Source organism: Gymnogyps californianus, chromosome Z (assembly GCF_018139145.2).
Source record: "Gymnogyps californianus isolate 813 chromosome Z, ASM1813914v2, whole genome shotgun sequence".
NCBI classification, from domain to species: domain Eukaryota; kingdom Metazoa; phylum Chordata; class Aves; order Accipitriformes; family Cathartidae; genus Gymnogyps; species Gymnogyps californianus.
In genome coordinates, this window is record NC_059500.1 from 43,584,908 (window position 1) to 43,729,086 (window position 144,179).

The following is a 144,179-nucleotide window of genomic DNA, read 5'->3' on the forward strand; positions in this document are numbered from 1 at the left end:
AATAGAGTTCTAGACAGGAAAAAAAGTGTCAGCTGTCTGCTAGTTTTAGACCTGAGACCCTTCCTTGGCAGTAATTACAGATAAGTTGATCAACGGGGGCGGGGACGGGACGGGACCCTCAGTAATTAACTGTTAGGAACTTCAGCCACCTATATCCTTAGTTCCTGGGAGGTAAACGTTTCATTGGTATCAGTTCCTTCTTTAGTTTTTGCTACATCTTCAGTAAAGATTAGTCACTGCAGGTGGAGAGGGATCAACTGGGAGAGTTTAATGCTGGAAAAAGGTACTGTGGAATTGTATGATTTGCTGAAGAAACACTGCGCGCTCTTGCCTTGTACAATACTTACGTGATTCCAAGCAATGCAGTCTTCAGGTAGTTCTTTTCTGGAATTCAAATGTGAAACGCTCAAGAAGGGGGGCGGGGGGGGGTGTGTGTGGGTGTCTTCAGAATAGTTTTGTGGTATATTCTCATTCTTGAAGCTAATACAGTATCAGGAAACATATACAAATCAAATATACACAAATCTATTTAAATGTCATATGGATATGGCACTATTTACAAACAATCCACAAGACTTAGCAAGCCTGTTAAGGTATGTGATGTATTTATTGAAACTGTTTTACATCAGCAGAATAATGGGGATACTTAGGATTTGTCGTTTAAATTCAAGAATATTCTGTAAGTATTAAACTACCATTACATAGTAATATTAATCTTTTATTGACTAGTGTGTGGTATTTGATATTTGCAGATAGATGGCTAAAAATAACTCAGAAGGAACAAAAGACCTTAGTGATTTGTTTGATATGGAAGTGCATTTTATGAAGTGCTAAAGATAATAAATAATGGCATATGTACAGAAATTTTTTGGGGGAAAAAAAGGATTTCATAAGAATCTGGTTATCTGGCAACATCATCTATGTTTTTTCAATGCAGCAACAGAAAAAAAATTACTTTAAAGGGAGCTTATACATGTAAATCCAGTTATTAAAAAGGTGTCCTTATAATAAACCAAAGGTAAAGACTAAAGTCTGTATTCTGCTTTCACTGAGATGGCTGCAACAGAAGCTTGACCTTGTGTTCTCAGAGACACGATTTGACTTAATTTGTCAATTTCTACCTACGAAATTACGAGTAATGGTATTACCTGTTAATTAAAGCAGTATATAAAGAAAACAAATAATCACATTCCAGTCAAATAAAATTCAGTTTCACTTTATTCAAGGTCAAGAAGAGGTCGGGGGGGGGGGGGGGGGGGGGGGGGGGGGCAGTGCGGAAACCAAAAGAGCCATGCCATGCAAAGCCATGCAGCTGAACAAAAAGAAGAGCAAACAGTTAGACTTACAAATGTTTTAGCAATGTGTCTGGCATCTTTGATTCTGTTTGGTTTGTCATTGATTTCTTAGAGGTAATTCTAACCCTTAACAAACTACTACTGAGAACCCAAATGACATTTCTCAAATGTATTAAGTTTAGGTAACAGTCATCTAGAAGAGAAACTTCTTCAGTAAAAGCCATGGCATAGTTTTAAACACCACGGTGGGCAGGCCTAAATGCCTACATTTTAATTTCTATTGAGATCCCCTTGTCTATTTGCATATACATTTTTAATAAAAACTAATATATCTATTCTGCCTTCTTGTTGAAAAAAATATGCATATTGCAATACGGAATGAGGCACAGCAGAGTGGACATCTCAAACAACCTGCAGTAATCCAGAAAACTACACAATAGCATTAGTCTGAATACCCTTCTCCTCGCCCCAGGCTAATGTATAGTTAAAACAGAGAGACCTGGTGTCTGCCAAGAAGGGGCAAAATTTATTCATGACTGTATGGAGAAAGTGTAAGGAAAAAACAAAGGAAAAAGATACCATTTACTGACTAGGAAAAGGGAACTATAGAAAATCATGTTGTCATTACAAGTGGAGACATGGAGGGAGGTGGCAGGAAGGTCCCATGTTGACTTTGGAACACTTCCAGTGTTTTAGTTCTTGTGTTAAGGCTTTTAGTTAGCACAGAAGATCAAAATATTTTATACTCTAGGAAAAATGCAATTTGGGGGGAATTGTTATGTTTTCCAAAACATGAGCTTAACCACAGACACACACGTTTAAAATAAATCCTTCAATATGAATGGTTAAATTGCTCAAATATTACTGAAAAGCCAGCTGAGATTTGAGAATCAGAAGTTTGTTGGCAAAATAAATGTAAGAAAGTTAAGAACTGGAGATACTATTAATTTAATTGGAGGCTCTGAAGAGAAAATATTTAGAATAGGGTAAATGGAAAAGCTACACAAATGGGAATGTACAAAGTACTTGCAAAAGGTACTAGAAGTGAAAGTTGCAGCAGATACTCAGTAAATACTGGGGACAGAAAGAGAGAGGAGGAGACACAGTAATCAAGAATCAAGATCATGATGAGGCTATTAATTGAACTATCATGCCTAAGATGAAAAGTGATAGATGAAAAACAAATTACAGATATAGAATGGTACTCAGTGCACCTAATAACACTACTCATCTAAGGCAAAGTATTCTATTAGTTTGGCATGATTATAACCTGAGTTAATACTCTTGGTATGTGCTTGGTGTACAAAGAAGTGGAGTAACACAGTCATTGTCATAGTTTGGAATTATCTTACAATTTTTTGATTCAATTTACAATTTATGGAAAAAATTACAAGATTATATGTATTTCGTAACCCGCTAAATGGTTACTCAACACCAAAGGCAAGACTTACAGTAAATTAAAGAACTGCAATTGTAGGTTAGCATGCTAGTCATTTTAGATTTTACAATAATGCAACAATTTGGGTATCTCAAGCACCACCAACAATGTCAGAATTATATCCTGTAGCTATAAATATTCCAAACAATTGTTTGGAAGTAATATTTTGGCAGCAGGTACTTACTATATGTACCAGATATTTTGAAGACTTTGATACGGGAAGTTATGGAAGCCTTCATGTAACGCTGTACTGTTTCGTGTATTTTTTTAATCAACTGCAGTAAACAGCCATTCAACAATACTATGACTACTACATCTAAGAAATAAGCAGAATTGCACACATTCATGCTCTCCCTATTAAAGTTCTGCTGTCTGGATATGAAACAAAAAGATTTCATTGGGTAAGAAAAGTTGATAAAAGCAACTGTGGAATATTATATTTATTATTTAAAATAAATTTGACTTTATTAGTCACTTGCTTAGCACACAATACTGTGTAATCCAAGGCATTTATTTTTGGTATGCAACAGTGCACTTATAACCCCATAAACTCCTTCTTGAGTTGCAAGACTGTTAATAACTTTTATTAAAATAATAGGCTTTAATTAATATCTTTAGTGCAGAGATATATTAATTCTCCCCATTATACATTTTTGTAAACTGTTATATTTTCTGTGAATATTGATAGAGGTGCTGCAATGTTTCCTTGAGTAGAATATAAAAAAAGTTTACACTAAAAGTGATACTGTATTGTAAATTCACCGTGACTTGGTCCATTCATTTACAAAAAGAAAATACTAGTTAACTAAGCAGCCACCCCTGTGATCATCTAAATTAGACTTCTCTGGTCAGTAGCCTCCTTCTTAGAATTTTAGTTGTAAGACTAGTGATTATTAAGTTAACATTTCCTTTGATAAAGAAATTTTAATTTCAACACAGCCTCAAGTCATATGAAAAGAGAGCGACTAAATATTGATTTTCAGAATCAAATCAAAACTGAAAGATTTGCTCTGAATAGTATCATAAGAATTATTCCAGAGTTCAATTTCAATATCAAATGTAATGGTAAAACAAATTCATTTTACACTGTCTTTATAAAAAATGAAATCTGGAATTCTTAGTTAAACCAAACAAAACAAGCCAAAACTTGGCAGAATTTTTTTGATCACTGTATTTTCTTTTTAACTTAACATCATCTGTTTTTGTGATATAGCCATAGACTGTTGTGACCATAATAAACAATTTCATAAATCTTCCTGCCCTCCTGTTTTTGCTTTTGTTGCTGATATTCAAATAGTTCTGCTTGTTAAAGAGGAATTAAAAGGTAGCTGTTCAGTGTTCTTCGTATCTTGGTGCTTCTCCATGCATTACAATTTTGGCTGATTCTCTCTCACTTCTTCCAGTTTAGAAAGGATCCACTGTGTGAAGGAAAAGGAAAAAATAAAAATGTTTCCTTGGTAAAAACCATACAAAGCTGCTGAAAATTAGATTGCGTTGGCCATACACTTCACTACCTGCTCTCTTCCTAACCAAGTTCTAACACAGTGCTCAAAATTCTACTGTAGACTATAAACCCCTGATTTCCTCACGTGAAAATGGAGGCATTTAAGTACCAATATCTGACATTGAATACCACAGCTAATTAAACTGGCTAGGTTGATATTTCAGTTTCCTGGTCTGTATTTCAATGACTAATACTTTAAAAAATAAATTACATCATTTCGCCCACATCATTATTAATGCTCTGCATTAGTCTATAACTCTAGACAAATCACAGATGACAATAGAGAAGCAAGGAGAACAAAAGACAGAGGACAAGAATAGGTCACAGCAATGTGATAATACAGTTATTTGGAAAGAAGCTTTAACTATATTTGGGTTTTTTTCAGGAATTTCAAATTCACATGTCTACTGAACATGGAAGGGGAATTAGTTTCCCAAGAGTCTTAAAAAAAAAAAAAAAAGGGCAAGGGGAAAAGGGGCAGTGACACAGAAATCTAGAGTAGGAGATGAAGTTATACAAAGGGATTGCCATGAGAAAGCTGCATAATGCTTTCAAGGAAGATGAGTGGATTATTACAAATCAGATTCTGTTACCGGATCACGTTCTATGTTACAGATCTTTAGGATCCCCTCCTCCCCATCACAAGCTCACTCCCTCAAGGAAACCAGAGCTTCTGTTTAGCAGGATGCTGAAGGTTTGAAAGAAGAATTGGCTGTTCAAGAAATTACTATTCACATCAGAATATGGCACTTCTCACAGATGGAACAACCTTGTAGTGTCCACTAGACTGACACAATGTTCACAAAGCAGTGTCACTGAAATGACCTCATACCCTTTTTACTATAAAGGCTGCAAGTTTCATTTTCACTGTTCCTAAACCACTTCCCTCAGTGTCGTGTCTCTATATACACAAGCACAAGTGTCACATTTGCAGAAGTGAGCTGTAGGCTAAACAGCCCAGAAGCAACTCTCAAAGACTTACTTTCTGTAGGATAGTCCTAAGGCCCTGATGGCAATTTTTGAATGCATATGTTAAGTATTCCTTCTCTAAGATAAAACCACATTCCTTACCAAGCCTGTCTGACAGTGACCTTTCCCCTCATATTCGCATTCTTGTTGGTTTTGTGAGGTTCACAGGTCTTTCTAGGAAAATACGCAAACCAATATTTTTGTGAAAAGTGCACACAACTTTTTCAGCTTTCTTTTCCTTGCTTAAGACTTATGACATACATAATATGATGCACTAATTTGATTTTTGGAATTGTTCCTGATTTAGCTGGGGCATAGATGGGATTCTCTTACCACACAGACTACTGGACCTCAATGCCACCCCTGCCCCACCACAGCCAAAAAGAAAAAAAAAAAAAAAAAAAAAAAAGAAAAAGAGGAGCTCAGTCTCTCCAAAGAGTACAGACAAGTCAAATTCAGCATTGGGCCCTCAAATACCTTGACAGTATTTGTAATGCTTTTTGGGGTAAGAGTCAAACAGTATCACTCAGCTGCGGTTAGAAACTACCCTCATGAAGACAAAAGGAACTTAAACTAGTGAGAGGATGCACCTTCTCAGATTGTTTCAAAGCGTGATCTCAGGGTACCATATCCCACTGATGTGAATATATACAAGACTAACTTATTGTGAAAATAATTAGCTATACTAATAAAAACAAGGCAGAACGTTCGCAACCTGGCTACCTCATAGTTCTGGTAGCAGACCTGAACCGCTCCCACTCTCTGTTGTAGTCAGAACTAGTGATGTCAAAATGAAGAGATCATATAGAATATGTGTATAATAATAGTAGTAATACCATATGTCAAATAAACTATTTGTGTTTCTATTAGGGATTTTCTTCATTCTTCAACCAAAACTGTCTTTTGAGGAACAGAGGAATGACACCCCACGCCCCCACCTCCCCAGAATAAAACTAGGAGTAATTTACAAATATTGTTTGTTCTATTAAAACGTACTATTTTAATTCCATTCTTGATTGTTCTGTTTTTGTTAGCAGTACTGTTAAATCAGCCATTTGACAGACAGTTATAATTCGAAAGATTTATGTAAGGAAAAGTTTGGTGTTGGAATTGAGTATTTTTGAAATTCAGTTCTGAATAGATCATTGCCATTTCCATCTGTGTAATGGCTGTATGGAAATACTGAATTTTAAATATACATGGTAGTTTCAGGTTAAGAATATTTCTGCTTCACTTTTTAAGCCAAATTTAGAACAGTATAGTTGTAATAGTATTTTGACTTTACCTTAGCATCCTCTGGACTTTTAAAATTAATAATTTTTCCAAATTCTTTGGCATGGAACACAGACTTAACTCGTTCCTAAAAAAAAAAAAAAATAGTTATTCAAAATTGAAGTTAGTTTCTTCAAACTTTATGACTAAGAAGTTATTTACCATTAAGGCAGCTATATGGTTGAGGCAGCCATGTGTACCCATTATACTAATCTGAGTATGTTCACATGGCATGCACATACCCTGAGAAACTTCATTTTCTGTGTGAAAGCACAGTGGAGTGGAACACTCCAGCAATAACAGAATTCCCTTTTTACCACGGAGTCTCTGGAGACTGGACTATAGAAGTGTGTAGGAATGGAAGGCAGGTAATGGAGTATGTAGGGTAACAAAATCCAGTACTCCCTAAGGCTGTAATTTTTCATTCTCCTTTAAGTCATTACCTGGGTGGACATTCCACCAACACTGACTTGCAAGTAGTCGTCTTAGGTAGTGAAAATAGCAACTTAGGCTTCAAAAATAGAATATAAGCAGTGCTTTGCAAAATACAGTTTTCAACCACAGATTTCAATAAAAAGCATACGGGAGACATGTGAATGGACTCTGAAATGACTGCTGTGTAGGGGTAAAGATATATATGTTATTCAGCATTTTCTGAAATGGCAGAAACTCTAAGAATTATTTCATCCTGTAAAAGTTCACTTGCAGTCAGAAATCCAGTTTGGAGGATTCCAAACCAATATGGCTCTGCCTTTCATGCCCTCTGCAATAGAAACAAATAATCTGAGTGAAAAACTGAATGACTTGGCACACTGTCAAGGCTGTCCTGACAACCAAGATGTGTAATTACACACATGAAGCTTATTAAAAACAGAAACAAAACAAAACACTGGCACGTAAATTTATTGATTGAAATTAAATTCAGTTACCATCTCAACAAGAATTTAAGCTTTTTTTTTTTTTAAGGAACTTTGCCTCTGTAAGTACACTCAGTCACCAGTGGTCATCTTTCTCCTTATGTCCTTTGCCAGTTTATGAGGGAAAGAAAGTTTTGGGATTTTTTAAAAGAAAAATTGCAACTGAGAGCAACATTCTTCAACTTGCATTGAAAGGGATAAGCATATGTCATTAAGGTTTTTATGAAGCTATTAATACCTTATTATACATTTGAAGAATTTGATTACTAACAAATGGAAAAAAAAAATCCTTGAAGGATAGCACGTGCAAATGTATTGTTCCGATATATTTGCATCTTTGGGATTGCAACAAGGTAGAAGTTCACATATTGGCATATTTCCACAGTGCCAGCGTGCGTAATAAAAATATTCTGCGATCTTCTGAGAGAGTTTTGTTGTATCACAATTTTCCAAATTACAAATACACCAAGAACTGGTGCATATCAACAAAAAATTCCCAGGGCTCAAGAAATAATTTCATCTGCAAACACCAAGTCACCATTCTGCTTAGAACAGTCAGAAGCTAGTTATCTGAGGAGTTTGCCCATACCAAATTTCAACTCCCTTCTCTGAGTGCATCTCGACTAGAAGAGAGATCAGGAATTCAAGGGAGAGAGATCAGGAATTCAAAGTTCAATTTTACAAACAGTAACACAAAAAGAAAACAAAACATGATTAGGTTAACATACCTTGGCTTCAATGCGTAATCTTCTGCCGTCGACGATGAATGGTTCTTTGGTAAATTCATCGTAAGTGTATTGCCATTCACATGTCAGCTGTCCAAATGTCCCTTTTGTCACAAATAACACACCACTAGGCACCAGAAAATAAAATTAATAATTTAAAAATTAATGTAAAAATACTTAAAAGTCATCGAGTTACCCTAGCTCTAGTGAGGTCACTCGTTCCAAAATAGTTCTCATCTAATGATACAGAGCAACCATACAGCATACTTTCCAAAAGAGTTAATTTTGAACCTTCCTCTAACTTACTTAAAATACTGTGTTTCATAGCAAAACCATAACACTACTTCTAGCTGTATTTCTACAAAAAGTTGTACAGACTTTTTATTTGAGAAGGATGCCTGATACTCCACTGTTAGACATTATTGATTCTGTTCCTGTATTATCCTTTTTTCCTTCAATATGCTAATGTATAAGTGAATCCCACAGTTCCATTGACTTCAGCCTTACGAGATTTATAACATCTTTCTCAGCTAAAGAAATCACAAACCCGCTTTTCTCTCCTTAAATAAATTACTATGACATTCAAAATAGCATACTCGTGCTGAACAATGCTGCTGTTGAACAAGATTATTAACAGCACACTAAGCATGCCTTCCCTGTTATTTTATCTACATATATAATGACAGACACAAAGCGCAGTTACTGATCAACAATCATCAAGGCATGCACATTTTGATGATAGTTTTCAGTACTTATTATTCAGTCAAAACTCTTTTACCTTTTTGTGACCATTAACAGATCTGTACTGTTGACCATAGCATGTGCAATATATCTGAGTTTTGCAAATCTTCCATTTTCAATTTTCTAAAAGAGATAAAAGTTTTACAGCTTTGAATATGCTAGTATAAATTCATGTACTAATTTTGTGCTTAAAATGTATTTATCCTCCAAAAGTATAAATTGTAACAAAGCACATAGCACATACTTTTAAATAAAAGGCTACTTTCATGAAGTCAGAATGTGACTAACAGATCTGTGACAGCTAATGTTCATAATTACGTAGGATTATTCGGTTGCTGTTAATGTAGCTATGCAAATAAAAATCAATCCTAACCAAAACTGGCAAGGAACAATATAATTTCTCAAAACATTTCAGGACTCAGTTTTCTACATATTTTTAGTACATGCTGAACTTCTGCTGGCTAATACAGTTCTGAGACAAAAAAGGAAAGCAGGATTAATTTTCTAATTTATGTCAAGTCACCTCCGAAACATTGCAGTAATTAACTCTGGGAATAAATCTATATTTAACTGTATACAAGAACCCACTATTGTGTAGACAGTGGGACTTAATAATGCACTTGAGGTAATGCTTAGCATTTCTCCATATTCTTTTGTTTCCCCCTGAACTTACTTAACCTTTTCCTACAATTGCCATGAATATTGTAGCAGAATATTCTTTAATGGGCAAAAAATTTTAAATATTGATGACAGCAGATGAATCATTTTAAAAAACAGATGCTCTGTAACTTTAACATGACTTGGCAACCATTGGATTTCCAGCTTTCTGAGCAATGAGTGATTAGATTAGTGATCAAATTAAGATTGCTGCATCTTAGTTGGGAACAGCACCATGACTGCTTGCATACTTCCCATCTGTTACAAATTGGAAGCAAAAATAGATTAGTATAAACCAGTATGATTCAATAAACCCTTAACCACAAACATATTGCTTCAGATATGTATGCCAATATTTAAAAACATGTAGGTTAGTTCTCAATGCAGTTAAAATAGCAAAACCATTTAATGAGTATTCCTCACCACTGTAAAATGATAAAGACATTTAATTAGGCATACCCTACAACTTCAAATTTGGCCACATGGATAACTCCACTTGCCCAAACAGATTTTTTTAAATGATGCCTTCCCTCAAAGACGCTGATTCTTTAGTGACTAAAACGCAAGAACATTTGAGTAACAGGTTCCCAAAAGAGAGCTTTCCAGAAAGCTCTCAGGAGGTTCAGATTAATTCTCTCTCCCCAACTCTGTTGGGCTACAAAATCACAGCTATTGATTATGTGCCTACTTACGTAAGTCACTGCTTGAATTTATTTCTGCAAGAGCTAGTGTCAGGGGCAGGATGAATACAGCAAGAAGAATGGCATAAGAAATGAGGAATTAAGGGCTTGGAAAACAGATTATTATTTTTTTGCTTTGTCTAGGGGTTGCCAGTCCTCCGATTTGAGTCTCTCCCTGCCTCTCACATTTAGGTCCAAGCTCCTACATCATAACTAAGTAACCAAAAAATCCTCTCTCGAGGTAGCCTCTACAACGTTCTAGCACACAACACATTGGATGGTTAGAAGACAGAGGAGGCTGTATGGACGGACAGCATGGATAGGATACTTGACCCAGATACCAGGCTACTGGTCTAGTTCAATGTCCTGGTGGATTTTCAGTGTTAGTGGCCTAGCGAGAAAGACAGGGAAAGGGAAGAGAAGGTTGACAGAACTTACAGAAATAATGCGTGTGGAAAGAGCAAGTGTGGTTCAGTAGAGGTGAAAAATACACATCGTTGCATTTAATCTGCAAGACTCTGTGACAATGCCAGCCATTTCTCTTACTGATCAAACACATTACAAATATTGCAAAGTATGACCAGTACCTCTCTTCTATTAGAAGCAATTCTAGGGGAGAAGCATTTAGTAATTTAGGATGGAGAGGATCTCTAGTCTTTCTCCTGCATCACAGATGGTAACTTTCTTATGCTTTGCATAGCACTGAGGTAAGGCTCTCAATCCAAATGTTAATCCCACTTAAATGGGACTTGAGGGCAGGGTTACCTCTTTCTGTCTTTTCATTAGCTCACTAGTTAATTTTCAACAAGTCATGTCACCCCACTGTAACTTATTCAGTTCACCGATAACGAATTGAGAATTATGAAAATTATTATGGAAGTACAGTACTTAACTATCACACAGGTTGCAATCCTAAACAAAAGCTATCTCAATGTCCACGAAATTCCACACAAAGTGTTTCATTCTACTAAGATTCACAAGCAAGTGGTTTGCTCAGCACAAAAATATTGTTAGCATGTGGTATGCACTGAGCTAACTACTCCTCATTGTTAGCTATGAGTCAAAGATCATAAACTCAAGTTGTCTGCGTTCTGTAGTTTTGTAGACAACAGACGTTAATTGGGAAATAAAGCACAGGAAAATGCTGTACAGTCCATTTGCAAAGGTGATGCTTGTATCTATGCCAATGCTGAGCAGTAACTACTTCTAAGTTTTCTGCCTTCAGGTTTTTCTACCCTTCATTTACAATCTTTATCTCTTGTAGCATTAGACTTGTACCTATTCATGAGGAATTACATCAGAGGGATACACCAATTTACTGCTGATAATTCTTATAGCAAGATCACTACTGCACTACCAAAGTGCCTTATACAACTCAAACATAAAAGGATATATAATTGATCCCTCAATATAAATGTGTAAATATGTTTTTTAAATTTTACAGTATTTAGCTATTAATTGTTTGGAGAAAGACAGCAACTTGGACCACTGTTCAGTGATGCAAAACTATGAAAGTTAATACTGACCAATCATTGTTTGTTCAATATTAGTTTCACCACTAAGAAAACAAATACTGATTTTTAAAACACAACTTCTGTATTTCAAATTAAATAAGGTTTAATAACCTGATTACTTTAGTAAATGTTATGGTTCATTGACTAGACATGGAAATTGAATGAATCTATTGAAAAAAAGACACTCCAGGAGCTGTAAAATGTGAAGTAATCCAAGCACAAATCTTCTCCTTTGCAAATTAGTCTTACCTATAGTACAGATTGTTAGATGTCACTGCAATAATCTAACACTAAATGTGATCATTTGTGCAGAGATGGATATGCAGATATGCTCAGTGTCTTAAAAGTGGCATCTCTGCATTTGGAAAGATTCCTAATCACACCACATGCTCCTAATTTATTGAGGAGCAAGCACAGAGGCCTTTGACAAAGAAATGAAACAGAGCAGAGTGTAAGTAGTGGAGACAAAATTTAAAATCTATGATCCTTCTGGTTATAGTTCTAAAAAATACTAGTAGTATGTGTGATACAAAAGTCAGAATGTTTGATATCCTTCTTGAACTCTTCTCAGCTGAAACGATATGTAAAAAAATATTTTAAAGACCATTACTACTTAAAAAGTGGTTATAAATCTGCTACTCCTCTCTCGATGTTCAGATTAACTTGTTTTCAATTGGATTTTAGATTGCCAGTGTATTTCCTTATGAACGGATTACTGTCTAAATGTGTGAGTTCTGAAGGCAATTCACTGTTGTTGCTAAAAACTCCAATATTGAATGTATCTGTCAGCTCAAATTATAAGGTGACTTCTTCAAGAGCTGTAGAATCGCTACTTTCAGCAGGCTAACCTGGTATAATTACATATCAAATCTTCCCCACAAAAACATTTCATAATTCTAAGCAGTACACGGGTCACTTGTTAGATCTAGGTTGAATGTGTGTGAAAAAGGGGAAAAATTGTTAAATAAAGAAAAAAACAACATGTAAAACATTCTTTTTTCTGCCATGCAAAATTCTCTCCTCATCCTTTATTAATACGAACTAACATTAATCCTTTATTGCCTACTCCCTCATTCCAGTTATCCTAATGTTCAATGTCATTCTTCGAAAAGCAAAATTTCTCTCCATGATGTGTTAGTGCCTGAATTCAAGATTCCATTCAGCTATGCCGAACAGCAACTCTGAAATTAACATGGTTTTGTTCAAATCAACAGAAATTTGTGGTCAAGGTTAACATTTCAATCTAAGGCCACAGTATGTAGGACAGTAAAAATTAGGACAGGAGCTTTCTTTCTGAACACAAAGTTTCTACTTCAAACAGAAATATAATTTGCCTATGCTGACTGGCGGAATTATCTTGGTCAATTTTTGATCTGAATACCAAGAGAATGCATTTGATGAGCTGAATTGAGAACCCACACTGATCTACACTTTCATTAGGATGACCACATCTAGGTGTTCTTTGTGTTTCCTGCCAATACAACCAAAGTTCTTTGATTTGTAGCATCTGAAGTGATTACGGTATCAGCAGGGAAATGGAAAAATATTTCAGTTTTCTTTTCTGTATTCTCTGTCAGCAAACAAGCTGGTGTATGCTTTGCCTAGGACACTTCTAGTTTTTACCTGCTTTTCCACCATACATAAGCATTTATGCTTCAATCACAAACAAGCTAAAATGAAACTAAGTCACACAAGCTTCCATGTTCTGAAACAATTGGTGTTGGCTAGTCTCAGCCAGTCTCCCATAAATATAAACAAGTCTTCTATTTGGGGATGGGCAATGGCTATGTAATAATATCCAAATGTTGCACATTTAAGGGGTAGGGATCCTGCTCTTTCCTTTAACCTAGACACAACAGGTTTTCCAAAGGAGGATGGAAATGACAGCTGTGACTAATTAAGGGAGCAGCAAACTAGATAGCATGCATGAATGGATGCCTGGTAAGAGTCAGGACAATGTCAAATAAAAATGAAGTTACTTTGAACTTTGGAAAGAATTTCTCCCTATAATTTTATGAAGTGAAAACTCAGTTTTAGAGTACTTCACGATATGGATGTTTATGTTTTGATCTGAACCCAAGCCCAAGGGCAGTGAGGGAAGGAGAGAAAGGAGGAGTATGACACACTTTTCCCACTCCTCAGATGTTCTTCCTGACAGACTGAAGTTTGAATACTAAGAAACAAGGGTCTGTTCAACCCATCCCAACATTCTGCCACCCGATCCGAAGCTTAGGTCATGACCAAAAAATGATCACTGAACTGAAAGATGAACACCTCCAATACAGTAGGACACAGTACTGAAGCATGGCTTTGAAGGACTGTCTTCTCTACAAGCTTACATCCACTGCAGCGTAGCTGGGCAGCAACCTTACACAACACTGTAAAAGAGCCCTCACAAACTCATACACTATAAAGGCAAATTAAAAATAAAAAACGTTTTCAGTTTATTTTGTTTTGGGGTAGGCACTGAGCTGTGCCTACTGTGAACCACTGACTTCATGGTGCAAGTGTCAATGACTTATGTTCATAAGCATGAGACTAGCCTACCTTTCAGCTTTATTCCCTGCCAGGGCAAAGACCAGTGATTTCTGGCAGGTCTATAGCTTCTGTAAATAACTAATAACAACAAAGGTGTAAACAGTCTATTAAATGACCCCAGAAACTGTCTATAGTATCCCTCTGCACTGACTTTAGTCTACAGAGACTCTTGAGAGAACAAAAAGACCAAAGAACCCTGATCAAAAGGGATATACCAGATAACATCAAAGATAAAGAGCACAGCCAGTTCTTCACCTCAACAAGAAGGAAGCACATAAATTCAAGTTACCATTATACACGTCACTAAAAAAGTAAAACTAAACACTTGGGAAAAGCTGAATCATCAACTTGTTCTGTAGCTGACAGCAGAAAACTTGGCAACCTGAGCTGAAAGAATGGCCCTTAGTCCTGGAATTTTCAGCAACAGTACTGGACTTCAAATGCAATTCACAGTGAAAAAGTGGGGAAAAAAACTGTGCAGCCAAAAAGTTAAACTATTAAAATACATTAAACTGAAGGGGGTGGGGGGGAAGCATTTGAAAAGATGGTCTGTATTTTTTGATATGTTACTTTAAGTCCCTAAAGAAATTAATCTCTACATTGGGTTTTTTGTATTTTTGGTGCCTTAAAGAGCATCACTTTCAGCTAGTTAGCTATTATACTTCTCACAGGTTTTGGTTCCGTGACTTAGAGAGAAGTTAAATCCTAATATCCCAGGTGATACAATTTTTTGTTATCCTAAATCCAAATTATTTCTTTTCCCAATGTATATTCAGTGGAAGCTAGACTGAAGACAGAAACAAATAAAATACTTGTAAAAAATTACTACATTTTTTATTGACATTAAAACTTCAAAAATAGAACTCTACTCCATGAAAGAAACAAAATACTCTAAGGTATATAATCATATTTGCCAACTATACTGGCAAATTTTTTTTTCGGTTTGTGGGGGTTTTTTGGTTGTTGGTTTTTTGTTTTTTTTAAAGTTAGCATTCTACAACCTTTCAATCTACTCAGTAAAGAAAGAACTCTTTTTAGTTATATTGCAGCGGAATTTGAATTAGTGATACCTGACCCAGAAGTACTACCATTCATGCCAAGTTTTACTTCCACATTCTGTAATGATTTGCAGAATTATAAGTTAAAAAACTTTAAAAGTCAGGTAGAAAAAATGTATTATTTCTAAAAATCAAGTTATTTTTGCAGGGAAGTTTTTTCAGTCAAAAAATGATTACATTTCTTTCTAAAGCTGTTTTAGAATGAAGAAAAAATATGTTTTGTTATAAAATTGACATGCATTGTCTTGTAAGACAGGTCATTACAGAAGAAAAACAAAGTTTTATAGGATAAAAAAGAAATTACACTAAGAAGCCAAAAAGGAAAAAGAAAATGTCAGGTAACATAATCAAAGTCCCAAAACCCAGTGAAGTTAATAAAACGCAACAGTAACCTTTCCATAAAGTTGTACCTAACTATTTCCTCAACTTTTAGGCATGACACGTCGTTTTTCAGGATTGAAGATTAAAATAATTTCCTACATTCTTCAAAGAAATACCTGAGATTCATTTGTATCTGAAATATTCAAAATCCTTCCCATAATGTTTCAGGCAGTAACACATTGCAATACAGTCTTTCATCTACTTCTGCAAGACATCCTTTTGAAATGACAGTATTACAAAATAAGTAGCAAGACATGATCTGTAGCAATCTGAAGCATCAGTAGTTTCAGCTAAAACAAGCTCTCAAGTTGAGTTTGTCCCCTCTATTATCTGGGAGATTACAGACATATATTCCTTGGCTCATTGCCCAAGAGATCAGACTGTACAGCAGCTTTTGAAGGCATAGAGCCAGAAAAAGGAGTCTTATGGAGTTTAATGGTTCTTCCCTCAGAATTTTGATAACTGGAAGGCAATAGACAATGAAGGACATGACATCACCTTTGGTAAACATGCACACATTTCAGAAGCTCTTACTGCTTTACAGCAATTCTAATTCTTCAGATGTTGGCAAAAGAGTTAATTCTTACTACAGTACTTATTGATACATTAATATCTATTGCAAGATGTCTTCAAAATGCAACACAAAAATCTAAACTTAGCAACAAACCACAAAAAAGAATGAGAAAACTGTGCAAGCAGTCCAGTGAATACAGAATAAACCAATTTTTAAAGAAACAAGTAACTTGTAAAGCTATATTGTAGAATTTACAATACAGAATTATAGTGGTTCAGTGTTGTTATCTCCCCCCCCATGTCTAGGTAAATAAAAAAACTAAATACTTTTGCATGTTACATAAGTTTTACTACATAGAGCCTTGTAAAAGTACTGGTATTTTCTCCAGTGGTCCATGATTTTACATAGAGTTTAGTTCTGGGGTGAATTTTTTACTTTTTTTTGTTGCTATGAAAACAAAAATACTGATTTAAGAATCAAATAATTTATGGTCACAATCAAAAATAACTAAATAGTTTTTTCACACATCTAAGGATTCCCAAAGGATACACAAAATAAGTATTTAAAAATTACAGTAAAATAAATGACAAGTGAAAAATTAAAGGTTTATGTTAAATGTTCCTTTCAAAATATATGTATTTTATTTTTTAAATACTTTTATAGGCCATTTTTACATAAGCTAGTTCCAGGAAACATGAGAAACAATGTTGGAACAGAACAGATGAATCCATTTTAGATATACTTTAGACGTGTTTATTGTTAAAAAGAAAAGCAGACAAAATACTTTTGAAATATGAAATAAAACAGTCAAACAGCATTTTAACACCAATAACGACTGTACAACTCAGTAAAGTTTTACTAAACACATTTAAAAGCATTCCATCTCGCAAATTATAAATAAAACCTGTCAAACAGTTATATAAATCCAAAAAAATTAAATACACTTGATAAAAACATATCTGGAAATAAACTCTAAGTCATGGTATTACTATTTCTTCATACTATTCAATACTATCTTCACCTAATGTCCAGTTTTATCTATAAGACTATTTTTCTTATATTCTTTGCTCTTTTGCCTAGCACTCATCATCATACAGTTTATTTCTCCATATTTTTTTTGCACAGTTTTAAAAATAAGAATTTAATATCAGACAACCCCACTTTCTCAGTGGGAATTATAGCAGCAACATTTAATACTTAAAGGTCAAAAGAACGTGACAAAGGCCATGTATATCTGTTACAGTCCGTATTACCCTAACTGTCATCATCATCACTACTATTGTGAGTCTTAGTCCATTCCCTGTAGGCCTGTCTTTTCTGAAAGCATGGTAAGGGAAGAAGAAAGCAGAAGTATTAGTTTAAAAGTATTAGTTTGTCTGGAAAATTTGTTAATTAAAGCAAAATAAAACCCCAGAAAACAAAGAAATTCTGAAGTGACATCCTAGTTCAGAACACAGCATAAGCACTCAAAATCACCTATATCCTATTTCCTTTAATCTGCATATACAATCTCTAATTCACTAAAAAAAGTTTTATTCCAATAGAATCCAGTTATCTGTTGAAAATGCTACAATACAGTGACTGCAGTGGGGCCAGTCACCAGACCTGTATGCATAGAAATACTACAAAAGGGGAGAATAAGCTCTTTTTCCCCATAAGAAAATATTATGCTATTCAAACTGCTTCAGCTGGGGGACATGTAATACACTGAGTCTCATGCAAAACAAAGAAATATCTCTAGAACCAGGAACATTAAGAATCAAAAACATTAGTACACTTGAGGGTAAAATAAGATTAAGACATCAAACAGTGTATCAGAAATTAATGTCTGAAAAAAACCTATGCAATTCATTATTTTCTGATTTGATTGTCTACAGGGAGAATTACAACCCTGTTTGGAGCTTTCAAAATATTTCTTCAAAAGTAGTTCTGCCTTAGAATCATCAGTAGCGAAAACTAATATGAAACATACAATTTTTCAACTTTAGCTACTTTCAAATGGTGGCTGCCATCACAAAATATGACAGGCATTACAAAAGGCAATGCCTTTATGCTTTTATAAGTTGGATAATGGAAGGTGGTGGTACTATACTCAACCACACAACCCAGAAAAATTAGAATTACATACTACATTGCAGAATTTTTTAAAGGTTTCTCAGAAAACAAACCCAAATCCAAACATGTACAAATTTAAGAAGCAAAAGCAATGCAAAGTCATTAGAGAAGCCTGCACATTAGAGCTGACTGTTAGATTGCTAGCATTTGTTTTAGTGGTTCACTTTAAAACAGGAAAGGGGGTGTTTTGGAATTCATTTTCTTACCAAAAAGAGGGGAAAGATTAGAAATAACTTTATGCTGTTCATCAGTAGTAGCTTCTAACTATGCTCTAGTTAAGGCAATACTGCTTTATAACACTAGCTTTCAATTGGAGAGCACGGGTTGAAGCTACCTCATTAGAAGAAAGGCAGAGGCATACTATTTATTATCAAAGAAGTTTCACAGTCTGCTGAACTAGATCACCAGTGACTGGTATGGCAAACATAGCTGAGAAGCCCCAAATAGGACAATCCTCTTCTACCAGAAAACAAAATGACACACTAATGAAACGCAGAAGAAACAGAAACAACCAGATTGGAACTTGACATGAAACAAACAGCTGTGGCAATTCTCAAAATAGTCTAAAAATCCTCTCCAAAGGCTACTTCATTCTTGTCTACTTCTCCAAAAAGGTTATTTCTGTATGACTTCAACATTTCCCTGACACACTGTGAATCCTTCAATGTGTATTTTAAAAATTCTATTTACATTCATGCAATCACTAATTACTACTTTATTTCTTATGTTTGCATATTTCTAAAATGCGGTTTTACTTCTAACAGAGAAAAAAAAATAGAAACTTTGTAAGCTGCATAACAGTTGAAATTATTTCCACTTTGATAGCTGAGTCAAATTTACTTAAATGGCAGCTGAATTAAAGAATAACTGCTGCTCAGCATGTTCTTCATGCAAACAGTATTCCACTTCAAAACTGTTTACGTTCTTTCAATGGCTGTAGTATGACATAAAGCTATTTTAAGTGTGTTTAAAATGCTGTTTTACAGAAAATTGAGATTAAAAAGTCACTGTTTAAAATGTGTATTATAAAATTACTGAAAAAATTATGTTTATCATCACTGTTTATCAAAAATAAAAATTAAAGACATAAACCTTTTTAATTACACATATAAACCTTTTTCTTCTTTCAAAATGCTCTGTATCTTGCACAAACCTCTACAGATACACTGGTATAAATTATGGTTTCTTTCTCAAAAGTTGTATCACAGAAACTGAATCACCAAAGTGGTCATAAGCCTAAGAAATTAAAGAAACTTCTTGACTGAGTTACTAGGTAAGGGGTGGTAGGGAATTTAAGAAATGGGAAATTCTGTTAAATATTTATTTCAACATATGATGAGTTAAAATGTATGTCAAATTATCTTTCATTTTCTTCACCTGTAACATTTGACTTCCGGTTCCATCTCTTAATCTGTAAGGTCTAATAACTCCATCTTCACCAAAGAAGCGAGGTGGACGGAGGCTTATCACATCTTCTGATGAATCTGCAACTCTGACAATAAAGCAGCAAATTTAAGATATGTGTCAATATCCCTACTCGGCTATAATATTTAGCAAAAGCTCTAAATTATTTTAAATCCAAATTAAATTCAAGTACTAGTACTGCAACTGTTGTTGTCTGTATATGTACTTTTGCATATGAATAGACATTGAGTAGATATTCTATGAAACAGTAATAGATTTTACTCAGAAATCTATTTCAGAGAATGATTATTAGAAAATTAGATGGCACAGGGCAGCACATGCCTGCAATACTTAATTAGTGTCTAAGTATTGTGCTTCAAAACTTCAAAATTAAAGACATCTGTGCCATACAGAACTTCTGCTCTGATATTTTTCTTGCATTTCTCTGCTAAAGAACTGAAAGTGGAAAACAAAAGAGTCTGGCAATCTTATGGCAGCAAAAGTGGTCCAGCTCGCTAAAAGCAGGGCCATTAAACAGCTGTATTCAGACAAAGCTAATAAATGCCCCCTCAAAACACTTTCTCCTGCTTCTTTATAAATTACAGTGTGAGATAATCTACCACAACGGGTTTATTGAAGTGAGACTATCACAGTATTCAATATGCAGTCCTAACACAGTTCTCAGCCTGAAAAACCAGGACAGATCCTGGCATGACCTGGTAGTCTTGGAACCCATCTCATATAGTAGTCATAATATAAAAAGTAACTTTTGATGCAGCTGAGAAATCCTTTTTTCCTGTATGTTTGGGGTAAAAGGAAAAAATCAGCAATTGAAGGAAGTCGGATCACTGAGGCTTTTAAACTGGTTTCTTTGGTAATGCTAGAAATACCTGAGATTTGATGTTGTGTTTTTTAAATGCCATCAACTGTGTATTTTTTAAAGAGCCACCTATTTATTATATAAATAACAATATGGATAAGATTTTTTCCTAGCTCATCTGTATTAATGACAAACTTGAGAGATCCAGAAACATTGACGCACAAGTGATACAAAGACACAATGTACTACTGCTACTACTATTGTCTGTTTCATGCCATATGTCATTCTTCATACTTATTTTACTTACTTTTTAATACCCTGAAATGTGCTGCTTGCCATGTCTATGATTCCTCCAGTAGGCCTAGCTACTGCTCCCACTAAGCCTTTTCCAACACCTTTGAAAAAACCAGCTGCTCCTTCTTTCTGAGCTCCTAAAAGGATTAAGTGCAGCAAATCATTATAAAACACTGAGTTTTTCTTACAATCTTAGCAAACTTAATTACCATTTAATTTCACATCTTATTTGATATGCAACTACATAATCTTCTCCACACAAAGTTCCTGTAAACAACATTTAAACTAGAAGTCAGTAGGAGTATAAAATTTTGATAAAAAGTTTTATAACTCAGATTTATAATCTGTGGTGGGTTGACCTTGGCTGGATGCCAGGTGCCCACCAAGCCGCTCTATCACTCCCCCCTTAGCAGGACAGGGTGGGGGAGAAAATAAGATGGGAAAAAACCTCATGGGTCAAGATAAAGGCAGTTTAATAAAGCAAAAGCAAAGGCTGCGTGTGGAAGCAAAGGAAAACAACAGATTTATTCTCTACTGCCCATCAGCATGCGATGTCTAGCCACTTCCTGGGAAGTAGGGCTTCAGTACACGTAGCAGTTGCTCCAGAAGACAAATGTCGTAATAATGAATGCCACGCGCTACCCCTCCCACCCCCCCACCCACCCCCCCCCGCCTTTCCCTTAGCTTTTATTGCTGAGCAGATGTCATATGGTATAGAATATCCCTTTGGTCAGTTTCGGTCAGCTGTACTGGGTATGTCCCCTCCCAAGATCTTGCCCACCCCGAGCCCCCTGAGGGGGGAACCTTGGAGACACAGCCTTGATGCTGTGCAAGCACTGCTCAGCAGTAGCCAAAACACTGGTGTGCTATCAACACCTTTCTAGCTACCAATACAAAGCACAGCACTATGAGGGCTGCTACGGGCAAAATTAACTCCATCTCAGCCAGACCCAATACATAATGTCTCATCAAATATGAAGAATTTACCATCATATGAACAGTTAATGCATCAGAAGACCTAAACTTACCTCTTATTGGTTTTGTAACTATTCCTGTTATGCCACTGACAAAACCCTACCAAGAGAAACAAAAGAGACATTACAAATACGCTTTCAGATTGTATTTTTCATTTCTTACATTTTTCTTACTATTTCTTTGGTGAATAGCCTCAAAGTACATGTGTTGGAGTATTCTAAAATTCACTACAAGTTAACAGAATTAGAGCCACCTGCTTCACAGTTCCTACCTTCTCTTCTACCCTCATATATTTTTCTTTAAAACTATCACTCAGTTGCGGCCATATATTTGCAAAACCACAATGTAAAATAAAGAGTAACAACTCTGGTGACTACGACAGCCTATATATTTGTTACTCTTGCTTGCATAAAATTCATTAATCTTTTTATAATTCTTTTTCTCCTTACAGAAACTAATCCTTTTCCGCCGCGAGTGATGCCCTCTCTCAGACCAGTGGGCTGTTTATTCATGGCTTCTCTCCTTTTCTGCTGGTAATCCTCATCCATAGTTATCGCAGCTACTCCTTTTGCCATAGCACCAGTGATTCTGGATGCAGCACCTGCTAATCCACCTATTGGAAAATAAAACAAAGTAAAATGCCAATACAATTTACAAATACTCACCTATATTGCCTACTATTAAGTATACTACCATGATAACGCTGAAACTTACCAACAGCTCCCCCTACTAGTGCTTTAAGCCCTAGGGCCATTCCTTCTATAAATTCTTCAGGACCCTGGATGGCTCCCTAAGAAAAAAAAAGGATGCATTTATATTAAGCTTCAAATAGTATGCGTTACATATTTTTAAATCTTACGTTTTTATTTGAATTTATGTATAACAAAGAGAACAAGAGCACAAGACTGAGTGATAAAGTGTGAAAGTGCCCACGAGAGCACCTGTGAGAGAAAGAAAGAGTATTTTAGAATACTAATTTACTCCCTGAAGTCTGCTTATTTTAAGGCAAATGGAAAAAAAGCAGATTTATTTTAAAATAAGAACCGTAAGGAACAGTCTTTTGTCAATTAACTTAAATGGACTACTCTCTCCTTTTTATCTCACTTGACTTTTCCTGGCACTTTCACTTTAAATTTTCAATTCTAAATCTAAATTTAAAACCAAAAAAGGTATTAATATATCCACATTTTCAATATAATTCATATTTATCTACTTGTGCTACATTTCATAAGAAGGCAGCAGAGATTTTTACCTGGTAAGGTTCATAGAAGAATGCTTCTACTCCTTCAGACAAGCCTCTTATGAATCCAAATGGATTACCCAAGACATCAAGGCCAAGAATAAGAACATACATCTGTTTAATAGCCTAAAATAAAAATAGTTATTAGTAAAAATATTTTAGCAATTACACTAAAACAAAGGCAAACAGTGCAGTATACCTAGACTAAAAAAAGTGGAAGTAACACGAGTTTAATATAAGAACCTCAAAATTATTTCGAAAAGCAGTAGTAGTTGTATTAAAAAGGATCTTACAGTGAATAAATCATATTAAGTCAGCCACATAAATGTTACTTCTTACAAGCATTTCACAAATAACTGACATGAATGTTCTTGAGATTTTACAAAGCAAGCACATTACCTAGATTTCTCTCGTACTACAGGACAAAGTTTGGTCTGCTTACATATGCTGAAAAAATTTCGTTGATTGTCACTGCAAAATGTTGTAACTACATCTATGTGAAGTGTAATTTGATTTTAAAAAAAGGTTGAGCATCTCCTAGGAGATTTCAGATTTTCCCTCTGGGAAAAGGATGGGTCAGAGAACCACAGATAACTCATTCCCCGATTAAAACCCTGTATAGGTTTTTTCTCCTTTAAAGATAGACAGAGCACTAAATTAATACATCCAAAGAATTCCTTATTATTAATGATGGATGGACAGAAGAGGACTAATTCTTTTATGCAAAAGCATGTCTGCAGGATCCTCTCCACTGGATGACTGGACTTGAGAAGTACACAACGGCCAAAGACGGATCATAATTCATATACTACTAATGTCCAAGAAAAAGCATTAATATTTTGATGCCAATTCTGCTCTATCAGAGCTGCGTTGTGTTTGCTTCCACTATCCATTCCAGCAAGTTGTGTTATCCATGCCACTTTTCCTCTAGTCATAATCTGGAAACGATACTTGCCCCCAAAATAAAGGCAAGAGAATCCAATTAATGAGTAATTGTTTTGTATGTGTTTATGTATTTAACCTTTGTACAAACATACAAGGCTGAAAGTAATTTTATTTATTTTCATAGAACCAAAGCACACAGTAGCGCTTTCAAAATATGAATTTACTGAAAATATTGAAATTTACTTATTCTAACCTGTTTTGAATAGTGCCTTACAACTGCTGATTGGAGCTGTTGTGTAGTACAGAAGTGATAGCTGAGTTCAAAGAATGCCAATCTAAAAAAACAAGAAGAGAAAAAGTCCTTATTATGCAGAGCAAAATAAAATCTCACATATGTAATATTGGTTTAAACTTTGGAAGTAATCTTTACAATCGTATTTTTAACCTACTTAAATACAACATCTTGTACATCTGTGAGTGTAGCTCCTATACTCTTCAGCAGAAGATTCAAGGACTGAAGTGGTATCAATTCATTCTTTCTTTCTTCTTTGTTACTATCTTCTCCACCCGTACTGAGTGAAAAGCTTAAGTGTAACTAAAGGATAAAAATGAGATTGGGAAATAACACGGTTGGTTATTACAAGTATTATATTTCTATTTTTATAATCTTTTAGATGATTTAAAAATTGAGATAAGACATTTCTATCTTGACTGAAATCAGACTGACTTCATAACAGAGAACATAAATACACTACGTAGGGCAATAAAAAACCACTGACATTTAAAGTCAAACTGAATAACTGGAATTACCTTTAAGAAAACAAGAACTTGAAATTGCTTACTCATGTTTTCAGATAAGGTCTCCAGAATCTCTTAGCTATAATTTAGGTTATTCGCTTGTTTCCAAAACATTTTGTTTCTATAGCTAATACCCAAAATCAAAGCAGACTGACAATGATAACATAGCATGGTGACCAAGCAAGAATGAGAAACAAAAGCCTGAAAACAATTACTAACACAAGTTTTACAGGTGCTAAATAAACACTGTAATAGGTATACAAGAAAAGCCCCACCTGTGCAGACCTGAATTAACCGTTGTTTCACAGAAATTAAGGTGACAGTCTCAAAACAGAAAAACATTCAGGAAAATTGCTCAAAGGGCTCTATAGTGCACAAGTGTATTCAGCAGTTTTCAAAATCAGATGAAAAGAAGTTATGCCTGTTTCAGATTCTCTGAAGACAACACTATGTGCCATTCATTAATTTATGGTATAACAGAGCTTAACTATAGCTCATTTCAAAGATACACAGCTCGTCTTGCAGAACCATTGTCACTCAATTCACAGCTTTATATTGACTTCATAACTGTTAAAGACTAATCTTTTGAGAACCTGAAGCCCATTTATTCCATCCCATCTCCTCCATGTAATTTTTCTTGTGAAATATGACAGAATACATTCAAAAATATGCTTTTGTTTACTTTGTTACAAAGTGTTCACTTTGTTATCTTAACATGTAAAGGGCATTTCACTTTTGCCAAGTCCTGAACAGGTTTTGTAATAAAACAACTGGAGACATACCTATGAACATCTGAATGAAGATACACTGAAACAGCTACTAAATATACTTGGAATGAGTTAGGCTAAGCTGTTTACATAGAGCTAGCCAAGCATTTCCTGGAATTACTTGTTCTAATTGCAGACTGTTTCTAACATTTCACCAGATACTGTAAAGAGGTGAAATTCACACCGTTCTTTGATGGATTTCCCATCAGATGGCGGAGAGATTCTCTTATTAAGAACTGTTATAGAGCCTACAAAGTACCATCACAGCTTTAACAACGTCAGCTACACAATAATCAAAAAATGAAGACCAGTAAACTAAAAATGCATGAGAGTTAGATTTGGGCAAACAGGCTGTTGTTTCCATGTAAGTATGCACATATGATTCAACAGCTGTACCTGAATGTTTATGGGAATTGGGAAATAGCCAAAAGTAGACTTTACTGGAGTCAAAACACAAAACTGCTTTTCCAGTGAGTAAGTAACAATAAAGCAGAAAATATTATTGCACAGTAATGCTGGCTGTATATGTTTTTTAGAAATGACCTCATTCCCCAATACACAACACACTGTCTGCACACAAGCTATAGCATTTTGCAAGGATCTCTTAAATAATAAAAAAAAATAATTACTGTATATGAAGAAAGTCATGGATAGGAATGAAATAATGAACTTTTAATGTAAATATTTAATACATATTTATGTAAACCCCATTTAAGTTAGTGGTAACAATGAAAGCACTTTGCCAGGACATTTTTGTTTTATTTTTGATCACCTCTATGTTTCTTCATTTCCAGTTTCCTATTGTCCTGGTTTCGTCTGGGACAGAGTTAACTCTCTTCTTAGTAGCTGGTACAGTGCTGTGTTTTGGATTTAGTGTGAGAATGATGTTGATAACACTCTGATGTTTTAGTTGTTGCTAAGTAGCGCTTATCTTAAGCCAAGGACTTTTCAGTTTCCCATGCTCTGCCAGCAAGCAGGTGTGCAAGAAGCTGGGAGGGAGCATAGCCGGGGCAGCTGACCTGAACTAGCCAAAGGGGTATTCCATACCATGGAACGTCATGCCCAGTATATAAACAGGGGGGAGTTGGCCGGGAGGCGTGGATTGCGGCTCGGGAACTAACTGGGCATCGGTCAGCGGGTGGTGAGCAATTGCATTGTGCATCACTAGTTTTCTTCCTTTTTCTCCCCCTTCCTTTTTTTGTTATATTCCTTTTCATTACTATTATTATATTTCATTATTACTATTGTTAGTATTATATTTTACTTTAGTTATTAAACTGTTCTTATCTCAACCCACGACTTTTACTTTTTTTTTCCTTTCCTCCTCCTCACCCCACTGGCAGGGGGGAGGGGGAAGTGGCTGTGTGGTGCTTAGTTGCTGACTGGGGTTAAACCATGACAGCCTACTATCCTGCAGGAGACAAAAATTCTTCAGTTAGAGAGCAAACACAGGCTGTATTGTGAAAAAGGTATACCTTAATTGGAGAGATATGGAAGTATTCATACAAGCTGATTTGTGACGTATCCATTGATGACACACTCATCAGTTCTTCCTGAAGAGATTCAACATCCTTTTTGAAAAGTTCTAGCTGTGAAAGCATTTTCAAAAAAATATTACTTTAGAATTTAGAGTATATAAAACTACCATGCATTTGTCACTGAGATGCAATAAATTCACTAATACTAGTGATACTCTCCTTGATCTTATTTTTTTACTTAAAGAGTTGACATTTTAGAGGACTTTTAACTCGAGTGAATTTGCTGCCTTTTTTTGTATAAAAAGGAGGAAACATATGTATAAAAAGACAATCCAACATACATCTATTTAATTGGGGGGGGGAATCTATTTTTATGAAAGTTCAAATACCAAATATTTTCAAGTAAAGTTTGAACAATTTTTACCTGGGTCAAACAAAGGGCATACATATATAACCTTCTGAACACATAATATAGCGCACAGATTTTTAAAAACAAAAAAGTACACTAAAGACTGTTTTCTGTTACATAGAAACTAGACTTTTACATACTCTGAGAAGGCCTTCATCTAGCCCTTTTCTCTTTTCTCCTTCAAAAGACAGTTGCTTCACAACAGTTTTTGAAGAATTGGCCAAGTACAAAAAACATTTTAAGATTTTTAAATAATAACAATTCTAAAGTTATAGTCAGAAAAGACTTAACCAGTCAAAGAAAATGAAGTTGTAACTGAAAATAATGTGAGAGTTCCTTTCAGAACAGTAAGCCCAGGTACCACCTTGCTACTTAAACAAGCAAAACAGTCAAGGCACTAAATATTAAGTAGGGATCAAATCCTAAAATTATGCCTTGCAATTCCACTAAAAATGAAAGTGCAGAAGAGGGCCTCCTCTAATCTCTGGATTCAGTGATTAAGCTCACAATGCTGATCTCAAATCATTCATCTTTCCACTGGGAGGGGAAAGAGAGAATAAAATACCACAATGTATTTTTTCCACTACACAACCATGCATTGAAAATTAACATAATTCTTCAAACTACCACAATAATCTAGAATTCACAGGTACACCTGGTATCAACAGATGTAACAGACTGTATGCCCTAGCACACTGCTCAGAACCACCAGTTTAGACTACATATTCCCGCATATGAACATACAGCAACTTTTCTGAAACAATTCTAAAGTAACATTATTAATGTTCATTAAATGTCTGCTTTGTTTAAGGAACTCTTCAAATTTTGTTATATTTCATAAGTCACAATTAGACTGCTCATTCGTACTATTTGTATTTCTAAAGATGTTTAATTAAGCTTATGATGTTTAATAGAACTGGACTCATCCAGCCTTTAAAAAAGTTACTCACTTTTGCTTCAACAGTTTATAATATAATAAGAAAAGACTATACAGAAATACATGCTTCAGTCTTGATTTAGAGAAAGGTGCCTCTCACCAGAGAGGATCCCATTCTTTAAGTTAAAACTTTACCTAAAATTTACATTACCACCAAGAGACAAGAGTTCCGAAGTCAATAAGCAATTAATATGTTTTGTGAGTCTTTCCAAAACTGTGGTGCCACTAGAGCTCTGCAAAGAACCCACAGGCTTTAAATTACAGCAACAGGAGAGAAAGACAGGACTAGGAAGAATCAACTAGATCTTCGTGCCTAATAACCCCAAACTCGAGGTAACCACGTAAGAGTTCTGTGAACTGGACAGTACATTTACAGGCCAGAAAACAAGCTACAAACAACCCTCCAATATCAGAATCTTCTTTTTAAAATTCAAAACAAAGAAATCCATATGCTTAAGAAACAAAAGTAGGAAACTGAGGGTATATTTAATACGTTATACTATGCAAGAGTAGCAAATATATTTGGATGAAAATGTGTACTGAACTACAACCCATAGCAGACAAGTCTTACATCAATTTATTCTGCTGTAAACCTAACAACATTCCTATCTTGCTTGAAATGTTATTCCAGAAATTAATTCTCTTGTTGTGCCACACTTCCTTCTAATTTTCAATTTATATTTACACTGGAGCAACTTTTTAATCTTTTCTCCTTATTTTAGTATAATCCCTGAGCAGTAATAAGTTTTTAATCTCTGATGTGTAGATATGTGGAAATACAAGGAAAGTATGTTGCCTTTCCAGCCTACCTTTCACTTGCCACAGTAAGACAATACCTTTTAATGCCTCATCAAAAAGGACCTTTTTGCTCCACTCATCCAGGTAGATCTTTTATGCAAATATTTCTGCTTCATTTTTCACTAGCAGCATTTTTGAGATACAGACAAAACCAATATACTTTCTGCTAAATAACTTATTATCAGTTTGTTGTGTACTGACATTCAAATTTCAATACTCTTAACATGAACAGCATGCCAAATATATATCAGAACTGCATTGTATCTGTACAGCTTATCACCTTTTTTGATTTTCTTTGGCAAATCCAAGAAACTCTGGCTCCTCTGTTGCTTTATGGTTGTACCTGAAGTTTTCATTATTATTTCCCAAGCAGACTACCTTCCACTTCATATTATTATATTTTATTTTATTTCTACTGTTCCTATGTACAAACTCCTCTCATTTTCCCTGTACAGTAATTCAACTCCCTCCCACTGCCCTCTTCTCTCCACTTAGTATCAACATGTCAACTACATCATCCTCCAATTTTGTAATTTTGCATAAAATGACAGAAGACACTTTCAGTTTCTAATCAGCGTCTCTCTCCATTCCTTTTACATTCTCTTGCTCTCATGCGCAGATAAGTTCAGTGATTTCCTGGCCAATATTTTCCTAGATTTTTTTTTATTTTTATTTTTTAAAATAAGCTACATTAAGGAAAATAGTATTATTTTCACTTCCTTCCTGACTTGGTTTCTTAATTAACTGATCCCTCAGGCATTAGTAAGACCAAAGAGTCTACAATAGCATAGCATTAGTTTCATTCTTTTCAGAAGATTTTGAAGCCTTCTTTGCATAGCATGCAAGATGAGGATAAAGGAAAGAGTTTACTATTTGCCTCAGGCAACGGTAACTCTTAAAAACCTCACAGCTTCCTACTAGTCCCACACATAGCAATTAACCAGTGTTATGGACACAGAAGATCAAGTTGTTTTTTCTTCTTTTAAATACAAGTTGAATAATTACAAGTCTATGATCTATTCATCTTTAAACAACAAAAGGTTTCTACCTCTTGGTCACTCAGCACATCAGGCTGTGTAAAGAATTCAACCAGTGCATACAGGAAGCCAAGATCTAATCTGAGATCCATCTCTTGAATCAGGACCTTAAAATACCTACACATGAAACAAAAAACAATTATTAAGGTGTTTTATGAAAATGTGTAACATGTAAAACTTAATCTAGGGTATTTAGGCCACTTATGCATTGACTTCAGGTACTTTTTTTTTTTTTTTTTTTTTTGAGGGATTCACCATTACTGGTGAAAAGAAGACTTCCCGTAGTGAACCAGAACAATTTTAATCAAGTAGCAGCATTTAACACTGTATACAGCACCGTTAAACACAGAGTTTTTTCTAAATTAAAAAAGACTAAAAATCTGCATTAAAAAAGACACTTAAAAAATCCTTCTTTACTCTGCAATTATGAGGATAATAAAGGGGGCTGAGCTTTCATCTAAGTGCTCTGATTTTTCCAAGAATGAGTTGGTGTAAAATTATCTTGCGTTATGTTTGCCCCTATAATAATTTTAATTTTAAAGCTTGATTAAACATAATCAATAGCAAAAGAGATGGAACATGTCAAAATACTTACTTAATATGAGATATTTGTGAATGTCCTGCAGTTCTCATGACAATACTGACATCAGTGAATGGCTTTGGTGCTATGAAGTTGTAAAATAAAGAGATCAGCACAGATTTTTATATGATATACATACCTTTATATTTTTAATATGAAAATGTCATATATGTTCAGGATTTTCTCAATCCTGTAAAGTAGGATTACATAATGGATATGACTGGCAAACAACTAAGTCAGGGAAAAGAGCAGGAACAGAAAGGAATAGGAAGACAAGGATGAAATGAAACATCAAAATTCTATTTCATTGATCTCTGAAACTGTACCATTTTCATTTAAAAGCAAATTAATATTGATATAATCTTAGACATATAATTTCCCTAGTCATGGAGTAAGATTTTCCAACAGCTGATACAAAAACATAAACTAAACAAAAAAGAGAATTCCACAGATCTATGCACTGTAGCTTGAAATTGATCATATTTAGAAGGAACACCTGACATCTTACTAGCTTCTGTAGAAAATGACAAGCAGTATTCTTCATCTCAATCCAGAATCCCTCCTGAGATTACTCTGGTCTTCCAAGTGACTCTGCCCTGAACAAGCTAATAGAAGACTGCCGTTCATCACATAGTATACTGACATTGAGCTCTATACTCCAAGCAATGGAGAAGTCGGAAGGCTACACACAAAACAGGCAAAATATAATTTGCCATCTACAGAGCTTATAAATGGTGCCTCACATAGCAATTTTGAGTTTAGACTGGCACTGGCACACATTTCTTTTCTTATTAGTTAAGATTATTTCAGATAGGTCACTAGGTCATCTATTGCATGCAAGCAAAGAAAAAAATAAACAACATGATTAAGATAAACAATTTATTTGGGGCAGTAGGGAAAAATCGGATGACTAAAGATGAAAAGTGAATCCTCACTGCCCTGGAACTCCAAATGCAATACAGAAATGGTGCAACAGATTCACTATCATCAAGATAAGCAACGATTTGATCTTTCCTTATTTTCAGCAGGCAACTCTTCTCCTGTATTAATCAGCATTAAGTTTTAGTTGTGGTCTGAATGCAACTGCCAAAAGCCAGTTTTAAGCTTGATCCAAATGTAACTTCCACGTTATGCTCTCCAAGAGCACTGAATTACTGTGTCAAAAAGATGTGCTTAAAAAGTATGATATCGATGGATGAAAGCCATTTTGTTTTCTTCTGACTGTTAACTGTGTAACTGGTTTTCTGTACATCTTCTTTGTAGAGAAAACTGCTTCCCTATCTCTAGCATTAGTATTTGTGTTATCTGTAGTCAGTAAGCTTATACAGACTTCATAAGCGTATGCTAAAAGTGACATGGTTAACTTCAGTACAAGCAAGTTATCTTGTCATTTTAGAAGGATTATGTTAAACTAGAATAACAAACCTGAATCCAATGTGATGGACTTTGGAGGTTTAATAGGATAGAACACAAAGGGAAATATGGCTCCAGGAATCTGGTTTTGTATCTAATAGGGGTAAGGACAGGACAATGAGTAAAATTAAATTCAAAACATGACAAATCCAAACAATTATAAAAATAAATCCAACTTTCCATAAAAGTTGCTTTTTCTTAATAACTAACTCACTGTTTTTTGACAAGACTTACCTGTATCCTGTAAATTTGAATTCTGAAAGACTTCTGATGTGCAGATGAACTGTATTCTACTTTTAAAGCTGGCAGATAATTCCTTCTGATAGGAATCTCATTTGGTTGTTGAATTTTCATGTTCATTCCATTAGGAGTTAAACATACCTGTTGTATTATTAAAGAAAATTTGGTATGCTATGTGTTTCAAAAGACTGCTTTTTATAATATAATTTAAAATTTACACTGTTCATTAACATTGTAAAGATAGCTTAGTACTAAGAGTTTTGCAGCTATTAAGTCAGATGTCATAACTTTATTTAAAACAATCAAATTTTGTCATAAATTTCAATAGCAGTAAAACTACAAAATATCACATCATTTGCAGGATTACTAGCATTTAATACATGGCTTTCTAGAGGAAAGGCAGAGTAGTATAATACCATGGTCTATGACTGAGATAAAAATTGGCTTTTACCTATAGCATGTTCATTTACCTACAACATGATTCTAATGAGTATCCAGAATTTATCTACAGACAAGGACAGCAGCATTTGGAGCATAATGTGCTTCTACATTCCAGAATAATTTCTGGAATGATTTTTTCATAAGTATGTGGTTGAATGACACGGCTGAATTATCCCACAATAAGGCACTTGAAAAACACAAGATTTTGTGCTAAAACAAACAAACAGGCAAGCCCAAAACTAACACCCTGCCCACCTCCCTGGTATAACAAATGACCCAAATACAAAGCTTCTTTACTGTAGTTTTATGCATATTTAGTCCCATTACCTGCAAAAACATTACACTTCAATTTCAAAGTTAGAGGCTGACAACAAAAAGTCTATAGCAAGCTTTCAAACGTTTATGGATTTTTTTCCAAAGATTTTTTTTCTAGACAGAGATAAAGAAGGGTTTTCAAATGGATTAGGTAAATCAATCATCTCAATTTTCACTGCAAGTTTCTTCAAAGACAGCAAAATTGATACAGTATCTTTTTCCTGTGTATACATGCAAACAATAGAATTAGAGAACTATCAGTATTACCAAAACATTTGATTCCAACTCAATAATCTTATTTTCTGAAGGAGTTAGCTCACTGTAATCTTTGAATTCTTGTTCTAATTTATCCGTCTGCTTAACACTCATTGGTCTCCATCTTGCCTTCTTCTTAGGTTTTGTCTCCCAAACCACATCAGAACTTTGAAAACAAAACAAAGGACCGAGAGAGAAGGATTAGCTATTTCAAAACAAGTTTTACCTACCGAAGTATGGCTTTTAATAGGTTGTAAGTACAGAATGAGAAACCACATGATAAAGCACTACTGTAGTAAATAAAAGTGACCCAAATCACCTACTGACTTCTTGGTACTAAGTGGAAGCCAGTCTGTCTAATATAATGCAAAAAAGAAAGGTTAACAGCAAGTCTGTTTAACTCCCCACTTTGATGAAGATGGGTATGTAAGGATACTTAATCAGGAAGCTCAGTTTCAACAGTACTGCCATCCATTATTCTACAATCTCAATGCAGTTTTCTGTATAAACTCCTGCATGTATTTTGGCATAGCTGAATTTACTAGAAATTGAGAACTTCAAGTCAAGACGAAATGCCTCCTGAACTACCTCTTGTTTTTGATAGCTAGTTTCTTCACTCTTTCTGTCTAAATCAATAGACAGTGATTTTGGTTTACATGTTTCTTCTACTGATTTTATGGTGGGGGGTTTTGGTTTTGTTTGTTGTGCTGTTTTTTTTTTTAAAAATGGTATCCCAAAATCAGTTCTTTCTTTTGTCTCTTAGTTTTATTATTACTAAAAGAACAAAATAATTAATCATCCTTAAAGGGCACTGGACTCTTTTCTGCTTAATTTCACTGCTTCTGTGAGAAGTGCTCATGTCTGATTTCACCTTACAGTCAAATTGAAGGCACACGATAGGGCACAAACCAATACTGTCAGACAGGTGGAGGGTACTACTTCTTTCCACAAGTTACTCTATAGCCCACAAATATATAGCTTTCCAGACACAGCCCTCTAATCCAATCCCTTTTAGCTACATCTGTGTCTGTGTTCAGATACATCAATGGCAGAACCACCAAAAAAAAGGTGAGCTAAAGGGCAAAACAACAGCCACAAAATAGAGTACTACCTTGAAATTGCTGGAAGTTTTCCCTTTTTTCCTCTCCCCTCCCCTGTGTCGTCGTCCGTCGTCCCCCCCCCCCCCCCCCCCCCCCCAATGTGCTGTGATCCCAAAACTGGCGTGGTGAAACTTGTTTCTGCATCAAGTTAGATACAAACTGCCTTTTCCGTTCTTTTTACAACACGACATTCACAAATGGGAACATTCTGAATAATAGGGTTTTCTTCACCATACCCAAGGAATAATCTCTTATCCTCAGAAAGAGCTTTCAGGAGTTTGACATCCACTCTGGGTTTAACAAGAAAACAATACCAACTATAAGCACTGCTAGACTACTGACTATGGATGACTGCTTCCAAAAAACACCGATTCAGTGAAATCTCAACACTACTGTGAATATAGGCAATTAGCTGCCACTTTTAATGGCATGTTTCCACTGTCTAGATAGCTATTAGATCTCAGTTTCTCAGGTGAAGGCAAGGACTGGGATTTTCTCTGTGAATGTTAGATATGAACACGTGAAGTATACGTGTATGTGAAGTTTCTGCTTTTTTGTTTTGCAGTGTGCTGCAAAGAATTAATCCAGAGAAAAAACCCCTCACACTAGCAACCTCATGGTTACGAATATACAGAAGTGTGTGGATTATGCAATGATATACAAGCGTCCCTTGAGCATTCTAAAAAGACTCTGAAGATATGATAGCACACATTTCTTAAGCATTACGTAGCTTCTTTTCTGCTTCCCTCTGGAATGTTATAGTAGAAAACTTAAAGTATCAAAGCCTTGGAGTCGCCATAATTTCTCATTCAAAACTAAAAAGAACTACAAGCTGCTACTGCATCAGAATTTTCAACACAGAATTCAGCAACTTGTTCCTGTAACAAAGATAGAAAAATCCACTGACACAAACTACCCACAGACCTTACTCCTTAAAACTCTATTATCACTCCCCAAACTACATGGACAGGAAATACTTCTGTTCAATGTATTGGGAAGTTTGCCACACAGAGTTAAAATTATGTGTTGCAAAAACACATACATCCAAATACAGAAAGCATATGCATTAGTATAAAACACAGTGAAAACATTTCTCTTTACAACAGGAAGACATAATGATTTAGTTCTATATACCCTTACCCAGACCTCTTTTTCCTCTTCCATCACATCCCAAAATGAAATTCAGTGAGTGAAAACACCTGAAGTTAAATGTTTTAGACTGTTGCACACAAAATAAGTTACCTTGTAATTCCTATGTAGGACACCTCTTGCTTTGTATAATTATTAACCAATGAAATTCCAACATCTTGCAAAGACAGAACAATTTCTTGTTCTGCTAGTTCTGCTTTTACACTTTCATATGTCAATTTAAATACATTCTCATCTTCAGTGATCAGGACAATACGCTGCAAACCTTCAAAAAATGATACTAAATAGACCACTTTTCTACAATCCAGGCTGAGTATTTCCATTTTGTCCTACGAACAAGAGAGGAAAAGTTTTTACAACTCTATTCATCATTCTGCTCCACAAGCAAATGCGAAAGTCTTAGCAACGTGAACAACAACAGAAGACATTTTTTAAAGGTACAGGAAAATAATAAGATTTTTAATTATGAAGTTTTACAGCAGTCTCTCTCACATACACACACTTTTGAACTGAAGACAATGCTTATTGGCACAAGCTCCAGCAAACACTGTGTTGTTACTGTTCTGTGTTTGAACCTCATATATGAGATTGTTGATCATACTCATTACATATGGAATTTCATACATACACTGATGAATAGGATAATAAATTAGACAGCATTAAAAGGAGGTTTAGATAATAACTGTACCTCTTTTGGGGTTATTTCCTCAGTTCTATTTCCACATTTCCATTTCAATTTTCTCGATCCTGCTGGGTCCGCCCAAGTATACAGTACTGCCTTATTTGGCTGAAGACAGTCTTCCAATTCACTGAGGGAGCTAGAACAAAGCAATATTAAATTAAAATGTCAATGAATATTTTGTTTCAACGACTTTTGCATTCTAATATTTCAAAAAGAACCCTTCAATTATTTTTTCAGATAGTGAAAATGAAAAAACAACATTGTACATGAAAAAACATGCACAAAACCATTCTCAGCACAATAATAAAACCAGTATTTATACTTCAAAATACATACATATACTTTAGAAATAAAGTATACACAGTAGATTTTAAATACTCATTTTCTTCCCCACTTGTGATTAACAGGGAAACATTAAGTAAAGAAAGAAAACACACAGTGGAGCTTACAAGCTGAAAGGAAAATTCAGGAGTTGTGCTGCCTAACATTAATATTCCAAGAGAAGAAAAGCATGTTCAAAATCTGTTGTTTAGGAAAGGTTTCCCCTATATGATTTGCTGAAGGGAAAAAAGTGCAGTGTTTAGTATCTGGATACAGTGGATATTTTCATACAAACAGATTTTAAATTCCATTCCCCCTCACATACAGTTAAAAACTGGAAGACTTGTCTTCTACAGCTCTCTGAAAGGAGCCTACCCCAGGAGGGGAAGTGGAGAGGGAGGTGCTGATCTCTTCTTGCTGGGATCCAGTGATGGAACGCGTGGGAATGGTTCAAAGCTGCACCGGGGGAGGTTTAGCCTGGACATTAGGAAGCATTTCTTTACTCAGAGGGTGGTCAAACACTGGAACAGGCTTCCTAGAGAGGCGGTCGATGCCCCAAGCCTGTCAGTGTTTAAGAGGCATTTAGACAATGCCCTTAATAACATGCTTTAACTTCTGGTCAGCCCTGAATTGGTCTGGCAGTTGGACTAGATGATCATTGTAGGTCCCTTTCAACTGAAATATTCTATTCTATTCTATCCTCCATAGTTCATTATAAAAGTTATGTATATACTTATTATATTTACATTAGGGATGCCCAAAAGCCAGCTAAAAAGATAAAAATTACTAATCTTTACAGATAAAAACCACAGCAAACAATTGATTGTATTCTTCAGACAAACAGGAACATAGAGCTGCAAGCTTAATTTGACTAGCAGCTTTTCCACTTTTCAAGTAAAAATCTTTGAACAACACTGCTCTGACTGAAAGGAAAAAATGGTAGAGGCTGTTTGGCTTTTAAAAAGAAACAGGTCAAGAATGCTGTAGATATGCTTACACTTCTCAGCACTGCACAGTATCTGCATACCATAGCAAAGCATTACAAAGACATTCCAGCTTGAGAACAGAACCAGTATAGCTGCGTGCAGGTGCAGAACCAAATTTTCACTGATTGCAGATAATTCATATTTGTCAAAATAATCTTAGTTTTGGTCTGGCTTGACAAAATTTACATAACTACCCACCCATTTTTCAGTCCATTCCCTCATCTCTCCCATAACTTTTTAACGCATTCTTTCAGCTAAATCTCAACTAAATATGATAGAACAGTAAAAGTCTCAAATCTAGTTACAATTACAACTCATTTGTTTCTTATTCTGCACAGTCAGCACCTGCACAGTTCCAGAAAAGCCAAGCACATCCTTTGCCCCCACCACGAATGTAAAGGAATGTAGACGGCAAGGCCACAAAATTCATATAAAAAGAGACCAGAGAGCTTCTTTAGCTCACAAAACAGCTTCTTTACTTGTAGAAACAGGCATCTAGCACTACATAACAGTGCTCTGTTAACAATTCATTCTCTTCAATTTATAAAATGAGATTTTTGGGTGCTCTGACAAAATTAGAGAGCCATTTCTTAAAAAATAGGCTTCTTAAGAAACAGGTATGCTTACAAAACATGAAATACCAGTTCATGTCTCCATGCAGACATCGACACTAAAAATCCTCTTAACATACCTTTGTCCATACTCAATAATTTCCTCTTTAGTATGGTTTATCAGCAGAAAAGGAGCTGCGCCATCATGGTAATTAGAAAAGGTAATCACTGTAGAATGTTCAGTCAGGTTAACATCCACTGTAATTCCTCCAAGCTATCAGATGTAAAAATTATGATGTAAATAACAGTGGAATGCATTTCTAGTAAAGCATATGTAATTTAAATAATTCGGAAAATTTTTACTCTCATAAGAAAAAAACATCTAATAGTCAAAAAACCAACCTGTTTTAACATATCTTTAAAATATTTCCCTGATCTAACTAGGTAACAGGCATTGTCCACAGTAATCAAAACTATCGAGGAGTTCTGTACTGTCAAAATTTAGGCTGGTAGTAGAGGAATCTTCCTTGAACCATTCATATGCATTAATGCCCTCCAAAACATTCTACTGTTAAAAACACTCACATATTTAAAAACTACTGCTAGATGAGACTATATGCAACACAGAAGTAAATTTAGTGGAGTTGAAGTTACTTTTCAAAGTAATTTAGTGTTACTTTAGAACTAAAGTAAATACTACTCAGCCTCAGCTAGAGAAACTAGCAAAACAATCTCTGTTTCAGCTTCTATAGATCTGTTTCACAGAGAAGCGCTTAAAATGAAACACCTACTTATATCTGTGTATACACACACAGGAAAGAGAGAGCATGAGAATGAGAATAATACACTTGCATATACATAATCTTTTCCCCAGCTAAGGTTTTGCAATGCTTCATTGTATGGGAAGACAGAAAGTTTTGAGAATGGAAATGAAACAGTTATTTATGTTGTTTTACCTAACTTCTGAAGGCAACCATTTACCTTGTTGTCCAAATGCAGTAGCAGACAGTTTTCTTGCTTATCAAAATTTATCTTCTTTGGGGGGAGATCAGAATTTTCAACTCTAACAAGCAGTTTGTTGGCATCATTTTCAGGCCAAAAGGGAATGCACTAGAAGAATAATCAGATATTTTAAAGTAAGTGAGAAAACAAACTAGATGTTAAATGGCATTCACTTTAGCCCAAAGTTCACCTACTAAAATTCTACCCAAAAGTGTAGCGAGTTGGATCAAAAACTCTATTTAAAAGCCTAAAAGTAATTACTTACTTGAATTCAATAAATTGAAAGGAAGTCAGAAATAATTCAGACTACAGTGAAGAAACAGAGGAGTTACGGAGCTAAAAATGAAAACAGTAAAACTTCACGTTCACATGAAGAAGTCGATTTAAAATGGATAATGTATACAAAATCCAGAGTAAAAAGCTGAGCATGGCTACAACACCAAAATGGCCAAGCTCGTTTAACAAAACAAACAAACAAAAAACCAAAACAAACAAAAAAGACAACAAACCTGTTCGTCCATTAACAGACCTCTTGCCAAATAAGTATAAATTACAAATCAATCTTATAGTGACAACCAATGACAAAAAGGGATATTAGCATAAATACACCCCATAGTAACTTGAGTACACAGGACAATAGCATACTAGCTGTTCTTTTGAAATACTTTATATATATATATATAAAAAAATACTTATACACATACACATATATATGTGGATATAAAGCACATATAAATAAAACATGAAGCATTAGGCAGCTAAATCAGAGAGCATGTTCTGCTATTCACATCCACAATTGAAATCACAGCCATTCTGGGTTTAAAAATCCCACAGACAATCTCTCTTCAATAGTTTACACACCAAATGGGTAAGACAAGGAGGCAGGGAAGACAAGAGTTTTAATTGTAACTAATGAAAAGTTTCTAACTAATTAAAAGAGTCCTGCCACGGGAACAAGCTATGACTAACAATAACTCTCAACCAGCAAAAGCCCAATTCTGTCTAGATAGACCAGTTTTCCTGTATTTCAAACTGTTCACCTGCAACATCCAAAACTTCAGGAGCATCCTTCTCCAACACAGGTTAAGAAATTAGATGTTTATATTTAATTGCATCTGAATCCTAGAATTAAATCTTCAATGGTGAAAGACTAGTTCACCAACTTACCATGCCACTAAGTTCCCTTTCCCATTGTTTCTCACACCACAGGAAGCAGGAAGACAAAGGAAAAAAATATAGTTAAACAGCAAGACTGAAGGTGTTATCTACATCAACAAGTATCCTACAGACAAAGGAAATTTAAATTCTGTTGTAAACTAGCATAAAACACAGCAAGTCAGTCTCAACATGGAAATTAAGAGAGCTCAAAGGAAATCCAAGGAGAATCAGTCAACAGTAAATGAAAGTTTAAAATCAAAACCAACATAAGTAAAAAGGATCGGCTAAACAAGAAGTTACAGAATCAACCACAGAGAACTGAAAAAAAAATTTTTGCAATAGTCTTTAGCCACAGAATGTGTCACAAAATGATCCCGTTCCCAAATATTTTGCCACACACTTGCTAAGTGCTTCACTAGATATTGTATTTATACAACAATCTCCATTCCATAACTGGATTTTTGATTTATATTTAGCAGTGGTCTCATGTACAGTCTTCAGCAATGTTTTCTTGCTTTCTTCCTCTAAGGATGTATGTTGGTCAACTGTCTTGCACTATACCTAATTCAAAGCCCTGGCCTTGGCAAGCCGTTTCATACTAATTACTGTCCAACAACTTCTATTACAACCTTTGAAGAACAATGGATTTTTCTAAAAATAGTAATTAAAGTTTCTGATAGATTGACTGCTTTCCAGACAGGGAACATATCCAAGAGGAGATCAGTTCTACACAAGGATTGCTTTTTTCCCCTGAGAAGACAGGCTATCTGTCACTGAGAAAGAAGAGTGGATAAAAAAAGAAAGGCAGCAGGAAGGACTCCGCTTAACTTAAAATGACAAAAATAGAATGCGGGGGAGAGGGGAGCAAGCTGAAATACGAATTAACATTTCAGCAAGCTTGTTTTTTTGAAGATCAACCTAATGTAAAAGAGTAAAGTGCGAAGTACTCAAAGAAATCACAGGCATTAATTAAAAAAAAAAAAAAATAAATCTACATTAGCTGGATAGCAGAGTTCCATATCTGAAGAAAAGTATCAGATGGGAGCTTGTTCCTGGAAATCTGTCCTGGATGCCCAAAGATAGACCAATAGTGGCTGGACTCGACCCAGATTTAGAAGAGATTAGAAACATACTGGATTGAGCAACTGGGTTACAAATGAACAACCTTGGCAGACTTAACTGTCACAACACAGATTTTTAGACTCCTTATCAAAAGGGAAAATATCAACACAGTGTGGAAAGGCAAGCAATTTTGGGAGTGAAGTGTGGAATAATTTAGGAGGGGATACAGATTCCTCTGTTGACCTCTACTACTCCATTTGATAAACTGCCATATCTAATCTTTCAAAAGATATTAGGCATGATCCTAAAATCTATAAAGTCTTCCTTTGATACTTGATAACTGAAAGGAGACTAAGATCAATTAATATAATTATGAAACACCTGAGAAACAATGACGCTTGTGGGACAAGCTAGTCAAAATTCTGTAAGCATATCAATAAAACAGCCAACACAGGAAAACCACGGATTATATATGTAGCAACGTATTTGAACTTTCAAAACTATTGCCTTTGAATAGTTTTTGCAGAAAATTTCAAAAGTTCCTGTAAAATAATTCATTTTTTCTAATAACAACTCTATATCAAGTATAAACCACAAAACACCAAGAAGTAATAAAATCTGACTATATTTTCTCAGAGTAAGAAGTTAGATATGAATTGGCCCATGCCACTACACATGAACCTTTGTCATTTCAGAGCTTTATCGACGAACTAGATGAGGAATCATGCATGTAAAGAACCCCAAAACTATGCAGACTCAAACAAAAGTTTGGTTCAGAGGAACATAAGAGTATTAGTAAACAGAAGAAATGTGTAGGCTTATGGCAAACAGCCTATTCTTGAGTAAAAGTGAAGAACCTTTTTTGAAAATAATGATAAACATTATGGGAAGCTGAACTGAAGATCTAAACATCATTGCGTGCACTTAAAAATTACAATGGAACAATGACAACAAAAAGCAAGCAAAGTAATGTTGATTTCATAAATTGAAATAATGATAAATGGTGCTTCCATAAACTTCCATAAACTTCCATAAACTTCCACAATTAAAGATAAAACGCACACTTAAGGCGCATGTGTTGAAGGTACCAAAAATGTAACAAAAACATCTACTTACAAATCTGATTTAAAATCTTCTTTTAACTTTTGTATTTTAGTTTGCAAGCATTTTTGGTAACCATTTGGAGTATCTACAATGCTAAAGAAAAGCAAGAGGGGCTCCAGCCACATTATTTGTTAGGCTAAAGTCTGTGTCTGTTTTGGATATGCCTTCTTCAAGACTCATTGGAAGGGAAGAAGGGAGATTTCACTCCTCCCAGAAGGCAGTATAGATCACTTTCAGCTTTCATAGACCTCCAACACTACCCCAAACAGGCGTTGCTTTTCCTACATGTTCTAAAGGAAGGCATGATGGCCTAACAACTCAAAACACATACAAAACGTAATTGTGGGATACTGCAGTGCAAACAGCCAAGCTGCACATCCAGTCTGCAACAGTCTAGACCTCTGCAGCATAGACAAAAGCCCAAAAGCCATTTCCACACCACTTGGCCTTGGGGGCCAGTGATCCCTCTCTAGAAATGATGCATTAGAGCACTAAAAGACAGCAGTGAGACTAGTCCCAGAAGAACAGTTTGGAGCTATCTGAACTGATCCACATGAGGGATTTTCTTCCTATATGAAAGTGGCATGACATGTACCAGGTCAGCCAAACCACTCTATCAGATACCACTGCAAAAACTGAACAGAAGTTTCAGTGCCACTGCAGAGACAGATAATATAGTAACAGTACAGGTCTTTTTCTCATACTATTTATGATGCAGGTAACAGACAAAACATTCCAATTACAATATAAACCAGCTTTACAGTACATCCTAAAGCAACACTGAGAAAAGGAAACAGGACACAGATAATTTATTGAAAAAGCATGATATATTCAGACATTGCCACTGAACACTATGCATGGCTCATTTTCCATCAGTGAGTGTTCAAACCTTTTTTTTTTCCCTTAGAGAAACAACTTGGAATAGCTTCCTTTATAAGTTTACCTGTTGCAAAACAATAGGAATCCACTTTTCCTTGCCTTCTTCAGCTACTTCCAGAGTGTATTTGCTTCTGTTTGAGATCATAAAAAACGGAGTGAAAGTTACAATTCTAGTAATATTAAAACTGCTGTTGTTTATGGTGACACCAACCTGTGAATAGAAAGGCATTGTTAGAAGTACGCTGTTCTTTTCTTACCTCATTTATATCTCCTGAAAGTAATGAATTCGAAACATAAATTTAACTCACTTGATATTCCTTTTTATGACTCTTGCATTTCACAGAACCATGACTTCCAACAGTGTCCAGTGAAAACTGATCGGACAGTTCACTGTCAGTTACCATAAGTTGCACCTATGAAGAAGCACCCTGAATTAATTTTCAAGTTACAGACATTGACAACATTTAAAATCATGTATGAAGTACGCATACATATGAACATAAGTGCATACTGGAAATACTGGTGCTTCTTTTAAAAGAAGTCAAGACATAACAATTGCCAGTATCATCTCACAAAGATATTTTCTACTACCCTTAGTTATAAGCTATGTGGAATAAGCATTTTAAGTGTAAGATACTCCAGAGGAAGCAGCCACATAAGGATCCTTTCCAAAACTTATCACAATTAAAATCTCAAAGGCAAATCAACACAGTCTTGTAATCTCTCTCATATCATTCATCTGTCAATAATATTCAGCATTAAACAACTCATATAGCAGACTGAAATGGTAAACTGCATCTCAACCTTAGCTTACTACCAACTCAGACCCAACCGACCAACCACCACTGCAAGCATTCATTTTTCAAGTAACATTACTTTTTCAAGTACCACAGCTTTACATTTCTGACACAACTTCTATGTCTTATTTGGAATAAGGACCTTTATTGATGCAGTTTAAATGGAATAAAGGAAATTCTTTCATTTAGGAAACACTTCTCAGTGAATTTTATTCCTCTCAAAGATGAGAATCTTTTTCTTAACAATACCTTTGATAATGTAAATTTCCCATCTCAAGCATATCTGACACCACACTTATTTAAAATACTGTGTTTAGACAGAGATATCGTAGGCTTCATGCCCTTTACAGAGCATAGCATAGCGTAGATAACTTTCAAAGTGTAAAAATGCTTTCATACAACAACATAGGGGACTACAGAGATGTCAGGTTTTACAAAATATAATACCTTGTTATTCTGGAGGAAGTTTTTGGGCTGGAAGGAAAAAAGGAGCGGCTTTTTGTAATCCGGAGGATGCTTGCGGTGAATACCATCAGCTTTGTATTGCAACATTCGACCTGTTTTATTTACCATCCAGTACGGACTGTGAATTGCTATAACCATCTGCCCAGTTGTGTAGGTCACGTGGACAGCAATATCCAGTTCAGTCTTATCCAACTCCGTGATGCAGTAAAACGTCGTGAAGCTGATATCTGGTAGATTGCTTTTTATATGGTACTCACTTTTCCAATTTTGATCAAGATAGTTAAGCAACTGTAAATCTAGTTTTGTTTGATCCAAGACTGCATTATGAATCTGGGCTGAACATCCTTCTTGTAGAGTGTCATATTTGTTCCCATTTCCCTTTTAAAAAAACCAAACAGTGTACATTTACATAAGTCACACTCAAAATTCATATCAACTTTTATTTTATAGCTAGCTTTGAAAATTAAGATGTAAGTTATTTAGGCAAAATTTTAAAATGCTTATTATGCTATTTAACTATGTTACATTCTTAAACGTCTACCTTAATAACAACATTTTACAGAAAAAACCCTATGCATGGTCATCAATATTTAACAGAAAAAAAAAAATCTGTCACCAAATTCAAATACATAAACATGCTTAAATGCCCGATTTCCTCAACTCAGTATTTCTTTCACCAAATTTAAATTTGTAAGAGACATACAGAAAAGAGTCTGTTACTTCCATACATTTGGTAGAGGCCATGGTCTCTAGCTCCAGTAACTGCATTTGTGACAAAATTTTACGATTAAATTCTACTATTTGAGTCCAAATACTAAATATTAAGATCATCTGGGGGAAAAAAAAAGTTTCAGTGTCTCTCATCTATATTTCTATTATCATAAGTCTGCATCAGTAAGCAGCAGGACACAACCATGGCAGATCCACAGAATTCAGTGCTGAGGAACCAGTGTCCACACTGTACATGTTTTAAGTGTTTTACTTGAGACTGGCTCTCATCTAGCCCTGGAATGAATGCCTATTAACAGTCAAAGCGCACCTAATTGTTTAATTTCATCTGAAAAGAATATAAAGTCTGGTACTAGGCTGCAATTCAAGCCAAAACCTGGCAAAAAGGCAGGCCTGTGAGAATTCGTTAAAAGCATGCTACTGCTAAAAGTCAGTGACAGTGACAGCACATGAAATGCTACAGTAGGCTGACCCACCAATGTTGCCTGAGGCAGTCATAATTCACAGGAAAAACTACACTGTTTAGTTAGGCTCAAGCTGCACTTGAGCAACAGGAAGTGACTCTCTCACAGAGTTTTACTTTGCATATGTATCTAAAGTATGACTTATTACTAATGGTTAATACCACCACTTTTTACATTCTGGTACTGTTTCATTTCTGTAGATACAGACTTGCCCTTACAAGATCTGTAAACTCGCTTCACAAATACTTTAACAGAAGCCCTTTCTTTTAATATCCATTTATAAACATATTGCAACCACCTGGTCAGCTTTCATATCATAGGTGGGAAACATCACAAAAAATTTAAACATTAAAGAATTACCTCTACAGAATAAGTTACTTGATAAGGAAGAAGATTGCGGAGAAGAACAGAAGGCCATAAATGAACAACATATGGAAAATCCCATTGATCTTCTGCACATAATGAAGATGTCAACGTGTCTTTTACAGGAACAATATTGATGATAAGTGAGTGGTTAGTTGACCTCACAGACTGGCATTTCCTTTGTAATAAACTGTCAACATTTTTCATAATTTCATCAAATGTAATTCCTTCACACATATCATATTCTCCATCCACTCCATTTTCACTGGCTAGCGGTTGCAAACTCAGGATGGATCTGTAAATGAAAATGTTTTTTAAACACTCAATACGAGATTGAATTTTTCAGTTATGAAGAAGTACTATCCAACACTAACATTCTAGTATTATTTGGATTTTGGAAGATTTCTGACAGTAATCCATTGACTGTCTTTATCTTGCTTAAAGGAGGAAGCAAAAGGTGGTCTGGATCCCAAAAGTTCATGGAATTGTACTAGTTGGGGTCTTTTGTTCCATACCTCCACGTACTTCCCTTGCAAAGAAGGGACTGTTGGAGATTCTTATGAAGAGCCTACTGAATTCCCTTACAAGTGTTGTTATATTCCTGTTCCAAGCAAATGGTCTGGATAAACAATTCACTCCTATGACAGATCTGCAGAAAGTGCCCTTCTTTCTAGTCACATAGAGCATCAAGTTTATGGATTATTTACACACACGGCTCTTGTAAGGCAACTGCTCTAATCCAATCAGCTGCTCCTTCACTGAAGATTTTTGTTAGTAAACATTTCCCGACTGCCTAGTGGAACTCACCCATATATCTGTGCAATGAATCAGAACGTCACTAAACCTTATTAAATAAAATACAGATAGTTAGAAATATTAATGAACTTACATTATCTACAGTAAAGTGTAACTTATTTAACAAAAGAGATACACAGCTGTCATCTTAAAAAAAAATAGGGAGAGTGTTTGGAGGAAAACAGAAGGAAAAAGTCTCTGTAATCATAAAAAACAATCAAAGCAAAACTTATCTACCTAAAAGTTGGTGACAGTTCAGCTAAATTGTACATACAAACTCACTGCAGTTTTAAGTGGGTATTAGCTTGAAGGTGCTAATAGCATAGCTACACTGGAAGCCAAGTCTTTCTAAGGTTGACAAGTCTTTTTCTACATCTGTGAGAAAGTGTAAGTGTATTAGTTTCAATTTTTAACTTCAGAATCACAAAAATCAAAAGCAGCCTTTAAAAAAAAAAAGTTGTAATATATCACTAGACATCACTCCACTAAGGAAAAAAGTCTGTACTGTGTGGATAACAATCACTGTGTTCCAGAAGCACCTGGGCTCAGATTCTTAAAGTAACTTAGCTAATTTGTTTGGTAAAATGGATTTCAAGAGACTTCCAATTCAAGAATTAAATAGTATTCTGTTTAACTCAGACTAGATGCTCTGAGAAGATCCTACCCAACACTGATAGTACAGTATTAATTACAGTATTAGGTAGCAAAGGGAAACTTTTTTTTTTGCTTAATTCTATGGATACAATAATCAACAATGTATAAACATATTCCATGATAAAAGAACAATGCAATAAAGTACCTGTAAGAGGACAATGGTATGTTGAATTCATTTTCTGGTAAAGCAGTCCCTAAACATCTTCCTTCCTCAAAAATATTTAATGGGATTGAAAAATGATTCCTTATCTGTGTGAAATAAAAATCCAGCAACATACATTAGGAAAAACTGGAAAGATAAAGTGTTCTGAGCCTAATAGAGCACAGAGTGAGAACTCTCTCATTCTTCATCTTATCCATTTACCATTCAAAGTCAGGTATTTCAAAAGAACTGTCTCTATTAAATGATTTGGTTGTGCAGTTTAATGCTGTATTTTAATTATGAAATTAATATATTAGCTGTAAAATACTTTTCAAGGAGAAACATAAAGCCCTGTAAAACCAAGACAAGTAAATCTGAACTATATAATAACTTCCCAAAGAACTTTCTCCTAAAAATATAACAGATACAAAGGTGTGTGGGTCAAAATCCATATGGCAGAAAACACAAGGGAAGTAAAATATTTATTTAAGGTTAAACCATCAACGCCCGTTATAATTGGGGGGGTATATATTTCTCTTGTTCTTTGCGAACATTATTTTTCTTATTTCAGGGTTAATTTAATGGCTTTATTAGCTCTGGAAAAAAAATTAAAATTTAATTTAGAGAAGAATAAAACAGTAAATGTGGTTATTAACCAAGTCATAAACCACTCTGGGAAAAAGCAGCAAGTGAAATGTAATATCTAATATCTGGACCATCCCTGTAATTGTAAACTATATAATGTCTATCAAAAATACTATTCAATCAAAAAAGATATATGCTCAAAGGGTTCACTCTTCAGCTGACTTGGTACTAAATTTGAAATTCATGTATCCATGGGTACAGGATGAAGAAAATAAATAATTCAATAGAGGGATAATCTTGCGGAATCAAGGTAAGGTTAAGAGAGGTTTGATCACTTCACACAAAGCAAATAGTTCAACAAGACTGAAATTAGAGCTAGTATTAGAAAACATTAATGATGAATTATCCTGATGTAAAATCTGGTCCATTTCCACCCCCGCCCCACCCCCTGTCTTTGTCACTTTGAAAAAGCTTTTTATTCTTGAAAATCTCTTCTAAACTACCTTATAATACACAACAGCAAAGTTATATGAATTGTTCAGATAAGTTTTTAAAACATGTTTTTTAAAATGTTTATTTAAAGGCTACAGGATCATTTTCATTCATTAAAAAATTAAAATAATAATGAAATTATAATGTATGGAAATATAACAACCTGAATAGGAGAACGTATAGTTATCATCTTGCTTCCTTCAACAGTATCAATTTGGCAGACAATGGACCTTTCAACACCTGATTCCTCGTGTCTCACTCTGTAAATACATCGACCCACTTTTGTCAATGGAATCTTTTCCACAGTGGAATGATTATGTGGACCTAGAATTTACAAGATGAGAAATGAAAGACTCAAAAGGAGCACAAAGATACATTTGAAAGACAGAAATGTGCATTCAATAGAATTTTCTGTATCATTCAATCTATTAAAAAAAAAATTAAAGTAGATGAAAAAGTACAGTCATCACTTTTAATATGCCAATCTTGCAGTGTTACTAAAGAAACAGTGTTACTAAAGATTCTTTTTTTGCCACAGGAAAAAGAGTAAATGAGTCCATCACTCAAATATTTAAGTGGGTTTTGCCACTGCAAATAAAATCAATGCCTAAAGAGAAATGTTTGCAAGATGTAATGGCTTATTAACAAGGTACAGCTCATATATATTGCAAAAACAATTCAAGTAATAAATCATATGGTCAAGAGTAGTTTGAAAAATCAGTTCTGAAAAAAAACTGTCAATTGTCACAATAAATCAACTTAAACTGTTAACACATACACCATTAAAAAATAGCTAATTTTTACTTCTAGCTTTAACAGTGTTTTACTTTAAATTATTTAAAACAATCTTTTCTTAAAAGCATCCCCCTTAAGAGTAACTTCTTCTATGAACACACATATATACAGGCCTCAGAATTCTACAAAAAAAATTATTTTGGGTGGCTTAATTCTGCATTAATGTGTGAATACAAACAAAAATATTTGATTGCAGTAAAATTATGAAATAAAGATTAGTTACCTAAATAATTTATCATATTAGAAAATTTACGCTACAAAAATTAACAAGCATGATACATGTAAATTTTAGCTGCGAAGACTAAAGCATGATTTCAAATATTGCCACGCATCTAGAATCCAAAGAAACACTCCTTTCATGTTATGTAGTCCCCCAATACTTACTGACCTGTACAAAATGCAGTATTATGCATCATGCAGTATTTACAAAAACAGAAGTTGTATCAACTTTGGAACTTACAGATCTGAATGTAAAACCTCTTGCTACTCAGAGTTGTCATTGCTGTGAACTGGTCACTTTCATTTTTAGTTCTGACAAATTCCATATTTAAATTCTCTCCATCTCTTAAATGAAATATTTTTGCTCCAAATTCAACATTAAGGACACTAAAGGAATCACTAGGCGAGACAGTGATGGGAAGTCCTAAAGAATTTATTATTACAAATGGTGCTCGGTCTTTTTTGAAGATGTCTGAAGTTTGACTAGCTGCTTCAGCAAATGCCTAGAAAGCAAAGCATAGATACAAAATACAAATATACTGAATAAGATTTCATCAAGACGATCTGTGCAAACATTCATTTAACAATTCTGACACTGCATAGTTAAGTAATCTTTCTTACCGTGCCCAAGTTACTCAACATTTGTATCCCACATTTGGATAGCGTAATGTTCAGCTGGTCTTTTGAGGAAACATTTATTACTGTTTTATATTCTGGAACTTTGTAGTTTTCTTCTTCTGCATCTGATTCAACCAACGCTTTTTTAGCCTTCTTCTTCATCTGAAAGGAGATTTTTAAAGAATTCTTATCTGACCACTCCTTCTGTATAAGCAAGTTTCACCTCAAGACTCTTTTTCTCTCCCTTTCCCACTTCTATGGCCTGCCATGGTTCTCCTTTTTTGTTCATGTTTTTATTCTCAAATAAAAACAAAAGAGGGAGAGAATGAAGACAGCAAGAGGCAAAAGATATATTTCAGAACTCAATGAAATTCTAGTAACAGTAGCTAAATTTATGATTATTCAAAAATAAAGAACATACACTCATATACTAACTCCTAACATATCCAGTAAATGCTGTGTGAAAACATTCATCTTAACGTATCTAATAAAACTGTGTAAAAACTATTATACCTAATTGATTTCCTATTCTTAAAACAGTAACCCCAAATTTAGTCTTTATATGTTTCCAAACCAAATACTTACTTTGTATGTTTTCATTTGTTTGAAGGAAAAAAATAAAAATGACATGGAAAGCATTTTCCTAGCCGTCAACATTTCTGGAAATTATGTATTTCCAAATGTTATATTTCAAATCTGGGCAAGAAGATATGAGGTTTGACTCACTATCGTCTACGTTTCTCCTGCATTTGGTCTCATATCTTTCTGGAAAATTCTTAGGAATATTTTTAATAGCAATTTCTTAATCACAGTATCTCAGCCCATAATCTTTACCCTTCTGAGGCCATTACTGTAGAAAGTTGTCTGAAAATGACAGTCATAGGACAAAGGCGGTTCTTCCATTCTGAGCTACCTCTCAGGCTAAAAATACTTGAAAAGTTTTGAAAAAATCAGAAAACAATGCAAGAAAACTGTTAAGACAGAAGGAGAGAGGGAAAAAAAAGTATCTCCTTTCCTTAGATAAATGCTTATCTACTTTGAGACCAGAACTAGACTATTTCCTTATGGAAGATGGAACTGAAGTGGTAAGAGCACTATTCCCACAGTGCACTTTGTGCTAGTCAGTAACAGGTATCAGTTTTTCCAATACGTTTCTGCTACAGATACTACTGTGGAACGAGATGAGTGGTCTTCCATCTTTCCAAAGTCACTGAATGCATCATTAGCATATGACCTAACTTCAGAGAAATGGATATAAGGCCATTATGATTATCTAGTGCAACTGGAATCAAATCTTCTTGCCACCTGAAAGACAATACTATTTAACAGATCTGTGAGTCTGGATCTTCACTTGTGCAGGAGCTGGTTTCATTCAGTAATTGGGAAAAAAAGTCTCAGTAACCAACAAGAAGGAACAAAATTGTGAGATTAGTCTCAGCAAGGAAAGGTGCACAGCCTTTGTTTCTTCCAGGGTATTGAAATGGAAGATTTGGGTTCAGCTTTGGAAAATATACCTTGATTTCAAGAATCCACGGTTTGAAAAAATCAGTCTTCTCAACTTCTAGTGGTTCAAGCAAAGGTTCCCACACCCCAAACATCTCATTAAAATAGTGTACCTATCAAAATGCAGAAGTCAATTAGGAAATCACATACAACTGTTACATCAATGAAAGCTCTACAGATTCTAACTTAAAATTCTGATTTACAAGTATATTAATTACTTTGGTAATATACAAGATTTATAATCAGATTGCACTTTCAGCTCCCACCATAAGATGAAGCAAATGCATTAGAGAAATAAATGAGGCAGCTAAGTCTCTACTGCAAGGACGCACTGCCAAGTAAGTGGTATAAGGTGTGTCACTTAAAATGTAATTTTGGCTTAAACTGTAGGCACTGGAACTCTAAAGCACTACAAATAAGGAAGAATCTTGCTACAACAACCACTGAATTTTATATCACTAATTTCCAAATATGAGACAGTTTGGATGTCTTATGTACAATACCGGTACCACATAGTATTTTATAGAAATGACACATGAATATATTATTCTACTGTAATCTTAAATTAAGAGTCAAAGAGTTTTAGCCAGTTGCTACTCCAAAATTCAATATTGATGCAACAGGCCTTTGGGAACTTGTATAGAGTGTAAATGTGAGATTGTATAACACCAATTACTGCCATTAATACATTATATCTAATGCATTAGATTTTCAGTTTCACTACCTTAATACCTCATTCCTGTCCTGCTCCCACAACATGTACCTGCAGGAGTTTAGTCATCAAACATATGGATTGTTTTTCTTTTATTGTCTAAATAACATAACGGATTTAATATCTTAAGAAAACTTTTCTTTCTTATGTAGGATTCCTCACCTCTAGCTCAAGACGAGAACGTAGATTGATTAGAGTACTCCAGTTTTTGACTTCTCCAAGAAATGAGGACTTGGCTAAAAGCATTGGTACAGTTCGGTGCCCAACCCCAGCTTCAAGTGTTAGAAAAACAGATTCTATATTCATTTTCAATGACTCTCCTGTGGGAACCAGTTCAGTGGTTGGATTTGTATCTTCATTTTCATTTGACTCTTCAAGAAACCACATTTTTAGATTTTTTATATCTTTCTTATTCCACAAGTCTGGAGGAATTTGACTGATCTCTTCTTCTGTTGTTTCTGCAGTTTGATAAAGGGCTGATGTAATAGTAATTACTGTGTTTATGATTATTGGTGAAACCTACAAATAAGTTGGAATAATTGGAAATGAGAAGTTAGTACAGGGAACAGTCAGCTACTTTCAGACACAAAATTATAATGAGTAAGTTACACTAACAAAACACTTCTATTCTCTACAAGACTCTTACATTTGAAAACTCGTTCCTTTCCACAAGCTACAGTTCAACCTATTCAGATTTTCAACCCCTGCCTTTCTTCCAGATGAGAGCTTTCTAAACTACATCATCCAACGCTCTACATGAACACTTCAAAACTTATCTCTGCACATCAGGCCATTTTGTAAAACACAGATTCCAAAACCAAAGCATCGTGACACAATTGTTAACTTTCAGTTTTGTTTGTTTTCACATGCTAAACAGGTAGGTGACCTAATGAAGAACAGAAACAATCCCCCACTTCAGTCACTCCTGATTTTGTTTTCTTTTATGAAACATATCCCACAAGTAACTTCAAAGTCTTCTGAGCAGGAAGTAGTAGAGAACTAAAAACACAATAGAAGTCCACCTACTTTTATTGTTAGAGATTTAATCGTTAGATCAGCTGTCTGTGGATTAGTACCTGACTGTTTCATTTCAAAGAAGAAGTCACAAGGCTGTAATACCTATACAAAAGAGTAAAAACATATGTTAAATAGAGAAAAAAATCTCTTAAAAATCGTATACTTTTAAATACTACACATCAAAAGTATCGAAAGGAAAAGTTACCATTATTTGGTTCTTCAAAATTAAGGGTGATCTGAACACTAATGATGTGTTCAAATGTAAAGAAAAAAGAATCAGAAGCATCACCTCAGCCATTCTCAATCATTAAAGATTCAAATGTCAGCTACAGCAAAATGCATTAGACTTCAGTAACTCCATTCTTTAGGTAAAGTCTGCAGATGTCTTCAAATACACCACATCATCATGCCTGTGACTTTTGAGGAGAACTAGACTTTTCAGTTAAGGGCAACACAGCAACAACAGTTACAGTTTTCCTGAATAAAAATATCACTGTTTGACTCACAATCACTCAGTTCCAGCTTTATTTTACAATCAGTCCTTGCATACTCCCACTTGCCAAGGTTTACCAAAACCAAATCTAAGGTTTAGAAACAAAATCATAGTGCTATGTGATTAATAAAGCACTCAGATATAGTTAGACTCTACTGATACTGTACTGACAGGAAAATTTGCTCTCCAGTCGCCACCTGAGGAGATAAGTCTTTCAAAAATGGTAATTTCAAACCATACTGATTTTGCAATCTTTCCAGACACCTGTGTCCACATCCGAATCAGATGCTGGGGGCACAGAAACACCCTGAATCAATTTTACTACACTTTTCCCAAGTGAGTTTGTTCTAATAGAATTTTTTGTCCATATTATTATTTTATCCTCTGCTGCTCAAATTATTGTTTTTTCTTCTGTGTTACAGCCAGGAATGAAAAATAACATATTCTTTAGACCAAGGTACATGTGAGAAACGTACAGGAAGAACTTCATCACTTGTGCTACTCTAAATCCAGAGGCTAGTTTCCTGGGTATCTGGGGAAACCTATTCATCAGGAGGGTGAATTCATCCATCACTAGTGCTCCCAAAGTTTAGGCAATATAATATCTTCACACCAGTATCAGCCTTCAGAAATCTTGTAATCTTCATATAACCTCATATCATACATTTTCTTTCTTGACTAAAAAAGGCCATGGAATGTCATCTGAATCTCTGTTTCTCTGATTATTTTCCCAGACTGAAATCATATTGTTTACAGAAAACCTGGGTTCAGAGATTTCCTTATGTACATGTTTTCAAAAGGGGCAGTTATGCTGCTATCTGCAGAGAACGTCTTCTTTTTTGACCGCTACTACTCTCTTGAGAGCTTTCTGAATCTTTCGAAGAAGGTACTGTTTTAAAAATCAAAACTAAGGTCCTCTGAAGTTTCTTCCCTCTTTATAGCAGAAGCATCCTGTCAGATACAGGTCTTTTTCTCTGTTTCTAGTCTGAGATAAGAGATTCTGGCAGAAGATATTGCTGTAAGAGGGAAAGCTTGGTGTGAAGCCTTCTAATTGCTTTCTACAAAGCCAGCCACATTTGTGCCACATTCGCCAGCTACGGAAATGGAAGTCAAGACACTTTGCATTGTGTTGTGGCTATCAGTGCAAGTGCATCACTTTCTCAACGGCTAGACTGTTAACAGATTAACGCAATTAAAGACTGCATCTACCCAAGGAATAAACTGAGCTGCTACGAAAGTATGTGATAAGGAGATGAAGTGGAAGTCCCAGTCCTTTGTGCTTATAGCTTTAGTCTTTCCTACATAGCTCCATAAAGTAAGCAGGCATTAACGCAGAGCTGAGAAGACTCATTCTTCAAAATTCATCTGTGGTCTGAGGACACAGGTAACAGTTGAATATACTGTCAAATTGAATTTTTTCTCTGATACAATATCATTACAGAGTTAACTGAGGTATAGTCTACTGTAGAGGCAGAAAAGCTGTAAGAAGTTGCAGGAGTCAATGCATTCCCACCTGGCCAGTAACTAACAAATCTGATTCTGTTGCCAAAATATAAACAGGCAGTTTTAATATAATGGCTCTATGGACCTTAACACAAAGGAATTTATGAACAGCATACCATAAGTAATCTATTTCATAATACATACTTCCCATTCTGCCTGTGACCCTTTGTTATTCACTAAATAGCTATTTAATGCAAAGTTTCAGATGGGAAGTATTCCAAATTTACTATATTGTATTTGAAATAGTGTACACTCATAAAATTCTATTTATTTGGCTTACATGGGATAGAAGAGATTATTAACATTTTATTCCTCTGGGCTCTTAATTTTAGCTTGTCATACAAAGCAAACCTCAAAGCCACAGATCAAGATGACGCTTTTGGCATATCAGACAAAACAGAATAAAATCAACCAAATACGTTAGCCACAAAATTTTACTTATATGTCTGTAACATACATTCTAATGATGAAAGCTTCAGAAATAACTTGCATTCTAGTAGTTTAAGTTACACAGCCACTTTTAAATACGAACTGGATGTCTGCAAACTCACCGTAGTAATGTTCCCTTTCCTTTTTTCTGGAAGAAATGGGCATGCTTTCATTTGTATCTCTTTAACAGCAGCTGTCATGCTATACCTTTCAGGGCTATTTTTAATGAAGACCTCACACTGTGTTGTAACCACCAATGCAGGAGCATCACTTCTTGTTAAATCGGCCACAAACACAATCTCTGGATTTTTAACAACAATGTTCATTTCCATTGTAGACACAGGTTGCACAGGTGCTTCAAAAATACAAATCAAATTAGATGAATTGTTCAAAGATTAAATTGTCATTATTTACATCTCTCTCATAACTTACAGAGAAGTTTTAAGGATTTAGTGATAAGATCTAGCATAACTGGTGTCAGAAAACCTGTAGATCCCTGCAACTGACTTATTTCTAGGCTCTTCACTGGAGATAGAAAATCTTTAAAGCTCTAATTACTTTCAGATACAACAAAAGATTCCACAAAGCTTCTTTGTCAAAATGAAAAGGATAACAGTACCACCACTGTTATTACCTCTGACACTAGCAAATTTATCAGCTTCACTAATATCTACATCAGCCAGCTACCGTAGGGCCTGATGAAAATGCTGGACATTTTCTGCTCTCTGGAGCAGCAAAACACACATTTTTCCACAGGACAATAATGCAGCATTTACTAGCGCTCAATGTAACCATTTGCAGTACCAATATACTTTTATGTAAGACTTCCTAATTTGTTTAGATTTTGATCATCTACTAAATAATCACAGCAGGCCTAGCTGAGGTGGACGCAAGAAAGATACTGGTGTACAGGAAAGCAAAACAAAAAAAAAGGGACTTGCTTTGCAGACCTGATGTGAACTACCTGAGGCCTGGAAGCATAAATAGCCCATTTCCTGCTCTGATGCTCTAATGGACTAATTTCTGATGTCAGGTATAGGGTCCTGCACTAGAAAGACCAAATTGGGCACTCAGGCTAAAAGCCTGTTTCCTGATGTAGGGAGAAGCGCCCATCAGTAGACAAGTGAAATGACAACATTTCTAGGCAGCAGTATCTGGCAGGCTGAATCCATATTTAAGCATAATACTTTATGCTCCATCATTCTCAGGAAGGATGAAAATGATGATCGTGGTAATCATCATTATAAGCTTTGTTGAGGCTGCAAAGATAGCCAAATAAACCTAGAGAATGCCAGCTTTAATTGTCCTTTCCCATTTTATTTTAGACATACATTTTTAAGTATTTCCATTGTGTGGTAAGACAAAGCTTCATTTGGAAATAAAGACCAAGGGACATGAATCAATTTCCATGATGCAAAGAAAGAAACGTCAATGGTTAAAAGAAGCTGTTCTATACACACAAACACAGGAAATAGCATAAAAGGAGTATTATAATTTTTAAGATAGTATCATAATACCAAAATTAAATGGATATTTAAATACAAATTTCTAAATATTTCCAGTATTACCTTGCTCCTTCAAAGGTAATGACTGTTTGAGATTTCTCTGTGCAGCAGCACTTTCTGCATTAGCCTTTAGGAATATATCTGCAACAGTAAGTAGAAACTCCATGCTTGCACAAAGGTATATCTCTTGAACAATCACATCAAGAACAGTGCCATCTCTCCCCTGCTTATAGCTTATATCCACCATAACTTTCTTTTCAAATCCATGTTTCATTTCCACCATCCTGAAAGACCATTAAGGCAGCATTTAATGAGACAATAAAAAACCAGCCACAAATACTGAAAACCACTGAAGATTCTCACTCCAGCTGCAATACATTAACAAGAGTGAATTTAAAAAGTAACACCACAGATTTTAAAACATGACCAATAAATACATTAACATAAATTCTATAAAACTGCAAAAATAACTGGACTCCCATATATTGGCAACTAAAGGTGTTCATAATTTTAACAAGTCAAACCATCATAATTCCTTGTTTACATATCAAATGTATTACACTTGACTGAAATCTGTTACCCTTCATGAAAAAAAAATCTTAGTCTTACTTAGCCAGTGGTTTATTAAAGCTGAAAGTGAAATTTGTTTCCATATGCATTTATTAATTTCATATTTAAAGTTTGTTTTATTTCATATTTAAAGTTTGTTTCTAGCATTTATATTGGCCTCTCACAAACAACATGTGGAACAAAAGGCAAATACAACACATAAGTCTACAGTTACACGTACTTTAAGAAATCACCTACACCAAAACAATTGCTGTTTTAACAGAATACTAAAATGGAAACATTTGGATCTCTCTGTCAAACTCCAATAAACAGTAATTTATGTCAAAATACAGACCTTGGTGTAGCCTTCTGGATTGACTGTCTTTTATCATCTAACGTACAGTTTGCCAGCTTGACGGAAGCATTCATTGAACCATCTGATAACATTTTGACAGCAGCTGACATCAAAACTAACTTAAACTCTGCAAGCTTCAAAAGGTCATCTCTCTGATCCAAATTTGTAACCTGTTTAAATCAAATGAAAATATGTTTGTAGATTTGCTTACAGGTAATGGAAATAATACACAGGTGTGATATACAGCTTTATTCTAACTGGTAAGATTTCTAATAATAATATATTAAATAAACCCACTAGTAATTCAAAAGACAACAAATATCAATAACATACAGAGAAAACTGAAAAAAGCTTGCTAAAGCAAGATTACATTAGTGAGAGGGAGAAAATGTTTAAAAGAAAGTAGAATTGTCATATGCAATTTTGGTTTGTTTGCTGTTTAAAAATACATAGTATATGCAAAGATGCCAAATAAGAAATTAAGTTTTGTCTCTTATGACTAGGTAGCGTTCAGCCAGATATTGGAAAATTGTTTAAAATCTAAAATAACAGACTATAAGTTTACAATAAAATATTACCAAACTTTTAGTAAAAAATTTGCTGACAAGTTTTGTAAATTTAAAACAAGAAGAATAAAAATGCATTCATAGTATAATACAAATTTAAAATCTCTCTCCACAACTTTATTTATATATGTGTGTCCACACATATGTGTGTTTAACTAAAGAATAGGTTGCATCCCTCTGCATTTTTTTCTTCCCAAACTGTATTTTAAACTAAGTTAAGTTTTCAGCAGATTTTTAGTCAGATCACAGAAGGTGCCATGTATTATGTGCTACCACTGGTTATTCTCTTTCCTGTAATATCTGCCATGTGATTTAGTTAAAATAGCTGTTTATCATTTCCATCATGTTTGTTACTATTGCTAGAAATCACTTTCTCTGCTCATAAATTAAACTATTCCTGTTCACAATTTCCAAGACTCTAAGCAACCTTAAAGCTGTTTGTTTCTCTTTGTAACCAAAATTATATTTACCTGTTTTGAATTTGGACTATACAATACTAAAGTCAGAGAGTCGAATCTGAAGTCCAGTTTCAGTGTTGTTTTTATTTTCATAGGTGAATGCAATTCCACCACAGCTGATGTCACAACAGTTACACCTTTCAGAAATTAGAAAAACACTTAATATTAAAAAAGATTACCTGCCTGCAAACAAGGAAAAAAAAACACCCACCAAAACCAACATCTTCACTAATGACTATAAAGACGATGACTTCCCTTTTCCTCTACATGTAAATCCATCCACGCTTAGGATAAGTTTATCATGCTCTCTGTAATAACTTTTGGCAAAAATCACAATGTTTGAGAAAATAAAATACTCCGCTTATATATTCTACATGCAATTTTTGCCATCTTTAAGACATAAATGTGCAACTTCCCTTAATGTTATATGGTACTGTGTGCAAGAATGTTACAAAGACTACAAGTTTACTTTCATCCTCATTTGTTCATCTTGCCACATTTTTGCTATTTTTCACATTTAATAGAAGAGTTCACCAAAAGATTCTTTTCTTAACCTTACTTGCTTTTTTTTAGTGTGTGCTGAACAGTTTAGGAATAAACTGAATAGAAACAACTTTTAGGAATGCAATCATTATGACAAGACAAACAGATCTAAAACTGAACAGCAACAGAACCAGCACGCACAGGAAAAAGAGTAACAGCAACTTTCCAAAGTTGGGATGTTACCAAATCCAGTTGACAGACTTCTAGGTGCTCACTGCATTATTGCCAGAAGAACAAGACAGTCCTTACATTAAAACACATCATGGTACAAAACTCACTACAGTGGCCCAGTTGCTCCTATCATTATCATTATTGTTGGGTATAGCTCAAACCACAATGTCAAGATAATAGAGGCATACTGGTAAAAACAGCTGAATCTGGCATCCTTTCATAAAGGCAATTCCAGCAGAAATAATAAATTGACAGTAATACCTAAAAATGCTAGACCACACATAATTTTAGAAAACATTACCTGCAGAGTGCTGTGAAGTACTATGCATATCACTACAATGGCTAGTCGTATCTTTCGGTTCTGGTAAAGATGTTGATGCACCAGAGCTTCCACCTATATTTTCATTTAGTGTCCTCAATATTGTGGTAATATCCTCCTGGCTGAGAATTAGCTTTAAAAAAGATTGTTATTAAACTCAGAACAACTCAGTTCATGAACCTTTCGGTAACTAAAACCTAAGTCTACAAATAAACAGACAAACCAAATTAAACTCATCTGAGTCTCTGTTTAGCAGACTAAAGAACCAAGAAAAATGTTTCTCTCAAATACACACAACCCCTCACAGTAACTTCTAGGAATCAGAAGTCACTCACACATTATTTTGTTTTTGTTCACAAACTTTCTTTACAAAGCTACAATCTAGAACTTGAATGTTAGAAGGTGTACATGTATAGCCTGACTTATAGTTGCCCAAAATTGTTATCTGCACTTACTCACAAGGTACGTTACAGTAATGGTTACTAGTTCTATTTCAAAATTTGGACAACTGGTTTTCCTCACACAACTGACATGCTTTTTATCTTTTTATGTTAAATTTAAGTAAGCACATGCACTAACTCATACTCAGGCTTGTCATGGGTATGAATTCAGTAGGTGATCACGCTGCCAATGAACAGACCAATAAACCCCAACTTTTTCCAATCCTTCTTTGAAAGATACTGACAGGTAAAAGAAGGCTATAACAGCATACCCACTTCTAACTAGCAACAGTAATATACAGTACAAAGTCTGCCTGCAGTATCACAGGTGAAATACAGAGCTTAGATTAGAACAGAAAGCTATTCACTTCCTTCTTCCCTATGAAACAACAAAATCCACTCTACCTATATGTCTTGAAATACATATACTCAAACAATACCCTAATTAAGGAACTTGAACTTTTATGGACAGAAAAATTAATCCATCTTCCACAGATATTTTAACAGCTGCTTTCAGAAATGAGTGCTTACATTCATAGGTTTGAGTCGGCCAGATATTTCAATATCAGGAACTTCGTTATACCATGCAGCAGCTAAATTTCGTTCAACAGCTACTTCCAGATTGAGTGGCTGGAGCAACTGTACTTCAGTTTGCAATGAACCCTGCTCATAGCATGACCTGTGAACAGAAACGAAATACTCCCAGCTTGACATACTTCACTTACACATTCTAACAAACACATTTCTGTCTTTTCCTCATCTTTTTGAACAGTACTGTAAAATAGCCTCTATACTACTCCTAGGATCTCTAGTTAAAGCCTTACTCCCCAACTAGACATCTTTTCTTGGCAGGGAGCAGACACAACAGGCATATACCAGACACGCAACATACTAACTTCTTGCAAGTTAGGACCTCTTACCTGCTCTCCACTGGCAAGCAATTCCTTCTTTCTTCAGTACTCTTCAACTATGTTTGAAAATCCCCTTCCCTTCCCTCTCCCCCTCCTAATCCCGTGCACCAAGGCCCATTTTCACACACTTCTTTACGGCTATCTGACTTGAGATCTTTCCTGCTATGTACAGCTTGAAAACCCCATCAAAATAGCCGTTGACAAATGGGTATAACCTGTCCCAAAGTACCGAATGATGCGTAAGTCTATTATTCTACACAATATTCCCTAAACAAACATTCGCTTCTATTTAAAGATGTGTAGATTGCTATTTTTCCTAAACCATACATCTTAATTGCTTTTTTAAAATATTTATTAATTATATATTTATATATAATCAAATATAATTAATAATTTAATAATAATTAAAAATATAATACATATATATCAAGATAAGAGTGTATCCATCAACCACCAACCATTAACTAGTTATTTTGATAACAACTTCTCAAAGCTCTCCAACTGAAGTATCCCGAAAGGATTACCTGAATCAAAAAAAAACCTTGACGCTACATTACCTGTATAACTTTAGTTCACTCAATTTCACCGTCATAGAGTCAACAACAGGCGGGAGATTATACCGTGTTTTTGTTTTAGCAATGAAGAATTGGTTCTTCACAGTGATTAGACCAAGATCAGCCACCAGGACATTTGCAGACATTGCTGACTGTGGAACTATCACAACAGGTGCTTTAATATTGATATCTAGTGCCAAACGGGAACTACGCTCCGCTAGCTCTTTTACACCTGTAGCTGCTTTCTCTGCTGCTTGAACAGTTGCCTCAGTAAGAGCTTCCTTAGCGGCTTGAAAGTTATTTATAAAAGCCTAGGAAAAGAATACAGATCTTGAGAATTTTGTTAAGAATTACACTACTTCAAAAACACTAAGAATCACAGTTTTTTAAATAGCAAACCATCTTAAAATACTATTTTTGCTATGCGCATTTTCTGAATTCTTTAATAGGATGATCTCCCCCCAAATATGATAAAGTATGCATATATAAAAATCAATTTCCATACTAAATATTTGGCAAATCAGATGGTAACAGCAATGACCTTGTAACATGACTTGTATGAATTACGTTTTATTTACTCAGATGGAGTGTAAAAGATAGATTTACTTAGCAGAATTTATGGAAAAGGCATTAATTTTCATAGTTTATTACTTATATTTCAGTGAACAGTGTGTATATCTAAAAGCTGCCACAAGTCATTTAAAGAAAAAATTACTAACAATAATAGCAAACATTGTTGCTTAGCCACCCACTCCACAATAACAAACATAAGGAGAAGAAAAGTAAATAGCCCAACCACCAATCCCAGTGAAGTTTTTACAATAGTATATGAGAGTTCTTACACAAACGGACACCACCCCATATGGGATGCTTTATCCTTTTCTAGCTCTGACAATGTTATCTGAATGCTAAGGAATAGTATCTGGAAAATTTAACTTACCAAAATAGATGAAACAAACTTGTTGACAAAAACTACTTGAATACACCCAACAGTTAGGTAAATACGATTGTCAACAACGTCCATGTTTGTATATGCAATGCCATCTGTAGCATTCACATATGATATCATTCTAAAGTTGAAGACTTCTTTTCCTGTGATGTAAAGAGCCTTAAGAAGAAAAAAAAGAGTATCTCTACTGTGAAAATTTATGATGGAGAAACTGAATTCCAAAATAAAATGTAGTACTTCACACTTCTAAGACATTTTTACTTCGAATACCTCAACAATAAATGAAAAAAAAAAAAATCCTTGAAATAGCTGAAAATATTTAGTTGGAATCTCAGCTTGAATAATTCCGTCCATTAAAGTCAACAAAATAAGGAGCGTAATGAGCAGCTGGGCATTACAGTTGCACAAAATCAGTGTCAGCCTAACAATCACCGGTTCTGGGGGCGAAATCAGTCTGCCTATAGAGCATAATGCTCCCAACAAATACATAAAACATTAGTAAAAAAAAAAAAAATCACAGTTAAAGAGTAGAGTCCACAAAGTAAGTTCAATTTAGCATCTATATTCCATTCAGAAATCAATGACACATGCAAACGCATACCTTTTTATACAATGCCATCTCATCAGAATCCATAATAATGATGTTCTTTAATTTTGCAGTCACTTCAGTTGCTGCTTTCTTCATGATAACTTGGCTATCCAGACCTTAAAAAAAAAAAAAAAAAAAAGTCATACAAAATCTAGAGACCATTCTGGTTACAAAGTTTTGTGCCTTTGTGATTAAAGTTTTGTCCCTACCTTCAATGTGAATTTCAGCTATTCTATGTTTTTTCTCTCTAATAAAGATACGTAAACAGGATAAATCCGCACAGATATTGAGGTCGATAACATCTTCATACTTCGATTTTTTTGATGCTGTGGGAAATAAAAAAATAATAAAAATTACAGTTCTTCAAGGAAGAGATGTAATATTTTAGTATCCTTTCCCCAAAGCCTGATTTATATCAAGCCGGCAGCACTGGCAAAGTGCACTGCACTCATACTGGCAAGTATGACACAATGGAATTGTATATACAGGATTGTATATACAGGAGTCCTCATGTGCTTCACAAACTGTGGTAATCAACATCAGTATTTTATTAACTGCAAGAAATACATTTAATATACATCTACACAGTACAAAGCAAAATTAGAGATAGGTTATTGAGGACTAAGCAGTTTACCTCAACTAGTGGTAACATAATAGCTACGTTAATACACTACTCTATCTGGTCTGTTGATTAGTCATCTGCAATCAATGGTCTTGTTTGCACATGGCAGGTGACTTTTTATTAAATCCCCACAACCTGTATTTTCCAAACTTAAGTTTTAAACATGAAAATACCATTAATATAACTAGATATTGAAGAGAAGGGACAGCGGGCATCCTTCAAAATGAGTATGGGCAACCTTAAGACCTACAAAAGATACAAGCACAAACATAGTGCCTTTCAGAATAGAGGTGTCCAAGTATTTAGTCCATTTCTGGTTCTCCCAAAACTGAATAAGAGTAAAAATATTCTATTTCATGTTAACAGAAATAATACCTGTTCATTTTGAGCAGACATGACTGATGCCACACAACACTATCTTCAGGTACAGTGCTAAATACAGAATTCAACAGATGAGGCACTCAACCAATAACTTAGCCCATTTTTTCTGAAAGTCAAATCTGAAGTAATGTTTTATGCTACTTCAAATGACAAAGGGAAATATCATATCTTGTATTCAGGGACTTTGAGTCCTAAGTGGTAAATTCTTATAGGTAATCTATATACAAAGCTAAAAGCAGTAAAATTAAAAGTAATAAACATTCAACCCATTTTTCCACAGCCTAGCTTTTCAGATGAGATATTACCTTTAAGTATTGTGCGTGAGTATGTTAAGGCTATCTCAACCCTCACAATCAAGCTATGGTTCCTTAAATACATCAGCTTCAGTCACATGACTTTATTGTTTGTTGCTAACAGAAGACAAGCCGCAGTAAATTAATCAGTTACTACCCTCAGTCGAAGTTTAGTTTGCACAGTTGTACAGGAGTGGGGGAGAAGGAGGGAGGAGAATCACATATGAAAGTTTTTCAGCTGTGTCTAAATTGTCACATGTTAATACATAAGAAACTAATTTAATCCTTTGCCTCCAAGAATTCTATAAGATACCAAACACTTCAGTGTTTGTCTGCATAGCAAAATGGGTCAAAGTTAGAGAAGTGCTGAATCTTCTGTCCACAGCTCTCAGTAAGCCAAAGAACAGAACGCTTTAAGTTCACAGACTATCACAGGTACACAAATGGTATTTCATCTAGTGTACAACCATGTCCCTGTATAACTGAAATCAAACAACCACCATGAATGAGAATAATCTCACACAGAAAAAAATAATTTAAAAAAATACAGTTAAATGGAATAATTTTTTTTTCCACAGAGCAGTTATTCTACCTTTTACTTCTCAGTTCTATTACGCAATGGAGACCAACAAAACACCTTCAAAGAGCAAGCTGAGGAACTAAACTTCCTAACAATCCGATGGAATAATTAAAAATCATCAGCTGAAAGATAATGGCTGTGTGGCATATTAATACTCTTCTCACATCTCATCCCAGCTCATCTCTCACCATTCCTAAGACAAACATTCTCTTTCATCTTCCTCCATCTCCCCCCAAAAAATAGAGGCTACAAACCTTATTTTCTCTCATTTTGTTAATAACCTGTTTGGCTCCAAACATGATAATTACCTTTCATTTCACAATGCTTAAAAAACTAACGTAACTGATTTCATTTAAGTACATACGGGAAATAAATACTCAAATCCCAAGAGCAGCTGTGCACCCAAAAGCTTGAATTTTTTTTTCCTAATACAGGTACTGCTTCTGTCTCAAGTTCTTCTTCAAAAAACACAATCAGGCTACTAGTTCACTAACCTCCCATAATAAAAATCATCGACCCTCACCAACACTGTGAATTAATCACTGAATATGAGCATATATTAGACTTACAAACATATTTCTGTTTTGCAAAACAGAAATACATTTGTAAAGGCAGCACAAGCTAACATTCTCCAAAAAAATCTCACCAAATGTTGCAAATGTGATACTTGGGGTTTAACGATACCAAACTAGTACTGAAGTTTAACTCAAAATGCTTGTAAGAACTAACATCAGTGAATGCAGACAGCCTCAGAAAGATCTTGTCAGTGTACCAGCTGGTTGGCTAGGTCAGTCCTATGACAGAACTACTGAAATCAGTAATGCAGGGCAAGTATTACAATACTTGAACTAGAATCATCTTGAGAATTATCCTCTACCATAGTTTTTGTGTGTGTGCTTTCTTTTTTGTTTTAATAACTAGCTGGATGCTCAGTGATTTACGATTAACAGCAAGCAATGATTGCAAAGATCTCAGAGAAGACCTTCTCAGAGCAGAAATGAACATCATATGCATAATGTTGAGCATTTAATAGAAGCTTTCATTTCAAAGCAGCTCCCAGACACAAGATCAAAAAACGGTGGTGATTGGTTTGTTTGCTCTTGCACAACATTATCAACAAACCAGACCTGACGAATTCTTGGTCAGAGAATGATAAACTAATAATCTGATAAACTGATAATTCCAACAAATTATTCCTACAAAATTGGTGCCAAAAAGAATTTAGCCATTCAGCAAATCAGTAAATCACTAGTAACCAAAACTGTCCTGGAGCTTATGAAATGCAGTAGTGTATATTTTGTACTAATCTCTACAGCCAATGTCTACACATCAATAAATGGCTAGATGAGTACCTGCAGGTTGCAAACCTAAACCAACAAAAATATTTTGATGATTTGAAGAAAGATAGTGTACAAAGTCATTTCACTGAGGAGTTAGAGAAAAACGGTAATTACACTATTATTTGGAAAGCATAAAAGTGTCTAGAATATATTTAATACACTTATCACAGAAAGTTTTCACCTTCATATGAAATTTTCTAACCCATAAAGTTTTTTTATTTCCTTACTTTTTATAAACACCTTTTCCGCATAAATGCTGTAATGCAAAAATACTTTTCTCATTGTATGGGAGAACACCATTAGGAACATAATCAGTGCCAATAAGCTACCATTCAACACAGATTATCCTAACCAAGTGAATTTGAACACATACCTTCAAAAAACATGCTTAGTATTTCTACGTCAGGAAATGTCAACAGCTGCAGCATCTACCTTGCCTCATTAATTATACAGTTATTCCTCACCTATACACTTCCAGTCAGGGAATAAGAGTATACCCTTGCTAACCCATAGTACTCTGATGCCTAACATTCTTATTACCACTGAAATCAAAAAAGCCTGTGAAATGGATAAGTAAATATACCCTAAAAAACCCTGCTCATTTCAAAAGTCATTGACAGGATTACAAAGATAGGAAATATGTCTGTTTTCTTCCTCGCTTAAATAAGTGAAGAGAGAGGACTGAAAGGCGGGGTGGGGGGTGGGGTGTGTGTGTGGAAGGGAGAATAAAGAAACTTACTTAATTTCTTAAGAACATCCTTCTTCTCCTCTATTTTTTCATGGACCGGTTCTTCTGCAACTTTAGTTTCTTGTTTGGGTAGAAGATTGTTCAGATAGTTCATAGCATTCAGCAGAGCTTCAGTATGCAAATGAACATCTAGAGATGAAAAGTTCACCTAAAAGAACAAATTATGTTTAGCCTCTCTTCCCACAATGAGAAAATGATGTTAAAAAAAGATTATCATACCTTTATTTTCTGTAGAACATTCTGATAGGCAGTTTTCAGTTCCGGTCCATTAATATCAGCCTATCCCACCAAATGTGCATGTAAAACAAACAAACAAATCAGGAGAAGTTTGCAAATTTGATTAGAGAGAATTTATTTCAAAAACCACTACAACTGAAGATGTACAAGTTAATCTGTTTAGGGAGCAGATAGACTTTGCACATGACACTCAATATGTTAAGGAATGAATAAGTAAGGAAAAAATCTTCAACAATTGCTCAATAAAACTGTACTGTTTATGATTGGCTTACAATTCAAAAGCAAAGTCTGCTCTTTTCTCACCTTTATGTACTCCAGAGTGAGAAGATCATCTTCTACATTATCCAAAGTAGTAATTATGTAAACTGGTTTGTCATTATCATCTTAAAGAAACCCAAAAGAATAAAAAAGATTACTTTCTTTTTTAAAGAAAAAAATTTACAAGTTTTCTACAACTCTTTTAATCATCTGTAGACTTCAAACTAGGCTACTAGCTGTCATTACTATTTAATCACAAAACCTCTTCCGCAGACCTAAAACAGTTAGATGTCTCTACTAAAATCATCAGCACTAGAACATATTTACCAAAGCATTACTAAGAGAATGAGCTTCTGAATTACTTTTCCCTTCCCCCACCCCTCACATTTAATTTAGGAAGCAAATCTTCCTCAGTTACAAAAGAAAGCCCTACAGGCTTTTTGAAGACAAATTCAGAGTGTTATTTGCGAATAATTTTTTGATCAGACTATAAATACTTACCCATATACTCCGGGCACAGCAGACAAACTTCACGAAGGAAAGCATTTGCAGTCATGTCAAATGTTCTTAATTTAAGTTCAGTGCCTAACCCTACAATATCAAGCTGCAGCACAGGTGTCTCAGTATTACCAGTAAGACGGCATAATTTAATTAAGACCTAAAAAACCCCAAACAAACAAATAAACAAAAAAACAGAAAAAAAGGTAGGGGATTATCCTTTTAATCTTTATGTAGGATTACATATTTACATACATTTTACTGGCTAATGTGTATTGATCATTTAACTTTATACAGCAAATGCCCTGGAAAAAATAAACAGTTCAACAAGCAAAATTGCTAGAATACTGCCTGCTGCTATTTTAACAAAAACTTCAAGCATGCACACATGTAATACCAAAGTTACACTTACATGAAGTGATTTATTTTTAAAAACAGCTCTGTAAAGCATTTAGTAATGTTCAACCCGGTCAAAACTAGATTTTCAGTCAGCATAAAGAGTCTACTGCTTTCACTGGCATTTCTTTGAACTCTCCTGGCAAGAGTTAGATTCCTAAGATGAATATCAGGTGAGAGGATTTCCTACTTTTTCACCCATGCATGACAAAGATGTTGTTAAATAAATATCTAGCCAAGCTGTCGTTATCTGTCTTTCGCAGCCAACACAAAACAAGAGACATGTACTCTTCCTTTCCACATAATGCTCTCTACAAATAGGGAAAATCAAAACTAAACCCAGTAAGTCATTTTAAACTATAAAGCCAACAAACAGAGAGAAGGTGATTCTTAATAGATTCTCAGTTGTATTTTTTTCTTATAGATTGTAAGATAGTTTCCATTAGAGAATAATGTAAAATACAGCATCTATCTTTAGACTAGTAGTTCTTAAATGAGGTCTTGTCATCCCACAAAAACTAGTACATTTCAATTTTATTTATGTATTTTCTGTAAGGTATAGTATATAATAAGGTATGTTGCAAGCTAGTTATGATATGTTGAAGCCATTCTGTAAGCTCTACCCTAAAACAGAACATCTAAAGTTAACTGAATTTGTATGGTGTCGTGGCTTAACCCCAGCCGGCAACTAAGCACCACGCAGACGCCCGATCACTCACCCCACCCAGTGGGATTGGGGGAGAGAATCGGGAAAAAAAAACTCGTGAGTTGAGATAAAGACAGTTTAATAGGACAGAAAGGAATGAAAAACAGTGATAACGATAATAATAATATGACAATAGTAATACTAAAAGAATTAAACTGTACAAAGCAAGTGGTGCACAATGCAATTGCTCACCACTCGTTGACTGATGCCCAGTTAGTTCCTGAGCTGCGATCTGCCCCTCCCAGCCAACTCCCACAGTTTATATACTGGGCATGATGTCACATGGTATGGAATATTCCTTTGGCCAGTTTGGGTCAGCTGTCCTGGCTGTGTCCCCTCCCAGCTTCTCGTGCCCCTCCAGCCTTCTTGCTGGCTGGGCATGAGAAGCTGAAAAATCCTTGACTTAGTATAAACACTACTTAGCAACAACTGAAAACACCAGTGTGTTATCAACATTATTCTTCTACTAAATCCAAAACACAGCACTATACCAGCTACTAGGAAGAAAATTAACTCTGTCCTAGCCGAAACCAGGACAATGGTTTATTTGTAAAGTTATACAGTGAGTAGCAGCAATAACACTGTCATAACCGTGATGGTCTAATGATAAAGGTAATAATAGTGGTAAGAGGCCATCTCTTTTACTAGACCAACTGATGCAGTCAGAAACAGTATCTTGCATTTGGGTAAAATACTCTTTGTTTTCCCCAAGTCTGAAACAGCAAGAATAACATATAAAACATCTCATAGGGAACATGTTACAGATTTAGGTGTGATGCCAACAGAGTGTGGGAAAAACTGGAGCAGAAAAATAGGGTGCTTGTTACAAGATGAAACATTAATGAATTTTTCCCAGTGACCGCAGCAGTATCTGGAAAAAAGATGTCAAAAGCTACCTCTTAAGCCAAAACAAATATATAATGTGATTTTTGAGTGACAGTTAGGTAAAGGAAATTCAGTGATAAAATGAGTTGGGAAATAAAGTGGATAAATCAAAGCATTTCAGTGACGACAAGGATGCAGAAGCACAACTGTGACTTGCAAAAAAACTCTACAGAATAGTTTCAGCAAGAAATGAGGAACCAATACTTCTGCAAACATGGATTCATTAACACAACAAACAGGGAAAAACTACAGTTCAGATGTGCTTCAGAGCAATAAAAAAAATAAAAATGTAACTTTACCTCAGCTACTTCAAACCTTAGCTGGAATTCCGTCATATTTTTCAAAGATTCTTGTTTACGTAGCTTTTTTCGCCTTGTACTGCTAGCTCGCTTGAGGGAACCAGATGGGGCTTCAAAAAATGGCATGTCTTCCACAGGACTGCTTAGAGCATCATAAAATTCTTCTTCTGATTCTAAGGATTAATTCACAATAACATTACATGTACATTTTAGACAGCCAATATTTTGCAGTACTACAACCTAGAATTTTTATGTCTACATCTATAGAAACTTAAATGCACAAGTATGGGAAGATTACCTAGCTGATAATTAGCAACCAACAAAGTCTGTTTCTATAGTTATCTCCGCTCCTGCCTCCACAACTTTCCACAACACCTACAGCTCCCTCTATCATGTCATCATAAATCAGTTCTCGTCAACTAACTCCTTCATCAGCATTCTCTCACTATTGGCTGTGCAAAAGACAGCACAAACTGTGGCTCATCTTGCCTTTGGTGTGTACTCTTCTACTGCTCTGACTGCTGCTGACCGTACAGAAGCCTTTGCCTCACTATCAGTGGCACTACTTTGGATCTTTCTCTGCTAAGGATCTCCCATTTCAGGAGAGACTCCTAAGGACTATGAAGATTTTAATCCACCTGACATTATTACAGAAGTATAACCAAGCCTAATCAATTGCACCATCCTATAAGGCTCTTTTCCTTCACCTAAAAACCATAAACAGTGAAGTTAAAGGTAACTGTGGAAGAAGTATCCTTCTTCTGACAAAACTGAACAAGTGACATTCAGAGGTATTTTCTAAGGCTGAAAAGCACCCTTGAGTCTAGGAGGTGAAGACAGAGAAATAACATGAATCATTTAAAATGACTGCACAGCTGTATGTATAGTATAAATTAAAAACCAGACTTGATTCAATCTAAATCTAGTCATTACTTTCTCAAATTAATTGTTGCCAGTGTTCGCTCTCATCTCACCCTAATTTTTAAGAATTGAAAGACACTTTACCTTTGGGCACTTAAAGGAACTCATACAAAAAAAGGATGAAGATGCACAGATACATATTTCTATACATACTGTACACACACTGAATTCAAAGTGACAAAGTAGATGTAAAAATCGACTTTGCTGATAATTTTGCTAGTGTTTGCAAACCACATATATCATTAACTTGAGAGAGGAGAAAAAGTATTGTTCTCTGTTTCTCCAGTTGAGTGTTTTGGCATGACAAAGGTGACTTGACACTGAAATAACTGATTATATTATTATGACACTGAAATATTTGATTATTTTTCAAATGTAACTACTAGATGGAACGTTACAATCTAGCTAAGTTGTTTGAACAGCAAGGCAATATTAAACATGACCAGTTTCTCCACAGGCAATCTTCTGTTTGATCCTGTGGAAGCTGAAATTATGTTTGTTTATAGCAACACAGTAGTTTCTAACAGTCATTGTTTCAGTATTTTGTAATTTAAATAAATCCAGCTAAGTAGGAGAGAAATCCTTCACCAGAAGAAAATAATTAAAACTATCATCAGAGGACCAAGTACATACTGAAGCAAAAAATGACATACATACTACTTCAGATGTTCTGAATAGAGATTTGCAGTAACATAGGCAAAGACAAAAATAAACAAACCCATCTTACCAAACAAATATTTTACTGCTTTGCCTTCAGAAAGGGAATGGCAAGAACAAGCATACAGAATTTTACTGCTATGAGAAAATACTCAAATATTTTGTACAGTGAATTATAATAAGCTGCACAGAATATAACACTACTCAACCTTCAAGGACTTGAAACAAAGCCACAAATGGTCACTTACTCCAAGAGAAACAAACTAATTCCATGAACTCAAAAACTTGACTTGACCTGTTTATTAAATCAGACTTTAAAATAGATTGTATTACCTGACTCAGCAAATGAATGAAGATCCAAAACAGGAAACACACCTTGTGATAAATGTGGTGCTGAGAGCACAGGGGATATTGCAGCCTGAAACAGAAGATACCATAAAATTTTTTGCTTGAATTCATTGGTCATGCTATTGCATGCACATATGCTGCATGGAAGTTTTATAACTTAAGGAAATTGGTAACTGAAGTAACTGAAAATGTGTGAAATGTCACTGGTTTGCCACTAGCGTGGAAAAAAGGACCAGAATCCTCACTCCATGTGGTATCATATATGACAGAATTAAATTCTCTTAGTGAAGGTAACCAAATGGTTTATTCACCAAAGCCAGATTTCCCATCAAGCCTCAGAAAGCAGTCTTGGTGGTTCGAGTTTGTAAAGAACTCTCACCAGCATGTTCCATGTGCATATTTAGTATACATGTGCCTTGCACAGAGTACTAAAGTAAGGAGAGATGTGTGCGTTGCCTGTGTGCCAATTCTTCTCGAGTGCCTTTGGCTCCGGACTGCACAGACGACGGTAGTTCGTTTCCTGCCCCGCCCCCCCCCCCATCTCAAACAATTATTCAATAACTCACAGCACCTTATAGAAATCTAAGTCTTATGGCAACAAAGAAACATTCATCTTTGAGTGTTGTTTCCAAGGCTCCATTTTTCATCTCACCCTTCACATTTCAACAGTCTCTCTTGTCAGTCTGCAGCCTACATAATTTGACCTTACTGATTATATCCATGTCTATGAGTGACAGATACACCAAGTCTCTAAGTCTTATAATTGTGAAAGTGTCTCATCTGTAACACTTTCACATTCTAAGAAGACAAGGAGAAGAAACTGTGAGACTTGACTTCACAGTGCCAAATCATGAGAAATAAAGCCTTCTACACTGAAGTGGACAGCCTTCTTGTACTAAAGTACAAGAAAGTGCAAGGTGCAAAAACCTAGAAGGATCTGTTCTGAAGAGTCTTCTGTTTTCACAGCCCAAGAAGAAATTCCTCCACTAACTCAAAATGTAAAGAACAGAGTTCACATGCGGAGCTCTGAAAAAGGATTTCACATCCTTTTTGGTTCAGCAGTGATGTGATGGCAACAAAGCTCAGAAGAATTTCAGCTACAAGAATTAAAGCATGGAAGTATATCTGCCACCACCAAAGCAGCAAATCCACTCAAATTAACTGAATTTAATACAAGCAATTAGAGTCTGTCAAGCTCTGCAGTAGATGGAAGCTTGAACAGACAGGTTTAAGCATAGCTTTTAATATGGACGCCGCATATAATGCAAATACATTCACACTGGCTCAGTCTTTCCTCACCTCAACTTCTACATCACAAGTAATGTACATGTAATACTAAGCACATCAAAGTCACTTAAAATATTTTAAATGTAATAGTTGAATTCTGTAATTAAATTCAAGTATAGGCAATGTTATAAAGTACAGGATAATAATCTTATATGTGCACATTTTATTTACGTAAAACTAAAATTCCATCACTTATTCTTGAAGAAAGTTTGTCTGTGATTAGTTGCACAAAACAACAGAGACTAGGGCAGCTTTTGGCTGGGGATACTATTAGTATATGAAGAGTGAAAGAGCAGGTCAGAACTAGCTAGGATTTTAATGTCACCACTAAAGAGATGGCAGGAACTACATGTTGAAGGGAAACAATCTTCACTCAACATAAACTTTCAACAGATATGCATGTCTAGTCGAGTACATTTACAGTTATTGAATATTACGCTAACATAACCCACAGTAAACGCCACCAGAACTGCAGCAACAGCCATCACGAACAGGGCAGAATAATTTGTATAAAGATGGAAAGATAATTTTTAAGTAATCTTAAAAAAAACCCCAAACCACAAAGATGACCATTATTCCTTTAGAATCAAGTACATAAAAGATTAAATAACAGATAATTAGAAGTATTTACAAATGACAGAAAAATGGATAGCTCAATTTTGTCTTTGACCTTGAGATTTCACATATGTTCAAATGATAGGACTGCTTTAAAGATATATAAAAAAAAGCCAGATCATGCAGATTAGAGTGATGTTAAATATTAGCAATTCGGAGTTCATTTCCTGGTTTTGTTAAAAACAGCTCATATCAAAAGGTAACATGTACTTTTCAGGAACAGTAACAAGAAAGTGGCAATCCTCTGTCCCAAAGAAAGCATAAAACAGTGGCCTGAACCATTTTCGCTAAGGAAAAGGGGTGGGGAAGTAGGGAGAGAACACACTCCACACTCCTAAACCTTAGCAATGCCAGGCAGAACTGCTACCCACTCAGGTGTGTTGTATAACTGAATAAAGAAAAGCTGGGAAGAGCAGTGAAGTCAGCTGAAATGAAGCTGCCACTTTTGCCAGGCAGGCACTGTTTAGCCAGCATTAGCCACAGATAGTGGATATTTTTTGGTTTGGTTTTGAAAGTTAAACTCCTGTCTGACTAAGATCCACATAGCACTTCAACTTTAAAAATTCCAAGGTTTCAACCTGTTCTTCACTAAACAAAATAGCTGAACGCGAACTCTGCAGCACTCTGATACGTGTGTAAATTTGAAGGTATAATTAAGCTAATCCTCAACAAAAGTGAATATGTTTGTTAATTAAGATTAATATGAACTACAAAGTAATTCCCAGAGTAGTAAAAGTTTGGGGGTTTTTTATTTTCAATTCAACCACTGGACAACCATTTCATAATTATTGACTAAAGATCACAATAAACTAACCAAATAACAAGCAAAATTTCTATAGCTTTAGAGAATTAGCTAAGTTTTTCAAGACGTACTAAGTAAATCCTTGTTCTCCGCTTTCTTGCGCTCCTTTCCAAACTGCAATGCTAACAGCAAAAAGGTATTTTTCTGATAATTATTAATGAAATATTTTTTAAAAACCTTACCTCAGTTATTTTTGGAGGAGAACTGGTAGCAGGAGCACTTTCTGGCTTAGGAATGCTATCAAGTAGCTCCAAGATACTTGTCAGTTTCTGGTCTGATATTTGGACAGAAAGTAAAGGCAGCTGTCCAGAGAGTTTGAACCTGTTTTGTAAACAATCAAAAAGTTATCTTAAAACTATTTCATTCAAACTTCACATTAATTTTCTTCTGAAAAACACACAAGTCTTCCTGGTCAAAATCACTCATCTAACCGCTGCGTGTTATGTACGTATGTATGTATGTAACTTCTGTTGCACACAGAAGAGTTACTTAACCAGCAAATACCCAGTCATTAATGTAATTTATATTTCCATTCGATACAACATCTTGTGGATCAGGACTGCAAATAATGCTAATAACTACTTGTGTTTGGGTACATAAAGCATATTTTCCTCACAATCAGAAATTGTTCCCTCTTGTTTGTATATTTAATTCAATTACTTGTAATAAATCACATAACTGAGCCTTCTTACAGTATTTTACAGACAAAAAGGCAGGGGCTTTTTTTGCGTAAGAATGTTTACAGCTCAAAACTTCAAGCAAAGTATACCAAGTACTTCCTAGAAGTTATGTATATTTAAGCTGACTCTAGCAGTAGTCTAAATATTTAACAAAGGAATAAATGGCATAGCTATAAAGGACATAAAAGGATAAAATAAGCGCCTTTAAAAATGAAAGCAGTAAAACATATTTGAAGCCTGTTTGGATAGGTTTCACCAAAAAGAATTAGAATCACTTCAAACGTAGATGCTGACTTTTTAAAGACCTAAAACTCATCCCAGTTCCTCACAGAAGTGAGCACAACAGAGATAAGCAGAAAACTGGCTCCAAGAACATTATTATGCTTTTATTACAACATCCAGTTAGAACAGATGAAGTCTGTTCAATAAGCCAACTGTCCAACAACGGGCAGCAGCAGATGCTTAACACGTAGGGTGTAAGGAACAGGACCTGCTATTTCCTCCCAGTTTTGCTGTGCTTAACTCACAGCTCAATCTTCAAAGGAATATAAAATATAATACATTGGAGAAGATGTGAGAACAAAACCCCCCAAATTTTCAATCAGCCTCAACTAATTTTGAGACTACAAGAGTAACTGGAAAAACAGCTCCTCCTACCTGAGCAAGTCAAGCACAAAGTTGTACGTGTTAAACTGTAAGTACCTAGCTTTCTACAATTCATGAATTTCTTCACATCCTTAAATTCTCAAGGAGTTAACTCTCAACCACTTTTGACTTTTATTCTTAATTCTAGTTCTGTCAGAGAGAAATTTAGACTTTTTTTTTCTTTTTTGTTCTTTTATTTTAACGGAGAGGGGCAGGGTAGACATGTAGCTGCCGGGTCTGAAAGGACGTGTCCATCTACTGCTTGAGTGCTCCAGTACTCTAGGACACTTAGCAATTCTCACTTCCATTGCACTTAAACCTCCCTACAAAAATGTATGTATATTGTTAAGACATTTCTGATGAATGTTCGTACAATGGACAGCCCATGCAGTTACATGGAAGGCACTTAGCAGATACAAGGCAGACAACTGCAAATAATCCCAGGCTCACTACACTGCTCTTTTAACAAAAGCTTTTAAGGTTCAGAAAACATCTGGAAGTGGAATACAATTATTCCCAATTTGTAGAGACTGAGGCATGGAGGAGCTAAGTACTTCAATTGATGAGGAAATCTGTGCAGAAATTTCGTCCAGGTTCAGACTGGTTATATTTAGAGAGAAGAAAATGTTAAGAATGCCATTCTCAAAGCTGCAAATAAGTACATTCCTTCAAATGGGAATTTTTTTTTTTTTTAATGAACGCTATTACATGGAAGGATACTCTTAATATTGGTATCCTAATACTGGCTTCATACACCTTCAAAAACCAGATGATAGACTCCCAGACACCTCCTTCAGAAAATGAGGGAACCACATCACAGGATAAAATAAACATCAAAAAAACTTACAGAGGGCAGAAAACTACAGAATCGTATTAGTGCTTCCAAATGTGAAGTGACAGAAACTATAAGGAGCACCGCATCCTATTCTCAGAAATGAAAGGCAGGCAGATATTCAGAGTCAACGACAGAGTGAAAGCCCATTTTAAGGGTTAGGAAACATGAGCAGATGAAAATACAGGTTACCAGTGAAAGGCCCTTGATACAGTGGTCTTCAAGAAACAAAAATTACATAAATTTGTATTCTCTTCAAGGCAGCAATATAGAAATGTGCCTTTCTAAACAAAGCCAGCACAAAGTCCTGGTCAATTCATCATTGGTTTCAAACAACAAAATCACAAGGAATTCAACTGGATTCAATGGTCACCCAAGGAAGTACAAACATCAAAGAATCAAAAAAATACAGACACTCAATTACCTGCTTTTTAGATAACTTAAAGTAAAATAGGTGCCCTCCAAACTAAGGGCCTCATTCATAAAATTCTACTACAGTAAACAAAGCAATTTTGGTACTAGTTTTTGCTGTAGAACAAACATTTTTCCACTATGCTGTTCTACAGCACAGTTCCAAACATTAATTAAAAAAAGCTCATGAAAGATATAATGCTGGCTTTATATGCAAGTATACTTATAAAAATTGGAATATAACAGAATAGTTACATGTATACTAAAAATACATTCATATATGTGTAACCAATGTGAGCAATACTGATGCATAATATCCTATTCAACTATAATTAGTAAAATTTACAGTTTAGGGGATTTTTGCTGACACAAAAGCTATCAGTTAATTTTTATCATTTGTGCACAATGTCATCTAGAGATCACATGGGCCTAAATATTTGTACTTAAACACTCATCAACTGACCATTCTTAAAAAGAGATTATGCAGTGATAGTAAGAGATTTGGCATTTGAAGATATGTTGATATTGACAGTATTGATGGGTTTGAGTAGTCACAGCTAGAAGCCAACAGAAAATAGAACATTTGTAGTTTTAACTGATTTGGAAGATATATAACCAAATGCAAAAATTTATCATACGATCCTAACCAGATATATACTATACAGAAGTTCATGATTTTCAGACTTCAGACTTTTAAAGAGCTCAAAGCAAGAAGGAAGAGCAGCAAGCCCTTAAAGAAAAGGTCAAATCTCCACCATGAGGTAAAAAGCTGCTGTACCAGCCATTTCAGGACTGGTAGATGACTCTAGAATATTATAATACCATCTGCAGAACACATCCTGGAAGCATTTGGAGACTGAACCAGGTACAAAATGAACAAGTTCAGCTGTTGCTGAGTCATGGTATCAACATGCTACATTTGAAATGGTTACTTGCTCTTGGTGCACATTAAAGTACTAGTTATGATTAGTAACTCACTGCGGTATACACTTATCTAGTACCAAACTGCTGTCCGTGGCATTCCTAACTGTTGTAGACAGTGCAGGCACTCAGAAAGAAGCAGCAGCTGATCTCCAAGAAATATTACTATCTCAGTGGAAGAAAAATTTGCCTATTTCTAGACACAGGTAGAAACTATTTACTGTCAAGTAAGTGACTGTATGAGAATTCAGAATACAGAAATAGTATCCATTAGGGAAAAATTTCCCAGAATCTGTCTAGACACATAAACTGCCAAAAGGAGAAGCACACCTGGCAGCAAAGACAGTTACACAGGTAGTAGTACTACAATACTGTAACAGGTGTTCTCATTAAGAGCAGACACTCCTTAACCCAGGCTATACTAGCGTAACTCGGAGAGATGTTGATTACAAACCTACATTAAAACGACAATTTTGTTATATGACCCTAGAAATGAAATCTCACTTTCCCTCCCTGCACTGACATAAAAAGACAGATTCCTGTGAGTTGTATTTCCTTTATCTCACCTTCTCTACCAAACGGAGAAAAAGTAAGGAGGAAAAGAATACAATGTTTTGTAAAGTCAAGCATCAAAATTCAGAATCTAGACTCCCAGGTTTCCAGGAGGTGGCACCATTATACCATGTAATCATTGATCTGCATTCACAATACACAGCACTGGTGAGGTACCTTATTTTTAGAGTTTTTTTCTGACTAAGCAAATCCTAGATTCGTCATAATTCTTTTATTTCATAAACTGCCTCTTGATTTTCCTGATTGTACTAAACAATTTTCTACAATAGCCTAGGTCTATTTTTATGCCATTAATTTTCTGAAGTGCCTAGCTAAAATCTGAATTTCCAACAGTCTTAAGAACAAAATAAGCATATGCTAGCATGTTGTAGCATAAGAATATGATTCTTATTAATGACTTAAACCAGATTACCTCGTAATGCATCAATGTGTTAGTTTGCAAGTACTTCAAAACGGATCGGGTTTTTTTTAGGTAGTGGCGTCCTTATCAGACATTAGTGAAGATGCGCTTTCCAAAATACATGCAAAGTTAATCTTTACCACTTTGACTCAGCGATGTTTAACATCAAAGTTTGATCACTAATAGTAACATACATTTTCTTCTGACTGAGTACAATTTCCATAACCAGTAAGTTTTTTGCTAAATAAGCCTAAGTGCAAACTCAATGCATTAAGAGCTGTTTCCCTGAGAAGTGATCTCTAGTAGGTAAACAAACAAGATGAATAACGTAAGTGAAAGAGAGGGAGTATGACAGCACATTACTTTTCAGAATATTTTTGTGATGTTTATAAAAGAGGCTTTGTAAGTTCAGATTTTTTGCTCCTCTGAGACGAGAACTGAAATGTAGCTATTAGAAAGACCTAATTAGAATTGGTATTAATATCTTTAATAAAAATATTTAAATACATTATACATACTTATTTTATAATAATTCTACCACCTCTTCAATATCTGGCAGCTTCTTGGGTTTATTCTCTATTTTTTTCGATGACGGTATTTTATTTCCAAGATTCACACATAGCCAATGTAAAATAGTGCAAGTATAATTAAGTAAATTTTTCTTTTTTTCCCTCTAAAAAAAGTGATTTACCATAAAATTTCAAAATAGGAAAAAACACATACTTGGGCATTCTTGCATCTGTAACAACCATAGCCCTGCTAAATTCCACTTTTACATCCAAGGGCTGCAGGATATGTTGAGACGAATATTTCAGCTTCCGAGCCTCTTGCCAGTTCTCATCTAGAAGAGCAAAGAAAATCTACGCTTTAAACACTGAAAGAGATTCCTTCTCATTACACATATCACAGAATTAAAGTATCTGATATTAGTTAGTGTATATATTGATAAAAATTCAGGTGATACGATCTCTCTTACAGCTCTACCAATACATGTATACTATACAAGGTCCGAACTTCAGACATACAAGACTACTTAATTTCTACCGTTCGCATCTAAACAGCTACCCCATCCATGCTGCAGACTTCTACGTGCCTAATTCTTAACATGCATGTTACTGGGAGTTTAGGCTCTGGATTCCCCTCTGGAACCAGAGGATTAATAATTAAATGCTTAAGACTTCTCTGGTTCTGACTCTTTCTATATTGTTAGTTCCCAAACTACTAGTAAGTTTCCTTCAATAAGGGATTCTGATCCTTTCTTTACTCTCATAAAATGATCAAACCTACAACTACTTGTTGATTCTGCTTTAAATTTGGAGTGAAGCAAGGAAAAGGCACTGAAGGAAAATACCATAAATAAATTAATTACACTGATATTTATTATGCAACAAATCAAATGAGACATCTTAAAAAATAAGGGATTTATTGTTTATTTAGCAAAAGCTAAGGTTGGAATCTAAGGCCTAAATGTATGTTTTTGAAATTCGTAACATGCTCATAGGACTGAGTTTAGAACATGAGTTTAAAGTATGTTCCAAAGATTCTCCACTGCTTCAGTTAAAAATATAGATGGCACACCAACCACCAAAATATTTTTACTCGTATAGAGAAAGATTACTTTCATGAATACTTACCATGTTTGCTGTACAGTAACTGTATACTGCTGAGCTGGATATCAAAACTGTCATAAGCTCTTGACATTATATCTTCAATAGTGCTTTGTCCTACTTTGAGTTCTGATAAGTCAGAACGACTTTTGCTTTTCATCTTAAAAACAGTCACAAAAAAGCATAAATTAATTTCAAAAATATTCAAAGCACTAATTCTACAAATACTTGATGCTACCATGACAAAAGATTAAATTTGAAGTCCTCATTATAAGGGCACAGAGTCTTACAAATATCACAGCAGAGGAGATATCTAAAATTAGTAGCCTGTATCAAAACAAAAAATGGACAGTAATAAACTCCATTTCTTTTTCAAGGAAAGAAACAAAATAAAAAATTAATTAAAATCTATGAAGTTTTATACAATATATTTTGTATAAAATAATTTCCTTTAATAAGTGACTCATACCCCAAAGTATAAAGTCTCAAACCCTTTGTAATCAGTAGAATAACTGTTTGGGTTTTTTATATTAAAATATTACTGCATTAATCACCTTAAAAACATTAAATTTATTTTTTCAATCCTGTTGCATTTAGTTGTGGCATTACCCTTTTACATATTAGTCAAACAGAGTAAAAGGGAAAAGAGGGTTTGGACTGTTCATCATCAATGTTCAATATCTTTCCTTTAATATCAGTCAATATCCCTTTGACTTAGCTTCGGGATGCCCATACTTCTTTGGTATTCTACATTTCTACGTACCCTCTCTGCTATTCATCTCTGATGAAATGTGGCTGTCCTCATCCTTAAATGTCTAATAATTTTGGATCCATATCTGTTTTTATCAGACCCAGATAAGATTCAAGATAAGGATCATAACCATGAAATAGGTTTAAATACTAGTGTCTGAGACATAGCATTTCTTTTCCACTGTTACTGAACTATGACTACTTTTACATTAAAAATAACTTGCAGATTGAAAATTCAGAATTACCAGATTAATATTGCCTGTGCAACCTTAATTAAGTCCACTTATGTATCTGCATTGAGAGACAGTTTTAATTTTATATGCCATTTTCCCCCTTGGGGCTTGACCTTATCCAGTACATAACTGAGGAAAAGAGACTATTTGTTTTGTATTAAACATGCTCATTCAACAAATGACCTACACCTCACTTAAGCATATGTCACTCAAAGTGACTACAGAATTATTAATCATATCCTGAAAGGCATCCAACTTTTATCTTTTGGCATTGCCGAATTCCTTTATCTTGCTTTCTAATTTCTATTAAAGGACAGGAACCAATCCAAGAGTCACATTCACTATGAAAATTACTCATCCATTTCAGAAAAAAAGTCTCACAGACACATTTACTGGTGTCTGATTTTGAAACGTATTCTTCTATGTATTATTCTGAAAGTAGTTTCCTGTGGGTGGAGTAGAGGAGGTGGGCTGTTCTATTCCCCTGCTCCATTAGACCTAGGAGGCTGTCTCAGGCACCTAACCAATATACAGATTGATTACTGATCTCTACAAAGTGCCTACAAATGACCAGCATTCAGAAGAGCTGGTAAAATTATTAGTCACTGAAATAAGTAATCTGGTTGTAAATCCAAGTTATTTTTAGTATCTACACAGCAATGTTTTTCACTAATTCCACTTTCTGAAGCACCTGATATATTCTTTTTCAACAAGGCCAAGTGCAACCCCTGCTATCAATACAACCTAGGGGATGAATGGGTTGAGAGCAGCCCTGCGGAGAAGGACTTGGGGGTACTGGTAGATGAAAAGCTAGTCATGAGCCAGCAAGGTGAGCTCACAGCCCAGAAAGTCAACCGTATCCTGGGCTGCATGAAAAGAAGCGTGGCCAACAGGTTGAGGGAGGTGATTCTGCCCCTCTACTCTGCTCTGGTGAGACCCCACCTGGAGTACTGCATCCAGCTCTGAAGTCCTCAGTACAGGAAAGACATGGACCTGTTGGAGTGGGTCCAGAGGAGGACCACAAAAAAATGATCAGAGGGATGGAACACCTCTCCTATGCCTAGAGAGTTGGGGTTGTCCAGCTTGGAGAAGAGAAGGCTCCAGGGAGACCTTACTGCAGCCTTTCAATATATAAAGGGGGCTTCTAAGAAAGATGGAGAGAGACTTTTTAGCAGGGTCTGTTACGATAGGACAAGGGGTAATGGTTTTAAACTAAAAGAGGGTAGATTTAGACTAGATAAGGAAGAAATTTTTTTACAATGAGGGTGGTGAAACACTGGAACAGGTTGTCCAGAGAAGTGGTGGATGCTCCATCCCTGGAAGTGTTCAGGGTCAGGTTGGACGGGGCTCTGAGCAACTTGATCTAGTTGAAGATGTCCCTGCCCATAGCAGGGGAGTTGAAACTAGATGACCTTTAAAGGTCCCTTCCAACCCAAACTGTTCTATGATTCTATGATTCTAACTGAAACCTACATGCTCAGAAAGTCAGTCTGTGGCACAGGCATAGAAAACTTACTTCACCTTAGCAAGATTTTAAGCTTTGAAACAAATTCTTATTAAAAAAGCAGATAAGGCAATCTAAACAGATAGTAAGTGGTAGAATCATTCTTACCCAGAGCACAAGTAAAAAAAAAAATTAAATTGCCTGTATACATGTAAGATCATTTGTCCTGAAAGAACACAAGTTCACCAATGAGTAAGAACATTGCTAATAATACATAGAAACAGCCTCTTCTATGATTTTAGTGCTAAATTATAATTTTAAATACATCATTAAACTACCTTTTTGACTCTTCCCTTGCGTGAAGTATCTCCAAATTTTATCCAACTTACTTTATAAATTGCCAACATGTTTACTTTTCACATTTTAAAGTAAACTGAATGACCAAAAGGTAATTGACAACAAGAACAATAGTAATATTAAAAATAAGACAACCATTTAATTATGTAAGTAAAAAGTTTACTATTTTATATTCTAAGGTAAAAAATTGTTAGACGTATTCCACTTAACAGTTCAAAGCATCAACAGGGAGGATTATTTTCTATGAATTCTTCTGGGTTGAGAGAATCTGCTGAGAAGAGTTCAATAATTTCTGCCTTGACTGGAAAGCAGTTTAAAATAAATACCTAATATATAAACTGCAAGAGGAACTTTTACTTCACGAGTACCACAAAATACAAATTAAGAAACCGGAAATCACATAAAAGCCAAACTATCATTTTCAGTATGTTACTTCATCAGGTAAATACATACCTTAAGACTACCAAGATCCAGAAGTAGTAAATTTGATGTACGGTCATAGAATCCTTTTTGTGGAACAATGATGTATGAAGCCATGAGGTTAATTTTGAGGTCAAGAACTTTCTGGGTTTCAATAACATACAACAAACCTGAAAAATAATTAGTAAATATAAACAAAGTAATCCATACAGAAGCTATGGAATTAAAAGAAGATATAAAAAGAAATTCAAGTCTAACTGTAAATGAGCTGTGAATGCTAGATAACTAAGTTTAACTGCAGGTACAGATGCTCTTCAGATTTCTTCTGAACCAATAATTATAGGCAGTCCTTAAAGAAACACTCAGTAGATGAAATGATGATAGCAAACAATGCTAATGGACAAGTAGAGACAGCAACACAACACATGCCAATCCAAAAAAGTTTCATACTGAGCAGAGGTGAAATCAGAAGAACTGGAATGTGTACTGCAACTTGGCAATTGCTGAGTTAACCCATTGTGCTCTGTAGATTCAGAAATTTAATTGTTCTAGAAGTTCTTATTGGAAATATCCAACTGCACTGGCCAAACTGCTAGTGTTTTTACTACTGAGACACTGAAGTTTGCACTGATCCTGCTGACAAGCATCTCCATCTTGAGATGTTGACCAGCAAATATAAGGTCTTCCAAAAATTCTGTTTAAAAATCACACAATTAGTTGGGAAATTCAGACTGTCAGAACATTTGAGATCAAATTCTGGTTTTTTGCTCATCTGAAGAGGAATGAAAGGTCTTGCTTCAGGTTAGTACTGAAAACTGCGTTAGGATGCAGCCACAACCCATTACATATTTACCAGGTGCAACAAGCTGATGATCACAGAAGTAGAGATAATAAATTATGAAGATGACAACATGACACTGCAGCACACCCACATTGGTAAGAAAGCAATTAAAACTGTTCAAACTTTATCAAAGCTTGTCCTGCCACAGGAGAGCTAATTAGTCAATGAAGAACTGGATGGCAACCACATTTCAGGATTTGCAAGATAAAATGACTCAGATTAAGAAAACGATTAAGATTTTTCCAGTTTTCAATGCCTAACTGTATTTGAGTGATGCAGAAAGTTCAAGAAAAGACTTTTTTCCTTCATTTGGGAAGAGAATGTAGTTGAGACCATAAATTGAACTCTGTGAAACTAAGCTTTTGTAATGTCTTCTAGTGATGCTGAAAATCTTAACTATTTTGATGTAGCAAGTTCCTTCACTTCTGCAGTTCACAGGTCCCCAGTATTTTCCAGCTATCTTCTACTGCTTGAAAGAAAAGTCTTAAGAATTCTTTCCTGAGAAGGACTGCAAGTCTGAACATATTAATTATATTGATATGATTCCATTTCTTTTATTCTGCCTCTGAGATTAGTGTAGTCCCCTGCAACAGAATATTCTGCAGATCAAATCTTCTTCCCCTGGAAATTTTGTAAGTCTCAGCCAAGATTTTACAAGCAATGGCCAGCATACTTTTAGAAATTTCCATCAAGCTTCTCACTTGTGAGTAGAACAAGCTTTTAGATTACTACTGGCAACTCAGTATTCTTGTGAAGGCAAGAGTCATTGGATATACCTCTGAAGTAATGCTATGCTTCAATTAAAATAGACACAGCATGATTTCGTATTTCCACAAAAAAAATTAATCATGATCAGAACCAGAGTATTCAGTGGTAATGAGCATAGAACCAAGCATATTAAATCTGAGCAAATTTTTATCAAATTAATCTCAGCAATGAACTGTGGTATCAACATATTCAGTATTGCTGGAGCAGTTTCTGATAGAAAAGACAAGCAAGTTGATCCATCTAACTTTGGTTAATCTGACATTAGTCCTTAATTAAACAGTTCAGTCAGAGAAGAACTAATGAATAGAAATATAATTGAAACCTGATTTCATTCCTGATACTAGCTTCATAAAAGCAATTGATTAAATATACATTATGCTTGAGTTTTCTGTAACTTCTTTCACTTATTATCACTGAGTATTCAGATTTTTTAAGTGTACAATTTAAATATTAATAGGTTACAAATTTAAATGAGGTTAAAAAAAATTCATTGATTTTTTTTTTTCCTTTTAAAAAGAAATTATGTATGAAATCTCCCCTTAGCATCCTTTCCCATCCACAGTCAGAGACAGGACACTATGCTGGACACACCTTTGATCTAGAAAGCCTCAGACATCCTTACGGAAACAAGTTAATTCCACAAATCCCAGTGTTAGTCTTAAAAGTATTCACCATTTTCATTCATGTGTCAACATGTAAGATCTCTAGAGATAAAAAGCTAGGATGAAATGAAAACTAGAGGAGTGGCTTTAATGCTGAGTAACTAGAAGACAGATAAATATAGTTTATATGACTTATCTGAGGCAATCCAGATCAAAATCAATATTCATCAAGGAATAACGAAAGTGGAAAACACCTATACAAAGGCAGCTAGTGTCCTGAAAAGCACCAACTCTGGAAAGGATTTAGGAGTTTCCATTAGAGGACCAATATCTCAGTATCAGTTTTTAAGAGCATGAAAAAATTAAGGCCATTTAGACACTCAAATGAACAAAACAGAAAAGCTGGAAGTAAAAAACTGTTTTTAACTCTGCATGGAGTACAACAGAATAAATACTGAAATACTACCTCAGGGTGTGGAGCATATTTTACAAAGACAGTTGAAGTTAAAAAAGGTACAGACATAAAATTATCCAATACCTAGAACAAATGCTTTGTAATGAGATTGAAGAATTCAACTTAGGTGTTGTGATAGAAAGCTATGACTTGGATCCATGCATCTCTATATGGAAAGATATAATAGTATCATACTCGTAGAATCTAAAATTTGTCTCAGTGTGCAATCAGAAGAGCATGCAGCACTTGCCTGTTGATGTTTTTTCACGGAACTCTTCAAGCTTCATCAGAGTTGCTGATGTCAATTGCTCTAAGTGTACATCTTTCGGAGGCCTGAAGAAATCCACTAAGCTATTTATTGTCATCTGTTAAAATAAAGCAAAAATAATACGTGGCAAATTTACTATTACGTAAGATTTTTCAAGATTTATAACTTACTCAAATACTTACTTACCGCATCATATACTATTTCTAGTGGCTGTGATTCTATTCTAAGCCTCTGATCTGCTTTCTCATCCAAAGGATTAGTCTCAAACATTATGCTTAAGAGTGAGGTACTCTTGTCTGAATAGACAGTTCGAGAAGATAGGAGACAGGGTGTACACTTTTCTCTGCACATGCCTGTAACTTCAAGTGAGGTAATTTTTGTTTCAAATCTGCAAAGAAAGGTAAACAGCATATTCAGATGTAATATCCATCTGGCTACATACAATTAGATGGTAAGAGTATAAGGAATGCGCTGAAATTTAAAAAAAAAAAAAAAAACCAAACACCCAAAACAAAACACAACAACAACATATCTCTATCCTACCTCAAATATAAATAGCTTAGTCTAAGGATATAACACATATATCCATGTGTTAACTCTTTTCCATTTCATTATCTTTTGTGTCTATTAGCCACCCTTGAGTAAATAAGAAAGGGGGGGTCAAGTTATTCACTTCATATACTTTTCATAAGGACAGGGGTCAGAGCAGGGCAGAGGCATGCAAATGGGAATTCTGTAGTCTGAGCTCAGGAATTAGATGGCACAGTTTATACTGGGGAATAGAGATACAGCAGAGAGGGAAGGGTTCCAGTGCAGAGCAACAAAAGGAACACCACAGGAGGAGCACAAGATTAATAGCCTCGTTATTCTGACACAGGATTTTTCAGGTTTTGGATTTTTTTTTTTCCCCCAATACCCTCTCCACCTCTTTAACAGCTCTCAGTTGAAGATCTTTCTCTCCCAACACTCAAAGGAAAGTGTTTCACTGTAAAAATATAACATTTTCTTCCCTTTTTCTCAGTATGATAGCATTATTAGGGCCATTTAGATGCACAGGGGAACAAAGAGAAAAGCTGCAAGCAAAACTTAAAAAAAAGTTATGCATAAAACTCAGCAAGAGCTATAGTATCTTAATATCATACACAGATTATACTAATATGCCCCAAAGTAGAGGGGACAGGGTTTAAAATAGGAAGGCTACCCTCCTCCAGAATTTTTAAGTCATTACATTTGAAATGAAAACGAAATACTTCATATCATTGCTTTTCATCATCTACTGTGAGAGCACAAAACCAAGCCAAAATCATCAGTTACTGCTTTCTTCTGCAAACCTAAAAGCTCAACTGAAAACTCAAGAACTTTTCAGTCATGTTAAATGCCTACACACAAGTGGTTACAAGATCACCTTGCTCAGATTAAGTTTCAAAAGGAGTAATAGTCACTTTTCAAAGAAGGAAACAAGTTAGTAACTGGATTGCTTGTACATAACAATGATAAAGTGGAAAAAAGAGGAAAATCTGTATTGGCACAAAAAATTCTGAAGATGGAGAGAACATAATCATGGAAACAGTATCCATTCACTTTGTCCATCAGTTGCAGGATGATTCTGCTCCCAAACCGCACAAGAAATGACAGTGAAAAGTGGAAGTTAAACATCAGAGCCTTAAAATGCCTATTAGCCATCATCAACATTTCATGAGGAGCAAAAACAGTTTGATAAAGTTCACCTTATTGCTTGTGCACCTGGTCGTTGGGTAAATACTGTACTCAAGCCAGTTAATGCAAATTCTACCAGCTCAGGAGTTTGCTTGTTTTCTCTTATTGATATAGACATGCTTAATAACTTCACAGAGAACTTCATGGCTTCATACTAGATATGCAGCAAAAACAAAAGCAGTGAGTTATAAAATATGTTAATATACATTTCAATACAGTTTATGAAGAGATTAAAACCACAAATACCAGTTTGATACTATTTTTCTAGTACTATAAATAGCTTGTATCATAGCTGGTGTAAAAGTCATTCCCAAATAGTTATTACGAAGAGGCAGGGTTAGAGTAAGAGTAGACTACGCTTACAAACACATGTTTTTGATGTCTCTACACCACATTTTGAGATAAAGGGCCTCTGATGTAGAGGTGGAAGGCAGTCCATTGTACCGTGCATGGTATCTCACATAAAGATGACTTATCAGACTATTTCTGAATGGTTCAAAAATGTTGCTCTTGCCCACTACAGTCCTTCAATCACCTCTTTCCTTATATAATCACCTACTCTACCTCGTCTACTGTCACTCATATTTAAGATTCCAGTGAATCACTTAGTGCACTTTCTTAAGTTTCTGAATATTGTAAGAGAATATATGAAACATTTCATAACTTAAACAACAATACACTACTTATATGATTTTATTGTAGCTTGTGCGAGCAAAATTTCATTCCGAACTTTTTCAGAATATCCAAAGTAAGCTCTATAACCACTCTCCTGAAACTACATCTAAGGATGCTCTGTTCTGCACAAAGCCAGCATGCAGTAACTCAATTAAGAAGTGTCAGAACAGTATTCAAATATAGAGACAGAGCTTCAAGTAATTTTAGAAGTGATTTCCTATCATCTTTAGATCTTTATTAGTAGATAAAGCTACCAATTGTTTGGTATCATAGTCAGTTATGACTTACCGATTTTGGAAGGGTTGGATCCACAGCTGTTTCACTATATCCAATTGCTGCATAAAGTTTAGCCTTCTCTTCACGTGTCATCAGCTCTTCAAGACCTGTCACATTGCAAGAGGTTAGTTAAACTCAATATAGGTATCTGAAAAATGCAAATACTGTTATACACTTTCCAGTGCTTGGTAGCTCTATAACATACAGTAGATACTGTCAACATTGTCCTGAATTAGTAAAAGCAAAAACCCTGAGGTTTAAAGCAAAGTCTTGAGTCTCCTGAAGCATTCTTTAAAATGCAGTTACACTTTTATTCTGACCTACTCTATTTCCTAGCTTGCTAACAACAGAAGCAACCTTTCTGATTCACTTTCCATGTTCCACAGCCTTTACTAGGTGCCCTGTACTTAAGTGAATCAAACTCTCATACACTGCATGAAATAGCCAAATTATAAAATGAATGGAAGTAAAATTGTTTACATTCCGTTAACTGCTACTGTTTTCTAGCACTTTCTTCAAATCCCCATACACAGTACACCATGCAGACAAACGCGAAAACTGTGGCAGGAAAAAGCACAAACTGAAGACAGTTCAGAAAGACCCACAGAAGGAATTGTAAGATACCTCTGTAACACGCAATTAACAACATCAGCAAAAAAAGGCTAAGAGAAAATGTAAATGTCAATAATCCGATAGCCCAAATATTAAACAAATCTAAAGTTCCATTGCTAGGGACCTATTATTCTAATAAGTCATTTTTAATAATAGAAAAAAAAAAACCAATAAATGAACATACTTGAACTCTTTACTTCTTGTTTTTCTTCATCCTTTTTTTCACCTGACCAGCTCCATATCCAACTAAACCAGCCACCAGAATTTTCATCATCCTGTTTTACTCCTGGTCTGTAGATTTTTAATCCAGCCTTAGTTGCCTGAAATTTAAAAAATACTCAAACAAGTCATTTTCTTCATGCTTCTTTCTTCATTTTCTTAAGAAAGATATAGACCCAAGACATGCTCTAACACATCAAAACATCATTAGACAACCATTGAAAAGGCAACATGTTATTTTTTAGTTTTTCTTCTAGTAACTTTTTCAAGTACACAGTGCATCATCAGACCAATTCTCAGTTGCATAAAATCAACCACCTTTATGAACAAAAGGAGCAAGCAAACGGTAGCTGATTTTAAGTCAATAGATGTTTCTTATATAGCAGATTTTCTCTCTAGCTCTCACTACCAAAAAAAAAAAATAATTCCACAACATTATATAGTGCTCTACATTACAACAACGCACTTACAAGGAATCATTAAAGATACATATGTAAGCAATTAAATAGCCAGCACAGGCCGAATTTTAAATGATCCCTATATTTTTCATTTCAAGATAAATGTCCAAAGCAATAATTAAAAAAAAAAAAAAATCATTACTCTTGTAATAGAATATTTACTCTAAGGAATATAGAAAACTATTCCTGGATCTGATACATATAGCTATAACAGTAAGGAAGCCCTCCCTTCTCCACATTCATGATTTCAAGAACTAGGGGATATCCTGTCTGATGCCAGTGATGATTCCAATACTGGGTCCTCACAGAAAGCGCAGACTACATACAGACTTGACCACTGAAAGTTTTGCATAAGCGACGGCAAATGACCATCAAGCGATCTAAGAGACAGAGGAGTTCTCAAAACTGTAGTGGACCACACAAACTATTTTTCTTCATGACTAATATGATCCAAAAAGATACAAACACTTGCAGACAAGCCCTGAATTTAGAGATGCTCTAGTGAACGTGAGACAGGGATCCCTTCTCAGCATTCAAAAAAGCCAAGATCTCTCTGCAACACAATTAGGGAAAACAGCTGGCTATAAATCCGAACTTTTTAGGGACTTGTCACATCTATCCACTTACAGGCCAATGGAAGGCAGGACTCACCACAAAAACATAAAGGCTTCTAAATTGATACTATTGAGTCACCTCAAAGAGATGATGTAGAATGTCAGCTAAACAACACAAGGCCTCAAAAAGTTTGAACAAAATCCTCCAAAGTCCTCTTTATAAAGGACACCATGTCATCAAGCAGATGTTACAGAGCAAATGGTCCAAGCAAAGAATGGACAGAGCCTTAGAAAAAAGGGCTGTTAAACCTCTGAAATTAGAGGTTTCTAGGACACCAACGAGTTGGTGTTGAAGGACAACTACCACAGAGAAAAAGAAGTGATGCTTAAAGCTTTGATTCTCAACATGTCTGAGGCAGCAGCTGGCACCAGAGTCCAAGGTAAGAAAGGCTACAGACAGAAGGGAGGGGACCTGTACTTCTGCAAGGATGAAGGAAACATTTGTGCAGTATGGGAACTAAAGAAATTTCCTGAAGAAATCCTGTTGAGCTTTCCTCGTCCTCCATTTACAATGGTTTAGTAATGAATACAGTCATAGTCTGTGGAAAGATTACTCAGCAATGTAAACTGTTTCGACTAAAAGAAAGGGAGAACCAAGAGCGTCATCCTGTATTCTGATTTAGGTGAATCGTCTATAAAGTCTTCTCTAGATTGAAAGCACAAAATTTCTCAAGCTATCTCATACAGAGACCTAATGCTTGGCTCACTGAAGCTGGTGTTTGGTACTCAGGGCACTAGTGATAAAGATTAAAAAGTGGCCTAAGGTTTGGAATATAAAGTTCTTGCTACAAAGTTCCCAGAAAATCAGATGATACTGTGTCCACAAATGTGAGTTCTGGGGAGCTTGATTTCAAGGTCTAGAGAAAAGCAAGCCCTTGAAATTCAGCACTAAGGTATGCTTTTAAAAAATAAAAAAGCTTAACAAACAGTAGGATCCTTTATCTGGCTTTACTCAGCCCACATCTAAAGGGTGCTCCGTTAAATTCCTAGTAGACTTAAGGCTAACTATCAGGATAGCAAGCTAGTAGCAGATTTGCCTCTTACAAGTCCTTTGAGACCTTTTTCAGAGGTATGACCTGATAACAATAAGACAGATGTGTTCTGACAGATAGATGGAGATAGAACACAGTTTAGAATCACTGTGACCTGATTTTCAATACTTGGAAATAAATTCAGAGAGTTAGCTAGCAGATCTTTCAAGATGCTTTTCTAACACTTTTCAAATGCAAGGCTTAAAGCCCAAACAAATGAAAATTCATTTGCTTGCAACCTACTTCTAAGCACTACAGAAATCTATCTTAAAACTCAGGACTGGAAAGTGGTCAGGAATGTAACATCACATAACCTTTTGTAAGCAGCATGGTCACACTGCAGAAAAGAAGAATAAAACTAGACAGGAAATTCTTTGGGATCTCCCTCACCTTGCAAGAAGTAGGAGGAAAAAGATAAAACCAAAAGAAACTATAAGGTACAAGATAAAAACATGTCAAAATTAAATGAGAACTAAAACAAAACAAAAAAAACCCTTCTTGTGAAAAGCACTCCAATTCAGCCAAACAACTGAAGGGGAGGGACATGAATATGCCTTCTGGTTCTGTAAAAGTCTGAATAATGATCATACAAGCATCCAAATGTGGGTGTACACACAGACAACTGGAAGGAAAAAACAACGTTTTGGATTCCTGTTTAGAAGCACCATATCTATCACTGCAGCAACTGCATTCATACCATACTTAATATACGCCACCAAAAAAAAAAAAAAAATCAAATTTTTTTCAAGCATTGCCATAAGAAATGATTGATGTTCATGAAGTTTAATTATCAATACATTATTTCAGATTCTAAACTTCATATTCTGCTTACTTTTAGTCACATTGATTATTAATGGAGAAAGACCACGTCACAGATTTCAGAAAACCTATACAGATTTCACTTCAGTCTCCTGGAATGATGCTTAGACACTACATTGAAAACTAAGCAGTACACTAACCTAGGAAAAACAAGGCTAACAAATTAAATGTAACTACTCAAGTCACATTATCTTGCCTAATTGTGATTATCTACTTAAATGTATTCTGCATTTGCTGTATTCCAAATAACATTCGCAAATAATAACAGAAGGTCAACATACTACATATACAGATGTTCAGCCTACATAATGGGGTATCAGGAAGGAAAGGAATAAACTAATAGTCTAGGCTGTTGGGGAGGCAGGGGGGAAGCCTGAAGCTTTCGGTATAACCGCTTCCAACTTGACTTATCCTATCGTCCTTTGACCATATTTTCCACAGAAGATCTTCCTCAGCAAAAGTGGAAAGAAATTTATCCCAGAGCAGCTACTCTGAAGGAGTATATGGAGCTATTTAATTCTTGCTTAATTACAAGCTGAAACTAACTGTGCCTTATAATAACAAATGAGAAATACAAGGAAAACAGAAGGATTGTATGATGCACAATTCAATCACTAGAACTAAAATGCATCTGCCTAAAATCTCCACAATCTCATGTTGCAGTTATTCTTAGGTTCACTTAAATGATGAAATTTTACCTCAACTTCTGCTTGTTGCCTTGCTAGAGTGATGTTAAAAATATCCAAGGCCTTTTCGAATTCCTAGAAAGGAGGTGAGAAATTATTTTTTGACAATTTCATTTGGTTAGATTCCACAGCTCAGTTTTACAGGAAACGACAGTAAATAACTCTTTCAGTGCAACCCAAGTTAATTTGCTCAAGCTGAAAAAATAAACCTAGAAAAGCACATCAGTTATAAGTTTTTCTTCACTGCGGTTACTAATATAAAAAATTATCTAATATGTTTGTTAATACTACTCACAGAGAAAGGTACTGATGAAGTCTCAAGTCTGGCCATTGAAAATTTTATTTTAACTTAGCACTGACTTAGGAACATGTAAACATTTAAGTTTACAAAAATAGCAAGATGAACAATATTTAAGCCTTTAATGGAAAATGGCTAACCTCCAACAATTTTAAGATTTCTTCATTAGGTTTTTTTGATGTTATCTTTGTTTTATACATCTCTTTATAGTTCTTCACTTGTTTCCTATGGTGCCGAATATGTTCCCATGACCACATTTGGAGCTTAGGTTGAACATTTACTTCAAGGATGCCATAAATAACATATTTCCACCTAAAAGCAAAGACAAACGAAGTACAGTTTACACTTCTTTTGGTGTACTGAAAAGACACCTAGAGCTACGCAGACTGCCAGTGAATACAACTTCAAGTTGTGAGAGAGTGAAATCCCTTGTCTAATATCACACTTCTGATCAGTAAAGGAACCTAAGGATTTTTTTTTCCCCCCACACAAAGTTGACAGGTTGCTATTTCCTAAAATTAAAAAGTAACCTTGTACAAAAAGCTCTCACAAATATATATATATGTGTGTGTGTATGAATAATCAAAACATATTTGCAAGGAATATTCTGAAGAGAAATCAAATCTCTGCCATCTGTGTTGAAAAGGTTTGCCTATTTTTAGATAATAGCTATGTTCTTTTAATAGTACCTAACATATAATTGGGTGTCCTTCATCAAAATAGAGTTAGGATATTAAAATACTATCAGACTTAAGTTTCTGGTAATGGTCTTTAAGAGAGCAAATGCAGGCTTTCAAATATTGCGTCCTCATCTTTGGTTTGATGTCCTCACCAATGTTTTTTTAATACCCCTAGCTTAAGAAAAAGAAACAAAAACAAAAGAGAAGACTTCGTTTCAGAAGGAAATGAGTTCTAACCTCCTTAAGTAAGAAACAATCCCTTGGTAATTATCTCAATTAATAACTAAAAAATTATTTTCAAAGTCTGAGGTGGCCTACCATGTCTTGGCATTGTTGTGCAATGGAACATCAGGTCTATACTTCCTATATGGCAGATTTCGAGTCATCATATCAAGAGACTCAAGAAGCTCCATAACACTGAAGTACTAAAAAAACAAACAAGCAAACAAACAAAAACAAAATTTCAAACTGAGTGTTACTGTCTGATAACAACGTGAATCAAGTTTCTCTTTAAAAAGAAAATAATTTACAAAATAAAACAAGGCTAAGAAGTGAATCGATTCTGTATGTTCATTATAAAATTTCAGACTGCTTTTCTTATTATTCTTGCAAACTGACTTTTTTACCACGTTACATACAACTTCAGAAAAATAGTTTATACCTGTGGCTTATTGAATTCAACAGTTATATCCTGTAAATTTACATCTAAATCCATTTTCGGTGATGAAAAGTCAACATCAGATCGAGGATTCATAAGGAGTTTGGCTTTAGCCGAAATCGGGCGGAATACTAAAAAACAGAAGTTGATATAAAAAGTGCAATTAAATTATTTAAGACTGCCATAAATGATACATAGTACTTATCATCTCAGGTTATGCCAGATTATTCATTTAAAAACGCTAAACCTCAAAACATGAAGACTTCATCAATACAGCTTAAAATATAATACAATCCATACTCAATTTCCAGTTTCATTCTGGCAACATTTGTGGAATAAGTATTTGTGCAACATTTTCACAAGATTTCCAGTATGCAGTATTACATGGCAGATGTTTCAATTAATAGTTTATATTTGCAACAAATCTAATTTTTTTGGCTATGACATAAGCTATTTATAGTACAAGATAGTTTCAAACATAGCACTTATTTCACTGTAACAACTCTTATTCCATAAGGATTTTTTTTTTTAATGTTACTGATGTTTTATACTGTTTGATAAATTATACTCACAACAGTGTGTAAAATCAAATATTCCACATTTCTAAATCCAAGCCAAAGTAAGCATGGAAAAAATTAATATGGATCCTACATAAAGCAAAGCACATCACATGAGAAATATTCAGAGCAGAAATGTTTTATCTGTTCCACAATCTGGCAACATCAGGCATTCGAAGCCATGTTTAGTTCAATATTTCTATCTGTTTCAGCAATTGATCCAACAGTAAGAATTTGTATATTACTTGAATTTGTGTAAATCATATTTTTATCAATAAGATCCCTTTGATACCAACAGAAATACTGATAGACCATCTACATACCAAATATTCTAAAGTCACTGAAAGGTTCATCCAACAAGTGGAAACAGACATTTTTGCAAGAGGAAACCTTGCAAAAGGTTTACACCAATTTACCTTTGTTTCATTTTAAGCCCTGTATTTCTTTTGAAGCTTATTTTACTTTTATCTACACATTTTTTGTAGTAGCATTTCTATTAATTTTCTCCCTGTATTTAGCTTCCTACATTTCATTTTTCATCCTTCCTATATGTGTTATGTTTCCATTTAGATCAAATGACAGAAGCAGACTTCGTGCTTCCTACCTTTCTATCAACGTCTCAATCTAAACAGTTGCTCTAAAAGAGCCAGAATTTTCATTTACCACAGAATATCAGCATTACGTAATTCTTTAAATATTTGCGTCTCTGATGGCACTGCTGAATCTTAAGAGTGTAAATCCTGAATCCTGCAATTTTGCATACAACTATTTTGAACTTCTATGTAAAAACTTAGACAACTGATCATGTTTAAACTTATTTTCTTGTAAAGAGTCAACGCTAGCAACTGAAAAAGATAGATAAGAAATCAGAATAAATTACTAAATAGTTCTCTGGCAGTCAAATAAAGGAATACAAAAGGCTTCCTCTTTCAGGCAAAGGTAGCAGGATAAAACCCATAAAACCAACAGTGCCCTTTTTAACCCTGGCTATAGTGAACTGAGGACTTACTTGCTAGAGAACAAGCCACTTCAAAGGCAATTCTGCCTTGTGAACAGTTACTAAACAATCACACAGATGCACATGAGGAACAAAAACCATGTATTTTCCATACAATGAAAAGTAAACAATCGCAATGTTTGAGTGGAGCCAATGCAACTTTCGGACTAAAGTAAGCAACACTCAAAGCAATACAACTTGCAATATGGCCACACTAAAAAAAAAAAAAAAAACAAAAACGTTGATGTTTCAGAGTTGTGTGATTACTGTTTCCATCTCTAATGAAAAAAGATACGCTTCGCATAAGGCAGGTGACCTCAAAAACATTAATCTATTACTCAAACCAATCTGATTCACAAAACTTACATGATTGTCCTGGTTTCAGCTAGGACAGAGTTAATTTTCTTCCTAGTAGCTGGTATAGTGCTGTGTTTTGGATTTAGTAGGAAAATAATGTTGATAACACACTGGTGTTTTCAGTTGTTCCTAAGTAGTGTTTATACTAAGTCAAGGATTTTTCAGCTTCTCATGCCCAGCCAGCAAGAAGGCTGGAGGGGCACAAGAAGCTGGGAGGGGACACAGCCAGGACAGCTGACCCAAACTGGCCAAAGAGCTATTCCATACCATATGACATCATGCCCAGTATATAAACTGGGGGAGCTGGCTGGGAGGGGGGGGATCGCGGCTCAGGAACTAACTGGGCATCAGTCAACGAGTGGTGAGCAATTGCATTGTGCACCACTTGCTTTGTACAGTTTAATTCTTTTAGTATTACTATTGTCATATTATTATTATCATTATTTTCCATTCCTTTCTGTCCTATTAAACTGTCTTTACCTCAAATCACGAGGTTTTTTTTCCTGATTCTCTCCCCCATCCCAGGGCGGGGGGGGGAGTGAGCGAGCAGCTGCGTGGTGCTTAGCTGCCGGCTGGGGTTAAACCACAACAATGATGCACATATTATTGCTAAACTTCTTAAAATAAGGTATTATCAATGGATGTGAGCAATGAGGATTTATGTATGACATTCCATTAGAATGATACATGACTCAAGACTCGTATTTTAATCAAAGTCTTTTTAAGGCTATAGATATGGTACAGTATTCACTGTCAGACAGTTATTCCTACAAAAGAACTAAACTGCACTCCTTACTAAGATTTTTGAAAAACAGCCGAAGTAGCAACCTCTGAGAGGCATTAAAAATTAGAAGTACACACGCATATTACAAATACAAATAAAATACCACTTACCAAAATCATAACCTTCTGGAATCACATTGTGGCTGGCAACTCCCTGTTTTAAGTTAACCTACATACACAATGGAGTTAAAAATAAGTTGCATTTTTATTTCATAATAAAGTTCTAAAATATAAAATGTTAGCATTTTAATACAGGTTTCAGATAATCCCTCTGATACACAGTACAATTCAAAATATTCATCTATGTTTTAAACAGAGTAAGACTTCTATTTTTAGCTAATAAAAATCACTGAACAGTAAGATGACTATATATTGTGTATAATTTTGTAACTGGCAAAGGCCTTTTTTTTTTTTTAACTTCCTCAGATCGGTGTTGTACTTCCTTCACATAAGAACTTCAACATTTACTATTTCTCATTAAAAAAAGCTATTAGTAACAAGACAATTCTGCAGGTCATTGACATAAATGGAAGCAGAACTGAATGTGAAGCATGCTCTATACTTCACAGTATGAACTAGAATACTAGATACATTATCTCATGCTTTACTTACCAATGATTCATCACAACCACCATGGTAAAACATCTCCGATTTCACATTCCAGTAAGCAAAAAGGTTATCCAATCGTACAAGCTGAAAATACAACAGAACATAAGTATTAATACCTACAAATTTTAGATTAAGAATTTGGATTTCACAAAGTCTAGGATAATAAAAATATTCAGAATGTTTCTTGCAGACTACGCATCCTTTTATTTTAGAGCCTATACAGTTACATGTTTTCTTGATCTCACTTTCTGTGGAAGGAACTCTAATTCAGCTTGTTTTATTAACAACTCTTTCTTTAGCATACAGTTTATACTGTACCTTGTAGAACAACTTGGCAGTTTCATCATGTAAACATGGATTCCAATTCTTATCTGAGGTCTGAAATGAGAATTAAAGAAAGTTATTCCATTATCTATAATACACCAACATTTTATCATCACTGAAACAAACCAGGAAAAAAGCAAGGAACATCATCATAATTAAACCCCACTGAAAATAATGGGACACCATCTTCTGATTTAAGATGATCAAGCCATTATTTTAAGTGGAAACTTGATAAGGCTACTTCCCTCCCAAAAATACATGTGTATGTCCATTGACTGGCAGGCTGCATACAAGAACCAAAAGATTCTTTACAATTCTGTTTTCAGTATTGCAAACTGTTTTCCTTTACACCAATATTATTTTTAGGCAGGGTCTTTGGAAAGAGATAAACAAGGGACTAGAATTCTTTTATAATTCTGGAAGTAGCATTTTAGTTTGAGCCCAACAGAAACATTATATGCTATTATACTTTTTCAAGGCTAATATGCATTTCAATAGTGAAGTAGTAAGAATACCAAAGCTTTTGTTCACTATGCAAAGATGTTTAGGGGAAAGGGCTGGCAAAAGCCTTTAAATGTGCTAGGAACAAGCGTTCATAAGACAACTATTTCATTCAAGAAAGTAACATTTACTTACATATATTTTCTTTACGATTATCAGTTACACAGCAAAAGCTACTAAATCAGAGCAACTCAGCAGAATCAGCATATTGCTGCTACTATGTAGTCTTCCAGAAAAAAAAAATTTATACAGTCTGCTAGCACTTTATCTTTAATAGCACCCCCACCACAATATTTATGCTGGATTTGATAAACCAAGTAGTTACCATCGTGCATTGCTCATGATTATAGGTATACTTTCATTAGACAGTATGTTACCAGACAGTACAATAATACACAAAAATATAACTTAACCTATCAGTATACATCAACATGCTTTTTAGATGAAAAATAAAATTACCTGCAAACTTAGATTCTGAAGTGAAATCCCAAATGACAAGGGGTTATTCCGATTTGTGATCTAATAGAGCAGGGGGAAAACAGCAAAAAAGCATCATCCTGTGCTCTAAATTTAGATTTGGAAGTAAATAGCCAACAATAAAAAAAATATATATAGCAAAGATCTGACAACTATATCTTCTTTGTACCCAATCATATGCTTATAAATATCTTCATGCTTTGGTACAAGCTTTTTATCAGTTTTCACTTTTAATTTTTTTTTTTTTTTAAGACTATGAAATTTCCAAAACTTTACTAGGATTCTCTCAACATAAAAAGCAACTAGGAGAAAAGAAATCAGACAGGTTCCTAATTTTATGTTACAGTGCACAACCCCTTATGCTGAGATATACAAAAGTACTTACATCATCTTCATAGCGAATATGGATGTTGGAAATTTTCACCTGAAGATTTTTGATGACCTGAGTGACTAGTTTTTCTACAAAAGTGTCTTGTTTCTCTTCTTTTACTTTATCTAAGTTAAAGGAAAAGAATTTAATATTTTGCTTGCATTAGAGTGCTTTTAAAACTACACTAGAAGAAACAATAACATAATAAAGTTTGTAGGCTAGATATTTAAATTTTCTATTACATTGTACTCCAGTTGTAGAAAAACATGTCCTTTCAGTATAAGCTGTAATATTTATATCCTCAGACTAGAAGGTTTCAGCTTTATTACCTGCTGCATGAAGAATCAGGTTGTCCAAAAGTCTGACTTGTACCCACTGATACTCAAGGTGGCCAATACATATTTCTTGAAAGTACCAAAAGTTGAATTTAAGAAGACTTAACATGCATCAAAGAACAAATTAAATAGAATCTTTAAAAAGGTGTAACGTTAGAAATTCTTTGCTACTGGAAACAAAGTTAAGTTGTTTCTTACGAAAGAAGAGGAAAGAAAATGTCAGGCAACATATGACACAATCAAGCAATATTTCAAAAGCCTTATTTGTACCACATCACATCAATGCTTGAACCTTTTTATTTTCAGGATGCCTGTTCTGCAAGATTGATGGCAGCTACACCTAAAAATCTGTAACTAATAGATTTTTAAGTATCAAGAGGAAAACAAGAATCTAAAACACTTTAAGTGACAAATCCAGCATCTTTCTGGATTAAAATAAAGAAAGAAACAGCGTCACTTTCATTAGCTTCTCCCACTCTTACCTTGGTCAGCTATTTTCTGCTTTGCTTCCTCTATCCTCTGCAATTCCCTTTGTCTTGCTTCCAAGAGCTGCCTGGCTTCTTTTTCAGCATCATATTTTATGCCTAAATACACAATGTAAAAAAGTATGATACAAAAAACCTTACACGTTTTTGGAAGATGCTGTTTCAAAAGCAATAATTTTCACATTTTGTTAATAGTTACATAACAGCAAAAACTTAGGCGACTAAATGTAAACTACTGAAAGACACCTCATTCCCATTATCTAACTGTATTTGCTAGAAGTATCTAGTAGAAATAAAAAAAGCTCATGAAAACAGTATCAACCCATTCCAGATACTTCTGAAATCCCACCAATCTATATTCACTTTTTTCTCTACATTAACTTACTGGCTGTGGGCACAATAAGCAAATAAACTCCATCAAGAACTGCCTCAACGGGTTGAGTATAAAGGTTTTGCCATGGAATCTGTAGGTTAAGTTGACCTACAAACACAAAAGACAAAGGCTGATGTATACAGTTAAACAGTTGACTGGAAAAAAAAAGATTAGAAAGATAATCAACATTAACCACAAAACTTCTGAACAATTATTATATTGGACAGAAAAAACAGTGCATCTGAGGCACATGTCCTTTGGGTTGTTTGTTTTACACAGCATACAAATGAACATGAGGCAAGTTTTTCCACGAGCAGAAAAGTCTATTAAGTCTACAGGTCTTCCCCTCACTCCCTTGAATTATATTCCTTCTTCCTAACAGCAACCTCTCCCTCCTTGCAAATCCCCTGCAGCACTCATAAACAAGGAAAGCATGGGCAGCTTATACGTGATCAGTCAGCTAAATACTCCCAAACCCAGAATTTTTAAAATACATATTGTTCTTTCTTTTTCTGTGGAAGAGAGTCTTCAAGTACTGTGTATGTTTTGTGAACACAGGGACCCTGAGGTTACAGCATCTCTCATTCTTCACACAAGTGCCAGTTTTAATAAACTATGAAATCAGTCACAGGAAAATATATACTTCCAGGGTAGATTTAAGGGAAACATAATGGCTTTAGACTTAGTCTGCTTTAAGAAACCACTAACATTTACAAGACAATCAGCTTAGAATGAGAAAAGTTTTCATATTAGCAAAAACAGGGAAGGAAGATAGAAAGGGAAGTGGAAGGCAGAATCAGTTGTGGAGTCTTGCTAAGACAAGGGATGAGATCCACTCCTGCTCAGTTGCTCATCTTTGCTGTGTTGGGTTCTTTTCTCATTAATATTGAAGTGATTAGACAAGACTCCACTATATTTTAACTTTACCATCTTAGCTCAAGCAAAGGAGCTTCTTCAAACAGTTTTTTTCAGAAGAGACAAATTTCAGAGTGTACAAAGCACGCAAATCAAGGAAACTAGGAAAATTACTTGCTTAGGATGCCTAGAGCCATTTGCAAGGAAAAGTAGTATGTTTAGTAACTCCTGCATGGGTGTATGATAAAATGTAACTTACCAATATGTCCTGCTTTAACTTTAAATGGCACATCCAGCTGACTCTGAAAGAAAGTGTTTTAGAACATTTAAGCTCATTTCAGCAACTTGTGAAATGCTCTCACATATGAAAAAAGATTACGATAACCTTAACAAAACCCCATTCAATATAATGGAACAAGCAAGCGTTTGGTTGCTGATTTAGACTGTTAAGCCATGCTAGGCTAAATACATTCCCAAGAGCAAGTTTCTAGCTTCATGAGCTATATAATAAAAAAAAAAAAAAAAAAGTCTTTCAGTATTGCTTTTGACCTAAACACATTCTTTTAGCAATCGCTGAGAGTTTTGTTCTTGGAAAAAAAAAGCTAAATGAAACCAGTATACACCTTCACCTTCAAATTTAATCTCAAATTAATTAGACCATCCATACAAGTGCAGAGAAAACAAAACAGTAAGTTTTCACTTAAAAGATAGCGTACCCTAAAATAAGAACCAAAAAAAGCACGTACAACCCAAAACGTTGTTCAAGAATCGTTTTTGCAAGTTTTGTTTTTATTTTCACTAACTTACCAGTGCATTTTCTTTTATTTCAAGATTCTTCAGTGCTACGGCTCCTAAAAGCAAAGAAGCCAGTAAGTAAAACTACAATAAGCAACGTATTAGTGGTGCACTCTAAACATTCCAAAGTCTGAGTCAGTCATCCCTGACCTGTGGTTCTTCAACGCTTTGCTGTGGAAGATACCCATAACTTACACCTCAAATATCCATGAAAGATGATTAAGAACACACTGTTCATTCATGCTACATAATAATAGCTGAGATTTTCTCATGGAGCTTGTATGTCCATGGAAAAGAACCTAAGATTCCTCAAAGTAAAAATGCTGGAAATTACTGTCACATTTTGTAAGGACCCATTTTGAAATTAGAAGTTTGCTTCTTTTGCCTCGACCATCTGCTTCCTATGCCTGTGGAAATCTAGCAACATTAAATTTAGAGTGAATTTTTAGCCCTCAAAAGATCTTACTTTTGCAAGTTATATTTATAGGTTTATAAAAGTTCACAGCAAGTGTTTCAGTAAATCTAATTTTTAAATGTCTTAAGACAACAACAAATTCAGTACCCTGTAAACACAGAAAATTTGAATTGCAAGATCTGTTTTACAACATACTTGACATCAGACACTTGCCATAACAAAGGAACATTTGAAGGGACCAGGAAACTCATGGCTTAAAAACATGCACAAAGTCCGAAGCAATTGTCTTCGAATTCTGCAAGAAGGATGGAACACCTGCAATTGTTGGAGATACCCGAGAAACAAAAGCAAAGGATGCTACTTAGTTAACGAGGTGCGACCTTGAGAAGAGAAACAAGATGACACCATAAGTCAGCCGGGTAAAGAAATACCAAGATAAGCACAGGGGCAACCCAAGAGCCACTTGAACTTTGAGTGAACTATCCTAATTAACATACTAGAAAACGCGCCCTCGGGTAGGGAGAGCCCCCTCCCAACAGCAACCCCTTCCTCACAGAACACACGCAAAAAAAAAAAGGAGGACGCTGCGACTTTAAGTGGAGACGAGGCTTGCCAGAACAGATAGGAAGGAGGGTAACTCAGCGAAACTGTAAAAGTACTGATAACTGTTGCTCGAAATGTACAAAGTGTTTACCTGTGCGTTAACTGGGTGTGCTAGCTTTGTGGAGTTACCACCTAGCACCCATCTCTGCGCAGACATGAAATAAACAAATATCTCGATTCTGTGTGTTAACTGGCTTTTTTGCACACCGGGTAAAAGAATCCTGATTTTTGGGACAACACAATGGTTACCTTTGAATTAGTTGTATAGTGTTAACACATGCACATGGAACAGACACCTCATACAGCTGAGCAGGGGCACAAATGAGATTCAGGAAACCAGAAGCAGATTACAGGCCTGGAAAGGAATACAACTTGAGATTGCAAATGAAGATTTGATTGACCCAATAATGCTTTCCTTTTGGGGATGCAAGTTAGAAATGGCCAAACACATGGGGAGACAGGAGCTGCAACTGCAAGAAATATTCTTGCAGTTATATAGTGCTGATGGCATTAGACTACTGTTCCAAGTACCACCAATTTTGGGAAACTGGACCTTAACCTCAAAAATGCCTTCATTAGAACAGTTGGCTCAAGTTGTTCAACTGCTGTAGAAGAGCTGATCAGGTAAACTAAACCATCCATCTTGTAGTACTCGCAAAATACTACAAAGTTTTTAATGATTTAGTTTATTCATGGCAACAATCTATTATCACTTTCCAGTAGAATTTTATACATCTGACACGTGCCACCATCAGCCTCTCCAGAGAAATACTACAAGCAGAAGGATGGTTTTTTTGAGAGCTGGTGGTTCTGCTTTTAAGCCTTACAATACAGACATATTGAGAGGAACATTAGAAAGGGAAATAAAAAAAAACAAACCCAAAGAAAGCATTCCCAGCAGTAGTCTATAACTACTTTAGTAACTATAGTCTATGCAGTCTTTGTAGGTAATAACAAGGTGACAGTTTTTATATAACTTTGGGTTCAATTCTGCTCTAAATTTATTCCCTGATAAAGCTGACCCTGCACAGACCATTTTAACACTCATTAGAGAAAGTTTCATTATTTGACACACACACACAAAAGAGCATTTGCTTCTACAAGAAGACATCACTAATTGCAATTGCATTCATGGCAAGTAACTCTAACGGCATCCAGAGCAAAGATTCAGATTTGTAACCAAGGTACCATGTAGGACATGCAATTTTTGTATGTCAGTTGAGCCATGGTAAAAATGTTCACAGGCAAACTCTAAGACTACGTGACACATGAAGCAGTTCAACTGGGTTTAGTTTCTTCGCTTTCACTGTCAGCTAAGTAAACATTACCTCTCATTTATCAAGGGTTTGGCACCTGCCACATTTCAGCTGAGGAACAGTAACTTAAGCTGCAATAATTTGGAAGCCCTAATGCCTCTAAAAACAACATACTGCAAAGTGAGCAAGGATTATCATCTCAAGCACTTACAAACAATATTTTCTGATGGAGAACTATAGCTCATTTTACCTGAGCACATCATAATCGCAGAGAATAAGCATGGTATCGATACCATTTCAAACAAGAAGGCTTTGACAATTCTATGTGAAATGTTGGGATTGGGAAGTGGGGTAAATAATTCTTCATCATTTTTCCTATACTTATAATTTTAGAATTAATAAGTTTAAAGGTTTTAGTTAAAATCATTAGAACAGATAGGAATCAGTAAAACCTCAATCATCTCAATTTCAGTAAAAATTACTGAAACACATTCACTAAAACATCACAGTTTACTTACAACAACCTTGATTGAGAGTTTGACCACAGTGAATGGACTATCAAAGCACACAAAAGGCTACTACTGAAGCACTATGCTTTGTGTACTTATGCAACCTTTCTTTTTCCTACACTTGAGGGAGAGTGCAAGAAAGATTGACTAAACATTCCTGCAAGTAAGCATGAGCTATTGCCAAAGTTACCACACCTCAGCTGGCAACCAATGCCAACACTCACAATTCGAAATGCAATAACTGACCATGTCAGTATTCTCTTTCGTTGCCAAAATTTAGTCCCTATCTCACTCGGCTGTTTCACTTGCAATGAAACATAGCTCCAAGTGCACTGAATCCTGACCGGTCTGCTTGGGGTGGGGCGGGGAAAACCCTCACAAACAGAAGGAAGAAAGTCAGGGAACAAAGGCCTGCTACAGGACACAACACAGCTACTGAATTTTACTGTCTTGGAGCACTGCCAATGGACTTTAATTGCAAGAATTTCAAAATACATCAAGATTTGGTTGTTTGGTTTTGTTGGGTTTTTTTCCCTCCCTGTTGGGGGCAATTGGATGTTTCTTTGTTTTGACAACAGAAACGCATCCAGATAAAACCCCATTTGATGGGTTAAAAATTGCCCAACTAAGCAACCTTGAAAACTGTGTATACAAGTAGTTTGAGTTGTATAAATATCTAGGGCTAAACATGCAGGCTAACAGCCAAAACAATAATAAAAGCCAGAACATTTATAAATACCTATAGCACAGTCTAGGATTTATTTAGGCTACATTATAAAGCAAATTCTTAGCTTTACTAATCTCTGGACATTGTAAATCAACAAAATCAAACATTTGTCAAAATTCTGGAATAAATAGGTTTATAGTTTTAATTTTAGATACTCAAGGTAACTTCATGAATTTGAGGGCATGAACCAACATCTACTACCAAGGACTGAGCTCGCAAAAAGAAATCTAGAAAATAAGATAACACTCAGTAAATCATTTCACCGAAGAGGCCTAACTGAAATTTTGTTATGGACGTCAACAGAAGTTGAAGAAGGGGAAGAAAACTAATCCACATAAAAATCCTGCAGATTTAACCTATGCGTTAATCACATTTCTGCTGTCTTGTAAATAAGAACAGGGGGGAAGGGGGCAGGGAAGGCAGATGAGAGAAGGAGAGATGAAAGATGATAGGCATCAGAAACAGAAAATAGCTCCGCTGGTATCTGACCAGTACCCAACACTCCTGCTCAAATCTTTTAACAGAATTTCTGCGTTTTAGCAACACCATTGTCAGTCTGTGAACCCCTTTGATCACTTTATACAAACTGCTGCCTTTGCCAGTCATTTCCCACTTGTGTTTGTGCTGTTAATTATTCCTGTTTAAGCATACCTTCTGGAGACAAGCTGTCAGTCTTTGAGGATCAGAGCGTCTGCCAAATACTTCCTCTATTGACATCTATTGTAAAATAGGTCATGAAAGGCAGCAGAAACTACTAGATATTCTTCATGTCTCAGTCAATTCAAATTACTGATATGTAAGGGGGGGATTGCACCTGGTATACCCTTGCACTTGCTATACCTAGACAAGGCAAGGTATGCAAAAGTAGTCGTCTTTTATTATAATAATAGGTGTAGCCAGGAAAAAGGTAAAAAGTGCTTATGGTGCTCACAAACTTGTGTCAATTATCTGCCTACATCATTCTACTAACATAAGTGCCCCAAAAAGAGACACCAGCTATTCAAATAACAAGTTGTGTTAGGCAAGATATCCTTGAGACACTCCCTAATAAGTAGGTGTGCCAAGTCAACAGAGAACTAAGTATTTTAAAGGGCAGTACAGAAGGTCTGACCAAGACACTGAATGAAAAGTTATTTAGACCCAGTCAAAAGAAAATAGTGGTAACATGGGCTTTGGTGAAACAACTGTTTGGTCTCTCATAGGGTTTGGAAACCTCAATGACACTTCACTACTTCTCACAGATTAACTGGCAACATCTCATATTGCTTCAATCATTTCTTCAGGTATTGAAGTATAACTTTATTAGGTCTACAGCATTTAAAAATATCTAACTTGTCTAAATACTTATCTAACCTGTTTACCTAAGCCAAGTACTTAAACATTTGTTAACACAGCTCATTGAAACTATCTTTTTAAGTGAAGACCAGAACAAGAAGAGGTTTAAAACACTGTCCTTCCCAGTATCAGCCATCCAATAGTTTTCCTTGATGGCTGCCTAACACAGTAGCTTTTTATTCTGTTTCATACTAATGGAGTTATTAAGGAATATGATTTCCTTTCCTGTTACACTCTTTTCTGAGCCTTGGCCTTTCCAATATTGGCCTTACATGTTCAAATTACCTTTTTTATTTGTATACGTTGTCCTACATTCTCCTTTCTGCGTTGCCTTTTATATTTCAGGTCATCCAGTTCTTGCAGCTCTCTCAGCCATGAGTCTGTTCCCAGACATCACATCTTTCTTTAGTATTGAGACAGTGTGCATTTTTACCCTTCAATCTGAGGGGTTTTTTAATAAGGGAAAAAAAAAACATTTGAAAACATTTCTGTACTTATTACTGTGTTCATGTATGTTGTTTGGAGCCGTGTCAGCACACAACTTTACTACACAGATTGAATCTGGATAGCTTTAATATGGCATCCTGAATTCTCTCATTATGCAAAACTGAAATGAATGTTAAGCATGTTCATTAAAAAGTCATTAATAAAGCTCCCAAATTGACAGAAGCTGAAACTATATATAGTTTTTATACATATATCCAGAGTCTACCAACAGGTTACCAGTCAAACTAAACAGGCTAGCTACAAAATATCACAGGGACATAACTTGTTCCCTACAGCATCTAAAAAGACTCCCTTGGTATTTAATCATTCAGAGGTGAAAAAACATATGCCTTTTAAAATTTAACATACAGATATATAGCACCTGTGCAGTGCTACAGCATCCAAAAAGCACTGGCCATTTGTTACAGGGAGAAAAACCTTCCTTTTAATCACTACTAAAATATTTAATGGATTTAGGACAATTTTATTTCAAGACAACGTGATTTATGTAAAATTTAGCAAGTTTATCATGACACATAAAGACAAACACTGTATGAAAACACATAGCTGTAATGGAAGCGCTTTCAGAGCACACAGACAAGCATGAAAAAGTATTAAGTTTACACAAAATAAGAAGACATAAAAACAGTACTATTTTTCTAAAAAAAGAATTTAGTTCCACAATTTCAGCAATTACAAAGCCAATAAAATTACCAGTAGACTCTAGATGTACTCTGAGTGTAAGGATCTACTAATCAGCGATGGCCTCCATATAAAGACAGTAGTCTACTGCTATTACTACTAATAGTTACTGCCTTTTAGATAGAGGAATGCAATTTCTAGGTCCTCCAAGATCTTTAGAATGAACGAAATATTTCAGATGCACATGCCACCAAACATAGTTTAAGCTGCAAATACAAGTGAAAGCATCATGCAGTAGACCAGGAAAAAAAAAACCTCTACAGGTGATGCTTCAACAACGCTACACAGTAGTTCTGGGCATCTCAGAGCAAGACATAGCTTTATATATCAATTTTCATGCTAAGCAAGTAAACAGACTATGTAGAGAAAAACTAGTTTTATTCTAGTACAGAGGCACTGTACTGAGGAAAAAGGAATTTAATTTAAAGAAAAAATACACTAAGGCTTCTAAAATATTAAAGCTACTTGAAGAGGAAATAATAGAAAAATCCCAAAATCAAGTTCCACATACATTAAAAAAATAGAATAGCTGAATATCAAAACTCCAAAGTAAAAATTGGTGAGATCTGTTTAGCTTTTTTAAAAAAGTGAGAGCGCTAATGTGCATCTAATCTGGTAAGAGCTGCCTCATAGAAGCATAAGCTGCCAAGAGTAACTACCAGCAATCTACAGAGCTGGAAAAATAAGCTTTTACCTTTTTGTAATGTATAAACATTGCTCAAAACTTTTACCGAATGTTCCATATTTTACATTAAATATTTTGCTTGCCTCCCCTGAACAGAAAGACGAAACTCTGATAACTAAAGAACTTGTTAAGTACACAATTAGTTTGACACCCTTTTGCTGAAAGATGCAATAACTCAATCTTTTCAAATAAGGTGCCCATAATATGTAATAAAAATGCTATATTGGGCCTTACTGCTATAGATCAAGGACTACTACTTTCTCTCTAGCAGTTACATGTGCTGCTGCTGCAGTATTAAGACTCCATACAGAGACTGAACTTTGCAAAGATCCTACAAATGCCTTGACTAACTGAAGGAAAATTACTGCAGAGATGAAACCAAATAAGGACGCCATTTCAGAAAACAGAAGCATGAAACAAAAACATCCAAGATGCAAAAAAACTCCAGGAGAAGCTTCCAAAATCTGATTCATATATATGAGTACCTAAGAGTGGAATTGTAGGTCGGGAATACCTCGAGGATGCTTCACACCTGCAGACGTATGAACGCACATGTCAAAAAAACCCTGCACCTCAGTGTTTGCTTTTGCTGATGCTGCAGACACCTGGAATGCACATTCAAAACGGAGCCAGAAGTGGTCACTGCACACGCATCTATTAATTTTATGTGTCTTACTCTTCTTATGCTACCTTACTTTGCCTAGACATACTGGAAAGAGAGACCTTTGTTGCTGTTTTCTTGTACATACGTTACTAAAGGGATCTCAGCAGAGCACATTCAAACAGAATACTTTCCTCCCTTCAGAACTGGCATGCTAATTTATTTCTGCAGACTATTTCTTACCTCGCCTAGCACAGTTGCACAGTCACAGCCTCTGCAAACACCTAAGACAGTCTCTATTCCTGATTCTTTAACGCCGAAAACGGCAAATATTCTAGACCTACAGATGACAGCACCGCAAAGAAATGGCGTGTCGCTCCTGTTTGCAGAGAGGCCACTCACTTCCACCAGCACACCACTGACACTAAAACGCTACCGAAACCCCAGGCGTTTATTTTCAGTTTCTTATTTCCGGGCAGGGAAAAAGCCAGTAAGGCAGTTCAGTTTCGCATTCCCTCAAAGCCGGGTCAGGCTGCCGGCTCCGAGCCGGCGGCGGCTCCCGCTACCCGCCCAGCCCTCCCCAAACTTCCCGCCAGTGCCATAAGCACCGCGCGGACCCCGACACCCCCAAGCTCCCCCGCCACGGTACGTCCCCAGCCAGGAGACGGCAGCAAGGGCAGCTCCATACGGAAAAAAAAAACAAGACCCAAGCGGACACCCATACACCTCAACCACTTCGGCCGGGTTTTTCTCTCCCTTGTTTCGCAGCTCCTCCCGGCCCCGCGGCCGCCTCCCGCCCCGCCGCCCCCCGCTGCCGCAACCGGCTGCTCCACGCCCCTCGCGGACGCCTCCTCCCCAGCCCGCCCGCCCCCACGACTATTTTTAAGCTGCCGGGCTGCCGGGCAGGTGGAGCGACGGCAGAGCTGCCGGGCAGCCAGCCCAGCGCGGCGGCGGGCGCGGCACCGCCCGGCCCGGACGGACGACCGGGGAACACCGCCCCGGCCTCCTCCCTTGCGCGGGCGGCAGGGCGGCCCTGAGCCCGGCCGGGCGGGAAGCGCCGCGGGGGTACTGAGGGCGGCGGCAGGCGGGCGGGCAGGCAGGCAGGCAGGCGGCTGCCCAGCACGGCCGGGCCGGGCGGCGCGTCCCCCCCGTGGCGCGGCAGCCCCGTACCTCCCCAGATGCCCAGCTTCAGCTGGGAGCTGTCCAGGTTCACCACGTAGTCGCCGAGGAAACGGTTCAGGACGTCCACGACCAGCGACTCAAACACCATCCTCCCCCGCCGCCGCCGCCCCGGCAGCAGCGGCACCAGCAGCAGCGCCGCCGCCCCGGCCCCAGCTCCGACTCGGGCTCCTGCCCCAGCCGCGGCCCCGCCCCCCCTCCGCCACACACACTGCGGCGCCCCGCCCCGCGGCCCGAGGGGGCGGGCCCCATGCTGCCCCACCGCCTCCGCCCCGCCCACCTCTCGCCAGACGTCGAAACGCCGGCCCCCGCCCCCACCCTCCTTTCGCGCTGCGCGCACGCGCCTTGGGCCCCTTCCCCGCGCGCAGGCGCGGTAGCTTGGTGCCGGCTGCGGGCGTGGGCAGGGAGGGGCGCGGTTTGCCTGAGGCTACGGGAGCCGGCGGGGGCCGCGCCGGGGCCAGCTGGGGTGGGTGCCTCCGCCCTTTCCCAGGGTCGCTTCGTACGATTTCCGAGGGAAATAAGAGGGTTTCACGCTGGCTGGCCACTTTTGTTTGGTTTTAAGGTATCAGTTAGCTTGTCCAAGGAGTTTAAATGTGGTAGCCATTACGATTTTTTGAATATGTTTTTTCCCGAGGCTAGGCAAGTGTAGAAATTATTACATCTCTCAGCTATTTGCAAGTGGCTGAACTATTATTAGCATAATGACTAAACAAAGTTGAATTTAAGATCCTTCTCCAAAGAGCTTGACTCTCATGCCGTTTTCTGGCTTGGGGATCTGCTGAATGAAACAGAAATCTGGGTCATGTTTGCCCTGAGTGACTGTGTGCTGAGGCCTCCCGCGCTCAAGAGGTTCTGCTGCTGCCAAACAGCCACAATGCGTTTCTTTGATGATGGCAGGAAGAATATAATTAACCTCCAGCTTCTTCCTGGAACTGCTACAATTAGGTTTGAAATTAAGTTAAAACGTTTTATTGATAAGCAAACCCCTGTGTTTTTATAGCATGCGGTATTAGGTTTGCATGACAAGTTTGGGGGGCTGCCCCGTGCTGGACACAGCCGGTTCCAGTCAGCTCCGACAGAGCCACCGCAGGGCACAGCTGAGCCCCTCAACACTGCTTGTGGCACTTCTGTGATAACGTATTTAAGAAAGGGTAAAAAGTGCTGCACAGCAGCTGTGACAAGTGAGAAAAGCGTGGGAGAAACAACTCCGCAGACACCAAGGTCAGTGAAGAAGGAGGGGGAGGAGGTGCTCCAGGCGCTGGAGCAGAGATTCCCGTGAAGCCCATGGTGAAGACCATGGTGAGGCAGGCTGTCCCCCTGCAGCCCATGGAGGTCCCGTGGAGGACCCCACGTCTCAGCAGGTGAACGTGCCCTGAGGGAAGCAGCAGCCCATGGAGGGCCCACACAGGAGCAGGTTTCCTGGCACGACCTGTGGCCGGTGGGGGACCCATGCTGGAGCAGTCTGTATTACTTTCTGTCAGTGCCACTGAACCTTTGTATCTAATATAATAAATTAAACCATTTTAATTAGAATGTCTTACTAAGTGGGGGGATAGGAATGGGAAGACTGCCAGAGATGATACACTGTTTCATTCTTTTTTATAGTAATAGAAGAATGCTACCTGCCACTTCTCCTGACCTTTCCTTTCACTGTGACATGTATTTGCCTACTTACCCGCAGCCTGATGCATCAGCAACGCCTCACCTCCCCCCAACATGCAGAATTTAATCATTTACAAAGAAGTAGCTTGATTTACGGAAGCACGCTTTTATCAGGGACATCATTGTTGTTGTTCTTTATTAACGCAAGGAAGGGGAGAGTGAGACTGAAGGAGGATAACAGACAATGAAAAAACATATCATCTTATTGACACTTAGGTTCCTCTGAAGTTTATTGTGTATTGTTTGAAGAAATTACAATCTCTGCATTTCCAGTTTTTGGGTTTAGCATCTTTTTCTCATGAGAGACAGCAGTAACATAAAAATAAACACTACATTAGAAAGTGATAATTTAGACCAATAAAAACCAAAATGTGATCAGCAACTTGTGCACATCAAATGTAACTGTGTCGATGCACTAATACATATACATGGGAACATTTATGCAGTAGGCTTTCTATAAATTTCTTACACAAAGCCAAACGTATTTCTTATAAGCTGTCTGTAGAGAAAAGTGTCAACACAGGGCTTTTCTTATTTTGTGACTAAATCACATATCTGCCTATTTAGTTGTGGAAAAACTAGTTGTTAAATCCATTCACATCTACTCCTGTCCACTTACTCTTCTGAAGTCAGGCTTTGGCAGCATGCATCCTCAGGATTCTCTTCTACCAGTCAGTTTTCCAAATTAACTTTCTTTTGTAATTCTGCAGCTCCTTAAGGTAAAGCTTCTTTGTCTTACTCAAATATTCTGCAGAAGGCATTCTTAAGTCAGGGGAACAGAAGTGTCCTAGGTTAAGTAGCACTCCTATTGATCAGAAGGATACAATTTTCATTTTGTTACTGCCAAAATTTTTTGGGGTATGATGGATCTTTCCACTGCACAAAATATCGGTGAATCTTCCACAGCAGTCAACTAGGCCTGAAGCTCTCCACCTGAGAAAAACTGCTTACTGTTGATGAACTGCTAGGCCTAGTGTAGGCGACCATGGATAAGCATGTGATTTCTACTAGCGACTCTTATATAGTTAGAAATCCGTAATATTTTCAGAGTTACCAAGGCAAGGGGGTTCAGTCCTTCTTTTTCTCTCATCCCTCTTCATGTCCCACAGCTCACTAGCACCAGCAGGTGCAGTGTGATTTCAAGCCTAGTTGGAGCAGTAGCTGAGAAGAAAGGAACAGGGAACATCAAACAGTGGAGTATCTGTGGAGCACCTGTCCAGTCACATGAACCAAAATTTCTCACTGGGATTTCCATGAAATTTTGAACTCTATCTACGTACATGACACAGTCACAGCCACCAGGACAGCAATTTTTCCACTTGAACTGGTTTTCTATGTGTTCCTGCAGTCCCCATAGAAATCCATTAGTAATCTCTGTGCTTTTCCCAATTGTATGATCGAAGGTCCTGATACCTCGATGGCACTTCACTCCCATAACAAAACTGTTTAACATCTGGCTGAGTATTAGCAACCAGGTTTCTGGGCTCCCTGTTCATACCATTTCTTCAAGCTGAGCCTGGAGGCCACAGTCTTCTCTGCACTAAAGGGAGATCCCAGGTCAGCTTACTGCTGACCTCTGTGTGAACACTGTTCAGATTTCTACTGAAGTGATTCAACATCTCACAGGTCTGTCAGGATGGCAGGCCATCTTCAGGGTACAGTGCTGTCCTCTGCTATAGGACAATCACAGGCAGCCTTCTCAGTCACATAATAGAGTTCAGGGAAGTAAATTTACTCATAGAAAAAAATGTAAAAGATGTTTCTGCTTGTTTTTATTCTCCTCAAAAACTTCTAATTTCCAGGGTCTAATGAAGTCACATAACTTTAGGCATACCGCCATGATTCCATGTATTTTCATGTTCATAAGTATGACAATTCTTATCCTTGTTTCTTCCATGTTGCAGATAGTACTTTAAAAATGGCTTTGGCTCAAAGAAGCATGAAGGGTGGTGAATAAAACAGGATGGAGTATGAACCTCATTTAATATGTCCGCAAAACCAGAATTCTATCAATCTTACAGGGATGTCAAAATTTATGAACTATTTCATGAGCTATTTTAGAATGCACTCATAACTGCAGTAAAACCACACATCACAGGGATGCCTTCTTTCTAAATCTTTCAGAGCCACATGGTTTTGAATCTCTTTCAGAATCAGCTGAATCATGGTGGAACAACATTTGCTCTACTTACACAACCTTTTCCTCAGGACAAGGTGAAATCTGTGTAAGTCCTAAACTACTTCAATTATACATGCAGCAATGTAGTAACTCCTGAATAGTGTAGTAATCTTACTCAGTAAGTCCATTGTACTGAGCCTAAAGTGCTTAAACTCTTTGAAACTCAGAGACAAAACCACTTCTGAATTTTCTATCTGATCATGGTACGCAATAAAAACTCCAAGATCTGCTTATCAATAAAACATTTTAGTTTAATTTTAAAGCCAGTTCTTGCAGCTATAGGAACAAACTAGAGAGTAATTATATTCTTCCTGCCATCATCAAAGAAATGCATTCAGTGGTTTGGCGAAACAGAAACTTTAACAGTCCAGTAGGCTTCTGAACACATTCACTGAGAAGATTCTGATCTTCAAGTTTTATTCAGCAGATCCCTAGCAGTGTGAACTATGGCTTTTCCCTTGCTAGTTGTGAAATGCTCTCTCTTGCTGATGTCTGCTGCCAGTAATTATCAGCTGCTCACATCAATACCATCAAGTATGTATTTTTTGGTGCCTAAGTAACTACAAAAGTCTGGCCCTGTATGTGAATGGTTAATAGAAATAGAATATGAAGTAGAAGGTTCCTGCCTTAATTGAAGAGGTGCCGAATGGCAAAAGCAGGGAAATGAGTAACTTCGTCTGTGTGCCAAGGATGCTAATTAAGCCCAAATATATTACATCCACAGTTTGTCTCTCTTTTACTGTAAGCGCATACAAATAAGAGAGTACCTGTGCAGAGCATTTTAGGTGGAGAGTCATCCCAACTGGAAGTGTAAGAACAGTATTTAATTGTTAGCACTGGCAGATCTCCTATACTTGTATTAGAAAGCAAGTACCTCATGCTTTCTGCTTCACCTACAGCCATTTCCTGTGAGATCAGTAATGAATCTCATAGAGATTTGACAACATAACCTGGATGTATATTTTTATGTTGCATACAACATGAAAACATGTTTCTAAATCAGATTTATGACTACAATATTTGAACTAATAATACATGGATGTAATTATTTCTATTTCAAATGTTATTTTTAAATAACACCTGAAGTCCTTAAGTTCCTCACTCATCATTATTCCAACTGACCATATTACCCTATTATAGCTAACTTGCAATCTTTGTCTTGTAATTTCACTGTCACAAAAAAGCTGTAGTAGGTGCATCAGTTAAAACACTGAGACTCTATTAATTCCAAGAGGGGCACAACTATTTTGGCATAAGACTGTGTCAGTTTTCATGGTAGTATCTTTATTAAGAACTTTAATTTTAAATGACAAAACTTCAGATCTCTTTTCATCATCTCATGAAAAAAGAAATCCTCATTAACACCAAGAATTTTGCTGGTTTTATTAACTGCAATTTGCTGCTTTTGGAATTTCCCTGGGACTAGGGACATGACTACACTAGAGTTAATGTGGTTTTGCCTTAAATTTTTCCTTTAGTTATTAAACTGTTCTTATCTCAACCCACGAGTTTTACTTTTTTTTCTTTCCTCCTCCCCACCCCACTGGGAGGGGGGAGCAGGAAGCGGCTGCGTGGTGCTTAGTTGCTGGCTGGGGTTAAACCACGACAGCCTTTTTGGCACCCAACGTGGGGCAGGAAGGGTTGAGATGACAACAGAGCTGATCAGAGTGTGTTAAAACAAACTTCTTATAACTATTCGTTGTATTGGTTTGATAGTTACTGATTACGACGTGGATTCTTTTGCTCTGAAAGTCGGTGATGTGGTTCTTGTAGTTGCGTTATGTAATGCCCTACTTGCAATATATGCTCCCTGTTGTGCTGTTTATCACCTGTGGGAACCGGGCTAGAGTTATCATGTTGTTGTTGTTTGTAACACTGGCTTATGATATGATATAAGTGCAGGCCATGAAACTAATCGGGTGTTTGTATTCAGCTTTGTTGTCACCTCTGTACTTCAGGAGCCGCCTATGGGAGACTATTAATAATTGTACCTTTTACCTTTTCTCCTCTGGGAGCCAATCTATGGAGGAGAGATCTCCGTACTTCGGGTGCTGTCTCCTAGAGAATATTAATAATTGCACTTTCTACCTTTTCTCCTCGGGGAGCCAACCTATTGGGGAGACATCTTCCCACATCTTCCCTTTCTCTGCCAGGTTAATTACAATAGCATTGGAGGAGTTTGTAAATTTTGAATATCCTTGGGATGTTGAACTCAGCATGGTCCTATTGCTAGGAATCAGCATGTTGCTGAATGTGATTCAGATCTTGTTTAGGGTTGAACAACTATTTAAAAATACCACCCGGAGATCAACTCCCACGACTGCGGCTACTCAAACCCTGGTGACAGGCACTGCAGCTACTCAGACTCTGGCGACAGGCACTGCGGCTACTCAAACCCCAGCGACAAGCAGTGTGACTACTCAAACTGTGGCAACAGGTACTGCAGCTACTCTAATTCCTGCAACAAGCACTGTGGCTACTCAAACCATGACGACAGGCGCTGCGGCTACTCCAGCTCACAACTGTGGCTACTCAAACCCCAGCGATAAGCACTGTAGCTACTCAGACTCCGGCGACAGGCGCTGTCGCTACTCAAACCTTGGCGATGGATGATGCAGCTGAACTAGAGAATCAACCGGTGCCAATATCAATTGCCCCTATACAGAAGAAGAAATATACAAAAAAATCAATTCGCTTAGCAAAGGATGAAGGTGAACCAGGGTCATCACGAGAACAGGAGGAAGAGGCAGAACCGGAGACAATCACCCGATCCCTATCCCCGAGTGAGCTGCGAGATATGCGCAAAGATTTCAGCCGTCATCCAGGCGAGCACATTATCACCTGGCTGCTCCGATGCTGGGATAATGGGGCAAGTAGCTTGGAATTAGAGGGTAAGGAAGCCAAGCAATTAGGATCCCTTTCTAGGGAAGGGGGCATTGACAAGGCAATTGGAAAAAAGACACAAGCCCTCAGCCTCTGGAGGCGACTTCTATCGGGCGTGAGGGAAAGGTACCCCTTCAAGGAAGATGTTGTATGTCGTCCAAGCAAGTGGACCACCATGGAGAGAGGTATCCAGTACCTGAGGGAGTTAGCTGTGCGGGAGATGGTTTATTATGATCCAGATGATGGGCGGTTACCCACAGATCCAGATGAAGTCCAATGCACATGACCCATGTGGCGGAAGTTTGTACGAAGTGCACTATCATCGTATGCCAATGCATTGGCAGTAATGGACTGGAAAGATGAGGAGGGACCAACGGTAGACGAATTGGTTCGCCGACTTCGGTGATACAAAGAAAGTCTCACTTCCTCCCTCGTCGCAGCTGTGGAGAAACTGCCAGACATAATAGCCGAGAAACTGTCCCAAGAGTTCCAGCGATTTGAGGATAAGTTCTGCCTCCCACCTGCACGGACCAATATCTCAGCTATTAGGAATAAGCGTCCCTCTGCTCAAGAGAGAGGAGATAGAAGGTACACCTCACGGGGTATCCTGTGGTCTTACCTGCGTGAGCATGGAGAGGATATGATGAAGTGGGATAGAAAACCTACCTCGGTCCTAGATGCACAGGTATGTGAATTGCAAGGAAAAACAAACACAAATGAGGATTCTTCCAGGAAAATTGCTGCTTCAGGCTCCAGTGAGCACTGTGAGTGGTGTGGTAGACAGAGTGGAAGGGCTGATCTTACTCCTGATCCTATGAGAAGGAATTCTAATCCATCTTTACAAAGAGTGAGTGGAGAATCTTACGACGGGGACTAGAGGGGCCCTGCCTCCAGCCAGGCGGAGGAGAGGGACAATCGGGTTTACTGGACTGTGTGGATTCGATGGCCTGGCACATCAGATCCTCAGGAGTATAAGGCTCTGATGGACACCAGTGCACAGTGTACTCTAATGCCATCAAGCTATAAAGGAGTAGAACCTATTTGTATTTCTGGAGTGACAGGGGGATCTCAACAGCTGACTGTATTGGAGGCTGAAATAAGCCTAACTGGGAATGAGTGGCAAAACCACCCCATTGTGATGGGCCTGGAGGCTCCATGCATTCTTGGCATAGATTATCTTAGGAGAGGGTATTTCAAGGACCCAAAAGGGTACTGGTTGGCCTTTGGTATAGCTGCCTTGGAGACAGAGGGAATTGAACAGTTGTCCACCTTGCCCGGACTCTCTGAGGACTTCGGTTGTGGGGTTGCTGAGGGTCAAAGAGCAACAGGTGCCGGTCGCTACCACAAGGGTGCACCAGCGGCAATATTGCACAAACAGAAACTCCCTGATTCCCATCCATACACTGATTCGTCGACTGGAGAGCCAAGAGCGATCAGCAGGACTCGCTCACCCTTTAACAACCCCATTTGGCCAGTGTAAAAGTCTAATGGAGAGTGGAGACTAACAGTAGACTATCGTGGCCTGAATGAAGTCACGCCACCGCTGAGTGCTGCCGTGCCAGACATGCTAGAACTTCAATATGAACTGGAGTCAAAAGCAGCCAAGTGGTATGCCACAACGGATATAGCTAATGCGTTTTTCTCAATCCCTTTGGCAGCAGAGTGCTGGCCACAGTTTGCTTTCACTTGGAGGGGCGTCCAGTACACCTGGAATTGATTGCCCCAGGGGTGGAAACTCAGCCCCACCATTTGCCATGGACTAATCCAAAATGCACTGGAAGAACGTGAAGCTCCAGAACACCTGCAATACATTGATGGCATCATCGTATGGGGCAACACAGCAGAAGAAGTTTTCAAGGAAGGGAAGAAAATAACCCAAATCCTTCTGAAAGCTGGTTTTGCCATAAAACAAAGTAAGGTGAAGGGACCTGCACAGGAGATTCAGTTTTTAGGAATAAAATGGCAAGATGGACGTCACCACATCCCAATGGATGCGATCAACAAAATAGCAGCTATGTCTCCACTGACTAGTAAACAGGAAATGCAAGCTTTCTTAGGTGTTGTAGGTTTTTGGAGAATGCACATTCCAAATTATAGTCTGATTGTAAGCCCTCTCTATCAAGTGACCTTGAAGAAGAACCATTTTAAATGGGGCCCTGAGCAACAACAAGCCTTTGAACAGATTAAACGGGAGATAGTTCATGCAGTAGCCCTTGGGCCAGTCCGGGCAGGACCAGATGTTAAAAATGTGCTCTACACCACAGCTGGGGAGAATGGCCCTACCTGGAGTCTCTGGCAGAAAGCACCAGGGGAGACCTGAGGTTGACCTCTAGGGTTTTGGAGTCAGGGATATTGAGGATCTGAGGCCCGCTATACTCCAACTGAAAAGGAGATTAGCAGCATATGAAAGAGTTCGAGCTTCTTCAGAAGTGGTTGGTACTGAAACACAGCTCCTCTTAGCACCCCGACTGCCGGTGCTGGGTTGGATGTTCAAAGGGAAGGTCCCTTCTACACATCATGCAACTGATGCTATGTGGAGTAAGTGGGTTGCACCGATCACACAACGAAGTCGCCCAGGAATTTTGGAGGTGATCACAGACTGGCCAGAAGGCAAAGATTTTGGAATATCACCAGAGGAGGAGGTAACGCGTGCTGAAGAGGCCCCAATGTATAATAAACTGCCAGAAAATGAGAGGCAATATGCCCTGTTTACTGACAGGTCCTGTGGCATTGTAGGAAGTCATCAAAGGTGGAAGGCTGCTGTATGGAGTCCTATACGACAAGTTGCAGAAACTGCAGAAGGAGAAGGTGAATCAAGTCAGTTTGCAGAGGTGAAAGCCATCCAGCTGGCTTTAGACATTGCTGAACAAGAAAAATGGCCAATACTTTATCTCTATACTGACTCATGGATGGTGGCAAATGTTCTGTGGGGGTGGTTGCAGCAATGGAAGCGGAGTAACTGGCAACGCAGAGGTAAACCCATCAGGGCTGCCGCATTGTGGCAAGATATTGCTGCCTGGCTAGAGAACCTTGTTGTGAAAGTACATCATGTAGATGCTCATGTACCTAAGAGTCGGGCCACTGAAGAACATCAAAACAATCAACAGGTAGACAAGGCTGCTAGGATTGAAGTAGCTCAGGTAGATCTGGGTTGGCAGCATAAGGGTGAATTATTTATGGCTCGGTGGGCCTATGACACCTCAGGCCATCAGGGAAGAGATACAACATACAGATGGGCTCGTGATCAAGGGGTGGACCTGACTATGGACACTATCGCACAGGTTATTGATGAATGTGAAACATGCGCTGCAATTAAGCAAGCCAAGCAGTTAAAGCCTCTTTGGTATGGAGGACGATGGCTGAAATACAAATATGGAGAGGCCTGGCAGATTGACTATATCACACTCCCACAAACCCGCCAAGGCAAGTGCCATGTGCTTACAATGGCGGAAGCAACCACCGGCTGGCTGGAAACATATCCTGTGCCCCATGCCAGCACCCGGAACACTATCCTGGGCCTTGAGAAGCAACTCTTATGGCGACATGGAACCCCAGAAAGAATTGAGTCACACAACAGGACTCATTTCCGAAACAACCTCATAGACACCTGGGCCAAAGAGCATGGCATTGAGTGGCTATATCACATCCCCTATCATGCACCAGCCTCTGGGAAAATCGAGCGATAGAATGGATTGTTAAAGACTACATTGAGAGCAATGGGTGGTGGGACTTTCAAACATTGGGATACACATTTAGCAAAGGCCACCTGGTTAGTCAACACTAGAGGATCTGTCAATCGAGCTGGCCCTGCCCAATCCAAACTTTAACGTACTGTAGAAGGGGATAAAGTCCCTGTAGTGCACATAAAAAATATGCTAGGAAAAGCAGTCTGGGTTACTCCTGCCTCAGGCAAAGGCAAACCCATTCGTGGGACTGCTTTTGCTCAAGGACCTGCATGCACTTGGTGGGTGATGCGGAAGGACTGGGAAGTCCGATGTGTGCCTCAAGGGTATTTGATTTTAGGTGAGAACAACCAATAGATTAAATTGTATTATATTAATTGCTATATAATCTTGCCACTGTATGTCACCATTATTATAATTGTTATGTGCTATATTAATGGTATTACAGTAAGAATTACTTAGATTAATGAAGAATGAACTTTGACAAAACTGAGTGAAGTGCAGTAGTGATGGAACCAGGACTGACTTCAGCATGCAACAATCCGACACCACACACCATCCTCCTGCTGCGCCCAATGTCACCCGCCTGCCACACCACACCGAAGCCCAATCCTGTTCTGCTGACTGAGCGGACTTTGCATCATCATGGCTCCTGCCCAGACAGACTGTTACGACAGATGGAGCTTAAAGTCATGGACTGAATGAACTCAACAGACATTTGATAGGGATGGCCCATAGACCACGGGAATGATATCTGTGTGTATATATTAAAAGGCAGGAAAAGTGATGGTGATTAATTGGAAATGTATCAGAAAATGTGGGATCTGGGCATAACGTAAATGGTATAGAATAAGGGGTGGATATTGTCCTGGTTTCGGCTGGGACAGAGTTAACTCTCTTCTTAGTAGCTGGTACAGTGCTGGGTTTTGGATTTAGTGTGAGAATGGTGTTGATAACACACTGAGGTTTTAGTTGTTGCTAAGTAGCGCTTATCTTAAGCCAAGGACTTTTCAGTTTCCCACGCTCTGCCAGCAAGCAGGTGTGCAAGAAGCTGGGAGGGAGCATAGCCGGGGCAGCTAACCCGAACTAGCCAAAGGGATATTCCATACCATGGAACATCATGCCCAGTATATAAACAGGGGGGAGTTGGCCGGGAGGCACGGATCATGGCTCTGGCATTGGTCAGCGGGTGGTGAGCAATTGCATTGTGCATCACTTGTCTTTTCTTGGGTGTTATTCCTTTTTTTGTTGTATTCTTTTTCATTACAATTATTATTATTCTTAGTTAGTAGTGTATTTTTATTTTTACTTTAGTTATTAAGCTGTTCTTATCTCAACCCACGAGTTTTACTTTTTTTTCTTTCCTCCTCCCCACCCCACTGGGAGGGGGGAGCAGGAAGCGGCTGTGTGGTGCTGAGTTGCTGGCTGGGGTTAAACCACGACAATGACTTATCATAAGCGTCATCAACTATCATCACATGCATCCTAAGAGTTGCATTTACCTGAATTATATTCAGTAGCTAGCCTCAGCAGGCCTCCTTTGTCAAGCCACACTGTATTGTCTTTTTACAGTACTTTATTACACTGGATGAAATTGAGAGATTATGCACAGCGCATGAACCTGTAGATTTTATTAGATACTCAGGGTTGCAGTCTGGAGACAAGCATTTTTCTGTGGAAGACACAGATTTGCATTGCAAAGTCTTGGTGGATGTCGTTTTGGAGGTACTACTCAGAAAGTTGTTGTGACTAATAAATTGAACCAGTGAGAATCTTGAAGCTGACTTTTTCATAAATGGAGAACAGTGTGACCTTTTTCTGTCATAATGGGCAGTACTTTCTTGTAAGCATATATTGTAGTTTTTACGTTTCATGTGAACTTAGTGGTAGTGTCTGCAAATGGTTTTGCTTCATATAGATTTGCTTTGAAGTTTCTACTTTTTGTGTATTTACAGTAATTGTAAAATCTATGTGGAATGAGGATTACTTTCATGTATGCAGATGTCCCAGGAATTCAAAAACACCATGTTTTGACAATTGCTGTGCACTTTATCCCTGTGATTCAGTGTGAGCTTTGCCATTTAGGCTGATGTTTTCCATATTTCTGGTTTTATTTTGGTAGTCTGATAGTTGAACAATATTGTTATCATTATTATTATGATTGATTATGCTTTTTGTTTCAGAATCAAGTGAGACTTTTGAAAAAAAATTTTTTTTTTTTAAATGAACACAGAATGTTTCTGTAGAGGTTAGATTTATTGGCCAGGTTCTTACAGCACTCATTAGTCTTAATAGTTTTGGAGGAATAAAAATCCGGGAATCTTTTCTAGAGTCAAGATATTTCTTGGCAATTTGGAGTTCTTTCTTGTGAACTACCATCTTTGTCAGTTGAAATTCTTTGATTTTCACCAGATGGGCTTCTTGCAGAGTTTTTGTGATTTATTTTAATCAACATAAATATTTGAAGGATTATCTGGGTTGATAGGAACCTGTTTTGAAATGATCTAAGGAAAATAAGAGAAACAGTTACGAAAAATCAGGAGAAAAAAAAACTATTTAAAAGCTCTATTTTTTTTTTCCATTGGAGTATTGGAAGCAGATTGCATGAATAAAAAAAACCCAGCACATAATGTATAGTCAGCAAAAAATAAGCTAAATGGAATTGTAGTCTAACATAGCAGTAGACAAAAGGGGTTTTTCCAATATATTTGGCATACGGGCAGATCTTCTAGTTGATTAAAAGAACTGATGAAGTACTATACTTAACATTATATGTACTTTCTTTATACTTCATATAAATAAATAACATTTACACCAGATTTCAGAGTTTGCATTTGTTGTGGTTTAACCCCAGTCGGCAACTAAGCACCACACAGCAAGCGAGCCGCTTGCTCACTCCCCACTTTGGTGAGATGGGGGAGAGAATCAGAAGAGTAAAAGTGAGAAAACTTGTGGGTTGAGATAAAGGCAGTTTAATAGGTAAAGCAAAAGCTGCACGTGCAAGCAAAGCAAAACAAGGAATTCATTCACCGCTTCCCATCGGCAGGCAGGTGTTCAGCCATCTCCAGGAAAGCAGGGCTCCATCATGCGTAATGGTTACTTGGGAAGACAAACACCACAACTCTGAACATCCCCCTTCCTTCCCAGCTTTATATACTGAGCATGAAATCCTTTGGTCTGGAATATCCCTTTGGTCAGTTGGGGTCAGCTGTCCCGGCTGTGTCCCCTCCCAGCTTCTTGTGCACCCCCAGCCTACTCTTTGGTGGGGTGGTGTGAGAAGCAGAAAAGGCCTTGACTCTGTGTAAGCACTGCTCAGCAATAACTAAACCATCTCTGTATTATCAACACTGTTTCCAGCACAAATCCAAAACATAGCCCCATACCAGCTACTATGAAGAAAATGAACCCTATCCCAGCCAAAACCAGCACACTGAACATATGACTCTTTCTCATGAAGCGTGCATTGCTGGGACTGTTTTGCAGTATCTGTATTTTTAAAATTCTCCTGTGCAATGAGTCAGGTGATAGGAATGTATTAAAACCAAAAAAAGACCTTAAAAGGCAGGACTACATATGGGAAAAAAAAAAAAAAAGAGAGTGGCAAAGCTCAAATGCTACTGGGAAGCCTTAACTATAATGGAACCTCTGGATACTGAACTTGGCAGTTGGTGTTTTTCCTCACAAGATTACGAGAATCAGAGTGAATGAGCAATTTAGCTAGTAATGTTAAGGACACTTAGAGTTAGAGTTCGAGAGCTGTCTTTTTGTTAAATGACAGAGACAGCACCATCTGGTGGGTCTATGCAGATTTCTCAGCATAGTATCAGATCGATGGGCTCATGCATTTTCTGGTAGTTCATATTCAACAAATAATTACAATTAACATGAATAATTTTAAGCTATGTCCCTTTTTAAATTAATTGCACAGGGCAAACGTAAATTCTCACAACACAAAGATAATTGTGTTTCAGGTGGAATTGGCCTTTGGAAAACACCCTTGGCAGTGCAGCAATCATCTAGTAGCAAGTGGATGAGTTCTATATGGAAATAGGTAGAGCAAGACTATGTGATCTTCCCATATCTTTAATATCTTTAGGTACTATAGGTAAAAGGCCGAGAAGAGAAGATAGAACTTGTTGCCAGAGACATTCTTGCAGGCTTTATCTCTGTCCACAGGGTAAGGAAGCCAATGTAGATGCTAAAAATAATTTATAGAGGTCCTAGGGATTAATGCCACATTTATGTCCCCTTTTAAAAAGCCATCGATACTGTAATCTGTGGAGAGGTCCTGTAGCAGGCCCTGGCAAAACAGTTCTTTGAAGTAACATTTGAATGTGGACAGTGACTATCCCTGCTGCGATGGGGTGTTGACTTGCTCATCTCTGCTCAGTCCAGAGGACTGGAGCCATCATTGCTATGTCTCACTTCCTGGTCTTTGTGCACTGTTACTCACTCCACGGTTGTAAATGAAGATACTTGGACTCCATGGCTTAAATGGCAAATCTGAATCCAGTAGTTCCCCTGTGTGAACTTTTTCATAGGAAGAGGGTGTATGGGCCCTTGTACTCCAGTTAGAGGAGAGATGGACCACTGTAGTTAAAATCCACATGACACTAGAGCTCAATTAATTTTAAAACACCTAGCCCAGGTAGTCTAATTAAAGTCCGTGGTTACTTTTATTATTATATGAGAAAAGCACTAGGGTGCAAACTTGTGCAAAAGCAGTGGGTATCTTGAGGCAGGTAACCGTTTAGGAGGCCTGAAGTCATCACTGATGAGAAATAGAAGGGCCATGTGGGAAATATAGTGAAGAAACATGAAAAAGCAGATACCCACCTACCTTCAAAGCATAAATTTTGCATGTACATATTGTTTGGGCTTTGTCCCTTGCTGCTTGATACTGTAGCTGAAACCACTTGCCCCTGCAAAGCAATGCCTAAATTGGTGTTAGCCAGGTTAAGGTTGTCCTTTCTTTATGTACAGTGAATTTTCTGTATCATTATAGTAAGTCATTAAGTATTATTAGCGTAATTTTCCCTCTTGATTTGTACCATTAAACATTTTAGGTATCAAAGTGAAAACTCAGAATGATGAATTTTTTTTTCTTGTGAAATGATGAATAAAAAGTTGGTGACCCTGTTTGTTTAGATAATTTTTAAATTCTTTCTAATACTGTGTAGTTCTGACTGTAGCACATGATTTTGTGACAAATATAAGTGTACTGTTTCATTTATTTGATCAGCAGTAACAGTAGATTCATCAACACCCATGTACATCTTTGAATCACCTCTTCTTTAAACTTTTCACATATTGAACAATGATTATTTTTATTATTTTACATCTCTTACTGTTGTGGTTTAACACCAGCCAGCAACTCAGCACCACGCAGCCGCTTCCCCCTCCCCCCCTCCCAGTGGGGTGGGGAGGAGGAAAGGAAAAAAAATAAAACTCGTGGGTTGAGATAAGAACAGCTTAATAACTAAAGTAAAAATAAAAATACACTACTAACTAAGAATAATAATAATTGTAATGAAAAAGAATACAACAAAAAAAGGAATAACACCCAAGAAAAGACAAGTGATGCACAATGCAATTGCTCACCACCCGCTGACCGATGCCCGAGCAGTGATCCACCCCCCCTGGCCAACTCCCCCCTGTTTATATACTGGGCATGATGTTCCATGGTATGGAAAATCCATTTGGCTAGTTCGGGTCAGCTGCCCCGGCTATGCTCCCTCCCAGCTTCTTGCACACCTGCTTGCTGGCAGAGCATGGGAAACTGAAAAGTCCTTGGCTTAAGATAAGCGCTACTTAGCAACAACTAAAACATCAGCGTGTTATCAACATTATTCTCATGCTAAATCCAAAACCCAGCACTGTACCAGCTACTAAGAAGAGAGTTAACTCTGTCCGAGCTGAAACCAGGACACTTACCCTCTTTTCTAATATTGCAACAACATCTCACCGCATGGTCAACTAGGGACCTAAGTATTCCCTTGTAAGAGAATTTATCAAGAACTTTCAGACTAAATAGTGGAAAAACCTATTATCTCTTTATCCTCTGTTTTAGATTTTCAAAGAGATCTGTTTAAACTGTTCAGACAACAGGCTAATGATTCATAACAGACATTTCTAGGCTGCTTCTTGGTTTCTCGCTGATACTATGATGTAAAATTCTGTCTAGCAATTTCTTTACTTATTTTTCCTTGTACTGAATTGAGCTTATTTATCTACAGAACCCTGAACCCAAGTAATTTTTTCAGTGAGGAAAAAATGCGTGTTATGAGGACCAGAACTCAAATAACAGTCATCTGCTTCTGAAATTGTCTCTCTTCTCAGTTTTACTTCCACTGGGCAATCCTCTGTAGTTGGAAGAATAAGTCTTAAAAAATGCCTAAAGTTTAGCTTGTTGTAGGTACCTGAAGTTGTCAACTCAACTTTGTAAATCTTAATCTACATGCCTTAATCTAAATCTTGATGCCCATTGAAATCCTCCTTCTCAAGACATGGCCACAACCTGGCCATACATTAGTTGGGGAAGTGTAGCAATAAGGAAGCGATGCTTAGGAATTGAACTGAAGTACAAGGGCATTAAATGCACGTTGGGGTTTTACCATTTATGTAGATTGGCCAAAGGTAGGCAGCTTGCTCTAGGCAGCAAGCACGGCAGGCTGCCTCCCATGCTTCAGGGCCTTCCCAGTGAAATGCATTTAAACCACTTCTACTTTAGGGAGTTTCTTGCATCACAGCGGGGAAATTGTAGTTTTAAAGGCTTAGACAACTCGATAACAGTAATTTTGTGAATTTCAGTGGCATTTAGTGGATTTATGCACATGTAGAGGAGGTTGCTTAACAGTCTCTGAGCACCAAGCCAAATGATTTATTGAAAAAGACATTTTCAAACTGAACAGGGCAGGTCTCAAGTGATCACCGTGCTAAAGAAAATGATATGTTCATTAATTGTGGTATGGTATCATGCATGCGTTTTGGATTACCAAGCCATTAGCTTGGTCGTATGTCCAGGCTAATTAACCTCTTTTCCTAGAAATTAAGGTCCTAGTCCAATTCCAGAACTAGCTTATTTGGAGCTAGCTTGCAAGCCCTTATGCCATTGTTTTGTACTCACATGTCTTTTGGTGTTTTGAACCTCAGAATTTAGGGCCTTGTCTCCCATTTCATATCTCTGCTGAATTCTTGTTAATTTGTGCCTTGGAAGTTGCTTTAGAATTCTCCTGATTTCCCCTTCCACTTCTCCTAGTACTGCGTTAAGGTTGACTTTCAGCGTTCAAAAGCATAATGTCCTCCCAGTGTCAAAAGTGCTTAAGCCCAAAACCTATTTTAATCTTCTATTTTTTTTGTTGAAGCATCTGTTTTTTATACAAATGTAAAATTACTATACAGCATAAAAATACAACGCATAATGCATCAGTAAGAATACACATGTGTATCATATAGGACATTGTATAGTAAAACATAATGTCTGTCACTGGTAACTTACCAGTAATAAAAATCTCTTATATTTAGTATCTATAAAACATAATTCCATTATTAATATTTTGCCCTAATTCCTTTTTTTTATGTTGTCAAAACTCAATACTTCATGTATGCGTTTTGTAGACTTGCACCTGTGAGATATGAACATTGCTATGAAATTGAATAGTAGATTTTTTGAAGTGTTTTAAAGTATTTCATTTTGTGTCTGTCCCAAAGGAGTATTTTGGTTTGAAGAGAGCTCTTTTTAAAATATAGTTGTGGATTTTTATAAAACCAGAAGATGGCAGCAAGTGTTGACTAGAATTTTGTACCACTAAACCACTTCACACCTTCAGAGCAAATCGACATCCTTTGTAATGCAAGCGTTTGCTTTGAATGTCATGTGTGACAGAAAAGAGCTGATTTACATTTGCATCAGTACCATTATTCTTGCACAGGGAAGTAAGAGGGCTAATCCATTTCAAACAGATTTATCCATTTGAAAAGACTAATGCTGTGAGGGGCTGTCAGTGTGCATATGCCAAACAAATAATGCAATGATCTGTCTGATACATTCCCTGATAATACAAAACCACATGTATAATGATGTTTTTTCTGCATACTGCCATCTCTGAAGCTTTCTGCAGCATGTGTTGGGAAGATAGACACTGTTTCTGAATAGGCGTATCAACAGTTAGAGGTATTAATGGTGATGGAAGATGATACCTTATATGTCGATTCCAGGGTAGTTCAGAATGAGGGTAGTGCTTCCGTGGAGGTTGGTGGGAACACTTAAAACGGAGGTCTAATTCTCCATCAGCATGTTTCTAGTTCTGCAGGGTGGATGGGAACCCAGCTTGGGACTTGAGCAATGAACCAGCAAGTAGAGGTGCAGGAGGTTTAATGCTTGGTTTCTAGATTTTAGTTTGGGTATTGTATATAATGTCAATTTGTGGAAAGGTGGGAGTAAACACAGACTATACTCTCTGCACATTTTTATTAGAATAGCATACTTGCCCACAGCAACTGACTGGAAGAATTTAAAATCCTTTCTGGAAATCACATACTGGGCCACACACTAAAGCTAACTTTGAGTACATAGCTCAACAGATCTTGCTGAAGTTAAAAAGAGAAAAAGTGCTCCCTATGTAATATAAATTACAGTGGATCAGAGAGGAGCTGGGAGAAGTATAATGAACCTTATACATCATTAAATAATAGTTTTGTGATATCAGCATCCTTCAAAGAGTTTAAATTTAAAGAACTGTAGTGTAGCTATTTTGATGTAAGGTTTAAGTATCATCAAAAGTGACCTGGAAGCCACTCAGGATTTTAAAAGCCTTCTGCATATTTTGGCTTATCTGGGCCTTTACAAGCCTGAAGGATCTTAATTTATTTAATTTCTCCTCAGACGAACCATCCCATAACTTTGATTGTCCTCATTGTCTTGATTTCGTTTTTCCAGTTTATCTGTTCAAGGTGCAGGTGAGCCATGGGTTTTATACAGTGGTATATTGATGTTTACTCAGTGACATAATGATGTTGTCTGATATTCTTTTCCTATTAAATCATAACGTTTGACTTGCTTATCTGTAGCTGCTGATAGTCTAACCGTCATACAGTAAGGGAAGGAAATGAAAGAAAAATACAACAGTTGAACTGATAAATTTTTTTTGTGTGTTACAACAGCATGTTCAGGAATCTGCTTCACTACCTTCTAAATTGAACAGCTGTGAAGCTTTTTATTTTTTTCCTCTGTCCAATGGGAAGAGTAGTGGAAAAAAATCGACAAAACTTGTGAACTCAAAGGTGAAGTAAGTGGCCATAATAAATTTCCAGGAATCAAAAGAAAAAAAGACCAGATTTGTTGGATTGTTTTGTTTAAGAAAGATTCTGTGTTGCACTGGTTCGGGGAATGTTGGTAAGAATATTGTTCAGGGATCTGAATGCCATCCAGCTAGTATGAGAACAGAGTACAAAATCAGTGCTTTGAGAAGTGCAAATATCCAAGTGTCTTAAATGAAAGTGTCCCCCATCAATACTATAAGATTGAACAGCAAAGAAAATGAATTGTTATACCTACCTGTCTACTGGTCATTGAATACTACTAAAAACTGGGTATGATTTATTTCCAAAATTAAAGTCAGTTCAGGAAATCCCATAGCCTTTTTAATTGATTCTGCAAGATTCTAATCACCTTTCTGATTTAGAGACAAGTTAGATAGAAATCAGAATTTAGACAGGTAGTAATTACATAATTTTTTCTGCTAGATCTGTTGATTGGTTTGATCAACTGATTCTTTGGTTCATCAAGTGACTGGTGAATTCCACGAGAAACTTCACTAGTTTCCTAATATAAATAGGCTATAACAATGGTTCTAAAATAAACCCATTACCCCAAATAAATATGCAGGTCTAAGAACATGTTGTTCTTCTACAACATTTTATACACAGTGTAACTTATCCTCTAAACAAGTCTACCTGGAGTCATAACTCGAAGAAAAGTGAAAGAGGACAATTAACGCTTTTAGTCATCTGCTACTGCAGATAGCCATAAGTTAAATGTCCTTTTTTCAAAATTAATTACAATATTCTTCATTATTGCAGCAAAACAGTGAGTGCTTTCTTTAAAGCTGAACATCTGAAAGAGTGGAAAGGTGCATTTTCAAAAGTCTGTGGCTACTGTCAAATATAAATTAGCATTTAGTGCTTTGTTAGCTAACTCAACTTCTTTGAAGAGTGAAGCATGCTACTTACACCATGATGGGTTCATGAAATCCACTCATTTACTTGAGATATTTTGTAGTGCTGTTCAATCAATGGGAGAAACCAGAGACTGGTAATTGAGAATGAATGTCAAGTAGTGTCAAGACTCCTCAGTTCATAAAGCTGATAACTCTTGTGTGATTGCATTTGTCTCTTTACAGCTGATATGGTCTCTCTCTTTACCAACCTTTGACAGAAGAACATGTATTATTCAACTGCTGGCACAGCTACACTAGTGCTGTGGTATTTGTTTCTGAGGATGAGCAACTCTGCAAAATTATATAAGTGAAAAAATAAAAAGTGGACCTTGATTTTGAAGGCATATTGCCTCTAACAAAAAAAAAATCACATAAGAAATGCAAATCAGTGAAGCATGAGAACAGCTGGATTGGTTTCTTGACTATATGAGTGATGAATTCTCATGTCTAGTGATGTTTCATAGTTTTTGTCTCTTACTTCTATTTTTTATTTGCCTTATCTATCATTACCATTAGTAGTCTCTTACATAGTCTTTCCTAATCGCATTCAAATTAATTTCCTGGTACACAGTGGAATGTAAAGCCTCTTGAGTGATTCACTGTTGTAATAGCACAATTTCTTGCTGGATTGCTTAATTGGTAGGGGGATAATGATATAAACCAATGCACCACAGCTCTGAATTGTTCTGTTATTCAAAGACGTCTACACAGTAAACTGGTTTTACCACAGCCTGAGAAAACTATACTTTAGAAAATAATTTTTAAAAATGTTAGATGTTGATGTTACATTAAATGTATGTCAGTCACATTTAAATAAAATTACAATCTCTAGTGGCACTATTAGAAAAGACTATAGAAGATTTGTGTCTTCACATAGCTTAAAGAAGTGCCAAAAACTTAGAGACCCCCTTTCGAAAATATTAACACTCTTCTGTATTTTCTTGATACCGTAGTTATTTCAGTGAGGAGGTACAATGTAAGAAACAGTACTATTATATATATATTCACATTTTTTAGCTTCTACTTTTTTCCCAGCATGCCAAGTGCAAAAGGAAATCTCAAGTTTGCAACCCAAATGTGTTTTAAAGCCTGACATTATTTTTGTCAGCTCTTTAATAACATACATTTTTCATTTGAAATACATTTCCATTGCCCACATCTCAACAAAGCTCTGTTGTAAGCCAGCAATTACACTTACTGTACCAAAATTCATGTCCTCACACAGGGACTTCCTTCCTCAGCTACAGGCTGCCCAAGATCTGCAATACTTCTGCTTTTTCCTCCGCTCTTTTTGTCTCTTCTTCAAGTATCTTTCTTCATTTGTCTCATTGGGGCTCTTTCCTCTTGGTGTGCTATTAAATATTAAAGGGTTCAAAAGCATGAGTGGAGTTCTCCTCTGTAAGTCTATTTATTTATCTGCACCTTCGATGTGGGTGTCTCCTTCCAGGGAGGTGGATACAATGCCAGTGCACAGCTTACGAATTGCAGTAACTGATCTTCAGATAGATGTGAGACAGGGTTAAAATCAATGATGTTAAGACTCTTCTTGCTTTTCAAAGCAAAATTCTTTTGACTATTGTATTTCATTCATTTTCATGTATTTTTAGAAAGGAAACAGCAGTGGAAAGTTCAACTACTAATTTCATAGGTGTGGTCAAACTACTGAATGATGCCACGAAAGAAGTTATGCTAGTGTGAAATTCTTAATGAAAAAGGGTGAGGGTCTGATTCTTTGCAAATTTCTTCTATTTCACAACACTTTTAGTTTTCAGACTTGTCAGTACTGTTATCCCAGCACTTGTTATTAGAACTTTGGTGGTTGTTTAATTGTAAAAAGTGGAGAGGATGAAATAATTGACATTTATTAGGTCCCTCAGCTACCTTTGTTATTTCTTGTGTGTAATTATTTTTTACCCCCATTCTGTGTTTCCATGCATTCTTGACAGTTCCTGCAATCATTTTGCTTACAAAAGAACTTGTATTCAATTACAACCTCTAGTTAACCAACTTTGCACCAATTGGTGCTGAAACACATTCACTGGCATGGCCTTTATACTGCAGAATGTATTCTTCCCCAGCGGTGAAACCTTACAAATTAGTATACAATAATAAGCATGTAATACATTTAACAGGGATATATAAGGATATTTATTATCCCTTCAGTTTGCCAAAGTTTCAGCTTTTGTGTTACTGTGTAATCTAATCTGAGAGAGGAAAAAAAGAATATTTATTTTACTTTGGTGTACAGTCTTCCAGGTGACGTACATTTAAATATGGCTATTTGGCTTATGGAGTTTATGTAGCTTCTACTGCTTCTATGTACCTATCAAATCATATCACCAAGAGTCAAATTGCAGCTTGTTCTGGCAATAGATAGGACAGCCAGACATGACAGTGTGGAGAGACATGATCATTGTCTGACACAAATCTTGCCTGTCTTAAGATCTGTGACAAATATACAGATTAAAAAGAAACTTGAATTTATACTTTTCTTTTCTTTTTTTTTTTCCCTGACAACTTTACACTGCTAAAAGCATGGAATGTTGTGTGTTTACTTTGGAATTATTTAAGTATGAGTTTCCTCTGTCTGAATTCTAGCTGTTTCAAATGCAAGAATGTATTTTGTTGCATCTCCAGTAAAAAAACCTCTGGAAATCCTGGAATTTCATCTTGAGAAATGCCTTCCAAATTAATTTATTTGGAATTCAGGTTTACTTAAATCCATTTTCCCTAGGACAAAAAGAAAGATTTTTTTTCATAAATTCAAAACATGTACCTGTATCTTCTAGGCTGAAAATAAAGACAATCCCCTACCTTCCTTCCCATGGCAAGAGTTCATTTAACAGACATAACCATTAAGTAAATTAATGCTGAAATTGACAGTATGAGCCCACAATTGTCAAGAAGCTTTTTTGGAATTGCGGGAATGAGAAAACCAGTATTTCGTGGGCTGACCCTGGCTGGATGCCAGGTGCCCACCAAGCCGCTCTAGCACTTCCCCTCCTCAGCTCAACAGGGCGAGAAAAGTACGATGAAAGGCTCATGGGTCAAGATAAGGACAGGGAGATCACTCACAGATTACCGTCGTGAGCAAACCAGACTCGACTTGGGGAAGTATTGATTTAATTTATTGCCAATCAAAAGTCAGAGTAGGGTAATGAGAAATAAAACCAAATCTTAAAACACCTTCTCCCCACCCCTGCCTTCTTCCCAGGCTCAACTTCAGTCCCTATTTCTCTACCCCCACCCCTCCAGCAGCACAGGGGGACGGACAACGGGAGTTGCAGTCAGTTCATCACATGTTGTCTCTGCTGCTCCTTCCTCCTCGCTCTCTTCCCCTACTCCCATGTGGATTCCCACCCACGGGAGACAGTCCTCCATGAAATTCTCCAATGTGGGTGTGGTGGGTTGACCTTGGCTGCACACCAGGTGTCCACCAAGCCGCTCTATAACTCACCTCCTCAGCAGGACAGGGAGGGGAGAAAATAAGATGGAAAAAACCTCATGGGTCAAGATAAAGGCAGTTTAACAAAACAAGAGCAAAGGCTGCGTGTGGAAGCAAAGGAAAACAAAAGATTTATTCTCTACTTCCCATCAGCAGGCAATGTCCTGCCACTTCCCACTTCCTGGGAAGCAGGGCTTCAGTACGCGTAGCGGTTGCTCCAGAAGACAAACATTGTGATAACAAATGCTCCTTTCTCTTAGCTTTTGAGCAGACACCATATGGTATGGAATATCCCTTCAGTCAGTTTGGGTCAGCTGTCCTGGGTATGTCCCCTCCCAAGATCTTGCCCACCCCGAGCCTACTGGGTGAGGGGGGAACCTTGGAGAGACAGCCTTGATGCACTGCTCGGCAGTAGCCAAAACACTGGTGTGTTATCAACACCTTTCTAGCTACCAATACAAAGCACAGCACTATGAGGGCTGCTATGGGCAAAATTAACTCCATCTCAGCCAGACCCAATACAGTGGGTACTTCCCACAGGCTGCTTCATGAACTGCTCCAGCATGAGTCTTTTCCATGGGGTGCAGTCCTTCGAGAATGGACTGCTCCAGCGTGGGCTTCCCATGGGGTCACAGCCTCCTTTGGGCCTCCACTTGCTCCAGCATGGGGTCCTCCATGGGCTGCAGGTGGATATCTGCTCCACCGTGGACCTCCATGGGCTGCAGGGGGACAGACTGCCTCACCGTGGTCTTCACCACGGGCTGCAGGGGAATCTCTGCTCTGGCACCTCAAGCACCTCCTCCCCCTCCTTCTTCACTGACCTTAATGTCTGCAGAGTTGTTTCTCACATATTGTCACTCCTTTCTTTCAGCTGCTGTTGCCATGTAGTTTTTTTCCCCCTTCCTAAATTCGTTATCACAGAGGTACTACCACCGTTGCTGATGGGCTCAGCTTTGGCCAGCGGCGGGTCCGTCTTGGAGCCAGCTGGCACTGGCTCTGTTGGACATGGGGGAAGCCTCTGGCATCTTCTCACAGAAGCCACCCCTGTAGCCCCCCCACTATCAAAACCTTGCAACACAAACCGAATACACCGTATTACAGATACCTCTGACACCCTTAGATTGAAATGTGTCCTGGTCATATTTCAGGAATACATGTTCTGATACATAATTCTGTGGATTTTAAAGTATTCTTACATCCCAATAAATTATAAATATGTGCAAATAAAACTTTACTTGTTCAGAATTTTATTTCAACATGTTGATATTTTGTTCTTCTTTGTACATAAAATAAATCTTTATAAAATAAAATATTACATATTTTATAATTTTAAGACAATAATAATATTTTCACAAGTGTATATATTTACACACCTCAAGGGTGCATCACATGCCTTTTGAATTAACAACTGTTAATCATATATGAAAGTGAATGTAACAATGCTTAAATGGAAACTTGCCATGTATATTAGCTAATTCCAAGTTGAACATTCACAGTACCATATAAATAAGGAACACTGAACTATGGTGTTAATGACGTTAATTCACCATACCAATTTGAGCAACTTTCAACTTTTTACTACAAATTGAGAGAGTAAGTCAAAACTGAAGAAGACTTCAGCTGTTAAAAGTTGTTTGAAGCCCATTGAGCATGAACCAGGCTGCTGAATAATGCAGACAAGATAATGAACTGGAGATAAATGATCCCAAGCGGGCCCCTGCTGAGTGCCAGGAGAATATGTTTATTCGGTAGATTTATTATCTTAACATCTTTTTGCAGTGACCTCCAATTTAGAGAAAATACCTGAAATATTTATAATCTGTGTGGTTTTATTTGTAACTGCAGGACAATGTTCTTATTATTTATCTGGAGCAGCTGTGAGTAGTTGTCTGTTGAAGACGTAGAATCAGTTTGCTAAATTCTTCTTTCACGTATGTAAAAGTAATTAAAACAGATTTTGAGTAGGCACCTCAGTCAAATCTGTTCTCGGACAAGCAGTTAAGACTGGCCATTTATCTTCAGGGCAACAAACCCAATAACTTCTGCAAAGGTTGTTTTTTGAGGCTTACTCCTCTTTTAATAGAAAAACCTTACTTTATAAACATTGTTACTGTTACTTTTTTCATGCCTACAGCTAGTATTCTGATAGAGAAATAGAGGAAGTTGTAAAGAGTTGCTTAATACAGATCATAAGGACTTTCATACAGAATTAACAGGTGTTGCTATGCTTGAACGTTGTAAAGTATTAGTGTCACTGGCTGCATTAAGGGTCATTCATCAGAGGCTGTGCTGGGGCAGAAGCTCCTTTACTTCACTCTTCACAGGTACAGTGTAAGTAATACTCAGAAAGGCATTTCAGATTCGAACATCAATTCCCTATATTTTTCTTTTAACTCCATAAACTACTTAATGTCCACTGCTTTATAGCATTTTCCACTCTCAGACAGCTCCTAGGTGTACACCTCCTTCTTCTTCAGTTCCCAGAAAAGGTTCCTTCCCAGCAGTGGGATTCTTGGCAAAAAAAAATTGCAGTTAGGCCTTTTACTACTTAATGGTTCATCAGCAAGAGAACTGGTTTTGAAGGTCTTGAATGGGTCCAGGAGATATATTTTCTTCAAGATCTGCTGTACACTACAGTCACATTTCTATGAACATATGGGATTAGCTCTAGGATTTTAGATTTACAGAGAAGATTTGTTGCAGGACATCTTATCTTTCAACGGCTTCATTTAAATTACACAGTTTTACAATTTAATCTTGGATTCTTCTTCCCTAGGCTCAGACACAGGTACTGTAAACAAAGGACATATGCAAGGATCACAATACCACTGTCTTTTTGCTATCGGGTATTTTTCTGCTGATAGTGCAAAAAGCAGCAGAGGGTTACCTCATTTCTTGGATACCCTTTCAACTTCCAATGAAACCTGAGAGCCTTCTACAATGAGGTGACTACCTTGGTGGACAAGGGGAGGGCAGTGAATGTTGTTTCCCTCAAGTTTAGTAAGGCATTTGACACTGTCTCTTGTAGCATCCTCATAAACAAGCTGACAAAGTACAGGTTAGTTAAGTGGATAGTGAGGTGGATTGAGAACTGGGTGAAGGGCCTAGCCCAGAGGGTTGTGATCACTAGTGGTTTATCTCAGTGGACAATACTGGGGCCAGTACTGTTTAACGTGTCATCAAAGACCTGGACACTGAGACAGAGGGTACCCTCAGCAAGTTTGCAAATGACACAAAACTGGGAGGAATAGCAGATACACCAGAGGGACCTTGACACGCTGGAGAAATGGGCGGGGAAGAATCTCATTAAGTTCAAAAAGGGGTAATGCAAAGATTTGCCCTTTGGGAGGAACAACCCCATGCACCAGTACACACTTGGGGCCACTCAGCTGGAAAGCATCTTTGCAATAAAGGACCTGAGGGTCCTGGTGGACACCAAGTTGAACATGAGCCAACAGCCTCCAGAGCTGCCATAGGCAGAGTGCTGCCAGCAGATTGAGTGAGGTCATCCTTCCCCTCTACTCAGCACTAATGACATACATCTGGAGTGCTGGGTGCAGTGCTGGGCTGCCCAGTAAAGGAAAGATACGGACATACTGGAGTGAGTCCAGTGCAGGGCCACAAAGGTGATAAAGGGACTGGAGCATCTTTCATATGAGGAGAGGCTGAGAGAGCTGGGACTATCCAGCCTGGAGAGGAGAAAGCTCAGGGAGATCTTATCCATGTGTGTAAACACCTGATGGGAGGGAATGAAGAAGAGGGAGCCAGACTCTGCTTACTGGTGCCTGTTGACAGGACAAGAGGCAATGGGCACAAATTAAAAAACACGAAATTTCATCTGAACACAAGAAAATATTTTTGTATTGTGGGAGTGGCCAAACACCGGCAGAGGTTGCCCTGAGAGGTTGTGGAGTTTTCTTCTGTGGAGATACTCAAAACCCAACTGGACGCAGTCCTGGGCAACCTGCTCTAGGTGACCCTGCGTGAGCAGAGAGTTGCATGAGATGATCTCAAGAAGTCCTTGCCTGCCTCAACAATTCTGTGGTTCTGTGATTCTGAGTAGTTTCTGAGAAAGACAGAAACAATATGCTTTTTTCCTTGCTTACGTGCAGTGTGTGTGTGTGCTGCTATTGTTTTGGAAAACAGAATCTTAGCTACTAAATTCTCTGGGTGGTAGTCATATAGGTATTTATGAGGGTCTGGTTTGGTGGTGAGAAGGAGGGAAGAGGAGAAGAAGAAGGAAAAAGAAGATGTATTTTTAGTTCATTTTTTGTTTATTCTGCACAAGGCCATCACCAGTTTTTATGAATACGACACACATTTCAGTAAATCAATGGCATTCAACAAGTTCATATGAACCTGTACATACTGAACAATTATTATGTTTTAATATTGAAATGAGAAAGTGTTATTTTATGCGACACTTAACATGTATTCATAAATAATCATGCATACAAACATATTAAGTCACTTAGAACTGTAATTAGTAATTTTCAAGTCCTGGCAACCAGCAGGATTCAATTGGAATATGTCGTTTGGCCTACTTGGCCTTAATAAAACTTTCAAAGAAGGGGCAGCATGTCCTTTTTAATCTGCTTCTCAAAGGCTAGTAGTAAATAAATGAACATGAGATTGGTAGCTATGACAAATTAATATGCACACTGACAACTTATAAACACAGCATCGCTTAGGGAATTACTATATGAATATATACAAGCAATTATATGTTTTAAATGATTTATTTCATTTTCCAAATAATATACTACTGAAGTGGAAATTGATAAAAAAGAGAATACAAATACAATATTATATCAACTTTTTACTGAACTTATTAAGTGGAGGCCCTCTTAATGAGGAAATTAATGAATGAAGCAGTTCATTATGGCTAAGCATTCTTTGTGGTCGTTAAGAATTTGTCAGCATAGACCTGTCATAGTCAGTTTAATTATGATTAATATCTTATCTTGAATTCCATCTCCATTCATATCTGAGAAACAAATGCAAACCCTATTACATGATCAAAGTTCATAAAATAGGGTGAGTTGCTGATGACCTTATATTTTATTCATCTTCACATTCATATTTATCAGTTTTTACAAGAACTAAAGTAAATCTTACAATATTTAAAAAAAAAAAAATACCTTTATTCATGGTATGTTATACAACCTTTTATTCTTCTTAGAAGCAGGATCCTATGTTCAAGAGGAAATATCTCAACAGCTTTATTACCCTTTTTCAGATGCAGTTACCACTATCGTATGGCAATTTGAATACGGAGAATGACTATCTTAGTCTCTAAGATTTACTGTAAGTAAGACTCACTAGACTGTGTAATTTACACTGATTTTATTTAGCCAAAGCTCTCATAAACATCTGTGCAAATTGTACTAAGGCTGTAATCAAGGTTTAGTCTGTTAGTTGTATGGTTTTTTTCTGTGCGTGTGTCCGTGAATTGATGTATGGGGAGTATGTTTTAATTAGTTTGTGTTTCTAAGGGCCTGTCAGTCATCAATGTCCCATAATTCCCAGTATTTGTCTCTATATTGAATCAGTTAAGTCTTGTCCACACTAATAGTTCAGTCAGAAATAGTCCACACACTGTCTTTGGCTGTGTTGTACTGGTTACATTAATATTATGATTTTATTATCTTGTTTTCTTAACAAAATAACTAAAAAATTTATGTGGTCAGACTCTCCATCTGTAATTCCTCTTCCCTTTTTTGAGTACCTTGGCTAATTTCAGACAAGCCTCCACCTTTCCAGAGAATTATAGGTCTCAAAAGTATGACATTTCTTCAAGATAGGTGGCTGAATGAAAAACTGAGTGAAGATATGGGACTGACGGGCTTTAGGGAATATAGGATACAAGTCTGTAGTGCCCCAGATTTAGTGTTTCCAGCACTCACACAGAACTTTGTTTTGTCTTACAGAGTTTCAAAACAAATTATTTTGCCATTTCTAAGAAAGGGACCAGGGCAAAATATGATGGTTTATCTCTGTTAAGGAATTTAATATAATGTTTGTTGGAGTAGAAATGATTCTTGATTAAAGTTTCTGAAAATGCCAATGTTGTCACATGATAGCGTACTTTTAAAAATGTATTTATTTTCATCCAGTGCACTAGTAGCATGTCCCATAAATGAATCAGGGTTATATGGTAACGGCTTGGGCTTGTTAAACCTCATCCTCATTAGCTGCAGAAGTTAGGCAGGAGTTAGGCAGATCTTCAGGAGGAAAAGAGGTGGTTGCTAAGTGAGGAAAGGAGATTACCAGGGCAGAGGACTAAATTCCATCCTGTTCTCTTTTCTGGAGCCTCTGAGATGACACTGGACAAACCTATTAAGCCAGCATCTTCATTGATGGACATTCACTAAGTGTTCCTCACAATTGAGATACTTAGGGAAAATTTTGTTGAAATTTGAGTCAGCTAAGAAAATATGGGATGATTTGGAAACACTAAAATAAAAATTTTTCACCTAATTCTTAAACATTAGCATAAGCCAACAGTAATATGAATATAAAAATATGGTTTTCTAGACCCCTTGAAAGAGCCAGACTCTAACTGGAAGGGGAAGTGGGCTCTGCAACTTCATTTTCCTGTAATTTCTAATCACTCTTAAATTGTTACCAAAATGAAAATAATGAATGGAAACTATCCCATCATTCTCTTTACTGGAACAACCTTTTGATGTCAGTATTTGAGAAAAGGGACTTATCTAACTGAAAACTACTTTACCTAAATTTACCTACATCAGGAGAATCTTTTTCAGTCACAAGCATTTACACTGTTCTTCATGGGTTTTGTGATGTGTTCTTTAACACCAAAATATTGTGAGTTCAGTTCAACTTCAACCAACTGCGTGAGTCGAGGGGGAGGGGAAGGCCCAAAAT

The 144,179-nt window shown here is 36.7% G+C and overlaps 1 protein-coding gene across 2 annotated transcripts; it reads right to left on the reverse strand.

Annotated features, from left to right (window-relative positions):
* Window positions 1–1,279: 1,279 nt before the first annotated feature.
* Window positions 1,280–113,310, reverse strand: VPS13A (vacuolar protein sorting 13 homolog A). 2 transcript variants are annotated; one of them, XM_050912573.1, is made up of 72 exons: window positions 113,211–113,310; window positions 104,734–104,777; window positions 104,186–104,228; window positions 103,084–103,179; window positions 102,696–102,797; window positions 101,894–102,003; window positions 101,491–101,550; window positions 100,525–100,584; window positions 100,210–100,290; window positions 99,709–99,766; window positions 96,907–97,034; window positions 96,564–96,670; window positions 95,706–95,877; window positions 95,280–95,342; window positions 91,625–91,760; window positions 90,841–90,935; window positions 89,889–90,031; window positions 88,348–88,549; window positions 88,144–88,258; window positions 85,262–85,398; window positions 82,052–82,184; window positions 81,141–81,258; window positions 76,138–76,276; window positions 73,237–73,321; window positions 71,326–71,498; window positions 69,043–69,199; window positions 68,587–68,666; window positions 68,266–68,325; window positions 68,038–68,194; window positions 64,292–64,408; window positions 64,095–64,198; window positions 63,485–63,652; window positions 62,548–62,855; window positions 61,611–61,758; window positions 60,622–60,772; window positions 59,619–59,743; window positions 58,583–58,752; window positions 57,742–57,962; window positions 56,296–56,528; window positions 53,758–53,850; window positions 52,894–53,250; window positions 52,031–52,132; window positions 50,520–50,678; window positions 50,140–50,401; window positions 49,048–49,208; window positions 47,811–47,914; window positions 46,214–46,511; window positions 44,643–45,038; window positions 43,707–43,811; window positions 43,463–43,609; window positions 39,175–39,303; window positions 38,334–38,467; window positions 36,342–36,471; window positions 35,747–35,982; window positions 33,417–33,570; window positions 32,388–32,534; window positions 32,166–32,247; window positions 30,756–30,825; window positions 30,172–30,277; window positions 26,977–27,090; window positions 24,386–24,531; window positions 24,190–24,271; window positions 23,064–23,177; window positions 22,526–22,601; window positions 22,261–22,424; window positions 21,865–21,910; window positions 20,850–20,973; window positions 19,696–19,810; window positions 8,899–8,984; window positions 8,124–8,247; window positions 6,492–6,566; window positions 1,280–4,151 (listed from the first exon to the last, which is right to left on the reverse strand). In XM_050912573.1, the coding sequence occupies exons 1-72, from the start codon at window positions 113,308–113,310 to the stop codon at window positions 4,101–4,103; spliced, it is 9,588 nt and encodes a 3,195-aa protein (XP_050768530.1). In that variant the 3' UTR covers window positions 1,280–4,100. The 2 variants fall into 2 exon arrangements, with proteins under 2 accessions (XP_050768530.1, XP_050768531.1); XM_050912574.1 differs by lacking the exon at window positions 1,280–4,151 and adding an exon at window positions 5,357–5,380.
* Window positions 113,311–144,179: the final 30,869 nt, after the last annotated feature.

What these genes read in the sequence shown, in the direction of transcription:
- VPS13A (XM_050912573.1), bottom strand. Translation starts at nt 113,310, where the DNA reads ATGGTGTTTGAGTCGCTGGTCGTGGACGTCCTGAACCGTTTCCTCGGC. An exon ending in TTCCTATTGTTTTGCAACAG is followed by an intron (nt 39,304 to 43,462) that starts GTAAACTTATAA and finishes TTATTCTTCTAG; the next exon opens with TGCATTCCCTTTTGGCCTGA. An exon ending in GTACAAGATGTTGTATTTAA is followed by an intron (nt 24,272 to 24,385) that starts GTAGGTTAAAAA and finishes TTGTTTTTTTAG; the next exon opens with ATTGGCATTCTTTGAACTCA.